This window comes from Pituophis catenifer, unplaced genomic scaffold, assembly GCF_029215685.1.
Source record: "Pituophis catenifer annectens isolate HBS135680 unplaced genomic scaffold, rPitCat1.0.hap2 SCAF_2, whole genome shotgun sequence".
NCBI lineage: Eukaryota > Metazoa > Chordata > Lepidosauria > Squamata > Colubridae > Pituophis > Pituophis catenifer.
This window is the reverse complement of record NW_027256882.1, coordinates 198,158,531-198,302,709: the sequence shown is the minus strand read 5'-3', so window position 1 is coordinate 198,302,709 and position 144,179 is coordinate 198,158,531.

Genomic DNA, 144,179 nt, shown 5'->3' with positions numbered 1-144,179 from the left:
CCAAAATAATGAATGAAGCACCATAGATTGTTCATACATCCAGACGCTTGTCAGGAGAAGATGGAAAAATGTTCATTTAAAACTGACAGATGTGGATGGATTAAAGTTTCCTTTGCAGTGAACTGGGAATATGACAAGGCTGTGCCATAAGGAGATGTCTTCTAAAATAGGTCATCTTGGTGCCATGGTTGATATGGAGATGGGGTTCAAGTGCTGTAGGAGAACTCAAGAGGAGTTCTTTGGCTCAGTCTGTTTTTGTGGTTCTTTATATCAGAAATGACAAAATCTGAAATGGTGGGATCCCCTCTTCCTATTTTGCTAAGATTTCCAGGATCAAGTAATTAGAGAAAATGCAAAATCAATAGAAGAGAATATTTGTAATTCAGGATTAAATTGGTCCTTGGTGCTCTCTGAGCATTGATTATTTTCTTGCAGACATTTCGTTACCAAACCAGCAAACATCTAGCACTGAAGATGTTACCTAATTTGATAATGAAACATCTGCAAGGAAACAACCAACCTCTGAGAGCACCAAAGACCCCACAAAATGCAAAATAGTAGCTTGGGGGAGGGGAGGGGGCACATCTTAGTTTAGATTTTTTTCAGTACAAATTGCAGTTTTTTTGACATACTCTTTCCTGTTTATTTTTTATGCATTTTTAAAAAAATGAATTTCAGCAACATAATTTTCAGTGTAAATGCATTGTGGTGGTGGTAAGGGCACAGAACATCATCTTATCTTTTCCTAGTTCTCCTTTTTCTTTGGGTCTTCCTGATTACTCTTTCCTCTTTAGGATTAGAATTATGCAGGCAATGGCAGCCAGAAACTCCTTTCCCACCCTCCCAAACGAGCAGGTGGGCTGGAAAAGCTATGATGGTGTAACCTACCACCACTCTAACACACTTACAGTGTGCTAGCAGTGACTGGCCATCGCTAATAACTATATTTATAAGTGCTTTAAAAATTACCAGCAATTAAAAGCAGTGTTTTCTCTATAACCCAGATTCCAGCTCCATGGAAAAAAAACACTGTTGTTATGAAGGAACATGTGTGGAAGAATCATTTTACATGGATTTTAGTGGAATTAAATCCTACCTATTTTAATACAGTGGGAAGGCAGCCCAGGAGTTTTGGGACAGAGTGGTTTATTTAGCAACCTGTGAAGGAGTAGCTTTTATTTGTAAGTGATGCTGCTTTGATAATGCTTCCTTAAAGACTCCCTTAATTCCCTCACTGATTAGATGAGGCACTGGCAATTTGAAACAAGTTTAATCTGAAATAATTTGAAGTCAGAGATTCTCTAAACGTGAGGGGATTAGTTTTGCGTATGAGAGAAAATATTCTGCAACTGGCATGAGTAAATTAACATTTTAGTGGCATTGCTCCTAAGAAGCTTTCCTTCTCTTTTTAAAGGCTAACAATCATATTGACTGGCATAGAATACTCAGTGATGGGCCTTTCCTATTCATTTGCAGTTACATGAAAACCAGATACTGGAAATAGGGAGAAAACTTTTTCTTCTTTTGACTTTCCAGAATGCAGAAGTTTCAGAAAACAGCACTGAGTTTTTCCTATTATTCTGCTATGCATAGTTGGGTAATTAATATCTTTGTTGTCAGGGACAATCCAAATATGCTGATGCCAGAAATGGAAAATCCAAATCCCTCTACACAGTTTATAGTTACCTCCCCAAATGCTAAAAAGTGTCAATTAGCACAACAAAATATACTCATGAATAAATTTGGGGGGGGATCTTATTGCAGAGGTTAATTCATTAATCAGACATTAATTGGATTATACCTATTGTCCATGATTGTTGGCCATATTGTATGAAACATTTAAAGTTAGGGACAGAGAGTCGTGTAAAAAATCTATGTGGTCACTAAGAGTAAACAATGACTCAATGGCATGTAGTGCAGCAACCATACACTTTTATCAAGAGGAAATAAAAAATTGGACAGGGCAAATAGAGCCATGGTGGCATAGTGGTTAGAATGCAGTATTGCAGGCTAATTTGGCTGACTGCTGGTTGCCAGCAGTTCAATTCTGACTGGCTCAAGGTTGACTCAGCCTTCTATCCTTCCGAGGTCGGTAAAATGAGGACCCAGATCGGGGTCCAGTTGGGGGCAATATGCTGACTCTATAAACTGCTTAGGGAGGACTATAAAGCACTGTGAAGCGATATATAAGTGCTATTCTAATGCTATATTCCTTTCATGTTTGTAAGCAAAGATCTGAGTATAAGGTGGGATGAAGCTACTACCTCAATCAGTAGATTTGGGGGCATCAGTAAATTTGGCAGCCAATGGTTTCTGGTTTAATTTGATTGGTGCTGTTATATTTTATTGCACCTTGGTGCCAGAATATTATTATTGTGGGTCATACGGAGTCAGCCAGATGTTTAGACTGGATTTGGCATTTTTATCTAGCTATTAAGTCATTCCTGAGAACATGGGATAAGCAGTTATTGTTGTTTGATGATGTTAAAGGTATTGTCGCAGGATGTTATCTTTTCCAAGTAAGGCTGCCTTTTGTATTATTATTGTTATTATGGTTTGTTGCAGAATCAGCCAGATATTTAGAGTGGATTTGTTATTTTAGCCACCTATCAAGTCTTTATTATTATTATATTTTTATCCCACTTTTAAAAATATTTGGTCTACCGAAGGTGGCAAATATGCCTAATACTGAGTACCATTCTCCTTGATAGGATATGACCAAGTCTTCATTGCATTCAATTAATGTGCCTAAGATCTGGAAGCTCAACTGGATCCGAAAACAGAATAAGAGTGTTGGAAGAGACCTCAGAGGTCTTCTAGTCCACCCCTTCATCATTTGCCCTACTCGGGATTTCCTGTCTTCCTGAGCCAGATTCCTTTTGTTAGACCAGTGAGGTATTTATGCCATATAATTGTTCCTAAATTCCAAACAGCACTATCCTTAGTATATTTTGATGCTTTCTCTACAGCAATTCTTGAGTGAAAATATAAAATAATCCTCTATGAGCTAAAACTTTGTTTTTGTGGCGAAATGTTTATTGAATTTGTAGTTCTTGTCTTGTTATATTGGGTTAGGATGCAATAATTTCCTATATAATGAAACACCCAGGCAATTCTGTTTTTTTTTTCTCTATATGGTTACAATTATCAGACCAGTATGATTCAGTTTCTCTGAATGTGGCCAAATTTTGCTCTATTTAATCAATTTATATAGCCACCCATTTCAGCAAATGACTCATTGTAAAAGCAGAAGCCTTCTATTTGCATCAAGGATCTTGTGATAAACTATACTATTGGGGTATTTTTGTTTGCTCTTAACTTGTTATATTCTGATCAATGATTGTAATAAAGTACTATGTTTCTTGACCTGGACCTCAATATTAACATAATTTGCTACAATGTTTTATAATTAGTCTTTCATATTTTATAATATGCTGAAACCTGGGAGAAACTGGCACCAAGTTACCTATTTCTTATTTTGGGAGGACATCTGAGCTCTGATAAGAAAATTTTAAAAAAGCCCCTTGAAGGTAGTCTGAATTCCTTGATGATAGGAATTATGACCAGATAAGAGAGAGGGTAGAAGGAGTGGGGCAGGTATGAACAAAAGAATGAAAAAGGAAAGAAGGGAAGGGAAACTAAGAAGAAAGAGGAAGAAAATTGTTAAAAGAGGCAGACAATGACTGAGAGGGAAACCAATACATTCATATTCTCCTTCCCTACTTGCCCTACATCCAGGGGTGAAATCCAGCAGTTTCTGACAGGTTCTGGAGAACCGGTAGCGGAAATTTTGAGTAGTTCAGAGAACCGGCAAATGCCACCTCTGGCTGGCCTCAGAGTGGGTGGGAATGGAGATTTTGCAGTATCCTTCTCTTGGAGTGGGGTGGGAATGGAGATTCTGCAGTATCCTTCCGCTGGAGTGTGGTGGGAATGGAGATTTTGCAGTATCCTTCCCCTGCCACGCCCACCAAGCCACACCCACAGAACCGGTAGTAAAAAAAATTGAATTTCATCACTGCCTACATCAACAATAAATGTTGGGTGGGTGGGGATATCTGAGTGCAGGTATTCCTCGAACTTATGACCACAACTGAGCCCAAAGTTTCTGTTGCTAAGTGAAACATTTATTAAGTGAGTTTTGCCCCATTTTATGGCCTTTCTTCCCACAATTGTTAAGTGAATCACCTCAGGTGTTAAGGTTAGTAACGTGGTTGTTAAGTGAATCTGGCTTCCACAGTGACTTTACTGGTCAGAAGTTTGCAAAAGGGAATCACATGACCCTGGGACATTGCAACCATCGTAAATATGAGTCAATTGTCAAGCATCTGAATTCTTATACCGTGACCATGGGGATGCTGCAACGGTCAAAATTCAGTGCTGTTGTAACTTCGAACAGTCACTAAATGAACTGTAAGTCGAGGAATACTGTAATCTTGTGAAGCTAAAGACCATAGCCCTAGATCAGTGATGGCGAACCTTTTCGGCACTAAGTGCCCAAACCGGAACACGTGTGCATGTGTGGGTCTGCATGTGCCAGAGCACTGGAAACCCAAAGACCAGCTGGCCAGTGCGCACATGCCTGTTTTTTTGGCCATTTTCAGGCCATTTTTGGGCTGTTTTCAGGTGCTTTCAGGCCATTTTGGGGGTCATTTTTAGGCCTGAAAATGGCCCCAAAATCTGCCTGAAAACAGCCCGGAAAACGGCCTGGAAAACAGCCTGAAAAACGGCCCAGAAAATGGCCCCCCAAAATGGCCTGTTTTTTGGCCATTTTCAGGCGTCTCGGCATCTGTGAAGACCACCTGGCAGGCATGCCAGAAACCAGAAGAGCAGCTGGTGACGGTGCACATGCTCTCAGAGAAGGCTCTGCCATAGGTTCTCCATCATGGCCCTAGATTAAAAACACCATCAGGACCAAATGGAGCCAAAAGTCAGAAGTGACAGAGACAATTCACACCACATTCATCAGCCAGTGCATCAAAGGCTGCTGTGAAGCTGCTACTTCACAGAGGACTCCAGTCAACATTCAGAGAAGGGCAACTGAGGAGAAGTTGCCTTGCAACCCTCAGGCAGTTAAAAGCCTCCTCAATCAGCTTTTGCTTACACTCAGACGGGGGCTGGAGAGCCAAAAGGGAGCACATGTTGGCCTCATGCAACCACCACCGCAATTTTGGCTCTGTCTATTGGCTGAGAGAGCAAAAGCCACCAACTGCTATTCTGTCCTGAATCCAGGACTGGGAAAATTGGTAGGCCCGAGTTGCATTTTGCTTGGTTTTTTTTCCTTTTTCTTCTCCCTCTTCTTTCCATTTCCATTTCCTGCCCCTTTTGCCTGTTATCTTTTTCCATTTTGAGGCGGAGGGCAGTAACCATCCATTTTAAAAAAAACCACACACACCTCAAGATGAACTTATTTTTTATAACGGAAAAGAGGGATAACATACAGCAGCAGTTCAATGAAGAATGAAGAAATAGAGATTATATCTCAGAATACAAATACTTAGCAGTCATAGCCATAAGATACTTCAAGTAGAAAATTACAGTACTAGCATAAAAGTAGTTTTCAGAGGGATGAAACTCTTTTTTTTTCTTTTCAAAATGTCTATTTATTATCAGTTCAAGGTACGGCAATAGCAAATAACGAATCTGGTTTGACCTGCAAGTCAAACATGAAGATGAAACTGAACTCATAATGAGGCTTCTTTATATATTTAAAGTAGTAACTGGTTATTTTATGACCAAATTGCTATCCATTTTATTGCCATTTTCTGGTTCCACTATAAATGTAAAACTCCCCCCCCTCCCCGGAATAGCTAAACACAATAAATGGATGATCCATTTTCATTTTCTGCAAAGGAAAACATGAAAAGGTTCTTACAGTAAACTGTTTTTAAAAAGCAATTCTCTGCGATAATTCATCTGCAAATGGCATAAATATATGATTTCACCATGCTGAAATTATGTTGGTCCTGCTATTTTTTAAAATGCTTTTTTAAAAAAGCTAATGACATATAGTTTATGTAAGACTGAGATAATGATACCCCACAGTGACCACGTGAGCCAATCTATCAAAGACCCTTGTATATTATGACTTCTGTAAACTTCTGTATTAGCTCTTAAAGAGCTCCTAGGCTTCTCTTGTCATTGGCTAAATAGTTCTAACATTACAGAAAGACCAAGCAGCAAAAATGAGTTTAAAGGTAACAAGTCTGTTATTCAAGCAGAAAATGACCAGAAAAGATATATGGGCAGGGGTGGGCTTCAAAAATTTTAGCAAGGGGTTCTCTGCCCAGTTGCTGGGTGGGTGTGGCCATGGTGGGCGTGGCCAAGTCAGCCTCCTGTACCATGGTGGGTGGGGGGACATTTTTGCCCTGGGCTCTGGAGGCTTTCCTCGAGCCTCCAGGAGGATGAAAACAGCCTCCCCAGACTCCAGAGGCCCTTGGCCTTCCCGAACTTCCGGTAGGCCCATTTTTTGGCCTCCCTGAACCTCTGCGCATGCCCTGCACTTACTTGCATCCAAAATGGGCCGCATGGGGCGGGGCAGGGCAGGGTGGGCGGGGCCAGCCAGGAGTGGGATTTGGGGGTTTTCCGAACTGCACAGAATTTTAGCTAGAGGTTCTCCCGAACCCCTGCAAACTTCCAGCAGCCCTATCTTGTATATGGGTGGGTGGGTGGGGGAAAGGGAGAACACAATAGATAAAAGAAAAAGAAAAAGGAAGGAAATATTGAATGAAATGAATAACTGAGGAAAAGGGAACAGATTAAGGATAATGACAAAAGAAACATTAAGAAGGAAAATCGTTTTGCAGCAAAATGAAGTCGGAAGAGGAGATTCAGAGGAGAAGGTTGTCGGGAGAGGAATCTGAAGATCTAGAATGGCTTTCCCCATTGGGAGACCTTTTCCAGTTATGTTTGATTAGAATTTTTTAAATAAATCTTCAGCTGCTGCAGCACAAAGATAATGGGAGCTGCAGTCCAACATGTTGAATGAAATGTGGTTGCGAAAGGAGGGGCCTATGAAAAGAGAATGGAATGGAGTGGAGAAGAAGGAGTCTATTGGGATGGCTATGATCAGTTACAATTGCAACCCCAAACAGCTAGTTTTATAGCAAGACTGCTAAAAATATCAAAGCAACCACAGTGGAGAGAGGCCAAGGGATAACAGAAGGCATTGTACTCAAATGCTAACAGCAATTGTTCCAGAGCTTACATCAACTGAAACATTGATAAAAATCAGGTTTGTTTTTTTTAAAAAAATTCTGCTTAGACCTACTCTTCTAATGAAGCTGGTTTTGGAAAGGTTGCCGTAACGTATCTCTTTTCTCTCCTAGTTATGGATCCCAGTTTCAAATCATCAGCACAAGACTTGAAGTTAGCACAAGTTGCTAGCCGTCTCCCGGGACAGCATTGTTGATCCCAAATTATATTGTGGTGGCTAGAAATCACACAACCCCTACAGCTAAATGATGGTTCCGGTATCCAGACATTCCGGGATTGCAACTCCTACTCCGCATGGCTAAATGATCAGCTTGAGAAAACCAATTTACTCATGCCATGAATACCTAATCAAGGTGGGGGTGGAGAGAAAATAAATAAAAACCCATCTATAGATACAATTAAATTTAGTAAGCACAAAACCACAAATTTATGGCTGCCCAGTGCACACAGCCAGCCTGTACATAAATTAAAGATTCCTCAAATATGTATGTGCACACGTAGGTTAGAAATTATTCATTTTTTTAGGGCGGGGGTGGTGGAAGAGGGGAACTATTGTAGGAAAGGGATTTACTTCCATGTAAATACAGTGGGATAGTGTGCAGTGGGGGGAAGGAGGGAGAAGATTAATAACTCCAAACCCTGCAGTTATTGTGAGTGATGGTTGTTTGTGCATAACTTCAGTTTTTTTTAAAAAAAAACATGAATATTTATAGAGTTCTTTGAAAGTCTCAGATGACAGAAACTATATGCGAATTGTATTATTTTGATTTTAATAAGTAGAAACTCTTGGCTAAGCAGTTTAACTGTTGCTTGCCTAAAGTGGCACATTTGTGGGGTAAGGAAAAATAAACAGCTGGAATAGCGAAATCTTGTTGAGGGCAAGAATGACTCAAATCTGCAGTTATCTGGACACCATATAGCCCTGGGCACTGTGACCCTCAAGTGATCAGCATACCGTATCTAAGTTTAGTCAATAATGAAGGATAGTTCAGCAATATTTTGAGAGTCATCCATAATTCAGATCTGATACACATTAAATATTCAGCTGATTAGGACAATCTACACTCAGTACAGGTACTTCTCAACTTAGGGCCACAATTGAGCCCCCAATTTCCATTCCTAAGCGAGGCAGTTTTTAAGTGAGTTTTGCCCCATTTTATAACTTTTCTTGCCACAGTTGTTAAGTGAATCACTGCAGTTGTTAAATTAGTAACACCGTTGTTGAGTGAATCAGGCTTCCCCATTGACTTTACTTGTCAGAAGGTTGCGAAAAGTGATCATGTGACCCTGGGACACTGCAACAGTCATAAATATGAAGCACTTGCCCAGTGTCTGAATTTTGATCACATGACCTTGAGGATGCTACAGTGGTCGTCTGTGTGTGAAAAGCGGTCCTAAGTACCCCTTTTTTTTCAGTGGCATTGTAACTTTGAATGGTCACTAAACGAAAGGTTGTAAATTGAGAACTATCTGTACTGTGTATGAGCTGGAACCTAAGTTCCATGCCATGAGATTTTTATGGAGGCTGATACAACCAGTAATCAGATTGTAGCAGAGAAAGCATAAAGACATGGTAATCTTCCAATCCTCAGCATACTCCCTTACACCAAGCCCTGTTGGTTTCATTTGCCCCTTCCTAGTGTTGGAAGGAAAATCCATCTTGTTCAGTTCCAAGCTAGGAGAAAGGCGCTGGAAACAAAATGGAGGCTGATTGGAAAGAAATATTCTGTTTATTGATGAACAGAACCAACAACAGCATGTTGTTGACCCAATGGCTGAATGAGTGGATGGATCTTTATAGGTTTCTGGGGTTTTGTGTTTGAAATGCTTCAGGGGGTTGTGCAATGTAGTGAGCCTGGTATCTTTTGCTATTCTAAGGTGATAGCTTAATCCTATTATGTCCTAAAGGTCATGCCCTGTCCTTCTTAATCCCATCACCCTGGAGCTGAAGATGTTTATGAATAGATTGGCCTGGATTTCTTAATGGGCCCAAAATTTCTATCTCTAAGGATTTCTGCTGGAAGATGTTTTACTATGCAGGAAATTGGGGCTGGAGCATGTTTCTCCATTTCTTCTTTGACGAAATATAATATTCTGCCTCTTTTAATAGTCCCCAAAATATTTCATTCTTCTAGGAGGTGTGTGTGTGTCTGTGATTACATTTAACACTAGCCAACAACAGATCCAGATTAGTACTTACATATATGTGTCTGCAGAGCAGTCCATGTTACCTGTGGAGGTAACAGCTTCTGTTGATGAAGACAGTCCTGGATACCATAATTTGTCTTGGTGAATTCAAGTTAACTTTTCTAATTTGAAATCGGTGTTTCCAAGCTGCTTATCTGTTTTACCTTGTTTCCTCAACCTCTTTGTCTGTAATCTGGGGGAGCTACTGTCAGAAGCAGAAGTTCTGATTCTGGGTCACCGCTCTGGGGTAATGTAGTAGAAAGGAACACACTTCAGCCTTGTTCGATTTGATTATTTTGTACTTAAACTTTGGCTCAGGAGAGCAGTTTCCAGCACTCTGAATGGCATGTTAATGGCTGCATCCAAAGTAGCAAGGTCACTTTTTAATTGTTTTTAATTAACTATTGTTAAACAGTTTATTTTTCTCCAATATACGCATGATCTCTCTCTCTCTCTCCCCCTCCCTCCCCTTCTCTCTCCCTCTCCCTGTCCCTCTCTCTCCCTTTCTCTCCCTCTCTCTCCCTCTCTTTCTCTCCCCCCCTCTCTCCCTCTCTCTCCCTCCCTCCTCTCCCCCTCTCCCTTTCTCTCCCTCCTTCCTTCTTCCTCCCTCTCTCTCCCTCTCTCTCTCTCTCTCTCTCACACACACAGCCAAGTTTTACAATCAATGTGTTCCATATAATTTTATTCCTCACTTTTTTCTGTGTGGTAAAATTATAAGCAGAAAAATGAAGAGACAGCTGTAAATTGTTTCATGATCAGTAGAGAGGGCTGTAACACCAAGACTAATAGACAGTTTTCATCTGATGGGCTACGAAGAGGAAGTGTTCAAAATAAGATAAAATCGGTAAACAGCTCAGAAGCAGATTGCAGGGGGAAAACGAGGTGTTAAGATGGGGTGGGGGGGGTGTTATTTGCATGTGGGGAACACTGGAGAGTGAAAGTAGAGAATGCAGAAGCTGACGGGTTGGATGCAGGCAGGACAAAGGGTTGGAAACATTTATGGAAGAGAAGAAGTACTCAAAAGCAGCAGATAAATCTGGATGGGGAAGAAGCATCAGGTGGATGGGTGTAACTCATGAATGTTGTGTAATAGATACAGTTAGGCAAGATAATTTGGCAAAGGCATCTGGAAGGATATTAGAGAACCTCACAGCATGCAACATCTGGATTGTGCATTGTACTATGCGTTGTACAGGCAGTCCTCAATTTATAACCATTCATTTAATGACTGTTTGAGGTTATGATAGCCCCGAAGAAAGTGACTTATGACAGTTGCAGCATCCCTGTGGACATATGATCACAATCCAGGCATTTGGCAACTGGCTCTATTAACAATGGTCACAGGAGCCTGGGTGTGTGTGTGTGTATGTCACATAATCACCATTTGTGACTTTCACAGCCAGCACAGTCAATGGGGAAAGCCGGATTTGCTTAACAGCCACAGCAAATAAGAAGATTGTAAAATCAGATGCTACTCACTTAATTACCATATTGCTTTGTAGTAGAAATTTCAGTCCCAGTTATGGTCATAAATCAAGGATTACCTTTAGAGTAGAGGTGCAAATAATGCAGTCAGTCACCATTTTTTTTTTGCAATCCTCAGAGGTGAAACACATTGGTCTTTTTGTTTGCAGTTTTGTGGGGTGGTGCCTTAATTTTAGCATCCCTTTAACCCAGTTAGTTAACCTCAGAAACTTTAAGATGTGTGGGCCTCATACTTGCTGGGGGATTCTGGGAGCGGAAGTCCACATGTCTTAAAGTAGCTGAGAAACATTGCTTTAATGTCTTCAAAACTTTTGAAGTGGAGCTTTCGAGGCTCAACAGTGGTGTCTTTCTTCTCTAATGCCACTAAGCAGAATCAGGTGCAGAAGAAGACATCTTAGAATTAAAGGAGTGGTTGCTTCTGAGTGCATTACGGGGCTAGGATAAAACTCTAATATAAAACTCAATAGATTTTGCTGGGTGAGGACTCTGCCCAACCTTCCTTCCCCTCCCTAAGGATTACGCCGTTTATTTATTTTATTTTATTTATTTGTCAAGAACGTATTAGGTCATAAGTATAAGCATGGATTGGATACATAAAATAGATACAAATAGAGGAAACATTAGGACAGGGATGGTAGGCACACTGGTGCTCTTATGCATGCTCCTTACAGACCTCTTAGGAATGGGATGAGGTCAACAGTAGACAGTCTTAGGTTAAAATTTTGGGGGTTTTGGGATGAAACCACAGAGTCAGGTAGTGCATTCCAGGCATTGACCACTCTGTTGCTGAAGTCATATTTTCTGCAATCGAGTTTGGAGCAGTTCACTTTAAGTTTGTATTTATTGTGTGCCCGTGTATTGTTGTGGTTGAAGCTGAAGTAGCCATTGACAGGTAGGACATTGTAGCAGATAATTTTATGAGCTACGCTTAGGTCATACTGAATGTGGTGTAGTTCTAAGTTTTCTAAGCCCAGAATTTCAAGTCGGGTGGCATAAGGTATTTTGTTGCGAGCGGAGGAGTGGAGGACTCTTCTTGTGAATCAAAGAGACTACAAGGTGAACATGCATCATTGTGCATTTTTTTAAAAATCAAGGCCCTTCAATGGCTTCTTAGCCACTATAAAACAGACTAACAACTAGATCCAGCAAAGCATTGCTTGAGATCGTATTATGCGGTCGGTGATTTAGTCTTTTCTCAATCTTAAATCCAAGAAAATGTCACCCTCCCCGTTTCATTGGGGAAAACCTTGGACAAATGTTTATATATTATATTCCATACAAAATATTTGTTGGTTTTCATGCATGTAAACTTTCACATGAGGCAGCATACACATGTCAGTATGCCAGATATGGAAGCAGAGGGAACTAACCGAACACAAGCCTAGAAGAAAATGAAGTCTATAGAAGTCTAAATTGTCAGATTCTTAGCTATGTCAAGTCTTGAACCATTTGCTATTCTTCATACCTTCCACTTATTCAAAATTGGAAGACTTCAATTTGCAGAACTTGGGAGCAAACATTTCTGAATGATATCAAAGGGCCAAATTTGCCTATAAGATTATGGCTAATTTTTCTGGGTAGGAAGTGAAAGAACAATTCCCCTTTCACAAAGTGATCCAGATTGATATGATCTTTCCCTAAAATGGAAATGGATTAATACAGATATCTCTGCAGTCATATACATTGTTAGGTTAATGCTTGCTCAGTGCAAATTCTGTGCAGAGCAGGTTCCATTCATGTACCTTTTTTTAATTTATCCAGGCCAGTGTGTATCATATATCAACAGGAACTGTATGCGATTACCATATGATTACAGCTCATCCATTCCATCTTTGTCATTACATTGGGGAGGTTTACTGCAGAAAAGTCTGATTGAAGGGAGAATTCCAAGATCCCGAGGCAGCTTGAGTCCAATTATAGCCCATGTAACACAGCATTGATTGAAAATGATACATCTTGTTTTCTGTCTACCTCCAAATTACAGGCTGCATTAGTTAAATTAGAGAAAGTGTCAGAATGAGTTGGACTTGCCATTAGGGAGAAGACAAATCCTTGTCTCATTTGTACAAGAATCAACTAAGTTGGAGATTCCTAGACATTGTTTTTTTTTGGGGGGGGGAAATACAGGGATTTGGAGTTGTGTACAGATCTGTCTGACTCATCCCAAGACAAGACATTCATTAGAATTCAGAAAGAGAACATCAAAGGAGTATACAAAGAAGCAACCAGACATTGATTTATACTTGCACTGAAATGCTTCAATTTTGCACTTGTCCCAAGAACAAACATCTCAAAATTCTTTTATTGGTTTAATGTCCTTACACTCTCGTTTGTCAAAAGCCCATAAAAGAAGAGTGAAATGAAATGTCTTCTTACTGTATTTGCTTATGATAGCTATTTAAATTGAAAAAGTGAACTGCTATGTCATAGGACTGATAGGAACATTTTTTTTCCATTTAAATATCTTGGAATTAGTTATAATTTTTTGCAAATTGATCTGGGGCAAATGTCATGCTAACAGGTCTCTAATTTAAAGGATCTCATTTGAATCCCCTTTCCTGATTTATATGTATGAATGCATGTATGTACGTACCGTATGTATGGGGTTTTAAATTGGAGAAGCCTAAGATAATTTAATTCTGTTTTAATGTATTTTAATATTTGTATTGTGTGTTTTTAATTTTGGCTGTTCACCGCCCCGAGTCCTTCGGGAGAGGGGGCGGTATAAAAATTTAATAAATAAATAAATAAATAAAATAAATGTATGTATGTATGTATGTATGTATGTATTCAATTTCTATAGCCACCCAACTCAACCAAGTGACTCTTGGTGGCTCACAAGTCTAAAATTATAAAACAATTAGGATAAACCTTAAAGCAATAAAGGCATTCACAAAACAAATATGTACAAGCAGCAGCTATGATGATTAATCAAGAGTAGTCAAGTAACAGGGCTCTTAACACATTCTGAGCCCCAATCCCAGATATATGGCCAAGTTTTTTAAGCCTTAGGTAAAGGTAAAGGTAAAGGTCCCCTCGCACATATGTGCTAGTCGTTCCCGACTCTAGGGGGCAGTGCTCATCTCCGTTTCAAATCTGAAGAGCCAGCGCTGTCCGAAGACATCTCCGTGGTCATGTGGCTGGCATGACTAAATGCCAAAGGTGCACGGAACGTTGTTACCTTCCCACCAAAGGTGGTCCCTATTTTTCTACTTGCATTTTTTACGTGCTTTCGAACTGCTAGGTTGGCAGAAACTGGGACAAGTAACAGGAGCTCACCCCGTTATGTGGCACTAGGAATTCGAACTACTAAACTGCCAACCTTTCAATCGCCAAGCTCAGCATCTTAGCACTGAGCCACCACATCCCTTGCTTTAAAGCCTTATGAATGGCCAATAAGTTTGGAGCCATTCTAATCTCTCAGGGGACAGTATTCCATAAGACACTAAGGCAGGGTCTGTAGCAGAGAAAACCCAACTTCTAGTCCCCAGTTGACAGTCTTTGGGTGACAGGATAGGCAGCATGCCCACTCTGTTGGATTGAGTTGGATGAAAAAATGGTTCCTCAGGTAACCTAGTCCCAAGCCACATAGGGCTTTAAAGGTGACAACCAGACATTTGAATTGCACCCAGAAACACACAGGCAACCAGTGCAGCTCATGGAATATCTGTGCAGCTGCATTTTTTTTGCCAGTTGAAGTTTCTGTATTCCCTTCAGGGGCAGCCCCATGTAGAGTGCATTGCTGTAAGTCTAGGAAGACCCCCAGATTTCACACTGGGTCTGCCTGGGGTAATGCCACCCCACCTAGTGTAGAGACAGAAGAACCTTGACTCTAGTGGGTCCAAATATCCATAGCCGCTCCATCTTGCTAGGGTTGCATGAGACTTCATTTTGTCCGATCCAGACCCAAAGAAGCCTCCAGTCACTGGGATACTACAACATCACACAAGGGGCCTGGAATAGATATATAAAGCTGGGTGACATCTACATATTGATGACATGTCACCCAAACCTATGGATCACCTCATCCAGGGGCCTCATGTAGATGTTAGAGGAGAGAGAACTTAACCCTCAGCCAGCCCAAAAGTAGGGCCAAGGCCTGCATACCTCCTCACCTATCAACACTGTCTGAGACCAACCCTGGAGGAAGGGGGAGCACTAGCTCAATACAGTATACAATATTTCAATATATCAATACAGTGCCACTCACTCCAACTCCTAGAGCTGGCCAAGAGGGATATCGTGACTGATGGTATTGAATGCCGCTGAGAGGTCAACAAGAGCCAGGACGGATATTGGTAACCTTATAACATGTTGGCATGTTGCCCACACATTTACATTCTCTACTTAACCAGTCAGTAATTCATAATTTGTCTGTTTGCTTGATATCATAGGCTTTTTACCGCCTCTATTTGATATAATTTTTCAGGTGCCAGTTCTGAAATGAGAGTTCCAGGCCTGCTTATCCAACTAACATCTAATTTCATTTAACACTTATTTTCTTTTTTTGTATTGCACGCCACCTCCCTTCCCTTTTCCTCTCTGCTTGAGGTCTTTTCCTGAACTCTATTTTGTCTGGTCAAAGACTGGGAAAGTTGACCCAACTGCCTAGGTATTTCCTTCCCCCATCAAATCTATTTTTGTTGTCCTCTGCAAAATTGTCCTGGATTTTCTAATTGTGCTTAGCCATCCGGGTGAGTCTGTTCTCTTGCCAACTCTATACTGCACTGTGCTTGCTTTGTTCCCTTTGCATTTATTATCAAAAGAGAGCTGATGGAAGCAATTCTATCTTTGAGAGGAGGTACATGTGATAGCATGAAGTTGCTTTGATGTGAAGCATTATGCAGATGCTTCTTCCCATTTTAACTACTGTATTAACTTCAAAAAACCTAGTTTGGGATAACATGGTAGAACAGAATTATCAGTATCCTTCTGCCTAAACTCACAGTTCTGAATGCATAATAGATTAATATGGTTTCTCTCCTGAGCCTGACAGTCTTTTGGCTTGTTCAGTAATGTCAGTCTCCAAAGATAGGAAGGAAGGAAAGCTAGTTTAACTATAAATGACTCACAGAATGCAGTTTCAATCACAGGGCAATCTTTTCCAATTACTGAAGGTAAGAAGAAAGTTCACACAAATGTAATGCTCCCGGGAAGGTACTGCAGGAGAAATTCTCAGCTGACACTGCTTGGAATCCTTTATGAGGTCCATATTTAGCAGAATACATATGTGGGAGTAGAAGAAAGGCTGAAGGTCTCCAGCATTTACACGCAGGAGCTTCAAAAAGTCAAGCTTATTAATGAAATTACATGCATCGACAGAAAGTCTGCATCTGACCTCGAGGTGGAAGAAAGGAAGGAAATACTATTTTTCCTTTAGGAAGCAAGGGGGAGGGGGAGCACCTTCAACCTGTCATTCAATCAAGGAACAGCAGAGCAAGAACAACAAGAAGAAAATCGAGTCCTTTGCTTGCTATGACTCTTCCTAAAGTGGGTTTGGGATAAATGTATAAATAAACATAAATCTTCCACATATATATAAAAAAGCCAAATACCAAATACCATCAAGAAATCTCCAGAACCGTAAAGCCTACAAACTTGAAATTTGGCACATATGTTCCTCTTGGCTTCTAGATGCTCGCTAAGAAAGGATTTTTTGAAATGACCAATAGATCATTAGTATTTCATATACAGTATTATATTCACATGCTCTGATGCTAAGGAGCTAGACCAGTGATGGGTTGCCCCCGGTTCACACTGGTTCTATAGAACCGGTAGTAAAACCAGCGGGAGGCTCTGCCCACTGACCCCGATGTCATCAGAACGCTTCTGCACATGTGTAGAAGCTTCTGTGCATGTGCAGAAGAGCGCATATGCACGTGAGCAAAGCAAGCGCGCGGTCCTGTTGCAAACCGGTAGTAAAGGTAAGTAGAACCCACCCTGAGCTGGACATTCTACTCGCCCTGCCCACCTGAAAAGAACTCTGTTCCAACTACCAGTTGCCTTATATTAACACGCTCTGATGCTACCCCTTCGCTAAACTGGGTGTGGGCGTGGCCAGTGCGCGACTCATCGGGTATGCAGGCTGGGAAATTCTACTCCCCTCCCCCTCTGTTCCAATTGCCAGTTGCCTTATATTAAGACACTCTGATGCTATGGAGTTACACAAGTTACAAGTTTCACACTGTAAGTGTCAATTTATCATGCCCGATAGTTTCATAGCGAAGCATGGGCATCCAGCTAGTAAATAAATAAATAAATGTATAAATATAATTACTCCTGGGGCTGCATCTTCCATTCTATCAACTTCACCCAAGGACTGCACTGGGAGTAGCACATCATGGTTCCCTTTTTGCCCCATGAAGTTTCTGTTTTACAATGGCTTCTGTTGTGGTCTGCCAGCAGCCTGCGGACCTGGCAGCAGAGTCAGACAGTGAGGAGGCTGGGGAGGACAATGGGCCAGTCCTGGAGTCAAGGGAAGGCCCGGACGAAGGCTCTGCATCAGAGGCAGAGATGGGGCCAGGGCCATCTGGGAGCGATGTGCACACTCCAGAGCCTCCAGAGGCGGACAGCAGAGAGGCAGAGGAACAGGAGGAGCCTGTTCCTAGTGCAAACATGCAAAGAGCTGCCAGAAGGCAAGAGCAGATGAAGAAAAAAGGACAACTTGGGAGTAAGGCCAGGAGATGATTGGCCCCTCCCATAAGGCTTAAAAGAGCAGCAATGAGCCGTTGGGTTCTTTGTAGAAAAGCAACATTGATTCCCATGCTTCTTGTCAGTGTCTCTTGAACTTTGTGGGGGTTTTGCCAAGAAAAGCCTTTGGCAGGTTGCCAAAGACATCAAAGGTTGGTGATAAGGCCGATGGATTGGTTATTAAGAATTTTGTTTTGGACTAAGATGAGAATGAATTAATTCTCAGCTGTTTTAATAAAATAAGTTTGTTGAGGACTGAATTGTGTTTGGTAATCACTACTTGGGCCTTCGTCACAACAGCTTCCATAATGTCATTAGTACTTAGGAAGTGCTTAGGAGTCCACAAACTCTTGGGACCAGTGAACAGAACCATTGGATTTTTTAAAAAAACCAAAGCAACAAACTAGCCAGTGACAAAACACCGTTTCAAAAATGGCAAAAGACATCTTAGAACAGGGGTGTCAAACTCGATTTCCTTGAGGGCCATCAGGATTGTATTTGATCTTGGGGGGGAGCGGTATGGGTGTGGCACACAGCCCTCCTGAGCTCTGTTTTCTCTGGCAGAGATACCGTGGGCAGGTCCTTCACTGTTTCCAGGGCAGCCCCACAGGCCAGATCTGAGCACCCTTGGGTTTGACACCCCTGTCTTAGAAAAATTAAATTTAAGGCAAATTCTCAAATTGAAAGCACAAAAAATGTCCTTCCAAAGCACCAATAAAAAGATTTGTCAAAAATGGTATAAATGGTTAGAGGGAAGCGAAAAAAAAAAGAGAAGAAGAAGAAAGAAAAATTGAATAAAAGAAAAGATATCAATAGAGTAAAATAAATTTTTAAATCAAATGAAATTTAAGAAAGAGACACGAGATATCAATAAAATAATATCATTATATAAGGTGAGAGAAATATTGTATATTGAAGAATATAGGATATTGATATTGTAACAATTCAGATATTATAGGTAGATGTTATAAAGATGATGTTTGTTGTAAATTGTTTTACTTGCATTTATAAATGTATTATGTGGTTTCTTAAATTAATAATAATAATAATAATAATAATAATAATAATAATAATAATAATAATAATAATAATAAAAAAAGATTTGTCCCATGTTTTCTCAGGCACACAATCCACATTTCAAAGAAATGAAAACCACAACCAATAACTCTCTATTTCCCCCTTGCACACATGGAATGATATGTTATTGCAGGTTTCGTATATAGGTAGATCTGCAGAATCCAGTTAGGACTACAACTGGCCATTAGTCAGTCTATGACAATAGCCTAAACTCCAACTCTGATGTCTCATGAGTTCGCTGAGGCAGCTCTGATGTTAATAAGCAACTTTCCCAGAAAATAAAATGCTCTGTAGAAGCAACTTGGAGTGATAAATGATATGACAGTGATGGATTGCCTTGTTTTTGTGTGATAGAAGGCATGTGTCCAAGAATGATAGCAACTCTTCAGGTAGAAACAAGGTGGAGAAAGAATGCACAACATCGTTTCAAGAATTGTTTCCAACCTTTTGACCAGCAATGGTCCTAGGAGGCTTTTATATTTTATACTGTAAAACACAGCAATGGTGTGTTCATATTCAGATGGGATATTTTTTTCTGTGCAGCTCCATTTTCAAAATGCTCTTTATTTTTATTGGTTTTTCTCCCCACACCAAATTTGGACCGATAATGTTCTTTTAAATATAAGTTTAGGGACTTCCAACAATTTTTTTTTGAATAAACAACAAAAGGATAATTGGAATATTGATTCTGGAAAGTTACAAATTGACTAAAGGTCCAGATGGATTTAAAATAAGATTTTGAAATTAATTATAATTTTTTTTCCTGTGAAAAAATGCGATTGTTTTGAATTCTTAAAAAAAATACATGATTTTTAAGTTAGAGGAAACTAGAGGAAACAGAAGGAATTAAAAATTGCAATTAAAGGAGAAGAACACTTAAATTTGACTTACTAATATAGAATGGAGTAAAATATTTCATCATTGGATATATTGAAGGATAGTTGTGAACAATGGACCCAGAGGTTAATTTTAACAGTGTCTCTTTTGTTGGCTAGATTGGGTTGAGATGTTATAGAAGAGGAACAAATTTTTCCTGTTGTAAAAGTGGATTTAAATGTGACAGGCTTGCATGGTATGAATGCTAATCTGGATATACAAATGAAACTGCTTGATGTGTTAATAATAGTAAACTAAAGGAGTGACCTGGATAACTTTCCTTTGTTGGATTTATAAGATAGTTGTTAAAGTTTTGAAGGATTTTGTGAGAAGGAACGGAGAAAAACTGAAAAGAAATTAAATTCTAGGACAGCATTTGAAGGGATTAAAGATCAACACTGTTCAAAGTAAAAGAATATAAAGCCGGTTTATTTGATCATGATTAAAATAGGTATCTTGTTATCTCTGGTAACTCTTTGCTGACCAGGAATGAATGACAAGGCTTTAAAGATTTGCTTATAGATAAGAGATAAGATGCGGAAAGTAGAGATCATTTGCTGCATTTTAAGAGAAGGTGGTTAGTTTCTAAAATTGTTTATACTTGCATGAGTGACAGCAAGCAGAAGAAGTGGGTCTCCTGTACATGGAAAAAACACCCCCGCAAAAGAAGCCCTACTGCTTATTTTGGGGCCCAAAAGAAAATAAGACCCGGTCTTATTTTTGGGGAAACACGAGGTATCTGTCTGTCTGTCTGTCTGTCTGTCTGTCTGTCTACCTACCTACCTACCTACCTACCTACCTACCTACCTACCTACCTATCATCATCATCTATCTATCTATCTATCTATCTATCTATCTATCTATCTATCTATCTATCTATCTATCTATCTATCGTGGCTCTTACTCTTATTCTTCAGTAGTTCTCTTCATTAATTACTTTTCAGTAATTCTCTTATTCTTAAGGAATAGAGTAAAATCCTAAGAAGGATAATAACACGCTTGATAGTTTCATAGTAACTTCATGTAGATATTCAGAAGTGGTGCTTACTCTGTTTAAGAGATTATAGTCCTCTTACAGTTATATCTGAACTAGAGGCAATAGACAGGCTCTGGATTGGATTCCAATTATAATTTGATCTAAGAACATGTTACAACCAACCCTAAAGAATTTTAAAATTCTTTAAAAAGAAACCCATTATTGCCTGCTGTTACATTGTTTGTTTGTTTGTTTGTTTCCATTTCTATACCGCCCTTCTCCAAATAGGACTCAGGGCGGTGAACAGCCAAAGAAAAAAAAGAGCATACAAAATTTAAAAAACAGTATTAAAATAATTAAATATTTTGGCCGTAAATTAAAACAACCCAATTTAAAATCAATTTAAAATTTAACTCAAGCCAGCCCAGCTAGTTGAAATAAATAGGTTTTCAGGGCCCGACGAAAAATCCGGAGGTCTGTTATTGTACGTAACTCTGGGGGGAGGTTGTTCCAGAGGGTGGGCGCCGTCACAGAGAAGGCTCTTCCCCTGGGGGTCGCCAGCCGACATTGTCTGGCGGACGGCACCCTGAGGAGGCCCACTCTGTGCGAGCGTACTGGCCGGTGGGAGGCTATTGGTGGCAGAAGGCGGTCTCGTAAGTACCCTGGCCCTAAGCCATGGAGCGCTTTAAAGGTGGTCACCAACACCTTGAAGCGCACCCGGAAGACCACCAGGAGCCAGTGCAGCTCGCGCAGGAGAGGTGTCACATGGGAGCGCCTCGTCGCCCCCATAATCCCCCGCGCGGCCGCGTTCTGGACCATCTGGAGCCTCTGGGTGCACCCCAGGGGGAGCCCCATGTAGAGAGTGTTGCAGTAGTCCAGGTGAGAAGTGACTAGTGCCTGAGTGACTGTGCATAGCGAGTCCCGATCTAGAAAGGGGCGCAGCTGGCGTATCAGGCGAACCTGATAAAAAATCCCCCTGGCCACGGCCATCAAATGATCTTCTAAAGACAGCCATGCGTCCAGGAGGATGCCCAAGTTACGAGCCCTCTCCGTGGGAACGAGTGATTCGCCCCCAATAGCCAGCGATGGCGTCAGATGGCTATATCGGGACGCTGGAAGCCACAGCCACTCGGTCTTGGAGGGGTTGAGTCGGAGCCTGTTTCTCCCCATCCAGGCCCTCACGGCCTCCAGGCACTGGGACATCACTTCAAGGGCATCGTTGGGGTGGCCTGGGGTGGAGATGTACAGCTGGGTGTCATCAGCATACTGATGGAACTCCACCCCGAAGCCACGGATGATCTCACCCAGTGGCTTTACATAAATGTTGAACAGAAGGGGCAAGAGGACCGACCCTTGTGGCACCCCACAAGCAAGGTGCCTCGGGGTCAACCGCTGCCCCCCTGTCAACACAGATTGCAACTGGTCAGAGAGGTAGGAGGAGAACCACTGCAGAACGGTGCCCCCCACCCCCAACCCCGCCAACCGGTGCAACATGATACCATGGTCGATGGTATCAAAAGCCGCTGAGAGGTCTAACAGGACCAGGATAGAGGAGCAACCCCTATCCCGAACCCTCCAGAGATCATCCACCAACGCGACCATTGCCGTTTCCGTGCTGTGCCCAGGCCGGAAGCCGGACTGGAGCGGGTCTAGATAGACAGCTTCATCCAGGTACTGGGGAAGCTGTTGCGCTACCACACTCTCAACAACCTTCGCAACGAAGCGAAGGTTGGAGACTGGACGATAGTTAGCCAAAATTGTTACCTTATGAAAGAATGGACACCAGGATGATGGTATCCAGATGAAGAGCTGAAGCTATGTAGAGGTGGGAAGTGTTGAAATAATATGGTTCCATACATTCACCCACCAATGTAATACTAATAAATGTGGTGTGGATGCAATGAAACTTGTTCAGTGATCAAACTCTTGGAAGAAAAATGACTAATCAAACATGCAAGGTAGCTTTTAAAAAATTGGGAACTCTAGAAAAAGTAAAATTATATTCTTAAAAAAAAACCACAACAAAATTACCATACTTTCCTTTACAGTTTAGTACAAAGGCTCCCTCTTTTACTTCAAATTACTGCATGATTCAACATTAGCACTTAGCACTTAGACTTATATACCGCTTTACAGGGCTTTACAACCCTCTCTAAGCGGTTTACAGAGTCAGCCTATTGCCCCCAACAATCTGGGTCCCCATTTTACGCACTTTGTAAGGATGGAAGGCTGAGTCAACCTTGAGCCTGGTGAAATTTGATCTGCCAAACTGCTGGCAGCTGGCAGTCAGCAGAAGTAGCCTGTAGTACTGCAGTCTAACCACTGCGCCGCCAGGGCTCAAGAAACATTCTTTTCTTTATTCTCTATCATCCTTTAAGAAGGGGATGAGTAGTATATTCTTTTTATGAAGAACCTGGGGGTAGAATTTATAAAGTTTTTGCAAATAAAATATCTATGTCTTTAGTTCCTAATCACTCTTAAATATTATGAAAAATTTGCAAAGATTCGCATTGGGATTCATCCAGTTTGCTTCAGCTGGGATATCTCTTGAAATTTCCTCAAAGAGTCCAGTTCAGGATCTGGAACCCAAATCTAAAGCAAGCTTCCACTTTTGACACTGCTTGTTGCTCTGTGTTGTTTATATTGTATGCAGCAGTGGTGGGTTGCTCCCGGTTTTGTCAGATTCTTGCGAACCAGTAGTAAAAGCGGCGGGAGGCTCCGCCCACCAGCCCGGACGTCATAATTGATGATCTGTGCATGCGCAGAAGTGCATGTGCTCCTGTTGTGAACCGGTAGTAAAGGTAAGTAGAACCCACCCCTGGTATGCAGATATAAAGATCTTTGTCCTCTCCTCTCCTCTCCTCTCCTCTCCTCTCCTCTCCTCTCCTCTCCTCTCCTCTCCTCTCCTCTCCTCTCCTCTCCTCTCCCATTTTAGGTAGAAACAGCTTTGAATATAAAACTTCTCAGGAACAGGAAAAAGGAGTTTGATCCATTTGCCATTTCTCTAATCTGCATGACTATTGAATGTTTCCTGAGGGATTCTGAATGTATGTCATGACAATAAATGTACATGGAACTTGTAGCTGAAAAACAAAATGAAACAAGCTTAGAGCAAATTGGAAAAAAGTAGATCATGGCAGGGAAATGTTATTTTTATTGTTATTTGTTAGTTTAAAATTGTCTGCTCCTTACTATTCATTTTCCTGGAAAAAATAGCCACTTATTTTCCATTATTTCTGTAAGCTTTTTTTTGTCTAAAAAGTGTTCCTTAGCATATGGAAAAATGAGCTTGTAAACCCTTAGGGAACAAAAGCACTTCTGATTGTTAAGTGTCCTGGCTTGTAACAGAAAACACCATTTTTCAGAACTTTTCACAGAATGCCAGTAATTTATTCAGTCCCTTGCCAATTCTTTTGCTGGCGTATAAAATTTTATGTATCCACATCATGTCTTCAGTTGAATGCTTCTAATTGTCAAGCATCTCCCTTGTTTGTCCCAAATTTGAAGCGGTCCTATCGAAAGATAAATTGCTCTTCATGTATTGCCTTCTGAATGAGAAGGGATTGAAAATTAAAAGTCTGAATAATCTCCCACTCCAGCGGGTGTCTTTGGGTAGTTCTAATTTATGGCTTTCACTTTGAGTTTCTATCTGACGTGTGCTACCTGTCGTTTCTTCTCGGAGATGCTGCTTGTCTAAATTGGATTGAGGGGCACATTGTTTAGCAGCAGTGCTGATCTGGTATGCACAGAAAATTAATGCTTCTGCACACATCAGATTTTCTGCTCAGTTGCTTGTGAATCCATCCTGGGCTCAGATGCATTCATAATGAAAAAAAGGACCAAGGTCAAATGAAATCAGGTGGGTCTGTCTAAAGACACTGTTTTAGCCTGAAGTGTCTTACATCCTACATTTCTGCATGAAGCACAAGAGCTCTTTGCTTTCCTTTGTAAAAGGCTGATGGGAGAATAGGATAATACTTGAAGGAAATTATATAAATAGGAGGCATGAAGCATATAATTGATTCTACTACAGAAGTCTTGAATGTATTATCATACTTAGTATGCTTAGAAGGTGACTTGGTATCCCAAGAAGCTGTTTCAATACAGGGGTTATGCGTGGTTTTTATTATTTGTGCTACCACATTCAGAACCATTGTAAGTGCATATGGGGAGGTCTCTGTTCTCCAGGCAATGAAGCATCTGGTTTATCTGCCAAGGCTTTCCTTGCCACTGAAGTTACATGTCTGCTCAATGTTGATGCTCAATCCATGAGGGTCTCCAGATTACAGGCCTAGGATTTAAGGGAGTAGAACCCCAAATCAAAGTATCTCCTGAATTTCCAAGGTCCATCCCCCAATCTCAATTCTATTTTGTCTGCATTTAATTTGTTAATTTGGAATGATCAGTTAATATTAAATGAATTAAGTGGAAGCTTTATATAGTATGTTAATTTACCTATGGAAAATAAATCATATTAGATAAATAAATGGCAAGGAAGAAACAGAACAGGGGTGGAAGTAATTTGTTGGTGATAGTTAAATGTTAGCTTGCAGAAGAAGTTGGTGTAGTTTCAGAAAAACTGACACTTTTGTGCATTGTATTAAATTGGAAGTGTTGTTGGCTGGAGCCTTAATGTTACTATAATACCAAGCTGATATTGTTTCAAATTAGGAACACCAGAAACACAGTAATGAGCACACCATAGACCCATTTGAATTAAAGATTTCATAGAATTGTGGAAGCTACTGAGATTTGAATTTGTGATTGTTCCAATGGCATATAATTAGTTTGAACAAAAAAAAAAAGCACTAAGCATTACCATTAATCACATCTGGTGTCAAATTCTCCCCTCTTCTCCTATAATATGTAAAGATTTATTTAACTGTACTGTACTGTAGTTTTCCTAATCCTCTATACTATTGGCTGATAATGACCAAGGGAAGAAAATATTGGATAACATCAGGATAATGAATAGAACAGAATAGAATAGAAGAATAGAATAGAATAGAATAGAATAGAATAGAATAGAATAGAATAGAATAGAATAGAATAGAATAGAACAGAACAGAAGAATAGGATAGAATAGAATAGAATAGAATAGAATAGAATAGAATAGAACAGAACAGAACAGAACAGAACAGAACAGAACAGAACTGTGATGGCGAACCTATGGTAACACATGAGTGTTGCCCTAGCTCAGCTCCAGTGCGCATGCGCGCGCCAGCCAGATGATTTTTGGGCCTTCCGGGCCCACCAGAAGTCAGGAAACAGGCTGTTTTCGACCTCCAGAGGGCCTCCAGGGGGTGGGGAAGGCTGTTTTCCCTTTCCACAGGCTCCTAGAAAGCCTCTGGAATCTGGGGAGAGTGAAAAATGGGCCTAATGGGCCCACCGTGCCATTGTGTGCCAAAAGGGGCGGGGGTCGCACAGGGGATTGGGTGCGCATGCGTGGGAGGCGGGACGCATTGAATTATGGGTGTGGGCACGTGGGTGCACGACCCCCCTGCGCTCCCCCCACTTTTGGCACGCGACAGCAAAAAGATTAGCCATCACTTGGAATAGAATGACAGAGTTGGAAGGGACCTTGGAGGTCTTTTAGTCCAGTCCTCTGCTCAGGCAGGAAACCCTACACCACTTCAGACAAATGGTTGCCCAATCTCTTCTTAAAAACTTCCAGTGTTGGAGCATTCACATCTTCTAGAGGACGATTAATTGTTCTAACTGTCAGGAAATTTCTCCTTATTTCTAGGTTGCTTCTCTCCTTGATTAGTTTCCATCCATTGCTTCTTGTCCCGCCTTCAATGAGGTTGATCCCTCCTTTTTTGTGGCAACCCCTAAAATATTGGAACACTGCTATCATGTCACCCCTAGTCCTTCTTTTCACTAAATTAGACATACCCAATTCCTGCAACTGTTCTTTATGTTTTAGCCTCAGCCCCTTAATCATCTTTGTTTCTCTTCTCTGCACTCTTTCTAGAGTCTCAACATCTTTTCTTACATCGTGGAGACCAAAACTGGATACAGTATTTCAAGTGTGGCCTTACCAAGGCATTATAAAGTGATATTAATACTTCATGTAATCTTGATTCTAACCCTCTGTTAATGCAGTGTAGAACTGTATTGGCTTTATTTGGCAGTTGCAGCACACTGCTGGCTCATATTTAAATGACTGTCCACTAGGACTCCAAGATCCCTCTCACAGAGAAACCCCAAAGTCAGCATGGCCATCAATTCCTTTGTAAATTGTTCTCTATACAATCTGCAGCTTGTATAGTATTGAAACATCTTTCACTACTGCTGTGAGTAGCTTGCAGAAATTAGTACCTGCTCCATTTGGAGCTGACCAAGGTCCTGAAACCTGTGATCTGCTTGCTTCACTGGCAAATTTTGCCCGATACTCCTGCAAAGTTGAAACCTGGAACAAGACAACAGGTCTTCTGCAACAATATAGCAAAATTATACCATTACACAGCAAAATACCAGTAGAGAGTCCTGATTATATACTCCAAAGCATCTCTTAATTAAAAATGTTTTACTCTTGATTCCAAATCATTCATTACTTTGCTGGATTATGAGTACTATTTCACACATGCAGTTTTCCTTGTATTCCAATGGACTTATATGGAAAAGCTCCAACCTGGTATTGTAACTCCCTAGACCTCCTGCTAATGTAGATTTCAATTTTTTCTTTCCTCTTCTTTATCAATCTTTCAGAATGGAATCTAGAGCAGGCTAGATTCATACATTAAAAGAATTGTGGGCCATAAATGAAGAGCTGGCATGCTGCTCAGCTGTTTGACTGCTAGCAACACAGTAGTAGCAGTGGAGCTGGCAATGTCCCCGAGGAGTGGAAGGACTCATCAGCATGACTTTTGTAGAAAGCGTGGCTGCAAAAATCTAAATGGTGGATCCTTCTTGGTGATGGTGATATCTAGTGGCAGTGGACTGGTTATTTAAAAAAAAAAAATGGTGGGCTGCAAGCTTAGTGGCTGGTTGTGTGATATGCAGGTCTCATTTAGTGGTTTGGCCTATAGTACCCGAGGAACCATTTTACCCCAATGGGATTGGCCTACCCTACTTGCTCCAGTAGAAGAGGCCTGGTCTGGATCCCATCGGTTAAGGAATTTAAGCTGGTGTGGTTCAGGAGAAGAGCCTTTTCTGCTATAGCTTCCACCCTGTGGAGCAACATGCCCTTGAGGTGAGATCTGCCCCCACCCTCTTGACCTTCTGAAAGGGCCTGAAAACCTGCCTTTGGCAACTGGCTTACGGCCTGGATGGGGGTTGTTAGGATATGGTTTGAGCCTAACAGTTGTCCAGGCAATATAAGTGTACTGTAACTTTAATCTGTAAGTGTATTATGTTACTTTAAAGGTATTCATTGTAATGCTGAGTCATGCTATAATTAGGTAATGACTGGTTGTGAGAGTATTTAAGCAAGGTATTGTAAAGTATTCAGTTTGATGAAGAAGCTGATGTAATATGCTACCAGAGTATGATATGCTGCCATAGTGAGGAGTTGTTATCTGCTAATCATCATTTGATGGATCTGCAACCATCGTGGTTTGTGAACCAGAGTGAGTTTGTTATTCTAACCAACTAATGTTTGTTTGGTAAGAAGATATCTGTAACTACTGCACTGATTTACTGGCAAAGACTTGGAATTTGTTTAAAGACTATGAGACTGTTTTTCTACTATAAAGTAAGTTTTTGATAAACCAGTTTGCATAACTCTTATTCATTGCTCTCAGCAACGTTTCCTTGTGCATACACTCTGCTAATTGGTAACACAACACCAATATCCTTAACATTGGTAACCCATTTTGGAAATGGCTAGTAGATTAGTAGGAGAAGATCCCATCCTGATCCCATCTACACAGGGGTGTCAAACTCAAAGCCCGTGGGCCAGATCTGGCTCACAGGGTGCTTAGATCTGGCCTGTGGAGCCACCCTGGAAACAGCAAAGGACCGTCTGCAGTGCCTCTGCCAGTGAAAATGATTTTCACTGGCAGACTGCTCGGGTCACCATAGGTATTCCCAACACGAATGACGTTGAGCTGGCCACCCCCACCCCGGCCATGCCCCCCTAAGGTGAAACACAACCCTGATGCGACGCTCAGTGAAATCGAGTTTGACACCCCTGCATCTACACATTGATTTTTTTTATCTGCTTTGTTGTCAATTTGAATGCTTAATGCTTTTAATGTTTTAATGCTCTTACTTTAATATTGTATTTTATGATGTTGTAGTAGACTCTTATCGAACACAGGGTTATTTGATAGTGAGATGGGTGATACCTAAATTTAATAAACAAACAAGCAAACAAATAAATAATGTCAGCAACAACATGGATTGTTTATACACTTGTTCATTATCCAAGGTGATGCATCCCATTGTGTGCCAGCAATGCCCCATTGCTTTTTAGATCAAAGAAATTGGCATGCTTATAGAAACAACTGCCCGATGTCACAAATCTGATGTCAGGAATGGTAACATCAAAGATAAGAACAACAGCTGAAGGATCCTTCAATTTCCCAGGACATCTCTCAAACGACCTCAATGTAGCATTTTCTGAGCAAAAGAAATATTTAATTTTTGCAAATACTCAGCTCAGAATGACTCCTGGTGGTATAAACGATGATTTAATTACAAAGCAACCAGGTCAAAATTCATGAGCAGAATTACTGGTATTACCAATAGATTAAATCAGAAGCAATTTTAAATCGCACTCTGCTAAACACTTTACTAATGGAAGAATGCATATATCAGATTAAGAATTATTTTGCAAATAGTTACTGTTAATAGGAGTATCACTATTTCATTTAACAGAATCATTGTTTTCTAGCCCACAGACTTCTTATTCAGGACAATATTGTATGCAGCTGTTGAAGCTAAACTCACAAAAGCTTCTGTTATGATAAGCGAGGCATTAAAGAACCATAGGATTGTGTGGCAACAGTGCATGGCCAACCCCCTAAGAACTGTGGTAATGTAGTCCACCGGTGACTGGGATAAAACAAAGTGAAAGAACTGTGTAGATCTCAGAATTGTTATGATATACATGTCCATTCAAAGACTGACAAACCACCATAAACAGATCACTCTAGTGAAACTATATGAAGTATATACTTGAATGAAGAATGTGTAAAAATGAGCTCTTTGTAATTATTCTAGTCTTCACACTTTATCTTCTTTGCTGGATGGTGCTAATGTCAACAGATTTGTATGGTATATGCAAGAATATCCCCAAGCACAATGTTGAATTGCTTTTTTAAAATTACAGTCTGCAGAGGAGGAACAGTAATTGATTTAATAATTGAGTAATTTTTATAACACAATCCAATACATCCACATTTTTCCAAACGAATATCCTTCAGATGTCTTGGAATGGCAATGCCCAGAATTCCTGGTAAGAAATTTGGGATTGGAACCCAACATATCTGGAGAATGAGAGACAAGGGGAAAATTGTTCTAGGAGAAATCCTCCTAGGAACATGAAAAAAGAACTTTATAAATACCCAGCATGGTTTTCAATATAGTGAGCAGGGGTGAAATGCTACCGGTTCGCACCGGTTCACACGAATCGGTAGTGATAAAAGCTACCAGTTCAGGCGAACCAGGAAATCCTGCTTTCTAGCGAATCTAAATCGTGTTGCACAGCTGTTCCCCCCTTGCTGTTCTACTTACCTTGTTAAGCCTCCTTTTTCTGCGTGAAGTGCATGTTTGGTGTGCATTGTGCATGCACACATGCAGCGTGCATGTGGTGTGCATTGTGTATGTGTGCACGCAGCATGCATTTGGCGTGCACCGCGCATGCGCGGGCAGCGAACTGATAGCAATCCACGGAGGATTTCATCACTGATAGTGGGCTATATACTACTGTGAACTGGACCTGTGATTAAACAGTTCCCTTTAGCCTCAGAAGGTTTCGGGAAAAAATGCAAGAACAACACCAGAAGTTGGGTAAGCATTTTGAAGCTTTCTGACTGGCCAAACCTTTTAGAAACCTCAAGGGATCAGACTTGCTTTGCTTTGTCCTGTGTGCTGCACTAGGTTCTTGCCCTTGCCCTTGTCTCTCTCAGTTGAACTCAGTGTCTCTGGGGAGAAGATAAGTCTGGATTTGGGCACAGCTGTGGCATCTAGCCCCTGACTTAATGGGGCTTTACGTTGATCTCCACAATGGTACATTTCTAATATAGAGATTTAGCTCATAACTATGTCATTATGGGGAGGATTACAGTGGGAATTCAACCTCTGGGTAGCAAAATATATCCTTTCCAAACATGCAGGCAACATTGGCAGCCTAATGGTTGTGGCATAAAGAAGAAGGTTGTTATTTCCAAGTTATTCTGGATCCTACACACAGCTAGCAGTGTCATATCAAATTGTAGAGTGAAAAGGAATGCTTAAATGTGGGAAAGAACCAATTTTTAAAAAACCGATTATATGCCATCGAGTTGTCGACTTTATGGACCTCATAAATAGATTTTCTTCAGAATATACAATTAATAGCAATTGTTTAATTCTTTCTCCAGTCGTGGCATGATAGTGAGACAGCTGTGCTGGCTACACATCCAATGAATAACCTGAGAAAAGGCTTTATTCATATTAATGTCAAAAGTTAATCCCTCTCAGTTGCTGCAGTTTTTCTCCTTTTCTCAAGGTATATGGATATTTGTTTGAAGCACTTCCAGTTCTGTTTCATTTTCTTCCATTTACTCTCATTTTCTAATTAATTGCAGTGTTCGAACAACCTTGCTTTCTTAAAGCATTCCTGCCTGCAACTGTGATGCTTCTCTATATTCACAAAATTTCTTGATAACAATGGGTGCTGCAGTTAATTGATGTGTAAAAATGTCTTTGGAGTTGATCTAGGGATGAGGGCAAGTGGACAGAAGCCTGCAGGAAGGAGGGGAATCATCTGAAGATGTCAACCCCTTCTTTTTCTGGTGACAGATGCCTTCCATTAATGAAGAGATGGTAGTTGAATTAATTAACTCATTAATTCTTTTTCTTTACTTACTCCATCTAATTGACTTTATAATTATCTTAATAAGTAAAGTGCTCTTGGATAAATCTCTAACAGCTATATTATGATTTTATGCAAAACATCCATCCAAAGTTAATGGACTTTGGAAAGTCATCCATGGCAAAAGTTTATAAGACCCTCACCCTTTTATTTACTCTAAGAAACTGGTAATCTTGTTTACCAGTTTACCACTTGTAATCTTACAACAATATATTTTTATATTTTTGGACTGTTGCCTTCTGGCAGAAGATATAGAACAATTAAAACTCAGACTACACATCTCCTGAATAGTTTTTTTTATCCCAGAGCTATAATTGCACTCAACAATGAACTAAAGGGCCACCATTAGTGAGCTGTTGGACAGCATTACTTGGTCTGTTGTGTGGATGTTTGGGTGGTTTAGGGGTGGAGAATTGTGGGTGGGAGTGTGTTTGGGGATTGTTATGTGTGTTGGACCTGGTCTTTGGGTGTTAAGTGAATTTTGTTGTATGGGTATACTGTGTATACATGTACAATGACAATAAAGTAGTAGTAGTAGTAGTAGTAGTAGTAGTAGTAGTAGTTATTATTATTGTTGTTGTTGTTGTTGTTGTTGTTGTTGTTGTAGCAGATTTTACATGGTTTTGGATAACATTTAGGTTAAAACCTTTAAAAACTATTCTTCCAAAACAACGCATGGAGAGAGGACGTCGATACTTTGGAGGCATATTTGGGATTTTCAAATTTAGGAAGCGGCATGATTTTAGTATCAGGCTAGCTGCAAGACATGGCTGATAAGCCTGTTTTGTTGGCAGGTTCTTGGTTGTTCAAGGCTGTGATCAGAAGGCAGACACTGTGCTCCGGACAGCATTAAGCCCTATTTAACATCCTATACTGGGGAACATAAAGGATTCCCTTGTCAGTCAAAGCCCCACTTAAATAATTCAAGTTGCATTACTCCTTGATTTTTTTCAATCATTCATTGATGCTTATAGGTTGCCTATTCCCCGTGTTGGCAAAATGGGGAGAATAAGCCTCTTTTCTTAAAGGCAGCTATATAATGCTATTTAGCACAAAGGTTTCATAAGTCTTCTAAGGGCAAAATGAGAGCAAGATGCAATCATTAGCATTAGCTTCCAATCCAACTTTGAAGATTGTCTTTAGAGTATACAGAAACCTGAGACTGATAATAGCGATAGCAGGGCCAATGCACAGTTATCTTTGTTATCCTGCGTAGAGAGATCTTCCACTAGTGAAAATTGGACTGGGCTCTATTCTGAACCACCAACCCACCATTTTAATTGCAGTGCCTAACATTTAAAGTCCTTTTACATATATGTTCTTAGGCTTATTGTGATATTCATGGTATATGTGTGTTTAACAAAATATATGTGTGTGGGTCTGTGGTGAAATCCAAATATTTTTACTACTGGTTCTTTGGGAGTGGCTTGGTGGGTGTGGTGTGGCTTGGTGGGCGTGGTTTGGTGAGTGTGGCAGGGGAAGGATACTGCAAAATCTCCATTCCCACCCCACTCCAGGGGAAGGATACTGCAAAATCCCCATTCCCTCCCCACTCTGGGGCCAGCCAGAGGGGGCATTTCTCCAAACCACTCAAAATTTCCACTATCGGTTCTCCAGAACCTGTCAGAACCTGCTGGATTTCACTCCGGTACGTGTGTGTGAATAATCATATAATATGTAATATTAAATGTAATAAAATTGTCATAATATATTTGTGTATACTGTACAAATATATATCTGTGTATAACAAAATATTCAGGTTATTTGTGTGTTTATAACAAAAGTTGTGGCAGGTTCTCAATTTCAGCCAGTGAGGCACATCACAATTGTATCTAAGGCTAGTAAAGAATTTGGCCCATTCCTATTTTTTTTGCCCAATTACCTAATAGGTTGGCTGCTAACAGCAGCAGGGATCCAGTGAAGACATGAGTTCCCTTCTCTTTTATCCTAGCTTAAGATCATTAGTTCTTCATTGCCTATCAGCAAGGAAAATAGCAATCTTGAATGGGATGATGGGCAGGGGTAAAATCCAGCAGGTTCTGACAGGTTCTGGAGAACCGGTAGCAGAAATTTTCAGCAGTTCGGAGAACTGGTAGCGGAAATTTTGAGTAGTTCTGAGAACCGGCAAATACCACCTCTGGCTGGCCCCAGAGTGGGGTGGGAATGGAGATTTTGCAATATCCTTCCCCCAGGAGTGGGGAGGGAATGACAATTTTGCAGTATCCTTCCCCTGGAGTGGGGTGGGAATGGAGATTTTGCAGTATCCTTTCCCTGCCCCACCTACCAAGCCATGCCCACAGAACCGGTAGTAAAAAAATTTGGATTTCACCACTGGTGATGAGAATGAAATCTCCACTACAGGAACTATTGAACTAAAGGAGGGGATACATCTTCACTGTCATAATAATAATAATATAATAATAGCCTTATATGCCGAGGATAATTCTTTCTGCTATATTAAAACCATCCTAAATTAAACATCACCTTCTCACCATCCTATAGACACAGGATCCTGCCAAACTAAGGCAAAAAAAAGAAAAAAAAAGAGACACCCAGTTTAGTATAGTGGTGAAGAAAGCAGGAGACTGTGAGTTCTAGTGCCATGAAAGCCAGCTGGGTGACTTTGGGCCAATCACTTTCTCTCAGCTCAACCTACCTCATAGGGTTGTTGTTGTGGGGAAAATAAGAGGAGGGAGGAGTATTAGGTATGTTTGATGCCTTGAGTTGTTTATAAAAATAATAAAGGTGGGATTAAAAAAATTAGAAAGAGAAAAAAAGAAAAAGAAAGAAAGAAAGAAAGAAAGAAAGAAAGAAAGAAAGAAAGAAAGAGAGAGCCCTGTCTCTAAACTTTCTGAAAACCAAGCTAACTTTGGTCTTTGTTGAGGGGTTGTCCAAATTATGTAGGTGGTGTGGGCATTGCTAGTGCTGATTCAGTTTTGCCAAACTAAATTTAATTTCTCATGTTTTCTGTGACTATTGAGCTCAAGTACTATCTACCTGAATACCAAAAAATTAGAGGAAAAGAAAACTACCCCTCCAGCTTACTTCTGATACCTTAATGTTTAACAGCTTGTTTAACAATTTAGCATTTAACAGCCAATGGGTTTTGAGAAATGGAAAGTTCATATACTGTAAATAGGAACTGGCATTTTTATTTTTCTGCCTTCTGGTTTTTTACATGCCCTTTTGGAATGAAAGCCAAGAGGATAAAAGTCATATTTTGGACTCAAGGGGAAACAAGCAGAATTCAGGTACTTTCTCTCCTTAAGGTTTCAGGCCACAGTGGTCTCTTGGCTGCCCAGCTGAGAATGTCTACCTAGATAATGTGCAGTGATAACCTCTCTTTGAGGTGATGAACTCAACTGATGTGCCTTTGATATAGTACCTCAAGCTACAGGCACGCACTTAAATTTATGTAGGTGATGATGATAATATATAACCTCCCTCAACTTGGTGATGATCAGTACAACTTCCAGAATTGAAGGCACAGTTTCCCAATTGCTTAGCCTGGTTCATTGGATCTGTTCTATCTTCCTGATTTTCAAGTTTTTTTAAGAAGAATTGCATAGCATGTAAATGTAGCTGCAGGACCAAAAAATGGAAAGTAGTTTTTGATAAGCATTTGTGCATCATGTACAAAAATGTTATAACTCAGAGCTCTGTTAACTTCATTTATTTCTGGTTTGGAGGTAAATCTCTCAGTGAAAGCATTAAACATCCTGCTTTCTCTCACTCCATTTCTGTGTTCTGCTCCTCATTCATAGAAATTGTGAAGAAAGTTCAAAACTGTATTTTGATTCACAAGTAATTTAAGTTAGCTAGAAGTAAAGTTTAGGGAAGCACAAATTATTTTGAGCTTCTAAATAGTTGTTTCAAGTCTGAAATGGAAGTTCTGACTACTCTGGAAATAATTTAAACTGAAAATACCTGTGAGCCTTTTCAAACTCAAATCACTTCAGTCATGACCATATTTTCAACTCAAAATAACACAACCCTAACCCTAATAAAAATAAAACAATCAATGATTTGAATTTTACACTTAGTAGTGTATATTATTTTATCGGGTAATAGTCCTATGAAATTTATGGAACTCTATGTCCTGAATTTTTCTTTTAAGGTGTTTCTTAAAAACCAAAGTATTTAACTACCTGTAAATCAAAACATGCTTCACAAATTATTTCATTTGCATAGAATTTGCTCAAAAATATTAAAAGTATTTGCTTAAAAAGATGAAGTTTTCCAGAGTAAATGGATTCTTAAGATTTATTCACCCAGGAATACGGTTCAGATCAGTTGCTTTTGACCCAACTCCAGAGCCTAAAGTTATCATTATTTGTTATGATTGCTGCTGTGCTTCGAATTTATGCACCAAAATTACAATGAGCCAGAAAATTGTTGTCTTTAGCTTTGGAGCATAGATTTCCTGAAGGCATCCAACCACTCTGTGCATGCAGATCTAAAGAAGCAACCAAGGGAGAAATTGCCAGCCTTAGCATTGAAGATTATATGGCAATAATAGCTTGAATTCTAAAGGGTATGTTTAATCATGGAAGATCCCTGTGGTGACTTCCTCCTCATGTTACAGAGATTTGCAGTGGAGTCATATTCTATCTCCTGCTATGCAAGGAACCAGTGATGTGGCTTCTCGGTGGAAGATTTGGCAGCCAAGCTAAAACTGAGCTTTTATTTATACTCACTGATGTTTGAAATCAAATGTGAATTTGGAAGAATGCAATTATAATGCACTCTTACTAAAGTTTATGAACACAAAAACAGAGAGGGTGAATTACTTGGTTAGTGAATTAGTTTGATTGCATGCCATCAAATCATCGCCAACTCTTAGCGACCACCTAGATTTTCTCCATGAGGATCTGTCCCTAACCTGGTCTTTCAGGTCTTCCAACAGGGCATCATCACCATTGTCATTGAGTTCATCCACCTGGCTGCTGGTTCTCTTTCCTTCCATCTTTCCCTTATAGCCTACTATTTTTTCAGGAGCTCAAGGCAGTATAACAGAATCTTCCATTCTCTGATTCGCTGGGTCTTAGTCTCCCAACACAAGAGTAGGTGGATGATAAGTTTAATATACTTATATTTGCAGCCAGGCATTCCAAGTATAGGGGGGGAAGAGGGAGAGAGAGAAAGAAGAGAGAGAGAGAGAGAGAGGGGGGGGGGAAATAATTCATCTCATTTCAACATTCATTTGTTTCAGTACTCATGAATTTGAATTGCAGTCATTCATTCAGTTTCATTTTTTTTTCTAATGACATCAGAAGATGAATAAACTAGTCTTTTCCTGCCTACATTTAAAAAACTTTCTTACCTCCTCAAATAGCTGTCAGACCTGACTGCCAACTTTCAGGTAATCAGAACCAAAAGGCCTTGTTTTATAGGCAATTACAGAGGGAACGCACCCACCCTTCACTTTCAGCTAGACTTCCCAATGAATTTATTCTGCTTCTAACTTCTGTATATTTAATAGTATTGGGGATTTGTACTTCTCTGCACTCTTCCAAATGAATGTACCCAATTTTCAGGTAAAGTATGAAAAAGAAGCCTTATTTTACAGTCAATTAAAAAAGATGCATTGGCACAATTTAATTGCTAAATAAAATGACACCTTTCCAACTTCCTGTTCTGTCAGTTTTATTGCTCCCTTCTTTCCTTGCAATCTTGCATGGATTTTGCAGTTTTAGATTATTTGTTATTGGTAAAATACAATACATACAATGTCAAAATCTTTAAATTAAATAGAGGGAAAAGGGATACGTTTTAGCTGGGGCTCATTTGTTTCAAAATGTCAAAACTCTCTTCCAGTTCATTCCCTCTCATATAATTATCTGTAAGACCATAAATATTGTTGGTGGAAATATTCTATAATTGGAATGACCATATTTGTATGACCATGTACATAACAATTTTCTTTTTGTGTTATGATATACAATACTTCTATTATAAAACCAGAAACAAGAAAATAAAACATAGATTTATTGACTAGTGGGTCAAAACTTGTCATCACTAACAGCAGGAGTCACACTGTCTGAAAGTTAAGAGTTGAATTATGAAGTGCAGAGTCCAATCTAGCAAGCAGAGACAAAAAAGAGCCAATCACATTTATGCTTAATTAGTTCACTTTGAAAAAAAAATCTCTTAGGTAATTGCTATTCAGTGTCCATTCTAGGAATGAAGATACCTATTTGCTTAGTGTTAGGTTCAGGGGTGGGCTGCTGGGGGTTCGCAGGGGTTTGAGAGAACCGCTAGCTAAGATTCTGTGCAGTTCGGAAAACCCAGAAATCCCACTCCTGGCTGGCCCTGCCCTGCCCACCCCACCCTGCCCCTCCCAGGAGTCCCCACACGGCTTGTTTTGGATGCAGGTAAGTCAGGGGTGAAATGCTCCCGGTTCAGACCAGCTCGGGCGAGTAGGTAGCGATGGCGGCGGGCAGTTCGGAGAACCAGTAGCAAAAATCCCTTCCCCCCCCAGCCTCCAGCTTGCTTACCTTCGCATGCCTGCCTTACTTCGCTTGCTATAATCCCTGCAATCGATTGCATCGGCAAGCAACTGAATCTCCCTGCCTGCAATCAAGCTCATAGGTGAGCAGCTCTTTCTGCCTGCCTGCCTGCCTCCCTGCCTGTAAGTTTTTTTCCCCTTTGGGAGCTTTAAAAAAAATAGTTAATTGGGTTTTTTTTTAGTTGTTCTTTTTTTAGACCTAGCCATTTAAAGTTTAGGAAGTTTTAAATTTAGCTGCTTTTATATAAAAATAAAATAAAATAAAATAATATTTGTGCAGCTTTCTGAGATTTAGTGTGTTTTTGTAGTGTTTCACTCTAACTACACAAACAGACAAAATCTCACAAAGCTGTATATGGAATTTTGTGTGTGTAAAGTGTGAAAGTTGGTTTTTTGAACTTTTTGTGGCTGTGTGAGGTTCCTGCTTGTTGCAGGAGCCATTTTGGGTCTAACACAGCTGCTTTTACATTGTGGATGAGCCAGTTGTGTTGTGTTGTGTTTTGTAGGTTAAAAAAAGGCAACAAAGTGACGTCGACTTGGTCAGGCCCACCTGACCAACAAGCATGCCCACCCAGTCACTTGACCAACAAGCCACGCCCACTAATTAAGCCACGCCCACAGAACTGGTAGCAAAAAATATTAGATTTCACCCCTGAGGTAAGTGCAGGGTGTGTGCGAGGGCTGGGGGAGGGTGAAAAGCAGGCCTACCAGAAGATCGGGAAGGAGGCCATTTTCATCCTCCCAGAGGCTCAACGAAAGCCTCCGGAGCCTGGGGAGGGCAAAAATGTGGTGAAGGAGGCCGACTAGGCCATGCCCACCATGGCCACGCCCACCCAGCAACCGGGCAGAGAACCACTTGCTAAAGTTTCTGAAGCCCCCTCCTGATTAGGTTATTTCTGTAAAGGTGCAAGATGCAAAATATTAGATTTGCAGCTTATTTATTCTACCCAACTGTTTGTGTTTACTGATGCTAAACAGGCTATATGGAAAATTTAGAACAAAACAAAAGAAGCAGCCAGCAAGATAGCAAGAATAAAACTAGAGATTGTGAAGTGTTATTTCCTACAGCAGGAATTAACAGCAGTCTGGAATAAAATCTTTAAAAAAAAAAATACTCAGTGCAGTGACATTACATGCCTGGAGCAGATTTAGTTGTGGAACACCATTGAGAAGCCTGCATCACCAAGGATCAGCTAAATCCTTTTCAGAAAATGAGCGTGATCAGCTTTATTAAAACCCAGCTTCTAAAGCTGTCCACACATGTCTGTTAGAAAGCCAATGAATACAAGAGACTTCACTAGAACTCTGAGAGGGTTGAGGGTGTGAAGGCCAGATGTTCTCATTAGTATAAGTGGGAAAACAAGTAAGCAAGCAAAGTCTCTTTTTCATTTGTCAAATATTTTAAGGCAGGAACAGGGAAGCTCTTGTTCTCCATACAATGGTCACAATCCCTTTGACTATGCCAGATGTGGCTGATGGGAGTGAGAATCCAACTGGGGAAAGCCACAGGTTCTCTTGGCCTTTAAGTTCTGACCTTCCTCTACTATGAAAGGCAAAATGTTACTGGAATTGGTGCACTGAAAATATTCAATGGCACATCACAGAGACAACTCCAAGTCCCTTCACCATCTATAGCAGTGTAATCAGAAAAAATCAATTATATAACAAGACTAATCTGGGAGGAAGGTATAGGCCTGTTCCCTCTCTTTCAGGTCTTACCTATAAAGCACATTAGTACGGGTAAATCAACAGAATTGTATTAAGATAACCTGAAGGTTTGAGGCACAAGTTATCAGGCAGCCCTCATATATGATCTATTTCAGAGGTGGTTCCTTATTGGATTTGCTTTACTGAGGGCCAATGTGTTTATGGACAGGATACACAAATGTTCATCTCTGTCATTTATGGATTGATCATGGCGGAGGCCAACTGTTTAGCAAATGCAAAAGGCTCAGTGAAATCAATATTGTCTCTAGCATTTTGTGAAATATGCTTCCCTTGGGATGCTCCTAAATGCAGAAAGACACAGTAATTGCACTGTATGTTGTAAAAAAAAAACGGTGCTGTATTATAAGCACTCAAAAGAGTTGAGCCAATAGTGTACTCACAACTTTCAGTCATTAAAAAAAATAGTCAAAGGGCAAGAAAAGCTCATTACTGTGTAATGCAAAAAGTGTTTTGGTTTCCGTCTTCTGCTTGGAGTGGGGACTAGATCTTCAGCATTTAAAATGGGAAAGCTGTATGGAGCTGTATGTAATGGTGATTTCTAATAATTAAACATGTAAACCAGAATCCTAGATATCTGAACCATCCATCCATCATCTATCATCTAATCTCCCTCCCCTCTCTCTCTTTCTTCAAATCAATCTTGACTCCTGAAGATTGCATGGATACGTCCCTGCAGTTTCCTCACAAGATTTCATAAGTGGTTTGTCATTGCCTCCTTCCTAGGGCTGAGAGAGAGTGACTGGATCAAGGTCACCCAGCTGTCTTTGCCCCTAAAGCAGACTAAAACTCATAGTCTCCTTATTTCTAGCCTCGTACCTTAACCACTGTATCAAACTGACTTTCTAAAAAATTTGATTAACAAATATTTATGAATTATAGATGATTTATCTGTTGCAAGAAAGACAGAATGGATTGCATTTCTGAAACAAAGGAATTTATAAACTTTATATTTAACTTTTTCGGGTACTTTGATTTTTGAAACATGAAACATTTTGTTGTAATTGGGTCATGAGTTTGATAGCCAAAGAAACAACAACAAGAAGTTGTTATCCAACTCAGTTTAAATGGCTGCTTGTTTGAGATAGCTTGAACACAGCTTTTTTTTCTTCCAATGGGATGTCTCCCAGGAATGTTGGACTACATATCATATCATATTGTCCTCCACCCAGCATAGTCAATGGCAGAAGTGGTAGCACAAGGCACTCAAAAGGGACCAGACTGAAGAGTTTCATGGTTGGGAGCAAGAGCTTGGGTTGCTGTTCTGAGTGGCTCCATCTCTTTCTTGCCATTCATGGAAAGGGACATTCATTTGTGATGGTTTTTCTAGGCACATCAAAGGAAGAAGAGAAAGTATGAAGTAGATGCTGCCCATTCTTAATTTTATATTAATTGCATGCAGATGATGACCAGTGCAGGGCCAGAAAGCTCTATGACTTTAGAATGGATCTTTAATAGATACCCAGTAACACAGCTCTAAATTACAAATGAATGTATCTGTCACTTTTGTTTAACTTACGTTTTAATCTTTTCTATCCTAGGTTTGTTTTGGTTGGATTTCTATAGCAATCTGTGTGTTTATCTTTTAATAAATAAATAAATAGATAGATAGATAGATAGATAGATAAATCCCACCCTTTCCCTCTTTATACTAAAGTCTACAATTTTTGTCACTTTTTCTGTAGCAAATATTTTGTATCAAGGCTTTTTATTAAATATGATGATGATGATTGGTTGCAGTCAGCCGGACATTTAGACTGGATCCGGCATTTTTATCCACCCATTGAGTCCTTTCCGAGGATCTGGGATAGGCAGATGTTGATATATGATGGTGTTAAAGGCATTGTTGCAGATGTAAGCTGTTCCAAGTATAGCTGTCTTTTGCAATTGCAATGACTGATGGTGATTGGTCAATGCTGATGGTGTTCAGGTGGCATTGGATTGCACCCAAAGCACCTGTTACTATTGGTACTATCTTTGCTTTCTTTTGCCATAGTCATTCTACTTCTATTTGCAGTTCTTTATTTTCTCCAGTTCTTTCTCTTCTCTTCTGCTGTCTCCAGGTCCTGCAACAGCCACTAACCAGACATGTTTTACCTTTCTTATGAGCATTTTTAAAATCTGGGATATTATGTGGCAGATGATGATGATAATGATAATTTGTTTATGTATGTCACAAGAATATGAAATGTGTCACTTCAGTCTAGAAATGTATTCTGGATTTTGTAATTTAAGAGTTGAACACTTGATACATTTTTATAAAGTGTATTTTTTCTCCCTCCCTAATGCTAACACCTGCTTTCATTGTATAAACAAGTATTTTAGAAGATAATATGTGTGATATGAATGATTAAAGAAATTGTACATTTATATATGTTTTATGAGAAATAAAAATAAAAAACTTTTATAAAAGAACATCAAACCTTTTGGGAAAAGGATGAATGATAGAACAATGGCAGAAATTTGGCATTCTTTGTACATTGGTGGAATAATTTGAAGTTATAAACACCATGTTTCATTTTATAATTCTGTAGCAAACTTTAAAAATGCAAAGTGGGAGGGATGGGGGACAAGGAAGATAAGTGTATTAATCTTTTTGTGTCAACTATACCCTTTCATTGGTCTTCTGCACTGGATTACAGATGATGCTGTCTTGTAGGAAGTCAGGTCACAGGCTTCTCTTGCCAAATATTATCTAGGAGTAAGGCAATGCAATGTCTCAATTGGGTATTTTCTACCTGCTGCACCCAGAGAATTCGTAACAGGGGATATAAGATAATGAATTTTGAACTAGACATGAAAAGCAGGTGCTTTCACCAAATTAGGAGCAGTTCCATAATGAGATGGAAAAGAGAGAAGAATTGTTGCTCATTGATTACCTAGAAGTAACCTAATGCAAGGAAGGAAGGAATCTGTCAGCTGGCTAAAGCACACTGCATCTGCCTGGCCAATAACTATTAAAGATGAAACGCCTGTCAGAAAAAGGAAGTGGCCATCCTGAATCAGGACTACCAGTGTGCTTGAATGCACATAGATTCAAACCAATCCATGGAAGATGCAAGCCCCGAACACTCTCTGGACAGATGGATTAATCAATCAGCTTCACCTCCTTCTTTTTAAAAGATGATCAATATAGAAGGCCACTATTCAGTTAGCCCAGGACTGTCAAACTTGTGGCCCACGGCCCGGATGCATCATGTGCTGGCCACGCCCATGCCCGGTTTAGGGAAGGGGAAAAAAGTTCTGATATGTCATGTGATGCCACCGTGACGACGCGAGTTTGACACCCTTGTGTTAGCCCCACTCTAAGGAGTGCTAGATAATTTTGATGAATTATTTGCAATACGGAGTGGTTTGGTACCCTTTTCTTCTGCCTCCTCAATTTCCAAAGCCTCCTTTCCCATGTCTTGCAGAAGAGTTGTGATGTTTTCTTTTCTTTTGCCAGATCTTCTTTGCCCAGATAGTTCCTCCTCCAAATCATCCAAACAGCTTTTGGGGAACTCTCTAATTCTGCATAACAAATATTAGATAACCAGAGTTAGATAGCCAAGGGATCAAGGGAAACCAGTCTCCCCCCTAAAGGGGCAATCTCTTTGAATACTCTTCTACTTTTGGAAACACTGGAATCAACTCATTGACTGCATCTATTCCAAGCATAGATCTACTCTACTATTTTATAAGGCAAATCTAGACAGCATACTGAAAAGCAGAGACATCACCCTGCCAACAAAAGTGCGTATAGTCAAGGCTATTTTCCCCAGTTGCAATGTATGGCTGTGAAAGTTGGACTATAAGAAAGACTGAGCGCCAAAGAATTGAGGCCTTTGAACTCTGGTGCTAGAGAAGACTCCTGCGAGTCCCTTGGACTACAAGGTGATCAAACCAGTCAGTCCTAGAGGAGATCAACCCTGACTGTTCTTTAGAAGGCCAGATCCTGAAGATGAAACTCAAATATTTTGGCCACCTAATAAGAAGGAAGGACTCACTGGAGAAGAGCCTAATGCTGGGAAAGATTGAGGGCAAACGAAGAAAGGGATGACAGAGAATGAAGTGGCTGGATGGAGTCACTGAAGCAGTAGGCATGAGTTTAAATGGACTCCAGAGGATGGTAGAGGACAGGAAAGCCTGAAGGAACATTGTCCATGGGGTCACGATGAGTCAGATACCACTTCACATCTAACAACACTATTCTATATCTACTATATACATAGAGTTTTTTCCCCATTTGGCAACTTCTAGATACACTGAGTTAAAACTTCCTGTAGTTTGGATAGATAGTGACTGGGAATTGTGGAAAATGTGGTCCAAGATACTACATAGGGCATTGGCTTGGGAAAACATAATCTACACCTTTGTGAGTTAACAATGCCACTTCCTAGATTTTCAGGTGGCTGAAATTTATTTCAAAAGTCTACTTTAGCCTTTCTGAACCACTGCTACAGTGTTCCAAACTTTTGGAAAACCAGTTTGAACTGGCAAAACAAAATAAGTAATTAAAGCAGGGGAAAATTGCTTTGTAATGCTATTCATACTGTATTCTGTTAGGAAAATGGCTGAATCCTTGACTACTTGCTACAGTTATTTCTATTCCAATGTAGTGTTACTAGCTTAGAAAGTGTGATGTATTGCAGCATTTGAGTTATTTGAAAATGCTGATGTATTGTAGCATTTGAGTCATCACTGATGACTCTGTTTTGGTGTATCTTTGGGGGAGAGTGCAAAAATTTTGCAAAACTTAACAGCCCCCTTGAATTTGCAAGACTCAATAGGCAATTTGATTTTTGCAGAGCGATACTGGGGCACACAGAAACACAAAGAGCAGCACACTTCTTTCTTTCTCCAACAATTAAGCCACTTGCAATTTTAGATACAATTGTAGGTCCTCGACTGACAACCATTTGTTTAGCGATCATTCAAAGTCAACATAGTACTGAAAAAAGTGACTTATGACCATTTTTCACCCAACCATTGCAGCATCCCCATAGTCACGTGATCAAAATTTGGATGCTTCGCAAATGGCTTGTATTAATGATGGTTGCAGTGTCCTGGGATCATGTCACGATCACCTTTTGCGACTTTCTGACACGCAAAGTCAATGGGAAAGCCAGCTTTACTTTAGAACCATGTTACTCACTTAACAACTGGAGTGATTCATTTAACAATTGTGGCAAGAAAGGTTGTAAGATGGGACAAAACTCAGCTGTCTCACTTAGCAACAGAAAATTTTGGCTCAATTATTGCCATACATCCAGGACTTCTTGTACCAGTTTACCTGGATTGCTAGATCCTTGCTTCCAGCTTCTTTCCCCACTGTACATTTTCTGGCAGCAGTTCTGGATCCTTCTAAAAATTCCCGGTAGCTTTTAAAAAAAGAAAAACTAAGCATATGCAACCACAGATGGGCAAAACAGTTGCTCATATAAACACTGAGGAGACCTGAGCAGCAGAGCATGAATAATGCAGTGATAAGCATCAGTAGCTGATGCTGCCAGCTTGTGGAGACTTCAGTTTGTGTCATTTTATAAACTTCTTTGACAAACCATCCTCTCTGACAAACTTCTGCAATCAGTTCTGCTGAAGCTTTCTATATCTACGCATGGCCATTTAACAATAGCTCATTAAACACTGTCAGATACAGCCGATACTTCCTTAACTTTCTTTTGATGTGTAAAGTGTTTGTAAACACATGCACAGGGAAGTGGTGGACTGGCCCCACTTGCTCCTCCAAGTGTGTGTGTCGGTGGTGGGATTCAAATTTTTTTTACTACTGGTTCTGTGGGCATTGCTTGGTGGGCGTGGCAGGGGAAGGCTACTGTAAACACTCCATTCCCACCCCACTCCAGGGGAAGGATACTGTAAAATCTCCATTCCCTCTCCACTCCAAGGGGAAGGTTACTGCAAAATCCCCATTTCCTCCCAATCAGCTGGGACTCAGGAGGCAGAGAATAGATGGGGGCGAGGCCAGTCAGAGGTGGTATTTACCGGTTCTCCGAACTACTCAAGAAGAGACTGGATTGCTATCTATCAGAAATGGTGTAGTCCAACCCCCCTACTTGGGCGGAGAGTTGGACTAGATAACCTACAAGGTCCCTTCCAACTGTGTTAATCTGTTAATCAGAAAGGGAAAGCACTACTTTTCTAGAGAGGAATACACATAATCAATACAGATAGAACAAAATGGGATTCAGGATGCAAGAGCCTCCCACCGTCCAGTACGCTCCCACAGAGAGGGACTCCTCAGGGTGCCGTCGGCCAGGCAATGTCGGCTGGCGACCCCCAGGGGGAGGGCCTTCTTTGTGGCAGCCCCCGCCCTCTGGAACGATTTGCCCCCGGAGATAAGAAGGATATCGGATCTTCGGGTCTTTCGCCGAGCCCTGAAAACTCTTCTTTTCCAGCAAGCAGGGCTGGCGTGAACCCCGCCCCCCTTTTTTAGTTTTTAATGATTATTAATTGTTTAGTTTTAATTTGTTAATGGGTTTTAATTCGCACTGTTTTAATTCGGGCCAAAGTATATAATTCTTTTAATTAATTTTAAATTTTGTATTGTTATGTATTTTAGTTTTGGCTGTGCACCGCCCTGAGTCCACTAGGAGAAGGGCGGTATATAAATTGAATAAATAAATAAATAAATAAATAAGAGGTCTTACCTATAAAGCGCATTAGTACGGGTAAATCAACAGAATTGTATTAAGATAACCTGAAGGTTTGAGGCACAAGCTATCAGGCAGCCCTCATATATGATCTATTTCAGAGGTGGTTCCTTATTGGATTTGCTTTACTGAGGGCCAATGTGTTTATGGACAGGGTACACAAATGTTCATCTCTGTCATTTATGGATTGATCATGGTGGAGGCCAACTGTTTAGCAAATGCAAAAGGCTCAGTGAAATCAATATTGTCTCTAGCATTTTGTGAAATATGCTTCCCTTGGGATGTTCCTAAATGCAGAAAGACACAGTAATTGCACTGTATGTTGTAAGAGCCTTGATAGTACAGGGGTTTAGTGCACCCTGTTATTAACACAGCTGCCTGCAATTTCTGCTGGTTCGAATCTCTCCAAGGCTCAAGGTTGACTCAGCCTTCCATCCTTTCTAAGGTAGGTGAAATGAGGACCCAGTTTGTGGGGGCAATAAGCTGACTTTGTATAAAATATACAAAAGAATGAAGGCTATTGCTTAACGCATTGTAAGCCGCCCTGAGTCTCCGGAGAAGGGCGGCATATAAATCAAATTAAAAAAAGAAAAAAGAAACAATATAGTCAGCAGGTGCCATCGCTGACTATTGGGGGTGAATCTTTGCCCCCCACAGAGAGGGCTCGCAATCTGGATGTCCTCCTGGATGCACAGCTGTCTTTAGAAGAGCATATGACGGCCGTGGCCAGGGGGGCCTTTTATCAGGTTCGCCTGATCCGCCAGTTGCAGCCCTTTCTGGACCGGGACACCTTGCGCACGGTCACTCATGCCCTTGTCACCTCCCGGCTGGACTATTGTAATGCTCTCTACATGGGGCTCCCCTTGAAGAGCACTCGGAAGCTCCAACTGGTCCAGAATGCGGCTGCGTGGGTAGTTATGGGCGCAACTCGTTGTGCCCATGTGACACCCCTCCTGCGCGAGCTGCACTGGCTCCCAGTGGTCTTCCAGGTGCGATTCAAGGTGTTGGTTACCACCTTTAAAGCGCTCCATGGCATAGGACCCAGGTACCTTCGAGACCGTCTTCTGCCACCAATAGCCTCCCACCGACCAGTCCGTTCCCACAGAGAGGGTCTCCTCAGGGTGCCATCAGCCAAGTTATGTCGGCTGGCGACACCCAGGGGGAGGGCCTTCTCTGTGGGAGCCCCAGCCCTGTGGAATGAACTGCCCCCGGAAATACGTAAGATCTCCGACCTCCGGGTGTTCCGCTGTGCACTGAAGACCCTGTTGTTCCGCCAGGCAGGGCTGTCAATATAATAATTTTAAATTGGGGTATTTTAATTTTTAGGGTTTTAAATCGGCCAAATCTATTTAATTATTTTAATTTTTAATTATTGTTGTGTCTTGTGTTTTTAAATTGGCTGTACACCGCCCTGAGTCCTTCGGGAGAAGGGCGGTATAGAAATAAAATTCTTTATTTATTTATTTAATTCAGACTAATCTGACTAAAATTCCTTAATGAAAAGATCCTAATCCATATCTAGCTCCACTATTCCTTATAGCTAATTATTCTAATTCTTCAGATGTTTTCCAGGTTGGGGAAAGGTTTTTTGAGCTAGTCTGAGAAGAGGTAACATTTTCTCCTAAGGATGCAGAAAGAACAAAGGCAAAATGGAACTGCTGTCCTCTTTATGATCTTCAAAGAGGGATATTTTTGCACACTTATTTGTTCAATTTTCCTGGGCACTGAAAGTCCCTGTCCATCATCTAGATTGACAGATCAAAGTTTGATTAACTCTTTCATATCTGAACATCTTGAGAAAGGATTTCTTCCCATATGTACAACACCACGTATCATATCATTTTAGATGCATCTATTTGTTATACTTGTGTAGTCAAAAGCTATGCCTCAGATTTTTTCATTTTAATTCATATATTCTTTCATTTACAGTCAGGTCCATAAATATTGGGACATCGACACAATTCTAACATCTTTGGCTCTATACACCACCACAATGGAGTTGGAATGAAACAAACACAATGTGCGTTAACTGCAGACTGTCAGCTTTAATTTGAGGGTTTGTACATCCAACTCAGGTGAACGGTGTAGGACTTACAGCAGTTTGTATATGTGCCTCCCACTTGTTAAGGGACCAAAAGTAATGGGACAATTGGCTTCTCAGCTGTTCCATGGCCAGGTGTGTGATATTCCCTCATTACCCCAATTACAATGTGCAGATAAAAGGCCCAGAGTTCATTTCAAGTGTGCTATTTGCATTTGGAATCTGTTGCTGTCAACTCTCAAGATGAGATCCAAAGAGCTGTCACTATCAGTGAAGCAAGCCACCATTAGGCTGAAGAAACAAAACAAACCCATCAGAGAGATAGCAAGAACATTAGGCATGGCCAAAACAACTGTTTGAAACATTCTCAAAAAGAAGGAATGCACCGGTGAGCTCAGCAACACCAAAAGACCTGGGAGACCACGGAAAACAAGTGTGGTGGATGACCGAAGAATTCTTTCCCTGGTGAAGAAAACACCCTTCACAACAGTTGGTCAGATCAAGAACACTCTCCAGGAGGTAGGTGTACGTGTGTCAAAGTCAACAGTCAAGAGAAGACTTCACCAGAGTGAATACAGAGGGTTCACCACAAGATGTAAACCATTGGTGAGCCTCAAAAACAGGAAGGCCAGATTAGAGTTTGCCAAACAACATCTAACAAAGCCTTCACAGTTCTGGAACAAGATCCTATGGACAGATGAGACCAAGATCAACTTGTACCAGAGTGATGGGAAGAGAAGAGTATGGAGAAGGAAAGGAACTGCTCATGATTCTAAGCATACCATCTCATCAGTGAAGCATGGTGGTGGTAGTGTCACGGCGTGGGCATGTATGGCTGCCAATGGAACTGGTTCTCTTGTATTTATTGATGATGTGACTGCTGATAAAAGCAGCAGGATGAATTCTGAAGTGTTTCAGGCAATATTATCTGCTCACATTCAGCCAAATGCTGCAGAACTCATTGGACGGCGCTTCACAGTGAAGATGGACAATGACCCAAAGCATACTGCAAAAGCAACCAAAGAGTTTTTGAAGGGACAGAAGTGGAATGTTATGCAATGGCCAAGTCAATCACCTGACCTGTATCCCATTGAGCATGCATTTCACTTGCTGAAGACAAAACTGAAGGGAAAATGCCCCAAGAACAAGCAGGAACTGAAGACAGTTGCAGTAGAGGCCTGGCAGAGCATCACCAGGGATGAAACCCAGCATCTGGTGATGTCTATGTGTTCCAGACTTCAGGCTGTGATTGACTGCAAAGGATTTGCAACCAAGTATTAAGAAGGGAAAGTTTGATTTATGATTATTATTCTGTCCCATTACTTTTGGTCCCTTAACAAGTGGGAGGCACATATGCAAACTGTTGTAAGTCGTACACCGTTCACCTGAGTTGGATGTACATACCCTCAAATTAAAGCTGACAGTCTGCAGTTAACGCACATTGTGTTTGTTTCATTCCAACTCCATTGTGGTGGTGTATAGAGCCAAAGATGTTAGAATTGTGTCGATGTCCCAATATTTATGGACCTGACTGTATATATTTAGTACCAGAAAAATCACAATCTGCAATAGAAGAGAGGAAATTACTTAATCATACCTTGTCCTTTTCAAAGTTCTTTACTGTATATTTTAAAAGAATACAAGGAATAAATAACACAGCAAATACAATCAGGCAAGGATATGGGTGAATAAATAACCAATCTGAAATATCATAAATATATTCCAATACATCACTAGGAACCTATTATGAGATATTTAATATCCATTTTCTAGTCAAAATCCACATATCTCTCTCTTGGGTTTTAAACTAAGATACGCTTGATTAATATTGTTCAAGCCATAAGAGAAGCTATAAGTAGTAAATAATACATTCCATTAATATTATAAACTACTGTATGCCATCACTTAAAATATGAGCTCTAGAAACTGAATTTTGGATGCAGCACAATTCCATGAATAAGATTATAAATTGAAAATGGTCTCCAATTTGAATTAAAGTCTGTGTAAGGTTTTTTTAAAAAACCAAAGTTATTATTTTTTTAGTTTTTAAAAAGTTTTTTAATAAAAAAACAGTTGTTTTAGATGTACTTTAGTTGTACTTAGATGTATACTCCCATTGTTTAGTCTTCCAAAGAGATAATCAAAGGTCTTTTCAAATGAAAGGTATACTAAATCCTTGCAGCCACATTAATATGATGTATAAAATGCCAATTCAGTACTGTACATATATAAAATTAATTTTTATTACAGTTTTTTTTCCAGACTAAAAACAATACAAATTTAAAGAAAAAAGAAAAGGAAGAAAAGTGAAAAGTTAATAAGAAAAAAAGAAAGAAAGAAAACTGATGTTCTTTACAGCAGTCATAAATGCATTTATATGTTATCCCTTCTCTTCATAGTTATATTATGGCTCCCTTATTTTCACATTTGAACCTTTCTAATTGTCAAACCCATAAATCACATTTTTTTCTTTGTTTTCAGCAAAAAGCCCATAAAGGGTTTCTAGTCACTGATAAATGTAGTTGTGTTTTCCTTAATCATGAAAATCAATTTTTTTGCCATCACTGCAAATTCTGTCATCTTCACCAGCCTTTTCTCCATTGTGGATATTTCAGAATCTTTCTCTCTCTGTGCATATCTCAGTGCAGTTTAATTTGTTTTACTTCTCCAGCCAGTTTTTCAATTTTTGAACTTCTTTTATTTTCCTCTTTCCTCTTTACAAATCTTTCTTTCATTCTCCCTTCAAATGTAGCCGGATCACTTTTAACATATTGGATAGATTCAGATACTTTCTTCCCCATCTGTTCAAACATTTTCGGTAATATTTCTGGAGGAATACCCTTTTCTGTCAGTTGCTTTAATGATCCTCTTCTCCCTTCACCAAGTTTTGCTGCTTTCTGTTATATATAATCCAAAAATGAGTCAGTTAAAAAGTTAAAAGAAAAAAAGGTACCGATATGTAGCGCCCCCCCCCCCTTTCTACGTCCTTAAGGTTTTAGTCCAATCTAGCACTGTATTCTGGTTATATAATCTATCTCATATTAAATTTATATCTTTGTTTTGTAAAATTCAGCAATTACCTTTTCCCTTTGACATTAAACAATCAGCATTTCCACAAAGGCATGGTCTGTTTTTCTAATTATCTCCAAACGGTATCAAAAGTATTTTTGCCAAAATATTAATCTTTCCAATTTGAAGTGTTCTTGGTATCTATTTGTAGTTTTCTTAGATCAGATTCTTATTAAGCTTTGTGATATTAATTGAAAGTTCCTGAAATTATTATTTCCCTTTTTTCTTTCTTTAATCTGAAATGAATGTTGACTCACCAACTGGCTTTTTATTTTATCCTGCTGGTCCAAAGATCTCTCTTTAATTGTAAATTTATTATATCCCAATGTGATTAAGAAGGTGAGAATTTGAGTGAATCCAGTGTTCTTAATAGGTTGCACTTCATTATATTTTTGAAGGGATACCATATGGTTTGTTAAAATTTTATAATAATATCTCCAGTTAAAATGTGATTGTTAATTTTTAAAATTTCTTCCATTCTAGAGAATGAAACATGTTGGGCTTTACCACATTGTTCCTACATAGGAAAGAAGGATAACAACTGCTCATTACATTTCAAACTTTTTTTCAGGAAAAGAATTATTTATTGCAGCTGACTGGACTACTATCAGACAGTAAAACATATTAGTTCTCCATGGTATAGTGTTTGCAGTAAATTTAATATTCTACTTTCATTAAGATTCCCATTGTTGCAGCTCTCTAACTATATCTATGTTTTGCATTTATTTAATTATACAATCTGTAACTTGTTTGTAATATGAATCATACTTCATTAACATTTTATAAATCATGCCTGAGAAATGATCAATAGTATGTGCTTATTAGTTTTTCAAATTCATTCATACTTCTCAAATTTCTTTGTTTCCGTACATTTTTACTGCTGCGCTGCTTATTTGAATACTAAAACCAATTAAATATAGAAGAATGCTGTATACAATAGCAAGAGACTTAAAAGATTTTATATTTGTCCTCTTATCAATAAATTTGTAATGTAAACAAATTATTTCTCCACTAACCAAATTTATTTAAGCCTTCCTCTTTGTAAAAATAAATATTTAAGAATGAAGCAAGAGGGGAAAAAATCTGTATTTATTCTTTTTCCAAAGGTGCTTTTTAGAAGGCAATTAAACTTTATTTGTTTTTTTCAGTGAAGATGTTTTGCTTGAGAAGCAAAATGTCTTCATAGAAAAAACAAAGGTAGTCTAGTTGCCTTCCAAAAAGCACCTTTGGGACAACCATGACCTGGATGACTGAGAATCTCCTCAGACATTTATTCTTTTCCTGTATTTATCCCTAACATTCAGTAAGTGTAGAGGACATAGAGACTGACTTTGAAGGATGGAGAAAAACCTGCAATCAGACAAGAGGAACCCAAGAAACAGCTAAGCCCCGCCCTAATGGACTGATGATAAAGGGTGGGAGGCGGAAGCATATTCAGACTTGCATGATTCTGGTAGTTGCTTCAATAAAAGTAGTTTTAGACCTATATGGCATTGTTTTCTTAGTCTGGTCTACCTTAGAATGTTGATGATAAATTACTTAGCATTGCATAATCTCTTATAAGTTGTTTATTTCTGTTAATTTTGGTCCAAATATTTCTATATAGCCGCTCAGGAAGACTTACCCTTTCTATATAAGTGGTAGAGCTACAAGGAGATGTAATACATCATGTTAAACAGGTAGCGAAATAACACAGACTTAAATATGGAGCCATGAGACCACTTGTTCGGTCAAGCCCTGCTGATTTTTAAATTGAATCCTTGGCTTCTTATTGGACCATATAGAATTCATTATTCTCCTGTGCCAAACAATGCACTGTATTGGAATTATTTGAAACAGAATTCATTTTGAAAGAGGAAGTTTTCTTTAACCAAGGTATTTACTTCTTTTCCATTCAAAAACATCTGTTGACATGTTTTTAAATTAGTAAATATTCTTAAATAAATCTTATGTTTGTCAAAAAGAAGAAGAAGACTGATTTTAGTTATTGTTTAGCAGAAATAATAGCAGAATGTTAAAGCCTGTTGGTGGATAGGCACATTGCTTTTCATTCTCTGTCAAATTGCACATCAGCAAGTGAGTTTTCTTTTTATTGATTTAGCATTTGAGTTTTCTTTTTACTAATGTGGTCACCCAAGACCAGCTTGCATTGCTGTACATATTCTATCAATAATATTAACGATTCTGTGGGACAAGTAAGTTTAAGTACAACATCAGCAGCAAATAATTTCAATTTGTGTTTGTGCGTAGCTGATTTAACAAATTTCTCAATGTAGTTAATTGTAGAGTGGATTAATCATAGAGTAATGAGAAATAAGTATGATATCTCCTTGCAGAGTATCTATATCTCCAAGAATCTAAGAGAGATAACAATAGAGGGAAATATTTGTAGCTCAGAATTGAAGGACTCTACCAAGGACTCCACATTTCAAGGCTGAGCTAGAAATAACGATGTAATATAGTCTAAGACAGGGGTGGGCAATTGTGGCTCTTTTACAACCTGTGGACTTCAACTCCCAGAATTCCTGAGACAGCTGTCTCAAGAATTCTGGGAGTTGAAGTCCACAGGTTGTAAAAGAGCTACAGCTGCCCACCCCTGGTCTAAGACATTTAGAGAAAGTTTTCTAGCATTTATTTCTGAAATAGATGACTTGTCTTGGAGGAGGGAAATCCCATTCAAATCCCCAAGTACTAAAATATCTCTTGCAATTTCTAGAAGAATGAGGGATTTTTTTGGGGTAGAATTTTGTTATCATGTAGAGTAGAGATTGGGTAATGCTACTTTTCACAATTTGGCCTGAAAATATAGTATCCTGAATGTTCCATTCCCAACCTTATTTTTTTTTAGGGCTTATTGTTAGGCTTGTTAAAATGATATAGGTATCATATATCAATTCATGCAATCCTCCTTTTGAAACTGAATTAGTAGATTATTTTAAAGTCTTTTTAAAAAAATATTTTTTGCTATTGTCACCATCAAAGTTTCAAAAGAGTATAAGTTTTTAAAGGCAGCTAGTGTATATCTTCTCTGTGTGTGTTTGTGTAGCTAGGTGAGAAAGAAAACGGGGTTTATGTGAGCAAAGTAAAGCAGAAATAATCTGGACACAGCTATGCATGTCTTGTCAGGAATAAGAGCTATTTGTATTCAGCCGAGCTGTGTTCAAGAATTAATCAGAAGTTTGGAAGCAAACTTAGGGGAAAAAGCCATTTTGCTAAATTGTTCCTCCTCAAATGATCTGGCTGATTTCAAGTTGATGGGTTTGTATTTCGTCAAGCATGTATTTTATGACAGATACAAGTGTAAACATAATTATAAATACATGAAAAGGATACGAATAAAAGAAAACATTAGGACAGGAACGGTAGGCATGCTGGTGCGTTTATGGACGCCCCTTGCAGACCTCTTAGGAATGGGTGAAGTCTACAGTAGACAGACTAAGGTTACAGTTTTGGGGATTTGGGGAAGAAACCACAGAGTCAGGTAGTGCATTCCAGGCGTTGACCACTCTGTTACTGAAGTCGTATTTTCTGCAGTCTAGTTTGGATCGGTTTGCCATGAGTTTGTATCTATTGTGTGCTCTTGTATTGTTTTGGTTGAAGCTGAAGTATTCATTGGCTGGTAGGACATTGTAGCAGATGATTTTATGTACTATACTTAGGTCAGACTGAAGACGGCGAAGTCCTAAGTTGTCTAAGCCCAAAATTTCAAGTCTGGTGGTATAAGGTATTCTGTTGAGTGCAGAGGAGTGGAGGACTCTTCTTGTGAAATATCTCTGGACTTGTTGAATTGTATTAATGTCCGATATGTAGTGCGGGTTCCAGACAGATGAGCTGTATTCAAGAATTGGTCTGGCAAAAGTTTTGTATGCCCTAGTTTGCAGTTCAATATTACTGGAGAAGAAACTATGCAAGATTAGGTTAACAACTCTTAATGCTTTCTTAGCAATGTTGTTACAGTGAGCTGGCACTTAGATCATTTGAGATGGAATACACCAAGGTCTTTGACAGAGTGAGGGTCGTCTGTTAGGTCGTATCCATCCAGCTTGTATTTTGCGTTCTGATTTTTTTTTGCCAATGTGTAAGACAGAGCTTTTGTTGGTTGAGATTTGGAGTTGCCAATTGTTTGACCATTCTGATACATAGTCGAGGTCTTTTTGTAAGTAGCAGCATTGTCAGTGGTATTGAATAGTTTTACATCATCCGCAAAGAGAACGCAGCTGCTTATAATATGATCGCAAAGGTTATTTATATAAAGAGTGTGGGTCCTAAAACGCTGCCTTGGGGGACACCACTGTTAACAGGTGCAGGGTTAGATAAGGCATTCCCTATTTTGACTATTTGCTGCTTGTTTGATAGGAACGCAGCTATCCACTTACGCAGGAATCCGGAAATGCCATAAGATTTTAGTTTTAGAAGTAGCTTGTCATGTACCACAGAATCGAAGGCTTTACCGAAGTCTATATAAATTGCACCTATTGATTTACCCTGGTCGAGTTTTGAAGTCCATATGTTTTTGCAGTGTAATAGTTGCAGATCATGAAGACTCCCAATAAAACTTTACTTTCCCTCTATTTATCTATTATTCATGAGAAAACATAGGACAACAGGTCTAGCAGTGAAAATTCAGATATCACTATATCTGAATTTGCTGGCATATAGTGATCTATATCACTATATGCCAGCAAAGTTCCCAATAAATAGGAATAAACTGTGATTTGTTTCCAAACAGATAGCTATCAGATATACTGGATGCACTGCTATTAGCCAACACGACTCTGGGCTAACAGCCACATTGGCCAGAAATCTTGGAAGTTATGATCTGGCAAATTTGGAGGCCTCAGGCTGGGGAAAGACAGCTCTAGATTATACTCCATGAGCCAGGCTGTTCAACAGCATGAGCCCAGCAGGCCAAATCTGTCCCACTGCTTGAAAATCTGTAATTGGTATGAATAATCCTGTTTGAAATTAATGCAGCCCAGACAGAGCTGGAGATGCCCGCTGTTTTCTTGGAGCACTGGTTGAGCTGCAGTTTATATTGCCTGTCAGAAGCGAAACCAATCCTGTGGTATTCTCTACACTGTGAACAGCTAATGGCCCCAGCTTGCCATCGCATAACTGATGCTTGCAGGGTTACCTTATAAACTTATGTAATTACTGAAATGCTGTCTCAGCTAATGGGATCAAAATCTTTAATTTTTAATAACCCCCAGCCTCTCTCTCTTACCTTCTCCAAAAAGTTGCCTCATCACGTTGGCTTTTGTGGGGATTTAAAATTTATTTGGATGAGAGAGAGAGAGAGAGAGAGAGAGAGAGAGAGAGAGGGAGGGAGGGCAGGGTGTTTATTTATTTATTTATTTATTTATTTATTTATTTATTTATTTATTTATTTAATGTATTTACATGCCACCCTTCTCCAGAAGGACTCAGGGTGGTGAACACAAGTTAAAAACATGTACAACAAAATCCCATTTTAATCCAAATTAACTAATAAATAATAAATAATAAAACCCAGAATCAGAGTCAGCCTGTTTGCTTGAACAGCCAAGTCTTCAGTGTTGTCAGAATTAAAACTACAACTTCACTATTAAACAAATTAGTTTTGGTAGAAGTTTGCATAAATCTTTCTGCTCCAGGAAAGAATGGAGAGCAATGTCTTCCAGCCTTGGGCCACTTAATTAGCCCCTTTCTGGATTCAGATGCCTCAAAAGTACTCTCAGAAGTTTGAAAACTTATCTCCTGCCCTATAGAATGCTTAAAGAAAAGAAGAAGAAGAAAAAAAACCACAAGAGTTTTAGCAATTTGTGCCAGATACAATGTGTGAGTGTGTTCCTTGTTTACAATCCTACAGAATCAGGCAATATCCCCACCCTTAATTATAGGGAACATGCTGACTTGCTCAATTTGTAAAGCAACCAGTGCCCTACTTTGCTGACAGTCCCTTCTGCTTTGCAGAAATGGGGTTATTCAGCAAAGGGTTGTTGAAATTTTCAGCTGGCTTTGCTCTTGCAGGTAAAGTACTACATCTGGGAGCAAAGCTTTAAAATGTTTACTGGATCATGTTTTAGGCTGCTTCTCAGAGGGGGTTTAATGACATTGTGCAGCACAATGGCTGAAGCAACCAGTGGTTGGATTTGAGCAGGGGGCCTGTGACTGTGTTTGTCTCAATGGTTTTTTTAAAAAGAGAATATGGTTTACCCCCAGGGTTTGGATTTAAAATGAGAAGCTGCTAGAACTCAAAAGTGGCTGTTCAATTTGGCCTCGTTGCAAGAAGTGCAGATCTCAGCATGGGAAGGCGAAGGGGGAAAAAAACCCCATCTGCTAAATAGTCTACAGAGGACAGCATTAAAAAAAAATAGTGCCACCCAAATAACTATTTCTTTATATTTAGTTTATTATGCTTACACCGAAGGTGGTGAGGTGGAGTGGAGGAATTTTTATCTGGAAAAGGTTTAATAGGACTCATTCCAATTAAATGGGATAAAATTTAAAAAAAAAACCCACCTCCAACACTCTCCTTGACCCCTCAAGGAAGGACATCAGTTGCACATGGGATGTCCATAAGAGGGTGTTAAAAAATCAAGACGGGAGTTGTGACTGCACTGTGATGGTTGTCACTTGAGCTTTTGGGATCTTGCCATAGATGCCCCTAGCTGCATCAACTTCTTCTCTGCATATCTACTCAAAAGGAAAAAGGTAGCACCTGATCCTCTGCCTGTTCACCCAGTAGGATTATCAAGAGATCCAGACTCAAAGAGCAAAATGATATTTGCAACCCAGCATGGGTGGGGACACCAGAAGTGGTGTGGTGGCCTAGAGGTGGAGCTCTTGCCTGTCAATCAGCAGGCTGTGAGTTCGATCCTAGGTAGAGACAGATATTTCTCTCTCTGGCACACTGAGAATATATCTGCTGAACAAAACTCCATATTGGCAACAGGAAGGGCATCGGGCCATTAAAACACTCTGCTAGCTCTTTTTCAGTTGCCCAGACTCCACCCAGCAAGGGATTAGGGGGTCATTAAAAGAAGATGATGATGCAGGGGACACCAGCTTTTTTGCTACTGACATATGCTATTGGAACAAGCTGTTTGGATTTTGTTTCTCTATGGAGTTCAATTCTCCAGCCTACATAGCTGGCTAAGGAATTCTGGAAGTCCACACATCTTAAAGTTGCCAGGTTTGAGAAACACTGGATCAAGGTATCCATGACATGTGCCACCAATGCTCTGAGCACAACTCATTCGGTTGTTGCATAGCCCTATTCTCAAAAGTGAGGCACTTGGTGTGATGTGAGTGCAATAAATAAATATGTAAGTGTGCCTCTTTAGATGTAAGCCATTACTACACTACATTAAGGCCATTTCCTCACCCAGACTTTATGACTGCAATAAAAATCCTGTCCCCACTACTGCTGAGTGATGGTTGGATGACACACTCCTATCAATCACTAGTTTGGAAATGGGTGTAGCTTATTTCAAGGTAAGTGTGTATATGCTTTTTTTCTGGCCGCTAAAAATGTTTGCAGAGCATTTCTGCCTCCAATACAAAGTTTGAATAAACTGCTGTTTGCGCAGTTCAGGAGAATTCATGCTTGCCCAGTTGAGTTCAATGAGACCAATTCCCCAGAAAAACAGCAGAAGCACCTTTTTGATCAGAATTAAAATTAACACTGGCAGAATCAGTTACCTTTACAACTTTGCACAGCTTCTGAAAAGAAAACAAAAATTCTTGGCCATTGCCTCCCGCATTTCTGATTTTAAAAAAAGGAATGTGTAATGTGTGCCTTGAGGTTCATGGACTGGTGCTCTAGCAATGATAGTTTTGCTTGCACATAAATTGCTCTGGCCTGTCCCCAGCAATTACTCAAGCAAATAATGGACCTCCCTAATGTCCTGGCGGTAGCAGGAATAACTAGGTCTAAATTGAAAATGGGAGGCAAAGCTTGTTACCGTTTTAACATTATCAGGTTGTCTTTGGCTTTAATTGGCTGCAGAAGGACCATGCTTCCACAAAAAGGAGGAAATTAAATCTTTTATTGATTTAAAAAAAGGCATTGAATGAGAGAGTCTGGGAGAAATAGTATAAAGGGAGTTAGAACATGCTCTCCCACCAAGGCATTGCTTTGTCACAAGGCTGCAGTTAAAAAAAAAAACTGCGGCTCATTTGAGATATTTATTATACTTAATATTTACAGAAGAACAAAGATGCAGTCTTGTGAGTGGTAATCATGATATTAGATGTCACCCATTCTTGACAATGACAACCTGGAATACTTGACAATGACCACAAGAAACAATGGTTGGAAACTAATCAAAGAGAGAAGCAATCTGGAATTAAGAAGAAACTTCCTGACAGTCAGGACAATTAATTGGTGGAACAGCTTGCCTTCACAGATCGTGGAGCTTCATCACTGGAGGTTTTTAAGAAGAGACTGGACAGCCACTTGTCTAAAATGGTATAGGGTCTCCTGCTTGAGCAGGGGGCTGGATTAGAAGACCTCCATGGTCCTTTCCAGCTCTATTCTATTCTATTTTAACTGATGAGAAGAAAGTAGAGAAACACAAAATACAGCATCATTGAAAGTGCATCTCCTTGCATCTTCCCTCGCCAACATTTGTGGTAGCATCTATGTGAATGTGAATAGTAAAGAAGGATTAAGACTAAAAAAATGGCCTAAGGAAGAAGTCTGAACATTTATTTGCCCATCTCCTGATCTAATCAAACTCAGAAATATACAGACAGATCCTATCAAGCAAAGCTGGTGTGAAATCTGGCTGAATCTTCAGCATCATATCTGCTTTTGGCCTTCAACTGTGTGTAAATTCAACATTTATTTGTTGCTCATAGACCAAAATACAAAATAAAACACCAGCAACAACCTGTGAACTAAAGTATTAAAAAAGAAGGATGCAGCTAACACATTCTAATATGCAATAATCCAATAAGCCTGATTGTGCCCCTTTCCTTACTGCAATGATGATCAAGCAATATCTTGCCATATTTTTGACATTTCTGAAGATTTGTTAACTAATAAAAAGATGTGTTTTCCACAATACAGTTGTAGTGATTAATGAGATTTAATGACATATTAAATCAGACTTTGTGTGTGCTGCGTTCTTTGGGGTCCGTAGCTGGGGCAGAACAGCCCCGTGTATGGTATAATGGACAATTCAGTGGATGTGAGATGTGTTGTAACAACTCTCTATACAGACTCCAATCAGTTGATTATTGTTCTTCATACACTTTTCACTGCAAGCTTGGATTGATTGATTATATGCCATCGTAAGTAATTTTTGGTGCCTAGCAACCATGTAGATTTTCTCCATGACGATCTAGCCCTAACTTGATCTTTCAAGTCTCCCCATTGTGCATTCATCTCCAGTGTAACTGAGACGATCCACCTTGCTGCTGTTTGTCTTCTTCTTCTCTTACCTTTTCCACCGTTACAGACTTTTCCAGAGAGCTGGGTCTTTGCTTAATGTGTCCTAAATAGAATAATTCGGGTCTGATCATTGAATGAGAACTTTGCGTTGATTTGATGAGCCATTGGGTTGTTTTCTTGGCTGTCCGCAATATATTCTTAGCTAGTTAGACACCATTAAATCATGAACCAATATGTAGTATTGAATGTTCGTGGCAAAGGCCCCTCCTACTCCAATCCCCTGTTGACAACAGATTGAGTCTTAGTGGAATATACAGAGAAATCTCATTTTCCTCTTATCTGTATTGTTTACCAACCGGAGAAAGTCTCCTCCATTTTTCCTATCAGTTTCTTTTCAGATGAATGAAAAACAATTAGGTAGAAAAATGTTTTCAAAAGCAAAGGCAACATCAGAGAAGGTCCATGGATGGTTTTTGATGTTCTTGCATTGATTTTATTAGAAAGTGGGTTGGGGGGGGGATATGAAAATCCTATCTTTCATTTGCCCTATTGGTTGCAGCCTCTTTGGCTGCTAATTTAGGGAAAACATAATATGGAAACGCCTCCTTTTGGGCCTTTTCAGTTATGGTACTGTTACCATGTCAGGGAAGTTCTGCTTCTTAGAAATTGTTGGGTTGAGAGAGAATTTATCCACCCAATTTTGTTAGGTGTATTATTTGGTGAAAAATGTCAAAAACCTTTTGTGCCTAGTTTTAAGGTTCTTCAATTATTCTGGATCTCAATTCTAAATAGAAGGATATTAGAACTATTCAGTGTGGCTTGCTATGCAAACTTTGAAGTACTAACTGATACTTTTGATGCAAAAAAACTCCCCCTGGATTTGGTAGTTCGATTGATAAATGTATTAAATGCAAATACATTTTCACATTAATTAAAGTTCAAGAGCAATATTTTTGGGAGATATTAAATCATGGGCAAAGTAATATAGGAAATAAGAGCTACTATTCATTTTAGATAGAAAACGCTAATACAATCCAATTACACAATAGAATTTAAACTAAATTAAACTAAGCACTGGCCTTGGCAAAATACAAAACCTTTAAATAATTAATTTACTGATTAAAACCATGGAAGCTTACATGCTGTCAAACAATGTTTAGAGAGGGAAGTTACTCTTTATTTTATTTATTTATTAAATTTTCCTGATTTGCTCTCTATATCTTCTTCCACTGTAGAAGTACTAAACTGGACCTATATAGAGCTGCTGATAGCAATGTTCCAGTTAATTATATGCATTTAAAAAGTGCTAACAAATGCAAAATCGCAGAAGGAACAGAATTTCTCCTTTGCAGTTTTTAAATCTGTATCTAATGAGGAATATAAACAATATAATTACATTTATATTTATTTGTTTTCCAATATTTGAGAGAACAGCATCTTTCCCCCAGATGGATAATCACTAAGGGGAACTAGATTGCAACAAAGGAGGAAAGATATTGATTGAAACCAATGCCCACTGTTATAGCAACATGTATGATTTTGCACTCTGTAGCCATACTTCCATTATTATTATCACTCAAAACTTTTATATTACTATTCTCCACTGATGCACTAATACCCAAGTCACATTTAACAGTTAAGGCACTTACTAAGGCGATTCCAACCATCTAAATGGCTGCTTTACTTGCAGTATGGTTACTCCTTGAAGTCTCACAATGACTACAAGCTCTCAAAGGCTCCATAACGATCACTTTGAGGGCCTTCGTATTATGTACGCTTGGGTGTGCATACACAGAAGATACTTCCTCCCTGGGTTCTTGTGAAATGAAGCCACATAATTCTTTCTCTCCCAATTGCCACTGGCAAAGAAAGAAGCCCTGTGTGGAACAGGGAAATTACAAGGGTCACAGCCACATTGCCATTCTTTTAATTGACATTTAATGCTCTTATGGATTCTTGGAGGCAATCCTTGGAGCCTTTGCGAATATATAGGCATTTTTATCAGTTTTACAGCTTCAGGAAAACTGGTTCACTGCTCTGTAATTGCTGCTGGATCCATTTCTGACCTTGCCTCCTGTTATTTGGCAAGCCATCTCTAACTAGTCATCTGATAAGCAAATGCAAGTAGTCCTTGACTTATGTCTGTAATATAGCCCCTAATTACAGTTGTTAAGCCATTGCGGTTGTAAATTAAGATGTCACATGAGCAGACCCCAATTTTTTTTGACATCGTTGTGGTAGTTGTTAAATGAACACAACAATTATTAGGTTAATTTTCCCCAGTGGGCTTTTTTTTTTTTGGTAGAAATCAAAAGTAAATGGCAGAAAATAGCAAAAAAAAATGTCACATAACATGGTCATGTGACCATGGGACTCTGCAAATGGCCATAAAGGTGAGCCATTTGCATCCAAAATGCAGGGTTGTGTGTGTGGTTGAGGGGTCCATTGTAACTTCAAATAGTCATTAAACAACTGGCCATAAGTTGAAGGCTACTGTGCTATCATTCAGATGCTATTCTTAGATACTAACTTCTTCAGGGTCCCATCTAATATCCTGGGCAGCTATTCCAGTGGAATTGGAATTTCTTATGCTGGAGTGGGGACCAGGGGTGGGTTCTACTTACCTTTACTACTGGTTCACAGCGGGGCCATGTGCATGCTCTTCTGTGCAAGCGCAGAAGCTTCTGCACATGTGCAGAAGCGTTTTGATGATGTTGGGGTCAGTGGGCGGAGCCTCCCACCGGTTTTACTACCGGTTCTATAGAACTGGTGCGAACCAGGGGCAACCCACCACTGGTGGAGACCTACTCATTTCTCTTACACTTTATCATGGATAAACTATCCTTGCATTTAAGAGGTAACATCTAGATGCATCCAGGACTTCATTATTTGGGAAGATTGCATAAACCTTTTGACTCTTTGAAAGCTTATGGTTGGGAATTGAGTATATTCGATTGCTTTGATTGGGCAAGTGATTGAGTGGAGCACTGAATGCATATTTCGAATGAAATCTATCAAGAAGCCTTGGTGTTAATTGTGATAAAGACCATATAATTCCTGCCCAATTAATTTGGAAGAGTAATTGACAAAGAAGAGGTCCCCAGTTCATAGAGGCGGAAGAATAAAAATATCTTGGAACTTGGGGAAAAAATATTAATCCTGCATTTTTGTACTCTTTAAATATCCATATGAACTTGTGCTTTCGTTCATGTATCTTAACTGGGATGCTGCCATTTCTCATACAGGTCAAAGGTGTCTATCACTTTATATTATAAAGCCAGATGGATGTGACATTTTAATCTCCTATTTTGTGAAGCTGTCAGAAAAAGAAGACAAATAGCTACTGGTTATGTGTGCAAAAAGAGCTATAAAGCCTCATGTAGGTGAATATTAAAAAGTTTCCTCACAGAAAGCTTAATAATGATATTCCTGCATAGGCAAAAAAAGTCAAGTTCTGTTCAATTGAAAAGCTGAATCACCCACCACACTTTATTCCTCAAAGGTCATTTCTGTACTAGTTATAGCATTTTATAGCATCACCCAGCCAACATGGAAGAAATATCAGGTCTGTCTGCATTAATGTTACTTTGGCCCAACAAATGTTGGATGACTCTAGAAGATGCTATAAACAGCAAGGTTGGAACTTATTAAAGTACAACAGTGGGTAAGAATCATAAATACTTCCATTAGGTATTATTAAGTAATTTCTTTGTCCTAAAGCCCTGGGATTATTTTATGCCATATAACAGAGATACTGCTACTAAAATATCAAATATATACATTTATACATATACGTGGCGGCTCAGTGGTTAAGACACTGGGCTTATCGGCTGGAAAGGCAGCAACCCAAGTTCAAGACCTGAGCGCAATGTGACAGGGTGAGCTCCTGTCCTTGCCCCAGCTCCTGCCAATTTAGAAGTTCAAAAGCATGCAAATGCAAATAGATAAATAGGTACCACTATAGTGGGAAGGAAACAGGACTTGGTGATGTCATGCTGGTCACATGACCACAGAAATGTCTTCAGACAGTGCTGGTTCAATGGCCTTGAAATGGAGATGAGGACTGCCCCCTATGATTAATGACTAGTGGAGTAAAATTTGCAGGGACTCCTTTACTTTTACTTTTACATTTTACATATTACATATTGCATATTACACATTACATATTTGCACAGACACAGACACACACATACACACACACACATGACAAATATGACATAAAAATATAAAAGCTATATATCAATATTATAATAGGCAGTTAAAACAAAAATAGAATAATTAAAATTTAAAATTAAAATGGCAGTTCAAAGTGCTAGCCAGCTCCATGGCTGGGTGCTCCTATGTGGGCCCCAAGCGAGTAGGCAGAGACAGATCTTTGGATATTCCCAAAAGGCCAGGATTGTGTGTGTGTGTGGGGGGGTGCGCCTCACCTCTGGGTAGATGAATGTTCCAAAGGGTGGGGGCAATGGCGGAGAAGGCAAATTTGAATAAAACAATACATTGATTATCAAATTTGATTTCCTTTTTTTAGATACTTAATATATAAATTAAGTGGCAGCACATAGTTGATTTTTTTCTGGGTTGGGAAGCTAATGAGGATCAGGCTCCAGCTTCCTTTTGCTTGTCAGAAGATGATTGGGAAAGTCACAAATAGTGATCACATGACACACAGCAATCATTGTTAATATATGCCAGTTACAAAGTGTTTGAATTTTGATCATGTGACCGTGGGGAATCCTGTGAGGGTCATAAGTGCGAGGACTAGTTGTAAGTCACCTTTTTATTTAGTGCTGTTGTAAATTTGAATGATTAGTAAGCAAATGGCTGTAAATTGAGGAATGACCTGTAATGCTCTTTCTGCAAGATAGTAGACTTCCACCCTGGTTAATATCTGTTAAAAGATATATATATATATATATATTTTGGTGGTGGGAGAGATGGGTGCTGCCTTTGACACAAGCCATAGCTTTGCTCTTGCCAGTTCCATTTCTGAAAGTTTTGACTTCCTTATCGTTCTGCTCCTTTTTCCTATCTGCAGATTCCAGCCCCAGGTGAAAGGGAAAAGAAAAACAACTCACAGATTTATAAATTTTAATTCATGCAGTTTGTTTTTTCCTCCGGTTCCCTACAAACGTGGCTTCCTTTTGGCTAAATTCCCCAGTACCCGTTTTACAAATGACACAAGGCTTTTCCCCCCCCTTCTTTCTTTTGCAAAGTTCACAGTAATCTCTCAGCATGTAATTATTTATTCTCATCTCAGTGGCTCCCGGGGAAATGAGATCTAAGTTTTCCAAGGCTTTTTCCATCAACAGAATTTCATATGAATAAATTTTTAGCCATTCTTTAACATACTTAAAAAGTAGGCACTTCCAACAATGCAGCCTGCTTTCTTTCTCTCTTTCCTGCTTTTGCAAAGACCTGCATAAATATTGGTGTTTTGCTTTCTCCTGGGACTTCTCTTGTCATTTCTGACTTGGGAGCTGTCGGTCTCCTTTGTGTTCTGCTTCAGGAGTCTCTCAGAGCAGCTGGGAGGACCTGCTAAGATGCCTGCATCTCATGTTTCTTGGGGGCTGATAATAACAATCTGGAAAGGAACGATATCTGGACTCTTTCGTCTTCTGTATGGCCTAGAGCAGGGGTGAAATGCTCCCGGATCGGGCCAGATTGCCCGGTTCGGTAGCGATCTTGGCCGGTGGTTTGGCAATCCAGTAGCGATGGCGGAGCGAAACTCTGCCCACCTGCCTGGGTGTCATTACTTTCTGGTTTTAACTAAAAGTAACCTGGCCTAGAGTTTCTGATAATACAATGCAGGAAGAGAGAGCCAGAGCCAATCAGTTTGGTGTAGTAGTTAAGACACCATGCTAAAAACCAGGAGACTGTGAATTCTAGTCTCACTTTAGACTTGAAAGCCGACTGGGTGACTCTGGGCCAGTCACTCTCAACCTACAATGTCAGGCTCAGGCAACAAGCCAGTTGGTTAATTCCAGTTGTCACCAATGGATCCATACTCAGTTGTCACACACACACAGACAGATAGAAACATAGACGCACATACAAAACACCTGTAGGAAAACTGTAGAAAGAAAACACACACATACATATATGCATACACATACGTCACATTTCTATAAAGGTAAAGGTTCCCCTCGCACATATGTGCTAGTCGTTCCTGACTCTAGGGGGCGGTGCTCATCTCCGTTTCAAAGCTGAAGAGGCAGTGCTGTCCGAAGACGTCTCCATGGTCATGTGGCCGGCATGACTAAACGCCAAAGGCACACAGAATGCTGTTACTTTCCCACCAAAGGTAGTCCCTGTTTTTCTACTTGCATTTTTTACGTGCTTTTGAACTGTTAGGTTGGCAGAAGCTGGGACAAGTAACAGGAGCTCACCCCATTATGCGGCACTAGGGATTCGAACCGCTGAACTGCCGACCTTTCAATCGACAAGCTCAGCGTCTTAGCCACTGGTTTTGAAAAGGAAAATAAAAATGAATACAAGTTAATATAAAGTAAGAAAAAGAAAAAAAAGAAATTAAAGAAAAAAATCTAAAAGCGCAAGAAAGGGAAAAAATAGAAAAGAAAAAAATACAAAGAAGTAACTTCTGACTTTTTTTTTTTACAACAGTTATAATTATACATATATTTTTACTCCATGGTTACAACATGATTCTTTTCTTGCTGTAATTTAGCCTGTCTAATCATTGAAACCATAAATCTTAAGTTCATTATTTTTTCTGCAAAAAATCTGTAGGGGGTTTCCAGTTAGCAATAAAAGTGGGTATTGTCTTTTCTCTGACAAAAAAAGTCAATTTAACCATCTCAGCAAGTTTCATTATCTTCACCATCCATTCCTCCATTGTAGGTGGTGCCGAATCTTTCCATCTTTGTGCACAAAATAATCTTGTTGCAGATATCTTGTACAAAAACAAAGTTCCATATATTTTTTTCAACTGTTAGTCTATCAACTCCAAAAGAAAAACCTCTGTTCTCATTGTATATTAATTTTTAAAATCCTCTGAATCAGGGTATATATTTAAATTCAACATTTTAAAAGCTTTTTACACATCCACCCAGCATGATAAAATGTCCTATGTTATTATTCACATTTCCAACCTAAATTTGAAGTGTCTTTATACATTCTAAACAATTTCTCTGGAGAATGATAGTATGCCAACAGTATGTCACTTCATAAATATTATTTTTAAGATTATAACATAGTATAAATTTCAATCCTTTCAATCACATTTTCCCCATTGTTCCATTTGTATATTATGACCACAATTTTAATTCATTTTTATCATACATTCTTTCATTCATTCTTCCAATTCAAATTTCAGTGAAAGTTTATACATTTTAACATTCATCTTTTGTATACAGTTCTAGTTCAAACTTCAATCTTACAATGTTCCAGCCATATTACTATTATTCTTCTCATTTGTTCCACTACCTTCTCTTATTGGTATCATTATTATGATTATCATTACTTTGTTATTATGATTATTATTACTTTGTTGTTTTGCATGTGCACTGAGAGCTTATGCAATGGAGATGATTTCCTTGTGTGTGTGTAATCACATTTGGGCAATAAAATATACTATTCTATTCTGTTCTGTTCTATTAATTCTTTTGCCTATTTTAAATCTTTCTAATTATTGTAAATAAGAGAACTATTGACAACTATTTCCCTTTACCATCAGTTCTTCTTTTGATTTGATTTTATATTCCACTTGAAAAAATTCTACTTATCTATACTGTATATATAAAAGCAAAAACCACTCGCACCGTAATCACAAAATCTCCAAAAGGGTAAATCCTACAAACTTGAAATTTGCCACATATGTTCCTCTTGGCTTCTAGGTGCTCACTAAGAAAGTATTTTTCGAAATGACCATCAGAGCATTAGTATTTCCTATATTATTATAACATGCTCTGATGCTAATTAGTTAGATGTCCTACTCCCCCTCCCAACTTGGAAAATAACTCTGGAGAGAACGGGATAGGATAGGGGAGGCTTCTGTGGGGCAAGGCTGAGGGAGAGAAGGAGATAGGATAGGGGAGGCTTCTGTGGGGCAAGGCTGAGGGAGAGAAGGGGATAGGATAGGGGAGGCTTCTGTGGGGCAAGGCTGAGGGAGAGAAGGAGATAGGATAGGGGAGGCTTCTGTGGGGCAAGGCTGAGGGAGAGAAGGGGATAGGATAGGGGAGGCTTCTGTGGGGCAAGGCTGAGGGAGAGAAGGGGATAGGATAGGGGAGGCTTCTGTGGGGCAAGGCTGAGGGAGAGAAGGGGATAGGATAGGGGAGGCTTCTGTGGGGCAAGGCTGAGGGAGAGAAGGGGATAGGATAGGGGAGGCTTCTGTGGGGCAAGGCTGAGGGAGAGGAGGGGATAGGTGTTTCTGTGGGGCAAGGCTGAGGGAGAGGAGGGGATAGGAGAGGCTGATTGTAGCTACTCATTAAGTTTCAAGATGTAAGTGTCAATTTAACAAACTCCATCACATAGTTTCGTAGCAGAGCACGGGCATCCACCTAGTCTCATAATAAGCTCATATTCTTTCTCATCTATAAAATGCTTTTTGTGCTGAGAACCACAAAGATGTTTTCAGGCACAACTATCTATTCCATATTCTCAATATGGCACATCTAACACATTAACCTTAATTTTGACATACTACAAAAATCCATGCCCCCCCCCAACATTTCAGGCTGTATCCTTCAAACTTCAAGAACCTTCTATTTCTAAGCAGCATCCACTCTTTCTTCTAAACCAAACAATAAGCCGCAAAATATAATTTCAAATCAGGCAGATCCAATCCTCCTCTTTCCTTTCCATTGTGTAATACCAGTGGTGAAATCCAAATTTTTTTACTACCGGTTCTATGGGAGTGGCTTGGTGGGTGTGGTGTCGCTTGGTGGGCATGGCAGGGGAAGAATACTGCAAAATCCCCATTCCCACTCCACTCCAGGGGAAGGATACTGCAAAATCCCCATTCCCTCTCCACTTAAGGGGAAGGATATTGCAAAATCTTCATTCCCATCCCACTCTGGGGCCAGCCAGAGGTGGTATTTGCCGGTTCACTGAACTATTCAAAATTTCTGCTACTGCTTCTCCGAACTGCTCAAAATTTCCGCTACCAGTTCTCTAGAACCTTTCAGAACCTGCTGGATTTCACCCCTGTGTAATACCTTATATTGAACTCAGGCTTTTATCCCCTGCCACATAAATTTAGATATCTCCTTCTGTCATTGTTTAAATGGCACATCAGTTGCCAAAACAGGTATTGCCTGAAACAAAAACAACATTCTAGGACCGAGTTATCTTTGTATAAACAAGGTAAAAAGCACCAAGATGTAGATCAAGATACAGATACATGCAGGCACAACAAACAGCAATTTAAAAAAACCCAAAACCTTCTTTCCAGCATGCACTCTAATTATTTCTTTATCGTACATTATCAGCCCTGCTGAAATAGCATAGTAGTTAAGATCTTCATTTAGCATAGACAAGACTGTAGTTTGAAACCCAGCCCAGTTTGTTAATTATTCATTTTCTTTTTCAGTTTTGTACTTCTCCCTGGGCTTTTTTTTTTTTTAATTTAAAGAAAACAAGTTCAGAAATTTATTATTTTTCCAGTGATGCGAGTTGAAAGGTTTCACTCTCAGCTCCCAAATAGCTCAAATAATCTACAGGCTATTTGAGAACTAGGAGTGAATCCCTTACAGTAAAACAGTAAACTCCTGAACATATTCCAAAATGAAAGCCAGGTAAAGTAGGAAGCTGAGAATATAATAACAACAATCCCCCAACGAGACAATACCTTAATGTGGTTGTGGGACTTGCATGCTCTGAGAAAGATGAGAGCTATGCCAGAGGTTCAAGAATACTAGATGGGTCTCATCAGAGGAGCCAGACAAAGAGTGTCTCTCCCACAAACAATACAATTTACAGAAAGGAAACCCATACCAGATTGGTTGTCACCCAGGTCAACCAGGGCCATGATAGGTGTATGAATTCCTGGATATCTGGTGACAAATGGGCTACAGAGCTCAGGATCAATTCAAGCAGATAAACAACCATTTATTATACAACATGAAGTATTCATAGAAGCAGTATTGGAAGAAATACCAAGGTCTATCCAGTGCAATGAGAGCCTTGCCAAAATTAGCTCAAATTGTAGAGGCAAACCAGGGTAGTCAGCAGTAGAGGAAACCAGTATAGCTATTGAATCATTTTTATTCCCTAACCAGGCACCGTCTCCTCTGCCTTCTCCCCAGAAACTGTCAAATCCTCTAAGTGAAAAACAAGAGGAACCGAAAGAAGAATAATTGAGCATCTAGGACAGCACAGAAACAACAGAATAAGATTGTCTTCATTGAAGGATGATAATGAAAGATCCAAGAAAAGGGGCAGCACCAGACAACCATAGGCCAATGAGCTGTTTACCAACAGCTTTCAAATTGCTAACTTGTTGTTGCAGCTGATGCAGTCCAACAGGAGCTAGTTGAAAACAAGCTCTTTTCAGCTAAGAAGAAAGCAGAGAAACCGCACAAACAGCAGAGGAGCAAAATATCAGCTCTTAATTGACAGGATGATTCTGGAAAACGGCAAGAGAAAGAAGACCAACTTGAATGTAGCATGGATTTTTTTTTTTAATTTGATTTATATGCCGCCCTTCTCCGGAGACTCAGGGCGGCTTACAATGCGTTAAGCAATAGCCTTCATACTTTTGTATATTTATACAAAGTCAGCTTATTGCCCCCACAAACTGGGTCCTCAATTTACCTACCTTAGAAAGGATGGAAGGCTGAGTCAACCTTGAGCCTGGCGAGATTCAATTTTACTTTAATTGCAGACAGCTGGTGTTAAATTACAGTGCTCTGTCTGTTGAGCTATCCAGGCTCCAGGATTGATTACAAGAAGGCATTTGACTCCCTTACACATGATTGGATCATCAAATATCTAGAAATAACAAGAGCCAGAAGAAATATCAGAACCTTTGTGCAAAGATCAATGGCTCAATGAAATATACAGTTGCCGCTCAGTGGTGATAGACTAGGAGCGGTTACTATCAAGAGAGGAAGAATTGAGAAGACAGGCAACAGCTGGACAATTCTAGTCATCAGATACACATCTGGAATAGTGGACAAGACATAAGCAGAAGTTAAAGCCTAGGAAGACCAGAAAAACGATGACTGTGTCATGCCCATCATCCATGCAGCGACATTTTCAGACTCTACTTACCAAGGAAAATAGGCAGAATGTTGCAAGTACACCAGCCAATTGAAGAAGAAAAAAGGGCACCGGAAGAATGTCTGAAGGACCGTGAAGAAGATGCACTGAATCTAATATACCATGAAGGCTTACTGAGTACTTGGAAGGTCAAACTGGCCTATAAGGAAGCCAAAGGAGGAACAGAAAAGAGACATGGCAAGGCAAAGTATTACATGGGTAGTACACAAATGAACAAACAAACAAACAGGAAAAGCAAACAAGACTAGCAATGGCTAAGAGCAGGAAAATTGAAGAAAGAGAAGGAAGGGGTTGTAGGAAGTTAGCACCCACCCCTCTCCTAGGAAAATGAGATATTTTAGGAAATATTAAAAGGGCAGAATATTTCTCCTAAAAGGGAGGCAGGAACTCAGCCCCCACCAACTTTGTCAATGGGCCATTAAGGCCTGGGCCAGTCTATTCTACATAACAAAGATCTACCTCCATCAGGCAGAGCCATAATAGGAATCCCAAAGCCCTTTCATTACATCATCACCCAGCAAGAGTCAACCAAGCTTGGGACTCAGGGCAGACTTCCATGGGGCCCCTGCATGGCCCCATGGAAGTCTGACAACCAATCAGAATACAAGCTCAAATTCAAAAGCCCAGAGTGGGCATAAAACCGGGGCACTCTCAGCAACTCTTCCATTTTTCCTCCAGGACCTCAAACCATGTGGTCCTGTCCACCATTAGCATGCGCAAGATGGCGGTCGCACGGTGAAACGCTGCGCTCAGATGGAGGGTATTTTGGGACTCTAGGGGACACCGCAGGGGCGCTCGTTCATCAGCGACCCCTTATTTGGTCGGATGGGCCCGGGGCGAGGGTTTTGAGACCTTCCCCGCCCCTCGGTGCTTCCAGAGCCAGAAACGGCATGGAGAAATGGCAATGGAGAGCTGAGGCCGGGCCGCTTCTGACGCTGCCGAGAGAGGAGGTATGATGGCTTATCGGCGGCGGCGGCGAGCTCCGTTGGTGGAGCTCTGGGTGAGTTTTTGGGACTCCCCTCGGCCCTGGACATGCCTAGAGCCGGGGGCATTTGGCGGAGAGCTGTGGCTGTGCTGCCCCAACGTTTTTGACGCTGCTGAAAATGAGGGTATGGTGGTTAGTTCGGCAGCGGCTCGTCGGATGATGAAGGAGAAGGAGAAGGTGGAGGTGTGGCAGTGAGGTGGCGAGTGGCAGGCAGTCCGCTGAACTTCCATCTGCCCCACTCAGAGACTCCCCGGCGGCCCCTTGAAACCGGGAATGGCGGTTTGGACATCAGCGGGGGTGGTGAGGCCGGCCCTGATATTAAACTGGGCCGTGGCACACCCCACTGAAGTACTGGACGCTGTTTTTTCATCTCCATTGCCGGCGGAAGGGGCTTGCTGGGGGGTGAGAACTGAGAATGGAGAGGGCATAAGCGGTCTGCTGAGTCCGGAGATGAGAGACTCCTTCCTGGAAGATACTGTGGTGGCTGCAGAGGACCTGGAGGCCCCCTATGGCATCTAATGGGGGCTGGAGCTCGGAAGCAGCTTGTTATCCCGGAAGAATCTGAGGAAGATAGGGTTGGTGGGCAACGGAGGGGTTTTTCCCCTTTGTACGCATACCAACCTCCTTCCTCCTACCCCCTCCTGGGACTTTGTTTGCCAAATAAAGGGCCTGTTATCTGCCCTGACTGAAGGAGTCCGCCCCCTTCTCCACCCCGTTTTCCCTCCTTCCCCTTCCCTTCTTTTTTCTCTTTCATCGGGACTGACTAGGATACGATCTGGAGCATAAGACTTTGCCAAGGATTTCTGTCTTTGCCCCTGGCGTGACTCACGGATTGACTGACTGATAAACTATCTCCCTCTGACCATGGGTCAGTTAATTGATGCAACTGCTGAGGGGTTCTTTATCACATCAGGACTTTCGCCACTGGGAGAAGTACTTTTCGATCTATGACCCTTTGAGGATCCCGCCGTGAGAGGGCGGACTGGACGCTGTTCCCATTGGCTGAAATTGTCAGAACCCTCCTACTGTCGTGGGAGGACAGTAGAGATACCAATGGTACATCATTGAACAATATGGCCCCATGATACATCTTGAGACCCCTGATTAAGTTCCCTTCCTCCATCGCTGCACTGGGAGATGTACACGACTGCGGATTTGCTTGCGCTGCGAGATTCCCCCCTCTCGCAGATGTGGCCCTCATTGTTATCGAGGGCCCACCTCAATGACGGGCTTTGGGACCCAGAGAGGTGGCATGTGAAAACTAGGCGGTTGAGGGCTTTTTTATCAAATTTTTTAGTTAAATTTTTAAGGGGTCTCAGGGAGGGGGAGGCTCAAATTAGAACTCAGGTTGTGGGTTTGGGGGAAAACCCACAAGGGGGAGGGTCGGGGTTGGGTCTGGCTGCGAAGCACGGTGGGGGTGGGTGGGCCCGGGATCGAGGGGGGGGTTAGAGCTCATCCGGATAGTGTTTTGAATATCAATACTGTGGGTGGGAGGGGTAGATATGGCAGGAGCAGGGGGCCATATCGTGTTAGGGGAGCACGCACTCGCTGTTTACGAGCGATGGCGTGCTCCGGCCCCCAAAGCTCCACCCGTTTTCCAGGTTGCACAGACCCTCAGGGCCCGGGCCTTCGGCTGATGCTGTGCAATGCCAGGTCCGTAGTAAATAAAGCCCCCCTCATTTGTGACCTTATTCAGGAGGGGGGTGCGGACCTGGCAGGTGTTACGGAGACCTGGTTGGGCCATGAGGGGGGGGTTCCCCTCATTGAAATGTGCCCTCCAGGTTTCCTTGCCTTCCATCAGCCGAGGTCACAGGGGAGGGGCGGGGGGGTAGCGGTTATCATTAAGGAAGGTTTGAAACCGAGGGAGGCCACTGTCCCTCAGACGACCGGCTGTGAATCCCTCCTCGTGAAATGGGGCCACGGGGTTCAGATGGGTTTGCTGATCACGTACCTGGCTCCCTGCCACGTGGCAGCAGCCCTGCCCGAGCTACTCAACGTCATCGCCGCGGTGGCGGTTGATACCCCCAGGCTTATGGTCATGGGGGATTTCAGCCTACCGTCCGTGGGTGAGGCATCTGAGGTGGCTCGGGAGTTCATGGCTTCCATGACAGCTATGGACTGACCCAGTTAATTCATGGCCCTACTTGCACGGGGGGAAACACGCTGGATCTGGTTTTTGTCTCTGGACAGTGGTTGAGTGATCTCGAGATAGGGGATATAGTCACCGAGCCCTTGTCATGGTCTGATCACTCTCTCCTTTGTCTCGACCTTCGAACCGCTACACCCTGCTGCAGGGAGGTGGAGCCGGTAAGATGGTTCCGCCCCAGGCGCCTGATGGAACCTGATAGGTTCCAGATGGAGCTTGGGCCATTCCCTGAGGCTCTGGCACACGCCCCGACTGGAGACCTAGTGGCCGCCTGGGATAGGGCGGCCGCTGGAGCTCTGGACCGGGTCGTGCCTTTGCGGCCTCTGACCCGGCGCCGATCTCATTTAGCTCCTTGGTTTACCAAGGAGCTGAGGGAGTTGAAGCGCCGGAAAAGATGCCTAGTTGGAGGGCCAGCCGTTCTGAATCTGACCGGACACTGGTAAGATCTCATATTGGGAATTACCTAGTGGCGATAAAAGCAGCGAAATGTAGCTATTTTGCTGCTCTTATTGCGTCATCAGATAATCGCCTGGCCGCCCTGTTTAGGGTGACCCGCTCCCTGCTCCACCAGGAAGTGCGGGAGGACCCCTTGGAGGGTAGAGCCGAGGATTTTGTTCAATATCTGTATGACAAAATCACTCAGATTCGGGAAGATCTGGACTCCGACTGGGTAGTCTCAGGAGGAGGGACAGGGGCAGGTCTTGAGAATGTTATCTGGGATGAGTTTGATCCTGTGACCCCTGAGGATGTGGACAGGATTCTGGGTAGACTGAACGCGACCACTTGTTTATTGGACCCGTGTCCCTCCTGGTTAGTGCTGGCTTCTCGGGAGGTGACACGAGGCTGGTTCCAGGGGATTATAAATGCTTCGTTGGGTGAGGGTGTCTTTCCTGCCACCTTGAAAGAGGCGGTGGTGAGGCCTCTCCTCAAGAAGCCATCCCTGGACCTGGCAATGTTGGTAAATTATCGTCCGGTCTCCAACCTTCGTTTTGTGGCGAAGGTTGTTGAGAGTGTGGTCGTGAAACAGCTCCCCCAGCACCTGGATGAAACAACATATCTGGATCTGTTCCAGTTGGGCTTCAGGCCCCGGTACAGCACGGAAACGGCATTGGTCGCATTGGTTGATGATCTCTGGAGGGCTCGGGACAGGGGGTGCTCCTCTGTCCTGGTCCTCTTAGATCTCTCAGCGGCTTTTGATACCATCGACCATGGTATCATGCTGCACCGGTTGGAAGAGTTGGGGTGGGAGGCACTGTGTTGCGGTGGTTCTCCTCCTTTCTCTCTGACCGGTCGCAGTCTGTGTTGACAGGGGGACAGAGGTCGACCCCGAGGCCCCTCATATGTGGGGTGCCGCAAGGGTCGGTCCTCTCGCCTCTCCTGTTCAACATTTATGTGAAGCCGCTGGGTGAGATCATCTGTAGTTTCGGGGTGGAGTACCATTAGTACGCTGACGACACCCAGCTGTACATCTCCACCCCGGATCACCCCAACGATGCCCTTGAAGTGATGTCCCGGTGCCTGGAGGCCGTACGGATCTGGATGGGGAGGAACAGGCTCAGGCTCAACCCATCCAAGACCGAGTGGCTGTGGTTTCCGACGTCCCGATATAGTCAGTTGACGCCATCTCTGACTATTGGGGGCGAATCACTGGCCCCCACGGAGAGGGCTCGCAACTTGGGCGTCCTCCTGGATTCACGGCTGTCTTTAGAAGAGCACTTGACGGCCGTGACCGGGAGGATTTTTTATCAGGTTCGCCTGATTCGCCAGTTGCGTCCCTTTCTGGATCGGGACTCGTTACGCACAGTCACTCATGCCCTCGTCACCTCCCGCCTGGACTATTGTAATGCTCTCTACATGGGGCTCCCCTTGAGGAGCACCCGGAGGCTCCAACTGGCACAGAGTGCGGCCGCGCGGGTGGTAATGGGAGCGTCATGGCGCTCCCATGTGACACCTCTCCTGCGCGAGCTGCACTGGCTCCCGGTGGTCTTCCGGGTGCGCTTCAAGGTTTTGGTTACCACCTTTAAAGCGCTCCATGGCTTAGGACCTGGTTATCTACGGGACCGCCTACTACCACCAATAGCCTCCCACCGGCCAGTACGCTCTCATAGAGAGGGACTCCTCTGGGTGCCGTCAGCCAAACAATGTCTGCTGGCGACCCCTAGGGGGAGAGCCTTCTCTGTGGGGGCACCTACCATTTGGAATGAGCTCCCCCCAGAGATACGGAGGATCCCGGATCTGCGCACCTTCCGCCGCACTGTGAAGACTCTTTTATTCCATCAAGCAGGCTTGGCCTAATCTCCTCCCTCTTTTAATATATAAATTTTAAATCTGTTCTTAAATTATTGGGGTGTTTTAATTTGTCTGGGCCAAAATGATTTAATTTGATTTTAACTGGGTTTTTTAAAATTTTTGTATTTATGTATTTTATTGCTTGGCTGTTCACCGCCCTGAGTCCTTCGGGAGTAGGGCGGTATACAAATCAAATAAACTAAACTAACTAAACTAAACCATTAAAAACATCTTTCCAAGCAGTCTCCATGTTTCCAGTGTCTTTCTTCCCCACTTGGAACTGAACCCAGATGGACATTTCTTCCAACAGGGTGTAATTATGGCTGCACAAGACCAAGCCTTAAGAATAAATGCATACAAAGCCAGAGTCGAGAAGACAGCCACAGAAACTGCCGCTTCTGCAAAGAAGCTGAAGAAACAGCGGGCCACCTAGTTAACTGCTGCAAGATCTCACAGACTGACTATAGAGAATATCAAGACAAAGAATCAACAAATGTGCATTGGAATATCTGCAAAAGATATGATTTATTTGCAAGCAAGAAATGGTGGGACCACAAAGCAATAGAAAATGCAGAAGCTAAAGTGCTGTGAGACTTTAGAATTCAAACAAACAAGCACTTGCCACATAACACTACAGATTTAACAATTGTTTATAAGAAAGACAAAAAAGTCTGGATAGTGGACATAGTGGCAATACCTGGGGACAGCAGAACAGAACACAAAGAACTAGAGAAAAATTACAAAATACAAAGACCTGCAAATAGAAGTAGAATGACTATGGCAAAAGAAAGCAAAGGTAATGCTAATAATAATAATAGACACTTTGGGTGCAATTCCAAAACAACTGGAACATCACTTGAATATAATCAGCATTGACGAAATCATCATCAATTGCAAAAGGCAGCTTTACCTGGAACAACTTACATTCTGCAGTGATACCTTTAACACCATAAAACAACATCTGCCTATCCCAGGTCCTTAGGAAGGACTAGATAGCTGGTTAAAAATGCCAAATCCAGCATGTGATTGTCTGTGCAACTAACTGCACAGCAACAAAGTTTTGCCAAGATTCAGATCAGTCTTCTTTATGTTAACCAAAAGATGTTAACTGCTTTACTATTTCAGCAGTGCTAGTAAAAGGAGGTACAGTAAAAAGCAATCAGAATTCATTGTCATTCAAGTTAATCTAACAGGGAAAATTATGCTTAGTGGGCTCTGAGCTCAATTTGAATGTGAGGGGTGGAAGTGGTTAGTAGACGGTTATATTGGCCATTGTTGTCCTCCAGAAACAATTTCTTGCCTGTTCTGATGATGGGGCAACTAGGCAGTGCAATAAAGCAAACAATTAGGGTTTCTAGGTCACCGTGCCAGAAGATAGGCCATATAAGAAACAGAATGATGAGTTCCTCCAAAATCTGATGAAAGAGAGATAAATAATCAGGACAGATTCCTTTAGGTATTTGCAAGGAAAGATAAATAACAGCCTCATTCTTTTTTAAAAAATGGGTTATGCAGGAATGAGCAATCCTTGGGGCCTGTAACAGGCATCTAGAAAATAATCTGAGTTGAGCGAAGATTCCAAAGCACATTAGACATACTCTCTTTGTGTGTGTGTGTGTGTGTGAGAGAGAGAGAGAGAGAGAGAGAGAGAGAGAGAGAGAGAGAGAGAGAGAGAGAGAAAGAGAGAGGGAAGAAGAAGAAGAAGGAGGAGGAGGAGGAGGAGGGAGAGGGAGAAGGAGAGGGAGAGGGAGGCTAAAGAAAATTTGGAATTTCATACTGCTATCATCACTATGATGTATGCCCCTTAATGAAATATTTTGCTTCGATCACTTTGTTCCCCAGGGTCTGTACTTCTCGCACAGAATTGTGTGCATAGAGGTAAAGATCTTATTGTAGCAGTAATTTATTGGGTTTCAAAACTGGAGGGAATAATTTGGGTTTTCACGAAGAAGATGAAATAGAGTTGGTCCTTCATTGATCTTGAAAGCATCTCTTTAAGTTGAAAGGGGTTCATCAGTGTAGCCTGATTAGCAGTGCTTTGAAGCAAAGATAATTTGTTTTTTACTTTGTCATTGTGATTTAATTCTTTCCCTCTTGATTCATTTGCATATTCTGCAGGGGATGTTCTCCGTGAGATGTTTGGACAATGAAATAAAAATCTACAAACTGATTCTTCATTTGACGATGAAAGCATTATTGGAAAAAAAATGCTTCCATTGTGCCAGCCCATTCTCAGACTTTGAAAATGGAGCCTCCTTACATGGGGGTGCATTCTAAATTAGGCAATAATCAGTTGTCAATGATTTATTTAGCCTCATAGAGGGAGGATTTTGACTTGGGCGGAGGCGGAAATGACTTGGGATACTTGCAGGGGTGGGCTGCTGGGGGTTCGCAATGGTTCAGGAGAACCTCTAGCTAAGATTCTGTGCAGTTCAGAGAACCCCCAAATCCTGGGGGCCCCACCCACCCCTCCCCTCCCAGGAGTCCCCACGTGACCTGTTTTGGATGCAGGTAAGTGCAGGGTGCGCACGGAGGCTCAGGGAGGGCAAAAAATGGGCCCACCGGAAATTCGGGAAGGCTGGAAACTGGCCCATTTCCAGCCTCCAGAGGGCCTCCGAAGCTTGGGGAGGCCATTTTCGCCCTTCTGGAGGCTCGAGGAAAGCCTCCGGAGCCCAGGGAGGGCAACCCCGCCCTGCCGTGGTGCAGGAGACCGACTAGGCCACGTCTACCATGGTCACGCCCACCCAGCAACCGGGCAGCAACCGGGCAGAGAACCCCTTGCTAAAATTTTTGAAGCCCACCCAGGGGTGAAATATATTTTTTTTGCTACCAATTCTGTGGGCGTGGCTTAATTAGTGGGCAGGGCTTGGTGGTAAGGTGACAGGGTGGGCGTGGCCAAGTCAATGTCACTTCTTTGCCCTTTTTTAACCTACAAAACACAACACAACACAACTGGCTCACCCACAATGTAAAAGCAGCTGTGCTAGACTCAAAATGGCCCCGCAACAAGCAGGAACCTCACACAGCCACAAAAAGCCCCAAAAAAACAACTTTCACACTTTACGCACACAAAATTCCACATACAGTTAGAGTGAAATACTACAGAAACACTAAATCTCAGAAAGCTGCACAAATATTATTTTATTTTATTTTATTTTTATTTTTATATAAAAGCAGCTAAATTTAAAACTTCCTAAACTTTAAATGGCTAGGTCTAAAAAAAGAACAACTAAAAAAAACCCCAATTAACTATTTTTTTTAAAGCTCCCAAAGGGGAAAAAAACTTACCCAATAGAACAGGGGTCTCCAACCTTGGCAACTTTAAGACTTGTGGACTTCAACTCCCAGAATTCCTTAGCCAGCTGTGCTGGGAGTTGAAGTCCACAAGTCAAGGCAGGCAGGCAGAAAGAGCTGCTCACCGATGAGCTTGATTGCAGGCAGAGAGATTCAGTTGCTTGCTGATGCATGGATTGCGATCGTCATGTGATCAGCAGCTAAGGTAAGCAAGGTGGAGGCTGGGGGGAGGGGAAGAAAAAAAGAAACTTTTTTTCTTTTACATGGCTCTGGTGATCCAAGCTGAGTTGCCTGATTAGCAGGCAACTCAGCTGGGATGTCAGAGCTTGGCTGGTCAGAGCCATTTAAAAGGAAAAAAAGGCTCTGATGATCGCGGGGCTCAGCTGGGCATGGGTGGTGGGGGCAGGGATTTTTGCTACCGTTCTCCGAACTGCCTTCCGCCATCGTTACCTACTCGCCTGAGCTGGTCCGAACCGGGAGCATTTCACTCCTGAGCCCACCCCTGGATATTTGATATGTGCCAAAGTGTCAAGGAGGTCAAGAGGGTGATAGAGGATATGATGATGCTAATATTATTGTCATTGTTACAGTTTCTCTCATCATCAGGCTGGAGTTTTATCCACCTATTGAGTACTTTCCAAGAACGTGGAATGTTTTATGTGGATGTTTTATGGTGTTTTATGATGTTGGAGGTATCATTGCAGAATATAAACTCCAAATTAAGCTACCTTTTGCAATTGACTGATGGTGAATTTGTCAGTGCCAGTGATGTTCAAGTGGTGCTTCAATTATTTTGGGATTACACCCAAGGAATTTATTACTATTGGCACCACCTTGCTTTCTTTTGCCACAGTCATTCTATCTTTATTTGCAAGTCTTTGTATTTTGTTATTTTCTCCAGTTCATTCATATTTACTCTTACTTAGTCTTAACCTCACCACTAACTCTACTTAATCTATGAGCTGTGGTGGCGCAGTGGTTAGAATGCCCTACTGCTCAGGGGTGGGTTCTACTTACCTTTACTACCGGTTCGCAACACGACCACGCGCTTAATGCCTCCTTAACTCTGACACTATTTTCCTGGGATTCTTGTGGCTGCCATGTTAATTTAGAAAAAGACTCATCAACTTTATTTATTTATTGTTTATTTATTGGTTCGATTTATATGCTGCCCTTTTCCGGAGACTCAGGACGGCGTACAATGCATTAAGCAATAGCCTTCATACTTTTGTATATACCTGCTTAGTAGAGCTTTCGGCCCCCCGCTAAGCAGTGTTCTTTTTTTATACAAAGTCAGTTTATTGCCCCCATAAACCGGGTCCTCATTTTACCTACCTCGAAAGGATGGAAGGCTGAGTCAACCTTGAGCCTGGTGAGATTTGAACTTGCAGTAATTGCAGGCAGCTAGTGTTATTTAACAGTGCTTTAGTCTGCTGCGCCATCAAGGCTCTTATAAGAAGTTTATATAAGTTTATATATAACTTTAAGAAGTTAATCAGTGCCATGAGCACACCTCTCTCCTTTCAAGAGTATCCTTTTTTTTGTTGTTGCTTTGGATCATCTAGCTCAGATTACTACCCATTATTTATATATTACCTGCATTGCTGTTTACGTTTCTTACATATGGATTCATATTTTCCTCATGAAAAGCAATATAAAGTCACTTTGCCCTTCTGTTTAAATGACACCATAAAATAAGTAAAATTTTCTTAATTTCTGTGATAAACAAAAAAGTTTGCATATGTTGGTTAATCTTTTGGTATTGTTTCTGGTACTTATGTACATTCCAATCTGCAATGAGAAAGAGACATGTTTACTTTTCAAATAAATTAATGTTGGTAGGTAAATTAGAAAGCAAATATAAGTTTTTATAATGACACCCTTATTATAATGCCATTTTATAATGCCATTAGCTTATACTGTTATAAGCGGATACAGTGACACTAGTGTACAATTTAACAATTACATTTTATTGGCAGGGCCCCACGTGAGGCCAAATTAATTGTTAATGTATTCATCAAGTGCCCCTAATTGCCCATTTGTGACTGGTCCAAGGTTACCAGCAAGGGAACAAGATAAAAATACATGGTAAATTGTCCCTCAAAATCCAAATTGCATCTGAGAGGCTTCTAGTAAGAGGCTGTTAAAGATTCATAAATGCTTTTGAATGAAGGACTTTTCAAAAGATGGAAAACCTAGTTGGAGAGCATCCTGCTTCTTCCTTAAAGCTACATATGACAGCACCTATGCAGCCAACATTTTCTTCTCCAGATTATAAGGCAATTTAGTGCGTAACCTTTAATAAATGGATTAGCTCACTTTCCTTGTTTGTAATACATATACAGGTAATTCTTGATTTACAACTACAATTCAGCCCAAAATTTCTGTTGTTAAGTGAGACATTTGCTAAGTGACTTTTACCCAATTTTATGACCTTCCTTGAGTTGTTAAGTGACTCTCTGAAGTTGATAAGTTAGTGAGCTGATTGTTAAGTGAATCCCATTGACTTTGCTTGTCAGAAGGTCGCAAAAGAGGATCACATGACCTTGGGACACAGCAACGGTCATAAGTATGAACCGGTTGTCAAGCATCTGAGTTTTGATCAAAGATCGTAACCCTGAAAAACAGTCAGAAATCCCCTTTTTCAGTGCCATTGTAACTTTGAACAGTCACTAAATGAACTGTTGTAAGCCGAGGACTACCTGTATTTTATATTTGTGGATGAATACTGCCAGAAGAAACCCCATGATTATTATTAAGTTATTGGCCAGATTGTAGCAAGAAATTAAAGGTGAGCAATAATAAGCCACAAACAAAGCCAACCTTTTGATACTTCAAATTTACCTACATATATTCAACCAGGGTAACAATAGTCCTGTTGTGCTGAGCAAGTGCTTAGAATTACTATACCAGTCTTTTCATATTTGTTCCTAGAGAAATGTTTTGGAATGTATTCCTTTCCTCTTGGAAAGATTCAATTCCCAATGGCTTTCATGAAACTTGACAAGATGAGTGCTACAGATACCACAGTTAATTTTCTCTCTCTCACACTCACTCTAAAGTGCTATGCATTAAGGTCAAATTCTGCATGCTAAATATTTGGTTTCATACAAGGGTAATGGAGGGGAGTTATGGTTTTTAACGTCGTAATTTGTAATTCATGCCTCCTGAGTTCTCCAAGATATGAATAAGATACCCCTGAGCTAAGCTCAACTGCTAATGGATGCATCCATGCAATTTTTTGCAGTGTTATGGAAGTGGTTGACCATTGCCTTCTTCAAGGTTTCAAAAAGTAAAAACGGCACAGGTAATGGGTGATAATTTCATAGCAATCAAGCAGCAAAGGAGACTTTCATGCACCCTATCCTGTCACAGTCTTAAGAAAAATCCATCCATTGAGTCAGTACCCTGTTTCCCCAAAAATAAGACTTCCCCTGATAATAAGCCCAATCAGACTTTTGAGCGCATGTGCTAAAATAAGCCCCCACAAATAAGCCCTCCCTGAAAATAAGCCCTGCTTGAAAATATTTAAACACATGTGCAGCTGGTCCCCGCCATTTCCTCTGGTTAGGGTTAGGGAGACAGAGCTGGAAATCAGGTAAGATGGCAAGAGGATCCCCGTCTTGCTCCATGTGCCCCAAAATAATAAGATATCCCAAAAATAAGGCCAAGCACTTATTTCGGGGTCCAAAAAAAATATAAGACAGGGTCTTATTTTCAGGGAAACACAGTATATATATGGAAAGGAAATGTAATGTTATGGTGGATCTCCATTCCTAAAAAGTAAATTATAGCTACTCTGTCCATACAAAAATGCTGGAAGTGGATACATGATTTTTAGCTGCTACTATCACTTTAAATACTCTGACTTCAAGCTTTTCATATATACTGAGGCAGACTTGAAGGAAAGTAGCAGTCCTTCCAGGAGATAGTTGTCCCTCCAAAGTTACTTCCTTTGACTGAGTCTCTTTGCTCTGAGAAACTTGTGTTGCAATGAATCTGGGGACTGTGGGAGAACATGCAACTCCCAAAATAAAATTGAACTCCAGATAGATAAGAAGTGGTTTTCATGTTGAAGCTACCCTTTGACCACTTCTAGAGTAGTTGTAAAAGTAAATCATTCTAACCCCAATGACCTCCACATATGTAGAAATTGAACTATCTGGAAAATACCAGGTGGATGAAATCTTGATTAAGGAAGGGACAATGGAATAGATCAAGACTGTCAAACTCCTGGCCCAGGGGCCGAATACGTCAGACATGCCAGATGTGTCACACGCTGGCCATGCCCACGCCCAGTTTAGTGAAGGGGAAAAAAGTCTTGATACGTCATGTGATGCTGCCATGATGCCCTGAGTTTGACACCCCTGGAATAGATCAATCAAAAAATTCTTCTGAAATTAATAGGTCCATCACCTGATGGACTCTAAAAGAGAAATCTCTCCATGTCAAGCTGTTGTCTGCTTTGTTCTACAATAGGATTCTACAGGTATGCCTTAATTTTGCCTTCAAAATATGGTTTCTTGCCTCCCGCTCACCAACTTTATGTTTTCACATTCATTTAGCAAGACCTGAATCTGATGTGTAATGGCATTTGAGAAAGATTTTGGGAGAAAGGGCAAAGAGATATTGCAGAGGAAACGGATGAGACAGCATAGCCCACAGGTAGATAGTAGGAAGAGCAAGCGGCTGAGAGGAGATCTTTTCTAGTTAAGACTATGGGAGAATTGTACTTTCAGATTTGCACAATTCGGTCAATGTAGCTTTACAATAAAGTGGAATTAGCTCACGATGTGATTCCTATCTGGTTTACCTGGCAAGGCTGACATCAATCTTGCAAATTTGAAAGCACAATTCTCTCCCCATCTCCTTTATAACTCAAGAAACCAAGGAAGGTCTTTTCTGAGCCTCTTGCCCCACCTACTAACCAGCTATGGGCTATGCTATCTCTTATCTGAGCAGTACCATTCCCTTGGCTGTGCCTATTCACCCAATCTTCCAAGGTCTTTCCCACATGCCATCACAGACAGCCACAAGGGAGGTGGAAAATATATAGCCAAAAGAGAATGGTTATTTTCCACAGGGCTCCTCTGTTTTAGGAAGCGTATTTTCTGTGTACTTAGTTTATTCTCATGCCTGCTGGTTTGAAACATACAGTATGGAGCTCTGATTCGTAAGCACTGCGGATGTATCATGTAAAAATCTGCCCCTTCTATCTTTCAGGCTTTTTGTTTTTAGTTACAGCAAATTAACCTTGCATCCAAAATATCTATTACAGCAGATGCCCACAGCAAGCAGGTCCCTTATCTGCCAGTCCTTTCCTGTCTTGGTCCATGGAACAAGGACAATCCTCAGCAGGACAATGGAGTGCAGATGGCTTTCTGCATGGTTACGTATTTGCTGGATTAGGTAATCCTTCTGTTATCAAGGCAGGGCCTTACATCTGCTTAGCCCAAGCATAGCAGGCCCCCTCCCTGTGGCACCTGGACTTAAGCACCACACTGGGAATACTACAGGTCACAAAGTGAAAAGCTCTATTCATGAGGTTTGGCTCCTGGCCTTCTGCCTGGCCAGTTCACGGAGTAGTAACTGCTCCATTCATCTGTCAATCTTGCAGGAGGATTTAATTAAATCCCTCTGTGGCTAGCACATGCAAGTGCTACCGAAAGACACACGGCACACTAATAATAATTTATACTAGAGTTGAATGATCCAAGGCATTCTTATGTAGTGATTATCACTTCTATCTACAATGGCAAGGTTTGTTTTCAATTTTACTATTAATTAAGGCCCAAGACTTTAAAAACTACAGCCTGGTGCCATAATTAAAGCAACATACCCTATGCGAAAATTGGCAGCAGTTCCTAATCGCCAAATGATTGTAATTGAACAGTGGCCTTTGTAGCAGCATGATTTGATTCTGAACTCTTGGAGTGCAGGGTGGAAATTCCAAATCTTATTGTATAGGGATAGTTCCTAGGAACGGCACCCAGTTAAATCAGAGAAACTTTCTATGATGTAATCTTACAATGGGTGCCAAAATTGTGGGGGAGATCTTGCATGGTTTGACAGCCAGTATAGTTGCATCTTTCAGCCACCCAGCACCAGCCACAAATTAGTGTAAAGCATTCCTAGCACATGGTCTCTTTGCCTGTACTGCATAAATTCTACTTGGCTCAGTTTAGAATTCATTCAGTACTTCTGAGAGTTCTTGACAAGAGTTTGGAATAAGATCTATTTGCTTGCTTGTTGATGCAGGTATGCTGACAAAGAGCCATATACATGTTCATGTTATATTGCTCTTGCAATTCTTGAGATTTAGACATAAATAATATGTAGACTTTGAACTGCCCTTCTCTTGTAATAATCCATGAACATAGGAGTTATTCAACTGTCTGGATAACAGAGAATTGTGTCAATGATTGCAAAAAAAAAAGCATAAACAAACTGAATTTCTTGGGAAATGGTCTGGCCTTGCATAGTATCACTTTAAGCTGGAGATAAATTTGGGAGGGGGAAAATTACTAGGTTCGTAATATAAAGGATTATACAGTGGACATACAATTCCTGCATGTTGGTAATGCTTGTTCTGAACTATGGCATTCCAAATTAATTGTGAGGGATGTCTTTTAGTAAGCAGATAGCCCATTTACTTTAACAACAATTAACGATCTGAGGCAGTGGTGAAATCCACATTTTTTTTACTACTGGTTCTGTGGGCATGGCTTGGTGGGCATGGTTTGGCTTGGCGGGAGTGGCTTGATGGGCATGACAGGGGAAGGATACTGCAAAATCTCCATTCCCACCCCACTCCTGGGGGACGGATATTGCAAATTCTCCATTCCCACCCCACTCTGGGGCCAGCCACAGGTGGTATTTGCCGATTCTCCAAACTACTCAAGATTTCCGCTACCACAGTGATGGGTTACCCCGGTTTGGATCGGTTCAATAGAACCAGTAGTAAAACCAGTGGGAGGCTCTGCTCACCGTCCCCGACGTCATTATGAAGCTTCTGTGCATGCGCGTGGCCCCGTTGCAAACCAGTAATAAAGGTAAGTAGAACCCATCCCTGTGCTACCGGTTCTCCAGAACCTGTTAGAACCTGCTGGATTTCACCCCGATCTGAGGTGAGTTTAAGTAGATTACTGAACTAATAGGCCTGTTCCTTTGGGGAATAACTGATGGTGAAACTACTAAGCAACAGGCGTGTGAAGAAATATGGGGGCAGACATGCAAAACACTCTCAAGATTCTAGAAAGTTCCGGAAGCTGTCTGCTGATTTTGATTCTGTCCTAGCTTGCCCTTGGGCTTGCAACTGGCCATATCCATTATGTAGTAAGGTATAATTTATTGTACAATTATACTGTAGGGCTTATTATTGGTATATTTTTCATGTAGAATGAAATACTCATGGAACGTGCCCAAATTGCTTGGACTTTATATGACCTTGTTTTGAGGGAATACCATCAACTTGTCTATAAAAAATAAAGGATTTTCCTTTATTTTTCCTTTGTAGTTTGAGACAAAGCAGAATAATTACAAGAAACCACAATTTTTTATTTTATTTTAATAGCTGTGTCACAGGGACTGGTCCAACCTGTAAATTGTGAGTTAACAGTGTGACAATTCCAATAGATTCACCATCTCAAAAGCTGATCAGAATTAGAGATAGTAGTAGCCATGTAGGGGTCATCTGGATTTTTACAGCTTCTTTTTTTTTATTCTATTGGCAAATGGGCTGATGAAATCATATTTTCATCCTTTTTCTAATAATTCTTGAATGGTTCCCCTCTCACATTGCTGTGACATGTTGATATTACAAAATGAACAATCCTCTCACCGTGTTAAATTGTGTCTCATTGCTTGTCTCTGCCAGACTGTCTCACAATCTCACGCGAAGTTTCCTTTTATGCCCTGCCATAAATGTGACACTACCTCACATGATCACCGTGATGTGGGGAAAGCAGCAGCAGCATCATGTCATGATCAGGACTAGATTTAATTTCTTGCAGTTGGCAAGGACTCTGCGCCTTGTCCTCAATTATCTTTCAAATGTTTCGGGGTCACGCTTTGGCACTTCTCAAGATCTGTGGTGATTCCTTTGAAAAAAAAAAGATAGAAAAGAAGAGGTAGCTATAAGGCAAACTTTTCAGGCCTCCCCCTCTGCCAGAGGGAGATACATTTTTAATTCTACACCAGACTTCTGGGCTTCCTCAGGCAATATATGGGTGGATTAGATACTAACTGGGTTTGACTGTAATATTATTATTTTTAAAGCCCAGCTTTTGCCCAAAACCTGGCTCCCTTGTGTGCCTCATTGATTTCAGATCACGCCTTGTCAGTTGCTCATGTTTGATGCTGCAAGGTCTTAACACCTGTCGTGCCTCTAATCGGCTCATCATTTTGAGTTTGGAAAAGATTTGTGTGTTTGCGTGTGTGTGTGTTTGTATCCAAATGGCAGAAGTTGTCTTAAGCAAATAGAGTGTTTCTAGTGACAGAAAATGGTGGCCTAGCATTTCAGGATTGAATATAAATCTGGCACACCAAGAGTAACAATGAAGAAAATACACAGAAGTAGTACAAGTCTGAGAAAAGGGTCCCCAAATTATTACTGATAAATGGGAGAGGGAGGGAGGGAGGGAGAGAGAATGAGAATGAGAGAGAAAGAATGCATTCATGCATTTAACATCACATCTGCTTAGGCTTGACTGCAGGATGAATATTGATTTAATTCTATCTTTATGTTTAATGAGGAACTTGTATTTAGATTGTTTCTTTTGTTTTTCATTTTATGCTCCTCCATTCTGGGCAGTCTTGTTTTTTGCTGCCATTGAGGAGGTACAGAATTAGTTTCCTTCCTGATTTTAGAAAGCTTTTATTGATATCATTCCTTCACCTTATGACATGTTCTAATTTGGGCTTAACTCACCCTTTTGCATAGGTTTGCAGAGTGCAACCCACCCATTTTAAAGGTGATGGGGGCAGTGGTGGGTTGCTCCGCCCGGACGTCATCAGGAAGTTTCTGTACATGTGCAGAAGCTTCTGCACATGCACGGAAGCGCTCGTGGTCCCATTACGAACCAGTAGTAAAGGTAAGTAGAACCCACCCCTGGATGGGGGTGAGAGTAAAGATTTGTAACTACAAATGGTTGAGAGCAAATTATAACAGATTCTCACTTGTGGGAAATTTTAAATCGCATTCAACTAGTAACAATCTTTTGAGAACCTAACATTAAGGCCTGTGTCACCAAGGCTTGATAGATAAGGCTTGTGAAGATAAACTTGTTCTTCATTGCACTTTATGTTTGCAATCTGGTTACTCTATTTTCTTATCAGAAGAGCTATTCTAAGAACCCACTTGTTCTGAGGTCATCATCAGACCAAAGTTCTCTATATCGGCTGTGGCTACCACTATAGCCAGTGCTTATTTACAGGGCATAAATGATTGACTGTAATCAAGAAGTAATTGCTAGACTTTTGTAAAAAAAAAAAAAAAAAAAAAAGATCAGACAAAGATTTTCAAGGGTGGCTTAAAAAAAATACTGGTTCTCCTCAGCTGAGGGGCAAAGTCTGGAGGAAACCTGGAACACAGAATTAGGAACACAGAGAAAGAAGTGTTTGATGAGATATAGGAGTCAGGTATGATGTCTTTGTGCCTTCCTCTGGGTATCTTCTCCAATAGCTCTGCTGGTTGGACAATTAGATTTGATCCCTTGTGGTAGATAGACAGTTAGTAGGCAGTCAGCTATTTGAAGATATCTGCATTATTAACTTCTTGAGAGAATTCAGATTTATTTGCTGGACCAGGAAATACCACCTCATCAATAACCAGTAAGTGGCCATATTGAATATGGTAGAAAAATCCAAAACAAGATATTGTATAAGAGTACCTACTTCAGTTGGCAAACTGAAGAAACAGAATGATAGTGGGTAGGAAGAAATGTTAGATTTAAACCTCACCTTTCCCTTAGGAGCTCAAAGTAATTTCTTCCCAACACTCCTGTGAATTAAGCTGGGCTGAGAAAAACAACTGGTTTTGTTGTTTCTGAGCTTTCATGGCTGAGGATGGACTAGAAATGAGCTTGGAAAATGCTCCAGGAACCAAAGCTAATGCTGATGTTGGAAGTTGCCTTGAATCAGGTTGGATAATTTTTCCCTTGATTTGCGATCATGCTGCAACTCAACAGTTTTTTACCCTATTTCATTCCAATTGATCTTCAGCTGATAGGTCCTACACTCCATGGGTGGAAGAACAGGTGAGGACAAAGAAATATCATGTGTGCTGGAACCTGAAGGAGCCTGTTGATGTACCTGGCACTGATACAAATAATAGATAGAATGCGAAAGCTGCTTGCAATACTGTGGGGAAAACTCTCAGGTTTCCCTTCAAATACACTGTGGAAGTCAGCAGGCCAGGTAAGAATGGGAACAACTAATCCTTCAGAATGAATTGAGTCCTAATGTAGGAGGGTTGTAGCTAGGACTTTTCGCTGGCTAATAAAAAATGCCTGTAATTCTCCTCCAAATAGTTAATAAGAAATCAATTAATAACAATCTGGTAGTTTAAAGCTCTTAGTGTTCTGGGGATGAGCTCCAATTAAAGATGAAGTTTCATCTTTCTGGACAAGTTTTCTATTTCCAATGCTAATAAAGTCCTTGAACATTCCCAAGAGAACAAAATGGTCTACTCTGGTTATTAATCAGTCACTTTATTCAGTAATGGATGTTGTAAAATGTACTTTCATAAAATTGATTACTTTATGATGTTCAGTCCTATGCAAAAATGTGGGAAATGTGTTTTTTTAAAAACAAATCTTGATATTGAGAGGCTAAAATATCCAAACAAGGAAGTTTCTTTCTGAAAATACTTAAGGCAGAAGCTCTGTACATAGGAATTGTGATATGAATCCTATTTATTCTAGGTACACATAAACATGTGCTGTAAGCAAATCTGATGTCTTTCAGAAACTGAAATTGAGTTAAAGCTAGTTGTGCAGTTGTGTGAACATGGGGCAAATGACTACAGTAGGACCACAGTTCTACAAACATATGGAGGAATAAATTCCATAGAACACCACAGAACTTTGAGTGGACATTCATATGCTAAGATTTTATATGCTACAAGAGGAGCAGAAGAGTAACTAGAGCATTAAATAGCTGCGCTAAAGTTATACAGCCACACTTTCTATTTGAAGGAATGAATGGTTTTCCAGAGGTCCACAAGGGCTGATGAATGTCTACTATATTTCTCTTTTGTGCCCTATAAATATATGGTACAGGCTGGAAAAGCAGTTTGATGGAGCAGGCTTCTATATTTCAAAGATTACTACACAGAACTTTTCAGTCATCTGAAGGATTACCAAAATAAGGGGAAGTGTGTTTGGGGCAACTGGTAAGGCTTCAGAAAAAGCTGTCATTTGGGGACGCTGCTGCTGATATGATCATCAAGATGATAATGAAAGTGGCTGTAAGTAACCAGAATTCTGAAAATATTTTTCCACTGCTTGAGTTCTGGTTTATGAAAGTTTAAAATATATTTTCATTCCGCAGTTTACTCTTAAGGCAGAGAGATCATAAACTTAGTTTGAAATTCTACAAGATGAAGCTGTCAGCTTAGAAATCTCTCAAACCACAAGTCCGTCAATGGCATTTGAAAAGTTGGCAGTTCTGCAAAACAGACAAACAGTCATTCCTCAGAGAATAAAAGCCAGTGCTGTGCATGGAGTCTAAAAATGTAGATTAATTCAACATCTGATATAATTGACAGTAAAGAAACTAACATTTTTATGGCTTAATAAGGTATATTTCTAATTGGTGAGGTTGAGAGGTAAGGATCTGCTGAATTTTCTGTGAGCATTAGATGTATAGGTGAATTCTTATAATTACTGAAATACAGAAAAAACAGTACTATTTATTTTAATCAGAAATTTTCATGCCTAAATCCAAAGATGATACAGTGAGATCCAATCCAATCCAATCCAATCCAATCCAATCCAATCCAATCCAATCCAATCCAATCCAATCCAATCCATTCCAGTTCTTTGTTTATTTACACCTAATAGACAGAATCTTCAATTGAGACAGAATCTTGCCAGATTAAAGCTATAACCTTCTAACCTAATAGAAACACCCTAGGATAGAGATGGCTAACTGTTTTGCCGTTGCGTGCCAAAAGTGGTGGTCACACATGTGTGTGCTCACACCCATAATTCAATGCACCCCACACCCCTGCACATGCATGCATGACCCCCCCATGCTCCCCCCACTTTTGACACACGAAGGCATGGTGGGCCCGGTAGGCCTGTTGGAAAGAAAGAAAGAAAGCTTCTGGAGCCCAGGGAGGGCAAAAACGGCCTTCCCCAACCCCCAGAGGCCCTCTGGAGGCCAGAAAAAGCCCATTTCCTGATGTCTGGTGAGCTCGGAAGGCCCGAAAATCAGCTGATTGGCGCGTGCACGTGTGCTGAAGTTGAGCTAGGGCAATGCTTGTGTGCCCACAGATATGGCTCTGCATGCCATCATGGCCCTAGGAGATTCTAGGGTGTAGTTACCCTGACCCACTTCCTCCTTTCTTCATCCAGTTCTGGACTGTACTGTCTCTTGTTGTGGAGCCCTTTTTTTTGGAATATGCTGCCTTTTCCTTGGGAAACTGCAATGCTATTGCTGACAACCCCCCCCCAAATTCCTTCTTCAGCTGCAGATCCTATCATGGAAACAGTCTGAACAACATTGGATCACTTGGGGAATTTCATACCTAGCACTTGGCTGTAGCTGGTGAAGAAAAAAGACAATTTTGAGAAAGCAGGTTGAGTCGCATCTTTGATGAAATCTCTGTTACAGCCTTTTGGCATCCAGGTAGACCTGGGGAATTGGGAAGTGAGAAAAGGATATCTACTGATAACAGGAGAGGGATGGAATGATGGTATAATGTGTCTTCCTGATCCACCATTGGCTTTCTTGAATATTGCAGAAAATCTGAAAAATGGAAAGAATACTTTGGTTTTTAGAGGAATGGAAAATAGAAAGTCCAGTATCACCCAAACAGATACCTTCCAGATTTCATGGACTTCAAATCCCAGAATCACCAGAGAACATGGCCTACATATCAGAATTAATTTGAAGTCAAAAACATTTGGAAGATATAAGTCCTTCAGTTGGAACGTTCATACTGTGTTGGTTAATTAAGGAAACGTGCATGTGGCTTAATTAGCTAAAGTCATGGATCACTTTTTCAGCAGTAGATAAATGCACAGCTTGTTAATAATAAAGGGATATAGAATGATTTTAAAAAAAGGAATAGCCATTTTGGTGACTGATTCTAATTATCTTAGAATCATTTCCTTTAACTAGGGCTATCTCATATACGCTGCAGAAAGCTGGACAATTGCTAGATGGTATGGAGAGAAAGAGAAAGAGTCTTGTTGTACAGCTTTGTACAAATTTTATAGCAATAATCTCTGACAATGCAGCTGGTCAGAGCTGGGTCTGCTCCTAGAATCAAACAAAGGACCGGAGGCTCTTCACTCTGAAGGGGTCAAAATGGCTTGGTTTGGCAAAGAGTGGTTTTGAATGAAAGCTGGAAAACATGGGTGTATTTGCAACTACTGGGGAGAGAATATCATCTGTCCTCTCATTCAGGAAGCTGTGAGTGGTAGATGTGCAGGTGTGCCCTTAGTTTTATGTCAGGATCTATTTGAGCAAGACAAAATCCCTTTCCAGCCTGCTCTGTGGTTCTGTTGGAAAAGTGTTCTCGGAGTCAGTTCTCAGATCCCTATGGCCATTTGTTACTGACTGCAGCAATCACATAATTTCTGGCAAACCTTTCAGGCCATCAGAGGCAACTGGAAGGAAAATAAATAAATAGAGTTAGTTCACAGCCCATCAGTAAGGAGGATTCTATTTAGCTTTAAGAAATGATTTCTAGTTTTTAGCTGAGACCTCAATTCCACTGTATCTTTTATAACATTAAGATTGTTTAAGAAATTGTATGTCTCTCAGAAGTCCTAATGGATCAGTTATCTAAAAATAGACATTCTGTGTCCTATGTTAGCATCATAAAGCTGTCAAAAAGCTGTCAAATACACTTAGGTAAGAAAGACCAAAAGCACACATATAAACTAGGGGAAACGAGGCTAAATAGCAGTGACTGTGAGAGGGACCTTGGAGTCTTAGTGGACAATCAGCTAAATATGAGCCAGCAGTGTGCAGTGGCAGCTAAAAAAGCCAACACAATCCTAAATTGTATTAACAGTAGGATACAATCAAGATCAAATGAGGTACTAATACCACTCTATAAAGCCCTAGTAAGATCACACCTAGAGTACAGCATCCAGTTTTGGTCACCACACTATAGAAAAGATGTTGAGACTCTAGAAAAAGTGCAGAGGAGAGCAACCAGGATGATTAGGGGATTGGAGACTAAAACATGTGAAAAACGGTTACATGAACTGGCCATGGCTAGTCTAGTGAAGAGAAGGACCAGGGGAGACATGATAACCATCTTCCAATACTTGAGGGGCTGCCACAGAGAGGAGGGGGTCAAGCTGTTTTCCAAAGCACCTGAAGGCCAGACAAGGAATAATGGACACTGACCAAGGAGAGATTCAGCCTAGAAATGAGGAGGAACTTTCTGATAGTGAGAACAATCAACCAATGGAACAGCTTGCCTTCGGAAGTTGTGGGAGCTTCATCACTTGAGACTTTCAAGAAAAGATTGGACTGCCATTTGTCAGAAATGGTGTAGGGTCTTCTGCTTGGGGGGCGGGGGTTGAACTAGATGACCTATAAGGTCCCTTCCAACTTTGTTAATCTGTTAATTTGTGGTGCTGTTACAATGCAATTCCAGCCACCATCATGTTTTTGACCCCTGTGAACACCTCTACTTTCAAAACTTTCTTCTCTTTTGCTGGTGCAGATGAAGGGAGAGAGTGAATTTAAACAGCTAATCCTGCACTCCTATGGCAAAGGGAGATACAGCTATTTAAAACAAGTCCATGCAGGCAAATGAAATGGGGGTGGGGAATAAGTTGTAACAGCAGGCTAAACCTGTGTCGCTCCTTTGTAGGTCTGTATAGAGCTGAGACAATTTGTAAACTGCCCAGAACAAAATCAAAGATAAATAAAAATTTAAACAAGGGACCATTGGTTAAAGCAAGTGTACACAAGAGTGACCCAGAGACTATGGCAGTAGGCAGTGGAGATCTCAAGGGCAGGATTCAACCAATAGCATTTTCGTGTCTTATTCATGTAATAAGGTCCAATACAGGGAATGATTCAGAAGCTGAAGCAGGCGGCTTTCTCTGAGCAAATGGGGCAGTGACTTAGTTTGTCTCCTATGACCTATTCCTATGACAGGATCTCCTAGTCTTGCTTCCCAGCTGGACCACCTGCCTAAAAGCTATTTCTTTGCTTTCATGCTGTGAGTCATGCTCCATAAAGTCCTCACTTCTGATTTCTTCCCCCCACCCCCATATCAGTCCTTCTATCACTTTCTTGCTTGATGCTGAGTTTACTTTTCCTCGGATTCATAAATATGGAAGCCAAAGAAGGCTCGGTCCCTTATATTAAATTGAAAGAACAGCTTCTCTAGATGCAGAGAAAAAGGAAAGCAGCACATTTGTGAAATATTTCAATTTCCATGCAGACGCCTTTCCCCGGGCCTTTGCAGATTCAGCAGATTACACACGTATCATGCAGGGAATAACACCCTGGGGGCAAATGACTGTGTAATATATAAGGAAGCAAATCTAAATGTGTGTTTCTTTCTGGGAAGGGGAGGGGGGAGCAATTTGTGGTAAGGTCAGAGAGTGATTTCTTATGCACAGACAGAAGCAGCAGAGCTGTGCCGGAGAGATTATTCTAGTAAGAAGTCAGCAACAAGTCATGTAGCCAAGTGCCTTAAGGGAAGCCACACTAGAAGTAGTTAACATCAAAGGGTTGCTGATTGTTCTGACCAGAAGCTTTTATGTGCTCTCTCCTGATGAAATGCCAGCCCTCCAGTGCCTTAAGCAGCCTACAATTTCCTATCAATGACATAAATAAAAATTAACATATTAATGTGATGGAGATAAATGTTTCCCAAGGGACATGAATCTCCTCTCCAAGACAAAGAGCATGATTTAGGAATGTCTTCCTGTAGATATTGCCAATTTTGTTCATGGCCAGCAGTAACTAAAAGGCAAAGTGTCTACTCAGGGTGAAATCACACATGAAAAGCTGTTAATTTTTGTGCAGGACAAGGTCACAATTCAGGATGATTTGCTCCGGCTTTAAAACAAAGCAAGTAGCAGCAGCAAGATCTGCGAACAAGAAGAAAAAGCAGGCCTTGGATTCCTGTTTGCAAGCAAGTTAAAATGTGATTTGTTTAAGTTTTACAAAAGTTGAAATAGCAGAGAAAGAAAACTTAATGGGGGCTCCCAGGGAGAGGCGTAAAGCAATTAGTTATTCTGTTTCAGCTCAAGACCTGGTATTAGGTGCCAAGAATAATGTAGGAGAAGAAGAGGCAGAGCCTGGGGGTGGAGTCAAGAGGGGAATCAGTCTGGAGTCGTTAAATTCCTTCAAGCAATTCAAGTCCAGCCTCGTCCCAAATTCCATTGGCTTTTATTGAGAGCCAGTTTAGTGCTGACCGCTAGCTGACTGGATTCTTGTGTCTAGGCATGAGCAATACATCTTCTTAACGTTCACTTGTATAGCCCTGATTTTTTGTGCCTGATAGATAAGACTGATAACACAAATAACAGTAGAGATGTAGATCCCCTGTTGAAGTGCTGAAAGCATCGTAGGATATTTCCCCAGGTGGTGACATCATATATTCTAGTTGCCCAGAATAATTTTATATGGAAGATAGGTAGCATAACAATTTAATAAATAGTAATAAATAATAATTCACCATCAGTCAATTGTAAAAGTCAGCTTTAGGTGGAACAGCTTGCATCCTGCAACAATATCTATAACACCATCAAATAGCCACATATGCCTATCCTAGGTCCTTGGGAAGGACTCAATAAGTGGACAAAAATGCCAAATCCAGCCTGAACATTTGGCTGACTGTGTGATGAATCATAGTCTGTGCCCCTCAGCGGTCCCTGAGATGGTATAACAGCCCTCATTGCTGTTATTGGCCCAGCAATGGTTGAATGATGTCAGAAGACACTATTTTAATTATTAATTTAATTAAGACACTATTTTAATTTTAATTTAATTAATTATTAGTGATTTTTAATAGGGAGATTTTAATTGATTATTTTAGCAGTTGTTTTTGTTGCTTTCGTTGTTTTAATTTCTGTGAGCCGCCCCGAGTCCTTTGGGAGAAGGGCGGCATATAAGTATAATAAATAAATAAATAAATAAATAAATAAATAAATAAATAAATAAATAAATAATAACTTATGAAGAGCAATATGTCCTAACAATCTCTTTTTCAGTATTGTCCCACTGATACTGCTTTCATCTTGTCCCACCCCACAGGTGAGACAGGTTTAAATTATCCTCTATGTTATACTGGGTTCAAAATTGTAACTCTCCCGTTATTCCTAAACTATCTAAAAGCATCCACAGGATGCATAGAATATATTAAGCTTTGTCAGCCATCATTGTGGAAGGAAGTTAAATCCTTGAGAGTGACTGGGAAGAAAAGGTGTAAAGGCAGGATAGGGATCGGTAATGGAGACATCAAATTTCATGCTGGTACAGTTTTCTGGAATTAAGGACGATTAGAATAGAATAGAATAGAATAGAATAGAATAGAATAGAATAGAATAGAATAGAATAGAATAGAATAGAATAACAGAGTTGGAAGGGATCTTGGAGGTCTTCTAGTCCAACCCCCTGCCCAGGCAGGAAACCCTACACTACTTCAGACAAATGGTTATCCAACATCTTCTTAAAAATTTCCAGTGTTGGAGCATTCACAACTTCTGCAGGCAAGTTGTTCCACTGATTAATTGTTCTAACTGTCAGGAAATTTCTCCTTAATTCTAAGTTGCTTCTCTCCTTGATTAGTTTCCACCCATTGCTTCTTGTTCTACCCTCAGGTGCTTTGAAGAATAGTTTGACTCCCTCTTCTTTGTGGCAACCCCTAAGATATTGGAACACTGCTATCATGTCTCCCCTAGTCCTTCTCTTCATCAAACTAGACATATCCAGTTCCTGCAACCGTTCTTCATATGTTTTAGCCTCCAGTCCCCTAATCATCTTTGTTGCTCTTCTCTGCACTCTTTCTAGAGTCTCAACATCTTTTTTACATTGTGGCGATATTCTAAGTGTGGCCTTACGATGTATGATGTAACTCAGGAATAGAAAAGCCCTTTAGGCAGTTTACTTAGTAATAGAATAACTTTGCTTCTTGATCAAAAATTTTCTAAGCTAATGGCAGATCTTAAAGGGACCATTGCTCTTATGAGCTGCATCAAGGCTGGATCCTCCAATATTTTGCCTGTGGGTGAAAATGTGCCTACAGGCATTTCCCTTGGTGCCCATCAGACCTCCTTTCCCTACTTGAAAGTTTTAAAATATTATTTTAATTGTAAACAAGAACATGTGTTTTTAAATTCCATTAAGCATTGGGAATAAAAGCAATCTTCAGAATTAGCTTTATTTTCAGTAATATCCTTTGGACTCTACTTAGGACCTGTAGATGTATCTACAAAATAAAAGATGCTGAGTGGCTACACTGAGGAGCTTTATTTGGGCCACCAACTCAGAAGAAAGATTTGACAAGATGGGAACTAGTAAACATCTTCTGAGTAGAGAAGAGTGACAGAAAGAAACAGATTGGTTTGCTTTGTAGTCAATTGATGTTTTTGATGGATCACACCCACTCTGATAGCTATTTTGTGAATGGGAAAGCTCTTCATTGCAGCATCTGCACACAGGATGCTCTTATAAAGTTACATTGGCCCATTGGGTTGAACCAGGGGTGAAATCTAACATTTTTCCCTACCGGTTCTGTGGGCCTGGCTTGGTGGGCGTGGCAGGGGAAGGATACTGCAAAATTTCCATTCCCACCCCACTCTTGGGGGAAGGATACTGCAAAATCTCCATTCCCACCCCACTTTGTGGCCAGCCAGAGGTGGTATTTGCTGGTTCTCCGAACTACTCAAAATTTCCGCTACCGGTTCTCCAGAACCTGTCAGAACCTGCTGGATTTTACCCCTGGGTTGAACAAATAGCACAGAAGGGTTAGGTATCAGTTTGTAGGATGTTGGGGATTGTCTTATGAGCAAAACACACATCCTCCACCAGCTGCCTCCAAGATCATATAGGGGAAAAAAAGAATAAGGCCAGATCAATGCTGTTGCACTGCTTTTCCACTGTTTTTAAGATGTTCATCATCATCATCATCAAATTTATTTAAACAAAAAGAAAAAGAGGCTTTAAGGAATAGCAAACTATACAAAAATGATTTTTTTTGCCTGAAGATGCTGTAAAGTGAACTTTGATGCTATAACAAGAAGTTAAGAAAGTACTAATATCTGAAAAAGAATTGGCTACAGCTGATGGACTTGAATAATCAGACCACTGTCCCAAAGATGCTTTTTAAGAGGCAACTGGACTTTCTTGATTTTTTTTCCTTGAAAATGTTTTGCTTCTCATCCAAGAAGCCTCTTCAGTTCAGATCAGAATGTCCAGTTGCCTATTGAAAAGCACCTTTGGGACAACCACAACACCTGGATGACTGAGAATCTCCATAAACAATCAGGCCAATGGGGGGAAACAACAATGTATTTACTTATTTTATTTATATTTTATTTTTCCCCTGCAAATGGTATGCAAGGGTACTGACACTAAAATACAGGACAGGACAGAACAGAATCAAGTAAAACTTTACAGTTATATTATAGCTTGCTTCAATTTAACTGATTTAGATGGATTACATTTTTTTTCTTTAATGAAAATACATTATTTGTTGTTGTTGTTAGTTGCGAAGTCATGTCCGACCCATCGCGACCCCATGGACAATGTTCCTCCAGGCTTTCCTGTCCTCTGCCATCCTCTGGAGTCCATTTAAGCGCATGCCTACTGCTTCAGTGACTCCATCCAGCCACCTCGTTCTCTGCCATCTCCTTCTTCTTTTGCCCTCAATCTTTCCCAGCATTAGGCTCTTCTCCAGTGAGTCCTTCCTTCTCATTAGGTGGCCAAAGTATTTGAGTTTCATCTTCAGGATCTGGTCTTTTAAAGAGCAGTCAGGGTTGATTTCCTCTAGGACTGACCGGTTTGATTGCCTTGCAGTCCAAGGGACTCGCAGGAGTCTTCTCCAGCACCATAGTTCAAAGGCCTCAATTCTTTGGCATTATTATTAGGATGTAACAATGTTCTCACTTTGAAAGCTGCTTCAGGAAATTCTAACTTTCCATTTTGTGGGTCAGAATGTAACAGACAACACAAAAAAACAAAAACCCTCAATTAAAAGACTCTCTATACCATAGAATCAATGGCACTGGACAGTAATACCACAGACTTGACCTTCACATGTGCTCTAGCTCTTATTAAATTTGAGTTCTCCACTAATTTTTATGGACAAAGGAGGAACAACTCATGGGCCTAGACTGTCATAATAAACCAAAGGAGTCTCTTGTGGAGTCTCTTTCTCTTCCATGATGTGCCCAATAAAGTATTTCATGTAATAATCTGACATCTTGCACTAAGAAGCTAAATTTACCTGGTATGAAGTAAAGCTTAGTATCACCAGCCACCAGTTTTTTTAGGTACTAAGATCTTTTTCTGCGTAATGGAATTAGACCACAGTTATACCGCCCTAAAGACAGAAGAATTGCAGATAAACTGTAAAGCAGGAATGTACTGGTTAATAGCCATAATGAAGTCAAGCAAGTTACGAGGCAGGAGGTTTAAAGTAAACATCAGGAGGAATGTTCTGACTGTCTGAGTGATTAGCCAGTGGAACAGGCTGCCACATGAACTGGTGAGTTCTCCTTTGCTGGAAGACAAATGATGGCCATCTGTCAAAGATGCTGTAGGCAGGAGTGTCAAACTGGCGGCCCGTGGGCCGGATGCATCATGCGCAGGCCACGCCCACCCCAGCTCCAAGAATGGGAAAAACATCACGAAATGTCATGTGATGGCAATGTGACGCGGTGAGTTTGACACCCGTTTGTAGTGGATCCTGCACTGAGCAGGATGTTGACCTAGAAAATAACTAAAATCATTTCTTACTAGATGATCCCTCAATTTTATGATTCTATGCAGGGAGAGGGAACTCCTGAAGGCTACTGTAGTAGGAGATGATAAAAAAAAAATGATTGCTGGCTCCTTTTCTGAGATTTATTTATATTGCAATCATGTTCAGGTTTATTTATGGGAAGTAGGGATAGATGGCTAGCATGTATTTGTTAATAATTTTCAGGAGCTTTCTTCAATTATTTTAAGTATTCTCATTAGCTTCATTGGATAAAATATGCATGAATTAGAAGGGAGCTGATTGCTGCTCATTTATTTTAGCAAAGTGACAAATTAAAGCAAAAGGGAAAGATTAGAAATTTTCCTACCATGTAAGGATGGCACAGCAAGATATGGGAAATATTAATTATGGATAATATCTCATATCAGTTAAAGCCTATCGTTAATCCCACATGTAATGAGGATTTTATAAAAAAGTGTGATCCATTTCTAAACATAATCGACTTGGCTGACTCGAAAGACAAAAGATCATTTAAAAGATTCTCTTCATTAGTACTTCACTGATTACAAGATACATATTTGCCACTAATTTTTTTTTATGACTGTATGGAAGGATGCAAGGAAGCTGTAGTGATACCGCTACCATCTTGATAATTCTAATTCAGTTTTAATGCTAATTTGTTAATTTACATTACATAAAATGTGCTCCAAATAAGAAGAGGGCTCCTTATATACTGTAGCAACCCATTCCTGAAATGTAGCATTGAAATAGTTGTAATAAACTGACAGAGGAAGGGCCATGCTTTCACATATTTTTCTTTTAGGTGTATTCCCCTTCCCACTTTTAAGATGGATCTCTTCTTGCTTTATCATAAGGCATGTGATGACTCTGAATCGAAACTGGCTGAAGCCATCTTGTGCTGCTTCATAGTTGTCACAAATTCTGGGGGGAAGGATGAGGTGGAAATAGCTAGGCCGTCTCATAGACAAAATAAAGAGGGAACCAAGATCATCCTAACAGGTGGCAGTAGGAGGAGGAGCAGAAGTGGTCGAGGCAGCCTGCCAACTGCTTTGATTGGACAATGTGATGTGTGACACCTGGGGAGGGAAACTTTTGCTCTTTTAATTACATGGCAACTGCTGGAAACTTTTAGTTGGTTTTCACTTGCTGTGCCGATATGATATATCCAATAAACATGTTCTCTGAGGAACATTCCTGCTGTGGAGTTCTGATTTCTTTGAATGCGTTACTCGGAACCCTGATAGCGTGATTCTCCCCTCTATGTTGATTGTGGAACAGGATCCTACCTTCTCTTCCTATTACACTGAATGGAGTTGGGCAAGATATTTGGGTTCTTGAGAATGCATGAATGGCTCCACCAGAAAATCTTAATAAAAGATAGCAATGTCACATCCCCTTGGGATAATGGAAAGTGAAAGAAGAAAGAGGAGGAGGAAAAATTCTTATTGTTGTGGTAGTAAAAGTGGCATTGTTATTAACAATGAGTTACATGTGCAGCAATAGACTGGGGTTAAGTTTCCACTGTGATGTAGATGACAGCAAATAGTGGCATCTGGTTGCAACAGTAAATAAGGAAGCTATTCATTCTGTACCTGGTGGCTTGAAGACAGAATTGTGGGAAGGATAGGCAGATCCCAAAGAAGCAGAGGCAACCTTTAAAAGAAGTTGAATTTGTTTTCCACGGGTGCCTTCCTTTGAATAAAGTGATACTAGCAAGGCATGGAACTGCTTGAACCTTTATTGATATAGAATGGAGTTGAAGGCTGAAGCTCCATATCAAGTCCTTATAACTTGCATCAAGAAAGCAAGATTCTTACAGATACAACATAGGCAGGATTATTGTACTGAGAAAGTGGTTAAGCTACAGAATCTTGAAAACTGAATATATGTAACTTAGATTACAATTATCAATGAGTACATGAAGGCAAGTCCTCTATACTCTGACACATTTTTTTGAGTTTTTATTAGTGAGGTTGCTAATTGCTTATTTGATTAATTGGTGTCCATCTGTTCCCAATCTTGCAATATTTTGGAAAATGTCCATTTTAATTTCCAGAGAAAAGTTGATCAGAACACATATGCAAGAGAACAATCAAGGGATAGCTAATTTATTTATTTATTTATTTATTTATTGGTTTGATTTATATGCCGCCCTTCTCCGGAGACTCAGGGCGGCTTATAATGTGTTAAACAATAGCCTTCAAAGCTTTGTATATACCTGCTTAGTAGGGCTTTTGCCCCCCCCCCCCAGCGGTGTTCTTTTTTATACAAAGTCAGCTTATTTCCCCCACAATCCGGGTTCTCATTTTACCTACCTCGAAAGGATGGAAAGCTGAGTCAACGTTGAGCCTGGTGAGATTTGAACTTACAGTAATTGCAGGCAGCTGGTGCTACTTAACAGCACTTTAGTCTGCTGCGCCATCAAGGCTCAAGATGGCTGCCTTTAAGGGAGGGTTTCCCAAACTGTGAGGTTTATCCCTTGTTGAGGAGGTGTAGAGAGTCTCTAGGGAAGATGTGAAAAATCTTTTAGTTGCATTGTTACAATAAATCCACCCTTCCTAAAGTTTCATTGTATTGTTTTCAGTGTTCATTTTGGTGTTTGCATTTTGAGGGGAGGTATGTACAATAAGATGACACTGAAGGGAGTGGGATAGCAAAAGGTTTAGGAGCCCTTGCTTCCCCCCCACTGCCAATTAGCATTTTATTGAGTTATTAGATAAAACAAGATACAAAACACAAAAGTAAATAGGAAAGCAATGGGGGAGGGGGGAAACGGGAAGAGAAGTGAGGAAGAGTTGGGAAAAAGAAAAAGAAGACTTGACTTCCAACTCCCTCTGTTGCAGTAAAATAAAGCATTAACATCAAACCACGACTTTTTATTTTTTTGTAATAATATAAACTAGCCATTTCTATAAGGATCTATCAATCTAATCGGTAAAACCCAAAATCAAAGTTTCATTCTTTTCCACTTCAAGCACAAAGTTCAGAAGCGGTCTCCATATGGAAACAAAAGTACTTATATTCCTTTCTTTAATCAAAATAGTCAATTTTGCCACTTCAGCCAACGCCATCAGCTTCTGCAACCATTGGTGGGAATCGAAGTGTCCTTCCATTTTTGTGCATATGATAATCTTGCTGCTGTCAACATATATAGTGCCAAAGTTCCAATTTTTTTTCCCCAAGTCTTTTTCCATTAGAAGGAGCCCTTGCTTTTAGGAAACGGTGAGTTTTGAGGGCATTAACATGGGAACTTCACTCTCTTTATGAAGAGCTAGTTATTAACCTTGGACCATATCAGTGGAGCCTGAATAACTACACAGGTACTGGTTCTTCATCAAGTGGCCAGGTTCACCTACAGAGAGACTACTCCTGATCAGTAGTGGGTTTCACTTACCTTTGCTACCGCTTAGGAACTGTGTGTGTGCTTGCTTTGCTCGCGTGCGGCACTTCTGCGCATGCGCAGAGCATCTATGATGATGTCCGGGCGGGTGGGCGGAGTCTCCTGCCGCCGCTACCAGTTCAACTGAACTGGGGCGAACCAGTAGAAACCCACCACTGTTCCTGATACAAGTAAGATACAGCTGGGAAGAAAGCCTGGCCTGCCATGTCAAGATGTGCTGATTGAACAATGGAACATGAATCAACTGGATCAGATTTAGGTGCCAGGCTGTGAAACAACCTCTGTGACTTGGAGAATGTGACATTCTCCTGTCGAAAGCCCATCAGGGCGGAAAGGAAAGGAGGAAGAAGAAGCAGACTATCCTTGTTTCCTTAATCTTTTCACTGGCCATGTTCTCCTCAAGCAGATCTAATAGCTGTTCTCTGTTGTATCTCAAACCAGACAGCAAAGTTTTGCCCAATGATGTAATTCTTAATTTTCTTTTCCAGGCATAAACACATGTGGTATAATAAAATGATAAGGGGAAATATGATTCTCCCGGGCAATTCTGCACAAGAATTTTGAGCCCGTTTGAAAGCAGCTCCACACTTGGGTACTGCTTGACATTATGGTTGACAGCAGCTGTTATTTTTCTTTATTTTTTTTCTATGAACTCTAAACTGCCCAATGTTGCTTGCAAATTGGGCAGCCATGTAAATCTCATAAAATCTCATAAAATAGTCAATGTCGTGAATCTGAGCGGATTTATTTCTGGCATAGTTGAACTGTTAAAAAACCTCTCTCTCTCTCTCTCTCTCTCTCTCTCTCTCTCTCTCTCTCTCTCTCTCTCTCTCTCTCTCTCTCTCTCTCTCTTTCTCTCTCTCTTACACACACACACACACACACACACACACACACACACACACACACACCTATCCCTCATCTATTTATCATCTATAATCCATCTCTCTTCCATCTAATTTATATAACTGCACATCTCACAGTCAGATCACACTGAGCAATGTAAATGCTGTCATGTTTTAGTTTTAGTTTTAGTTTTAGTTTTAGTTTTAGTTTTAGTTTTAGTTTTAGTTTTAGTTTTAGTTTTAGTTTTAGTTTTAGTTTTAGTTTTAGTTTTAGTTTTAGTTTTAGTTTTAGTTTTAGTTTTAGTTTTAGTTTTAGTTTTAGTTAGTTTGGTTTTTTTCTTTTAGACTCTTTAGTTATGTTTCTCTATTGCACCACTTTCCCACCCAATTTTTGAGCTTTGGTTTTTGAATGGGAAACGTGAGCTTGGTGGCTTTGCAGCTCCCCTTTTAGAAATATGCAGGAGTAAAACTGACAAAAACTTTTTATCAGTTTCTCCTTCTTGAGCACAAGATAAATACAAAATCTTGCCCCCAATCCCCAATTTGTATTTTTTGCTGAAGGACATCCACCGTTTGTGGTGCTCCTAATGTTAGTTTGAAATCCCTTCAAATGACTTTATAAGTTTGGCATGGTGATTATGGAATATGCCCTTACTACACGTAGACATTATAGCAAACAACAGTCACAAGAGTTTCAGCAGGTGCTAAGTTGGAAAGAACCTAAGCCAAGTGTCATCTGACTGGCCCACTCTTTCCCCTTGATTTCAATGGGCATATCTAGTGTCGTCAGGCACAAATAGGCCTCAGTGGTAGCAGCAGCAGCAGCAGCACTTCAACCTGTCTCAGGCCAAACAGGTCCAGTTGTCTTCCTAAGTAATAGGACATAACCTTGCCCCAGACCATTGTGGGACAGTAATCCCAATAAATTGGAGGAAATGCTAGGTATGTTTGCAAAAATTGCAAAAATTTTGAAAAAAGCTAAGGCAGGGTTGTCAAACTCGCAGCCCGCAGGCCGGATGCATCACACTTTGGCCATGCCCATGCCCAGTTTAGCGATGGGGGGAAAAGTCACGATACATCACATGAGGGTGCTGTGATGATGCAAGTTTGACACCCGTGGTCTAAGGCAGTGGTCCCCAACCTTTTTATCGCCGCGGCCCGCTGAGTGCGCGCAGGGGTGGGGGCACGGCCCAGGAGCTTTTGCGCACGGCCCATTGCGCACGGCCCAGGAGCCTTTGCGCTGCAGCGTTCATGTCCCCCGGCCGCTGCGCGGCCCGGTGCCAGGTACTCCACGGCCCGGCACCGGTCCGTAGACCGGGGGTTGGGGACCACTGGTCTAAGGGATTGCCACAAAGAAGAGGGAGTCAACCTATTCTCCAAAGCACCTGAAGACAGGACAAGAAGTAATGGATGGAAACTAATTGAAGAAAGAAGCAACCCAGAACTAAGTAGAAATTTCCTGATGGTTAGAACAATTAATCAGTGGAACAACTTGCCTCCAGAAGTTGTGGGTGCTCCAGCACTGGAGGTTTTTAACAAGAGATTGGACAACCATTTGTCTGAAATGGTATAGGTTCACTATACCATAGGTTGAGCTGAGGGTTGGACTAGAAGACCTCCAAGGTCCCTTCCAACACTTATTAGTTCAAGTGGCAGCTAGATTCATGCAGCTGTTCTAATTCATACTGCTGAGAAGGCAATAAAACTAAGTGTGAGGGAAGATAGGTATCGCAGTAGGCTTCATTTAGGCACAGCAGATGATCCAACATGTCCATCGTTCATGCTGTCTCCCTTGATGCCTCCCCCCCCCACCCTTTTAGCAGGTATTCTCATTAAAAGCCAAGGAAAAGTATTTTGAATTGAATTGCAGAATCCCCCAATAGCATCTTGGTAGCAGGAAAGAAATTTATGATAGGTTGGGACGGTGCAGCAAAAGAGAGAAGAAAAAGGGATGGAATAGAAATATAACCACCTCTGCTGTAATCTATATCCTCTGTCTACTGAGGGGGTCTTAAGTGTCGAGTATAATGATCTCCAAAGTGCTTCCATTCCATCATGCTGGTTGAAGCTATTTTGCTGCCCTATTTTCACAGCCTCCCCCTTTCTCTCTGGAATGTGGGGATATTAATATTGGCTTCCCTTCCTGATCTACATAAGGCTTAATGAATAATACATCCTGCCCCATGTTCCGAACACTTGAAAAAAAATGCTGTATTAATGCTACGCATTATGTGATGCAATAGACAAAAGAATGAACCGACTGAGCTTCTCAGGCTGTTGTTGGAAAAATAACATTTATTGGCACTCTGGCCGAGATCCTTCAGCAGAGAAGAGAGTCCTTTGTGTAACAGAGACAGACCTTAACTCCATAGGGAAGATTAGGAGCAGATCTTATATCACTGGCCATCTGTTAACAAACCCACTACATCCCCGTCTGGCTAAGATCTCGATATTACTGGGGGCAGAAGATATTAAAAACACTAATCAAAAGAAATGGAGATGGCTTCCATGAATCTGAAGCGCCAGTGACTTTTATCTCTTCCCTAATGGGAATTCTCTTATTCTCCAGCCAAGGCACTGGGGACAATGGGCTTCACTCCCCCGTTTCCCCCTTGTGCCACTGCTCAGTGACAACTGAAAAGAGATATCTTTTGATTACTTGGTTCATCTTCTCCTCCCTGTCAAGCTCCCATAGATTTTGGTGAGGGCATGGCTTACACTGTCAGCTCACGATAGGACTTTGGTATTATCACATGTACTAAAAGGGGCAATGCAACTTTCTCTTTGCAAAGGTCTTTGTCTTGTAAGCAGCCTTATCAGCAGAGCCACTTGCTTCTGTTGGGGGAGATAGGCTAATGCAATAAATCAGTGGATAAAAGCAGACTCGGATATTCAGTTTCTAGTTCGGCTTCTCCAACTATCCAGGCAAATATGCAGAGATGATTAACAAATATAATATTAACTAGGTAATGGAGGGCTGATTTGGAATTCCTTGACATGACCAAGAGCCAGGTTTTCTGATGCAAAGAAAGAAAATACAGATCATATAAATTTCCTTCCTTCCTTCCTTCCTTCCTTCCTTCCTTCCTTCCTTCCTTCCTTCCTTCCTTCCATCCTTCCCTCCCTCCCTCCCTCCCTCCCTCCCTGATCTGGCATGGATATTTTTTGGATGGATCATATAAAGATTTTGGAGCAAGGGACATAAAAAGAATTTCAATCAGCATAGCTCAGTAATAAAAAGGCTAAAGCTGATTTGCTTTATATAGTCAAAACTATTGGTGAGCCAATGTTCTAACATGCTATGAGGCAGTTTCATAAATTCCTAATTTCTCAGGGTAGTCCCTGCCTTCAAAGTAATGGAGATTATTAATCAGCTTGTGCTACAAACATCTAATTACAGTGGGGTTATTTTTACAAAAGCTACTGGAATCTAGCCATCCAAACTTGGGAATTTTGAAGTCCATATGATTTCTATGGAGGCTACTTAAATATTACATTACCAACCTGTCCTTCTGCTGAACTCAATTTTTGTCTTTGGCTGAGATTGATTAAATACAAAAATAATGAGGTCTGTAAATGTCTCCTCTCTTATTAGCTCCTCAATAATCATCAAATAAATTGCATGTAACACACCAGGAATATTAAACTCCATCACAAACTGAATTCTAAAATAGCAGAACTTTAGTACTTAAATACGGATAAAACATTATCTTATTTACAATATTTAAACCAAAGCTTTATGAATTTAGTAACAAAAGCATTAATTTTATTGTGAATTAGTTAAAAAAACCTAGAAATCATATCTGTCAAATGAAATACCCAGATTGGAAATTTATGTACAATTCCAAAAAATAATGGAGAAATTTTAGGATTTTTATGAAAATATGTATACATTAAAACAAAAGAAAGCGGTCTCTCTAGAAAGTAAAAACTATTTGGACAAAATAAATGTAAAAAAGCTCTTTGAAAAACATTATTTTGGCAAGTTGCTTACAATTAAAATAATTATTAAGGTTATAAAATCAGAGAAAACTCCTGGAACAGATGGATTTACAGGATTTTTAAACAAGAAATTAGAAAATCTCCTGATCCATTTATAGATCATATTTAATAAATTGTAAACAAATCCCAGATTCATAGAAAGCGTCCCAAATATCTTAGTTAAACTTATAAAAATTAGCTCTCATTGGCTCACATAGACCAATAGCATTATTTATTTATTGTTTATTTGTAAAATTTATTGGCTGTCCATCTTACCATAGGGTAACTCTGGGTGGCTTACAGTTACATATACAGTTTAATTATTTATAAATAATTAAAAGCAGACATTAAAACCTAAGGATACATGGGAAGGGCGAGGATGTAGTGAGGGGAGGTGGGATCTGTCATTACTTGATCAACCATCTCCATTGCGCTGTTCCTCCACTGGGGCTCAAGCCAACTGCCAGAGCCAGGACTTATGAAAAGATAGGAGGTTTGGGTCCAACTTCACATTAGAGAGCAAAATGTTCCAGAGCAACAGCAGAGAAGGCCCTCCTCCTGGATCCCACCAGCTGAATAATCGGGCTGGTGGCAGTGGTGGGTTTCAATTTTTTTTACTACCAGTTCTGTGGGTGTGGCTTCGTGGGCATGGCAAGGCTTCGTGGGCATGGCAGGAGAAGGATACTATAAAATCTCCATTCCCACCCCACTCCAGGGGAAGGTTATTGCAAAATCCCCATTTCCTCCCAATCAGCTGGGACTTGGGAGGCAGAGAATAGATAGGGGCGAGGCCAGTCAGAATTTTTATTACCGGTTCTCCAAACTACTCAAAATTTCCACTACCGGTTCTCCAGAACTGGTCAGAACCTGCTGAAACCCACCTCTGGCTGGTGGGACCCCCAGCATGCCTCCTGTGCTGGCACGAGTGGGATGGGCCAATCCCAGTAGGGTGAGACAGTCTCTCAAGTAATCTGGATTCATGAAGGTCTTTAAAGGTGATCACCAACACCTTGAATTGCACCTGAAAGTAGACTGGTAACCAGTGCAGCTCTCGGAGCAGTAAATATGGGGCCATATTTGGGGGGCCCAAAGATGCTCATGCTGCTGCACTCCGCACCAACTGTAGTTTCTGTTGTTATTTAACAATGACATTGGACATGTTTACAAGCATATTATGAAACAAGCTGATTATTTTTTTAAACCCATATTCCTGAAGACCAAACAAATTAATTAATAACACCTTCAGTATAGATTTGTATTTGGCTAACAATCAAGGAAAGCAATGATCATTATCATTAGGCAGTTGGCAGCTTTGTTGGCTACTTTATTTTATTTTTTGTCTTAAAATATATGAATGTTACAGATCAATTTTCTAGAATAATTAAAAATCTGTATCAAAATACTAATATGCTGGAGTTTATGTAATACATTCCCCAAAATTTTGTTATAAAGAGATCCTAAAGAAGGATGCTCACTCGCCTTCCTATAATTTGCTATCTTATTAACTAGAACCCTTAGCAAAGGAAAACCAAGAATGTCTAGATATACATGATTTAGAAATTAATGCAAGGTATAAAATAATTTTTGCTGAGGACATTGTATTGATTGCATCAAATCCCCTTAAAGCATTTTCTAGAATTATGTAGAATTATGTACATTTTTTGCATTTTTTGGCAAATTACCAGGCTTAACAATGTTTTTTATTCTAAGTCATAATTCTTATGTGTAATATCCCTATGACAATATGAAACATATTAAGAATTGTCAGGAATTAACATTCTTGGAAACATTTAAATGTCTAGAGTTCTATATTCCTAAAAAAAATAATTAAACAATTGATTTTAATTTAATTTCAAATCACTAATTAATTACTCCAGAAAAAGAAAGAGTGACTAAAACTGAAATGATTGTGGCTTGGTAAAATAGAAGCAGAAAAAAATGGCTCTACTTGCTTCTTATATTTCTTCCAAATAATTCTTAATTCATGTTTAATATTTATTTTAAAATAGGACAAATTACTCAAGCGATTATATTGAACCCTAAATTGGCCTTATATTTTTTTGATAACTAGAACAGGGATCCCAAAACTCTTCAGTTCATTGACCCCTTCATGACATCATTCACTGACCCCCCCCAGCTTTTATTATATGAAAATAATTTAGTACTACTACTTTATTACTAATAACAATAATGGATATGCCCTTTGAGCTTTGGGGGTTGATATCAGCCATTTTGGAGAGCCCAATTCTAATGCAGAAAGTGTTCATAGGGTTTTTTTTTGTTTTGTTAAGTGACAAAATTTGGGAAAATACGAAGGGATAACTATTACAATAAATATGATTTTTACCTCACCTGATTTAAACTTTTAATTATGTACAACCAATTATTTAATGATTAAATAATACATATTTTTTCATATTCTCTTGCTTAGCATTGGACAGATACAATGAATTCCACAACTGGATTAGAGATTAGATGTCAGGCTTCACTCACAGGCAGGATTGAACTATTTAGACAAGCTCAGAGGAAATCCAAAAAGTATAGATAAATAATATTTGGTGAAGAAAGTAGGAAGCCTTAATATATACATTTAAGGACAAAATTTAGAAGGATGAAAGAAAATGTAATCTACAAAATCCGCTGTAACCATTGCAACCAATTCTACATGGGTCAAACATCACGTCAATTAAAAACCAGGATCCATGAACACTAGCTGGCAGTTAAATGCCACAATCCCCAATCCTTAATCTCTACCCACACCGACACTAAACAGCATCAGTTCGACTGGAGCAGCACAAAAATCACTGGCCACGCTAGCTCCCACCATGCTTGTGAGTTTGTCGAAGCTGGGCAGTCCACAAGCAATTCCAAGAACAAACTTGGAGAATGAACCTTCTCTCTCTCTCTCTCTCTCCCTCCCTCCCTCCCTCCCTCCCTCCCTCTCTCTCTCTCTCTCCCTCCCTCCCTCCCTCCCTCCCTCTCTCTTTCTCTCTCCCCCTCTCTCTAACACACACACACACACACACACACACACACTGAAATCCTCTTGCATTTAGTTTTTCTTCCTATGTAATAAATTACATGGCCCCATCTTTCCAATTATAAGTTATATGTTGCATATATTGTAACATCTGCCTTTGGAACAGGCCTTTTTCTATTCCTAAGCATTTTTATAACATTCTGCCTATTTTTCACAGAACAGCATTTGCTTTTGTCAGATTTAATGCTTTTCCATCAATGGTTCTGAAAGGGATCGATACTAACTTTTTTTTCCATAGCCAAATGAATCCCTGCATGCAGATGTTGTTGAATCAACCTCACAAGTTATGCCGAGCTGCCTATAGTACGTTCCCATTCATGGCACCCTGAACTAATATCATGTCACCTTATAAATTGATTCAATCTACTATAGAAGTGAATACATTTTCCTATTAGCTGATAAATTCTTAGAAATCTCCAAAATACTGTAAGGGAATAATTAAATTCTGATAGATTGTTTCCATGTCAGAAGGCAATTAGTGATGCATCTCTCTTTTTAATGTTTCAGCTTTTGTTTTTTGACATTTTATCTATGAACGATCTAAAATTTGGTTGATTTATTGGTTCACTCCTTTGTGCAGATTTTCTCCATCTGTTTTAGTAACCATCACATTTGCTGTCAGGCTGTTTTTCACAGATTGTGTGAGAAGAAATTTCACATTAGGATTTTTTTCTAAAAAGATAGATATTCTAATATCAAAATTTGGACACTTCTGTGTTTCCATTGAAAACGCAATGCTGCTTGAATATATTCTTCCAATTCTTGTGGGTTTCTAACATCAATAAATGGTATACTTGACATTGTTTATCTTACTTTTATTCATTGGTGCTGTGAATATAGCTTGCCTGCATGTCTCTTGTACCATATTTATCAATATATGTCCCCACAAGGTAGAGACACTGTGGGCCATGAATGGAATCAAATACTCCAAGCCTTTTGCTGGAGATAAAAAAAAGTTTGTTGATTTAAAGCAAAGAGAGAACCACATTGAAGTCTGTGGAATGAAGATGGCATGGAACTGCCTTCATTTCCATAGTCTCTGATTAAATTTTGGAATATGAGGAAAAGGAAATGCAAATCTAGGTAACAGAGGAACTTTTGTTTCAGACAACTGGTATTTTAAATAAAATGTTTAGCATCAAATTTGAGCAAGGTTTCTTTTCTGTGCTGTGCTAAAATCTAATTTTTTATCTACTGTAAGTAACTAAGTGCACAAGTTCAGCTTTGATTTCATATCTTAGACTGTGTTCAAGCATGCATCTTTTTCATAATAGGATTTTTTGGGTAATCTTTGATATCAATTTCAGGTGTGTCCAGTATCTTCTCAGAGATTTGAGTACAAAAACGTCAACTTGTAAGATAACCACACAATGTTGTCCTCTGTCCAGTACATTATATTTACTTTTGGATTTTTCTTTTGCTTTGTTTAACTCATTTCCAGTTGCTAAAGCACGATGTGTCCTGCAGTACTCTGCTATTTAACTCCATCCCAGAATATTAGCATTTTAATCTTTAAAATTAAAAGAAGAATTGTGTCTTGCCTTTTTTTTTTTTAAATGAAATTTGATTTTATTTATCTTTTATGAGATTGATGTATTTCCCAATGGGGGAAGGAAGGTCTGAATCCTCTAGACACCATTCCTATACACCAGATAGGCTAACATGCTGCACGATATAAATTGTTTTTCAGTGTTTACCTTTGTATCTTTTAATTGTCAGAAAGGCAACTTAAGGTGTAATAGCTCAATCTTTCACATACACCAGGGCTAAAGGGTAGATGATAAATCAGGTATTTTTGGGAAGATAGTTGGTAGCAGGAATCATCAAGCTCCTCTGTTTACAACAACCTTATGCCACCAGACTTGAAATTTTGGGCTTAGACAACTTAGAACTACGCCGCCTTCGGTCTGACCTAAGCGTAGCTTATAAAATTATCCACTACAATGTCCTACTTGTCAATGACTACTTCAGCTTCAACCACAACAACACACGAGCACACAATAGATACAAACTTAAGGTAAATCGCTCCAAACTCGATTGCAGAAAATATGTCTTCAGCAACAGAGTGGTCAATGCCTGGAATGCACTACCTGACTCTGTAGTTTTTTCCCCAAACCCCCAAAACTTTAACCTTAAACTGTCTACTGTTGACCTTACCCCATTCCTAAGAGGTTTGTAAGGGGCGTGCATAAGTGCACCGATGTACCTACCGTCCCTGTCCTAATGTCCCCTTTTATTCGTAATCATCTCATGTATTCATAATCATGTTTATACATTTCATGTATTCACAATCATGTTTGTACTTTTATCTGTAATCTTATATATGCTTGACAAAAAATAAATAAATAAATATTTTTTTTAAATAAAAAAGCTGTACTCTGAAAGCAAGAGAAAACCAGGTGCAAGTTCTAGGTGGTTTCTGGAAGAAGAGCTTTGGCACTTCTATCTTCTAGTCTAAAATATCTGCTACAAATGATGATTAGTGATGGTGAGGATAAGGAGCCTTATCGTAGCCTTACTGAGGAGCCTCATGATTTTCTCTTCCATCCCCATCAATGCATTTCATCAGTAGTATCTCAGGCATCAGAGATCTTGTGAAAACTTGGCAATATCTCTAGACCTTTTAATGCTCTGAATGATTTCTTGATGGTGTACTTTCATGATCTAAAATGACATCTCCACAGTCGCAAAACTGAAGTAGTGATAAAAGTTTTAAATCCGAATCCTCAATGCTGAAAGCACATAGACACACTGTTAGGAATAAAACAAAATGTGAATTTCTAATACATCATTCCCTTCTCCCACTTACCAAAACGGCACAGATGGTCTTTCACCTGCTTTGCTGTGAAAATGAGTTGAGGTCATACAAAATTAATTTCTGCATCTGATCTGACCCTGCTCTAACCTCATTTTTGTGCAGAAGTTTTACAATGAGATCCGGCCATTACTTCTTAAAAATATATCCACACTATGCATGGCTGGGATGTAACTTGTAGTTTTCCCCCTTGTGTTAGTAAACTTAGTAAAGCTTAATATGAATGCATCTATTGCATGTGTTTGAACTACTTAGTAAATGTAAATGCTACTAGTGATACTGACTACAATTTGTAATTGCTTACATTGCCTTCAGTATCAGGGGCAGTGTGTTTTCAAATGTAATTCAGCAATAAGAGCTGGAAAAGTTTTGGTGGTGTTTTTCTTACAGGTCTCCCAGAATACCAGATGAGATAAGCCTTTGGCAGGACCTAGAAAGGCTGCTTAAGTTCTTAATAAAATCTTCCCCAGTTCGGTAATGTTGACTATTATTAACAACTGCAGAGAAGAAATTGAAAGATAGAGCAGGCTGAGAAAAACCTTGCTTTGCCTCAAGCCAGCAGATGTGTTTTTCACAGAGGTAAGATTACTTCTAACCCATTTTCAAGATATATGGCCGCCATCTGGAAGAATTGTAAAACAGCCCTGTTTTCTTTTCTTTTTGCACCTGACAGGAAGATATCAAATACAAGAGGTGGGAATCAATGGAGGAGGGCTCATATTAAAGCTCTATCAATCCTCCAAAATCTACTTGTGGAAAGGAAAGTGATTGGTGCTTGTTTTCCTGGCCTGGGCGGGAGGGGTAAAGAAGCAGGGCAGTCAAGGGCCGTGATAAATGCATCAGGCCATCCCTGTGGCCCAAACGGATGAAGGGGGTTGAAATCCAGGAAGGGTAAGCCAACTTCATTAATCTTCCAGACAACCTGTGCATGGGAGCCAAACAGCTTAAGACTTGGGTGCTGAAAAGCTCTTAAAAAGTATTCCATCACAATGCCTCCATCCATTATGTTCAGAAACTGATATTTGGGCATAGTCTTTATATGATGGGTTTTCAAAGAGGCTGCCTTTCAAAGGAGAGTCAGCTCAGTGAAACATCTGCCTGGAAAGACTGATATTATCCAGGGCAAAATAACTATTTACATGAATGTCAGACGAGAGTTTATGGGTACATAAGCAAAAAGTTTTCTTCAAACTAATGAATACTGCCTTGTTAGCGAGTTCAACTGCAATGTTGCTCACCCTGTTTGTAAACTGATTTTATCCAATTAAACATCTCTGGATAAAATACTACCCATTATCCTATTTATGGCTCAGTCGGATTTCTAAAGCATATAAGAAACATATAAGCAAGTTTTCCTTGCCCAAGCTCACCCCCAGATCCTTTTCTCTCTCTCCTGTGCCACCTGATGACCTAATGTAACACAATTCTATTGAAGGATTTAGCTAGCTTACTGGAGTTTCATCTTAAGAAAAATTTTAACAGGCAGATGTTTTAAGCAAGAATCTAATAAAATATACGGTATTTGCACAGAATGGAATTTCATTGAAGATAATGATTTCACAGAAATGTCAATCTACAAGGTTTCATTACAAGAATCGGAGACTGGAAACTGGGAAATAAAGTAGTTCAAAACGGTTTGAGAAAGCCTGCTTCCCACATATAGGACTCATTCAAGTTAATTTTGTCCCATTTCTACATTGGGTCAGAATTACAGAGTTGGAAGGAACCTTGGAGGTCTTCTACTCAGATTGGCTTTTCAGGTGTTGTTTTACCACAAAGTTTTGTATTATATGCAAGGGCAATTCTCTTTTCTAACCCCTTTTGGCTCCTCAAAGAAGGAATTTTCAACCTGACTTTATGTAAAAAAAATCATATTGTATCTTAAATGGATTGTGGGGTGTTTTTTTTTTTTTTGAATGGAGAAATGTGGCAGATGGACACTGTTACAATATTCAAGAGCATACCCATGCATGCAAATGTATTTTTCCTTATGGTGAGAATGTGTACGAACACTTGATATGAGAAGCAAATGCCAGGAGAATTTAGAATGCTAGTATATCTGTTATATTTTTCATATTTAATTTCTTAACAAACGCACATCACTAATGGCCAATCTCTGCTTGAAAGGCGGTCAAAAAAATAGATGTTTATTTGAAAGAATCTTCTATTTGAAAGGCAGTTTGGCTCCAGTTTAGAGATGATTAGTGGGTCTGAAGTTGTTCCAAAGCTTGGTAGACAAATTAGGCAACATAGAAGAACAGGTCCTCTTGACCATGTTGTGAGCTCCAAGCCTCCAGTTTGTGCAAGTTGGAAGAAAAGTTTCCAACTCCATCTTCTTGAATACAGGTTCTCCACTGGGCGCTGTCTTGAGTCTGCTACTGTTCCTTCTTAATGACCCATGACTGCTGTGCCGAATCTGCTAAAAATCATATTGCAAAATATGCAGATGATACGACAGTGGTGGGATGACAATGAAGATGCTTATAGGGAAGAGGTGAAGGCTCTGGTGAACTGGTGCAATAAAAGTAACCTGGTTCTAAATGTTAATAAAACAAAGGAGATCATTATAGATTGCAGAAAGAGCTGGCATGGTCATACTCCACTCAGTATCAAGGATGCAGCTGTAGAGGTGGTCAACTGTATTAAGTATCTGGGAGTGTAGATAAGTAACAATCTGAACTGGTCTCTCCACATGTCATCCATAGTGAAGCGTGCAAACCAGTGTCTGCATTTCCTGAATTGGATGAGGAGACCACATCTTTCTCCTTCTGTCCTGGCCACTTTTTACAGAGGCACGATTGAGAGCATTTTAACAAACTGCATCACTGTTTGGTTTGGTGGCTGCAGTGCCTCAGAGAGAAAGTTTATTCAGAGAGTGGTAAGGATAGCCGAGAAGATTATAGGAAGATGGCTTCCTGTCTTTCAGGATAGTGCTTATAAGCGCTATGTGCTTAGAGCTCAAAGCATTGTTAGAGATCCCACACACCCACTTCACGGTCTGCTTCTGTTGCTACCCTCTGGGAGGAAGTTTCAAAATATTTCTAGCAGGACTACCAGATTCTGGAACAGCTTGGTCCCCTATGCCATCTGTCTGGTAAACTTGCAAGATTCGTTTTTCTCACCATGTACATGTATACATCCAAACTAGACTGTGTTATTTCTCCGTGTCATATAATATATGTGGGCATATGCATAATTCTGTATTCATTCATTTATTTATTTATTTATTTAGTCAGTCAGTCAGTCAGTCAGTCAGTCAGTCAGTCAGTCAGTCATGTTTATGTAGTGTACATTGGAGTTGGGAACCCTTTGAAGAGCTGTATGCAACAAATTTTCATTTTAAGGTATGCTGATTAGTGTACATTCAAAGTGACAATAAAGCTGTTCTAAGTGCATTGGTTTTTATTTCAATTGCAGCAATATTTCTGAATTTGTATCTATAATACATGGAAGACTGCCTAAACAAATCTTGAGTGTTCTCTTTTAGCCTCTTTTTGCATGCAGCATTTCATCTGAGGCACCTAATTGATTTAGACAGTTTAAGTTTCCTAAATAAAGCACATTTCTATTTAATCTGTTGCATAAAGGAAGGATATTCTTAATGTGTTAGTAGAGATTTTCCAGTCTACACACGGGTAAGTTTGAGAGTGCTAAATCTGAGCATTTCTATCTATGTTGTGAGGCTTCTGGTGAAACAAGGAAAGCTAGTGTGAACATTCTCCCCATTCCATGCAGATTGAGCGGCATTTGGATCTGAGATCCAGACTGCCATAATTCTATCTGGAAGAAAGAGTGATCTAAAGATTGCCCATATATACTTCAGACCAGTGGTGAAATGTAAATTTTGTTACTACAGGTTCTGTGGGCGTGGCTTGGTGTGTGTGGGGGTAATATGACTGAGTGGGCGTGGCCAACTTTTTTTTAAAAAAACTTTTAAAACCATTTTTCTACAACCTCTTCGGCTGAAGAGGTTGTTAAAAAAAATGCTTTTAAAGCCTCTGACGATCCCAGCTGACTTGGCAGATTGGCAGAGGCTTTTTCTTTTTTTTTAAGCCTCTGACGATCGCAGCTGACTTGCCTGATCGGCAGAGGCTTTGTTTTTACTTTTAAAAGCATTTTTTCTATAACCTCTTTGGCCGAAGAGGTTGTAGAAAAAATGCTTTTAAAAATAAAAAAAAGCCTCTGATGATTGCGTGGCTCAGCTGGGCCTGGGGGGGGGGCAGGGATTTTTGCTACCGGTTCTCCGAACCACCCGCCTCCATCGCTACCAGGTTGGGCGATCTGGTCTGAACCGGGAGCATTTCACCCCTGCTTCAGACAGTTAATTTTTATGAGCAGCTGCTCGTGATCTGCTGGGAGTCACAGGTTCTGTTGTGCTGTAACCTGTAATAGCAGACTTCATGGACTGACTAGCCCTAATCTTTTTAATCACTTTGGGGTTTACTTTTTTTTTGAGCTGCCTCTTTAACATTGCTTAATTTAAAATTAAGATTGTGGAGTTTCTGCAGCAATCACCCCGGATCACCCCAACGATGCCCTTGAAGTGATGTCCCGGTGCCTGGAGGCCGTACGGATCTGGATGGGGAGGAACAGGCTCAGGCTCAACCCATCCAAGACTGAGTGGCTGTGGTTTCCGACTTCCCGATATAGTCAGTTGACGCCATCACTGACTATTGGGGGCGAATCATTGGCCCCCACGGAGAGGGCTCGCAACTTGGGCGTCCTCCTGGATTCACGGCTGTCTTTAGAAGAGCACTTGACGGCCGTGACCGGGAGGATTTTTCATCAGGTTCGCCTGATTCGCCAGTTGCGTCCCTTTCTGGATCGGGACTCTTTACGCACGGTCACTCATGCCCTTGTCACCTCCCGCCTGGACTATTGCAACGCTCTCTACATGGGGCTCCCCTTGAGGAGCACCCGGAGGCTCCAACTGGCGCAGAGTGCGGCCGCGCGGGTGGTAATGGGAGCGACATGGCGTTCCCATGTAACACCTCTCCTGCGCGAGCTGCACTGGCTCCCGGTGGTCTTCCGGGTGCGCTTCAAGGTTTTGGTTACCACCTTTAAAGCGCTCCATGGCTTAGGACCCGGGTACTTGCGGGACCGCCTACTACCACCAATAGCCTCCCACCGGCCGGTACGCTCCCATAGAGAGGGGCTCCTCCGGGTGCCGTCAGCCAAACAATGCCGACTGGCGGCCCCCAGGGGGAGAGCCTTCTCTGTGGGGGCACCTACTATCTGGAACGAGCTCCCCCCAGAGATACGGAGGATCCCGGATCTGCGCACCTTCCGCCGCGCCTTAAAGACCTTACTATTTCACCAGGCCGGCCTGGCCTAATTTTCCCCCTCTTTTATAAAAGATTTTTAAAATTTTAAATATCTTTTAGTATTTATATATTCAATTTTAAATTGGTTTTAAAAGTTTGGGGTTTTAAATTTGTCGGGGCCAAAATTATTTAATTTGATTTTATTCTATTTTTTTAAATTTTGTATTGTATGTGTTTTTATTGTCTGGCTGTGCACCGCCCTGAGTCCTTCGGGAGTAGGGCGGTATAGAAATCTAATAAATAAATAAATAAATAAATAAATATTATCTTAGTACTGACTTTGTTCCAATTTCAGATGATGGCAAATGGTATGGTGAAATTATTGGTATTGGTTGCATTAACCAATTAGCATCTGTTCCATCAGTCAATCATGTCCAAACATTCATCTGATATCCAGACCTGGACAGTGGTGAAATCCAATTTTTTTTACTACTGGTTCTGTGGGCGTGGCTTGGTGGGTGTGGTGTGGCTTGGTGGGCGTGGCAGGGGAAGGATACAGCAAAATCCCCATTCCCTCCCCACTCTGGGGCCAGCCAGAGGTAGTATTTGCCGGTTTTCCGAACTACTCAAAATTTCTGTTACCGGGTCTCCGAACTGCTCAAAATTTCCGCTACCGGTTCTCCAGAACCTGTCAGAACCTGCTGGATTTCACCCCTGGACCTGGGTCTGTTCACAGGAAGCAGGACAAACAAATTTGGTGGATTTGCTTATAGTTGTAGCAAACGAATTTGCAGCTTCCTCAATATTTTATGGTTCTGCAAAAACTGTAGAGTGGGTTGGATAGAGAATAGGGTCGGCCAGTTGAGACTCTATGGTGCAAGAGATTTCCTTCAGGGATGGGTCTCTTCAATTAGAGCATCACAGTCTCTTGTCTGCACTTAGCAATATATTGGCTGCCAAGTGACCATAAAATGAGTCATGAACCAAATGAGCAAGGGAAGGAAATGTTTACCAAAAAGGCTACAGCACCCAGGGTTTAGCCAATGCATTGGTGCTATTGGATAAGTGAAACCAGGACGCCATTGAAACATTAACTGCAGGTCAAAACCAACAAGAGAAAATCCTTAACCCGAAGAAGAAGAAGGAGGAGGAGGGGGAGGGGGAGGGGGAGGGGGAGGAGGATTCCCCCATTAGATCACTTCTGACTGATTTTGAATGGCCATGAATTCTGGAAATTGTGATTTAATGTAGTAGTAGTAGTAGTAGTAGTAGTAGTAGCAGTAGTAGTAGTAGTAGTAGTAGTAGTATGCAGGAAGGTGAAGGAGGAAGGGAGCAAAGCCAGGAGCCCAAGGATACAGAATGGACAACTATAGCTAGGAGGAACCTGAGAAGAGAAGTGGAGCATGATGAAAAAGGCTAAAAGAAGAGGTTTCAAATACAGACTAGGCAGAGAAGAATCCTTTCCCTTCACAACTCAGCAATTAACCTCCACTAAAGTATTCAGTGGCATCCACTTTCCAGCTGGAATTTGCAGTTTTAAATTCACTAAAATCCATTGCTTTCTTTCTTATTTGAATCCTGCTGTCCCTTTTTATCCTTAGAACCACAGGCCTAAAGCTGAGGGGAGAGTCGATTGTTCAATGTTACTCATTGAGCTTCAGAGTTGAGCTGGAATATGAATATATAACCCTCTGAAACCCAAGACCAAAAATTATTGCTGGATCTCCATATTTGCATGATTGTGCTTATGAGTCTCTCTCAAAAAGTAATAGACTTTTGCTTTATCTCTCTTGAAGAAAAGGCCCACAATTCTAGCATGCTAGTGACCTTAATCACAGCACTTTGAATAGGGGTAATAAAGCTTCCTGAATGAGCTGCAAAAAAATAAATCCATCAGCCTTTGTTCAGAAAACTTGGATGGTATAGCAATGAGTCCTTATAGAAAGGCACAAGCAGATCAATCATTTTGTACTCAGGAATGTGAAGCTGAATAAGAAGTAGACGTAAGACACTGGATGATGCCAAATGATTCAAATTATTTATACTCTTAGCCTCCACAATTCAAGTCAGTCCACCAATATGGGGCTGAAGTCTACTTCAAAATCTTCCTATAATTAGGAAGAAGACAACCTTCCTTTACAGGGCTTCATCAATGAATACTTCAGCTTCAGTCACAACAATACACAAGTACATAATAGATACAAATTTATGGTAAACAGCGCCAAACTTGACTGCAGAAAATACGACTTCAGTAACGGAGTTGTTAATGCCTGGAATGCACTACCTGACTCTGTGGTTTCTTCCCCAAAGAAACTTTATCCTTAGACTGTCTACTGTCGACCTCACCCCATTCCTAAGAGGTCTTTAAGGGGTGTGCATAAGCACACCAGTGTGCCTACCATCCCTGTCCTAGTGTTCCCTTTTTATTCGTATCCATTTCACGTATTCATAATTATGTTTATACTTATATCTGTTATCTAATACATGCTTGACGAAATAAATAAATAAAAATAATAAATCTTTAATATTTGTCATGTGACACTCTACTAGAAATTGATGCATAATTTATTGTATACATGAGCATGATCAGATCATCCCTATTGAACAAAAATCAGTGATGTGACAAACATTTTCAAACAACACTAATCCTACTCTCTGCCAAATGTAAACAAGAATTGCAACATAGGTAGTCTTCTACTTACAACCACAATTGAGCCCGAAATTTCTGTTGCTAAGTGAGACAGTTAACGGAGTTTCATTCCATTTACAACCTTTCTTGCCTCAGTGGTTAAATGAATCAATTCAGTTGTTAAGTTAGCACACAGTTGTTAAATGAATCTGGCTTCCCCATTGAGTTTGCTTGACAGAAGGTCGCAAAAGTACATGACCCCAGGACACAGAAACCATCATAAATATAAACCAGTTGCCAAGTGTCTGAATTTTGATCATGTGACTGTGGGGAAGCTGCAACAAACATTAAATAATAAACAAACAAACAAACAAACAAACTTTATTGTCATTGTATGCGTATACACATATGTGAGAAAAATGGTCATAAGACACTTTTTTCAGTGTCATTTAACTTCAAACAGTCACTAGATGAACTGTTGTAAGTTGAGGACTACCGGTACATCAATTTGAAAGGCCCGATGTAACTGTAAGGACTGGGCTGGGTGGGACTCACTGAAGAATGAATTGTATTAAAATCCCACCTGTGGATTAATTCCTTTTCTGTAAAGATCCTTAACCATGTGACACAGGACTTCTCAAGTCTCTGGGAGACTCAGAAGAAAAACGTGCTTAGAACTCCATCCCTCCATCACCCATTCTTCTCACTGCAACTTGTTGTTCTGCCCCAGCTACGGACCCCAAAGAACGCAGCACACACAAAGTCCGTACAAACCTTAGTTTAGTAGTTTAAATCAGTCTTTTCCGAACAAAGGCTGTTAATTTAACTTCATTAACAGCCGACAAGAATCCAAAGAATAATAACTCAATTCTGAGGCACAATATTTCAGATAACCGCAATCTTACTGTGGTTGGCAGAATGCTGAGAAGCAATTTGCAGGAAAACTGATAAGAGAGAAACAAGATCAAGACGCGAAGGAATGTGAACAAAGTTGTTTCTTGCAAATTGCATCAGTCATCGTCCTTCCTTAAATAGGCTAGGGGAGTGGCCAATTAGCCCCAAGCCTTACTCTCAAGGAGACCTCCTTTTGAGGAGCCACTCTTGCCTTTTCGCAGCTCTGCGCACTCGTGCATCGAGAAGAGGCTCCTCCTCTTCTTCCTCTTCACTTATGGGAGCTTCTGGAGGTTCTGAAGGCCCTGGCTGAATCCCCGCCTCTGGCACCACATCTCTCCAGCCTCCTCATTGTCTGACTCAACAATGAGGAGGCTCCTGGCACAGCACCACACCAGCCTCCTCGCTGTTGGAATCATCTACTAACTGCACAGGCCGCTGACGGGCCACAACACTTGTGTCATTTTTTCACCCTCCATGAAAATAAATGGATCATCTGATGGAAATTGGTGGAGAATCCCAGCTCAGTGGAAAAGTCTTGGTGAAGTGCATTCTATCTAAAACAAACATTGAAACATATTTTGGGTAAAGCTCTACTTATGGGGCCTAGGGTAATTTCATGCTCTGTCCACTTGTGGGGCCTAAAGTAATTTCATGCCTCAGTGGTGAAATCCAATTTTTTTTACTACTGGTTCTGTGGGCGTGGCTTGGTGGGCATGGTTTATGGGTGTGGCAGGGGAAGGATACTGCAAAATCCCCATTTCCTCCCTACTCTGGGGCCAGCCAGAGGTGGTATTTGCCGGTTCACCGAACTACTCAAAATTTCTGCTACCATTTTTCCAAACTGCTCAATATTTCCGCTACTGCTTCTCCAGATCCTGTCAGAACCTGCTGGATTTCACCCCTGCATTGCCTCCTGAAAAGGCCTGGACTTCGCCTTGCTTCTTCCTTTCTCTCCCCTGTTTTAATTGGATGTCAGTGGCTGGAATAGAAATATACATAATGTAAGGGCAATCCAATGCTCCTCTGTTCTGGTCCTGTTAGACCTCTCAGCGGCTTTTGATACCATCGACCATGGTATCATGCTGCACCGGTTGGAAGAGTTGGGGATGGGGGGCACCCTATTACGGTGGTTCTCCTCCTTTCTCTCCGACCGGTTGCAGTTCGTGTTGGCAGGGGGGCAGAGGTCAACCTCAAGGCCTCTTATACGTGGAGTGCCTCAGGGGTCGGTCCTCTCGCCCCTCCTGTTCAACATTTATGTGAAGCCGCTGGGCGAGATCATCCGTGGCTTTGGGGTGAGATACCACCAGTACGCTGATGACACCCAGCTGTACATCTCCACCCCAGGCCACCCCAACGATGCCCTTGAAGTGATGTCCCAGTGCCTGGAGGCTGTGCGGATCTGGATGGGGAGGAACAAGCTCAGGCTCAACCCTTCCAAGACTGAGTGGCTGTGGCTCCCGGCATCCCGATATAGTCAGTTGACTCCATCACTGACTATTGGGGCGAGTCGTTGGCCCCCACTGAGAGGGCTCGCAATCTGGGAGTCCTCCTGGATACGCAGCTGTCCTTGGAGGAACATCTGACGGCTGTAACCAGGGGGACCTTTTGTCAGGTTCGCCTGATTCGCCAGTTGCAGCCCTTTCTTGATTGGGATTCCCTGTGCACAGTCACTCATGCCCTCGTCACCTCTCGCCTTGACTACTGCAACGCTCTCTACATGGGGCTCCCCTTGAAGAGCACCCGGAGGCTCCAACTGGTCCAGAACGCAGCAGCACGGGTAGTGACGGGAGCAGCATGGCGCTCCCATGTAACACCGCTCCTGCGCGAGCTGTACTGGCTCCCAGTGGCCTTCCGGGTGCGCTTCAAGGTGTTGGTTATCACCTTTAAAGCACTCCATGGCATAGGGCCTAGCTATCTTCGAGACTGCCTGCTGCCACCGACGACCTCCCATCGACCTGTGCGCTCCACAGAGAGGGCCTCCTCGGGGTGCCATCAGCCAAACAGTGTAGGCTGGTGACCCCCAGGGGGAGGGCCTTCTCTGTGGGGGCACCTACAATCTGGAATCAACTGCCTCCAGAGATAAGGAGAATCCAAGACCTCAGTGCCTTCCGCCGTGCCTTTAAAACCTTTCTTTTCCAGCAAACCGGGCTGGCCTAATTATTTTTAAGTGTTTTTAAGTGTTTTGTTTATTGTTTTTAATTAACGGGGCCAAATTTATATATGTATATTTTTAACTGTATTTTAATATTTGTACTTGATGTTTTTACTTGGCTGTTCACCGCCCTGAGTCCTCAGGGAGAAGGGCGGTATACAAATTCAAAATAAAATAAAAAAATAAAAATAAAATATGGGAGTGCCATATAGGCCCCTGCCTGCCTGCCTGCCTGCCTATCATCTGTCCGTCTGACTTGTGTGATACTCATCTCGCCCAACTAGAAAACTTGGTAAAGACATATCTGCACATCTTTCTAACTTTGGAAATAGGAAGAAATCCCTGGTCACACTTCAAATTGCCCTGTTACTTTTAAAGATATATAAGAAGCTGTACTTAGGAGTTTTGTGACCCATGAAAAATCACCTGATTGCACAAGCTTTTGTAAGCCCTAGTTCATTTCCGCTAGATGGAGTGAAGCATAGAGAAAGGGATATTTTATGTAATTATAGTTAAACTCATCCTTTTTCTGATTGTGCTGGTGAATATGAAGGCAGAGGAATGAATGACAGTTGCTAAAAAAAAAAAAACAGAAAAGAAAATTAGAGTGTTATGCTTTCGGGAAAAACCCAAAATGTATTAATTAATGGATTCAACATTAGCATATTAAGCTATTTACTGAATAGTTGTGTTCATCTTATACCTAAAAATGAATGCAAAGATTCCAGTTTCCTTGTTTGACCTTCTGTAGTCAATTATTTCACAAAATTGGAGGCATGTTTGCTTCTTCCCACCATTTTTTCAGTCCTCATTTCTTTTGTATTGTGACTTGTAAAATGCAATCCTGAGAGAAGGATGGCCCTATTGTTCTGCATGGAAGGAGCTAATATATATTATAAATGTATTTCATTTATCCATCCATAATTATCTCTGTACCTACACATAGATGATACCTATCCTTTGGAACTATACAATGGCAAATACAGCTGGAATATAATTGGAAGACATATCTTTGTTTCCTCTATCGCAGGTGCTCTAAATAAGACAATGACTCCATTTCATGGACTGTAACTAAACACTTCTGTGTGCGCACCTAAGGGTTTGGTATAGATTGGTGATCTTCTCTAATAGGCTCCAACATGCTCTTTAGGGAAGCCATTCATATCTTTTCCAATGATAAGAAAACTGACCCCCCCACCCCAAGATTACATTTAACTCACTGCTTCAGGCAGCAGAATTCAGTGTTCCAGTATATTTGTCTGTTGGAAGACAACAAAAGCCTAGAAAACTCACCTGAATAATACAGAAGAGCAGGAGATAATTGGCTTAATATGTTCCTTAATTGTTCCACAGACTTCAACCATCCTCTCTGAAGTCTCGCCATTCTTGCTCTCTAAAGATGAAAGGCAGCAGACACTGTCCTCTTCAATAAGATTGCTGTATTTTAGTTCTTAAGTGGAATTTTAGCCAACAAGCTTTTTAAAAAAGCGTGCCAAGTTCCCTGCTGCTAAATAATTGTTCATGCTGTGAATACAGGTTCACTCAAGGGGGAAAAATAAAAATTAATTGGTTTAAGGTCAGCAAAAATGACTGAAATCCTAAGAGTATGGAGTGATAGGATAGTGCTTGGAAGTGTAATCAAGAGTGACTGGAAGCCTTAGGGGGAAAATGTTTGCATCCTATTACATCAACCAATTCTATGTTGTCTCAAATCAAAATTTAAATACTTGAGGGAGCAGAATACTTGTGAAGGGAGTGGAATTTCCCCAATTTTTTCATGGGTTTTGAAAAAATGAAGTCATTTCCTTTCTATGTGGGGTTTAAATGGTGACCTCACCATCTTTGACTGTGAGTAGAAAGTAGAGGCCAAAAATCAGGACATCACCACTAATATGTTGTGGATTGGCTTTTAGAGCTGTGTGATCTAGCAATTTTGGAGAAAAGTATATACTCTGTCAATCAGAAAATGTCACATTATTTTTTCCTTCGGAAGAAAATTCTTGGACAGGCTTGGTGAATATTGAAAGCTTAGTTTCCTCTTTCAAAGATTTATAAAATCCAGTGAGCATGTAATATATTTGTAAGGATAGGCTTTTTGTCTTTTTCTATATATTTAGTTATTGTGTTGGTTCCCACCCCCCTTTTTGTCTTTATATATGGTGTGTTGTTCATTTTTATTTTAGGCAGGTTTGTTGGAAAATGGACTAATATAACCCCCCCCAAATATATTGGATTTTCTAACTGCTGCCAAACTGTATAGGGATGCAATGTACCCCCCACATTTTTTAAGAGTGAAGACATTACTTTGCTTGACTATGCTCTGTTCTTCAACCTCTTCTGGCCTTCCTAAAAGCTAGAAGAGGTTTGTGCCAGAAGTGGGTTTCAGCAGGTTCTGACCAGTTCTGGAGAACCAGTAGCGGAAATTTTGAGTAGTTCAGAGAACCGGTAGTAAAAATTCTGACTGGCCTGCCCCCATCTATTCTCTGCCTCCCAAGTCCCAGTTGATTGGGAGGAAATGGGGATTTTGCAGTAACCTTCCCCTGGATTGTGGACGGAATGGGAATTTTACAGTATCCTTCCCCTGCATGCCCACCAAGGCATGCCCACCAAGCCATGCCATGCCCATCAAGCCACACCCACAGATCCGGTAGTAAAAAATTTTGAAACCCACCACTGGTTTGTGCTAATGTGCAGCATTGTGATGGAGAGAAGATGAAGTGCTTTGCATGTCGCTTGAGATTCAGTGCACGAAGCTCATTGTCAAGGCTAAGTCAAGTTATCATGCAAAAGTGGGGACTTCTGCCAAGAGGAGTGCTTTTGAGGGCAATGTTTACTTAGGAAATATCTGTCACACTTCCTTATATTATTGTAGTTTCATCCACAATGTTCTCAGTTGAGAAGAGATACTGGTTTCCATGCAAAGCCTTTTTTCTTCCAATAAGTAGTTCCTGGCTTTTAGAGAATTGCTTAAAAAGCTCCATAGACTTCTGGATAGTGCAGTGGGCTGCCATTGAAAGAGGAAGCTGAACAATCTTTTGGTTTCAAGATTTTAATATTATATATACAGTATTATAGGAGGAAAAAAATCCCTTTGTCTTATTTCACTGTGTTTTTCACTATATTATCTACTTCGCTATAACCAAGTCATATTTACATTTATTGCCTTCTGAAAAGTGGAACTAGACTCCTGATTTTGAGCTGCCAAAAGACTGATATAGCTGTTTTTTGATATTGTTTTTATCAGGGTAATTTAGCATTTTAAACATTGGACATAAATTACTCTGATTTTTTAAAAAAACAGTAGGCATTCCATTATGCTGGATCACCTTGTAAGCAGATTTGTTTACTGCCAACACAGCGGTGCCAGTTCACAAAATCTCTAAAATATTTTGAACAGTTTCAACTAGCCTCGGAGTATACCAAAGAGACATTGCTTAGCAAATTACAAACATTATGATAAACTAGTCATGCTGAGATAAAACAGAAAGTACTTCTAATTGCACATTTTTTAATGTGAAATCTTCTTTGGTAACATAATCAAAGAGCTTCTTCAGACAGAAAATAAAGCAAAATAAAAAGAGATACTATCAATAATGTATCCAAGACTTTTTGGCACAGACAACTGTGTCTGGCAAACATCAAAATACCCTGGACCGAGTCTGAATCATGTTGCTTGCATACACAGCTCTAGACAATGTAATTTATCCTCAACCTAATCTTCACCTTGGCACTAGTTTTAATTCTCACTCTTCATCTCAAGGCCTCTTTCTTTGTTCCAGGCACAGCTAAGCTTGTAGAAGCTCTTTCCTGTAAAAGGAGTTGAGATTTGTGAGCTCAAGCCAATGGGAGTACCATAATTCTGAGGCCTCTTAAAGATGATATCCCCCTACCCCTTAGATTTGGAGAAGGAGGTCTTCTGCTAATCCCAAAACTGTGATCAGTTCCTGACTCTAACACCATCAGTCCTCACTCTAAGCAGAAGTTCGTGGGATACTGGAAACTGGTTGCTTTACACATTGCTTAAAAATCATGCTCGATTCTTGAGACCCAAGACACATGTTATTTCATATTGGGAATGGAAGTTGGTTTCACATTAATAATATACTCTGAGGGGTCCTTGGTGCTCTTGAGCTTGATTATTTTCTTGCAGATATTTCTAGGTAACATCATCAGTGCATCATCATCATCACCACCACTAGCACTGATGATATTGGCCCCCACGGATAGGGCTCGCAACTTGGGTGTCCTGGATGGACTGCTGTCTTTAGAAGAGTATATGACGGCCGTGGCCAGGGGGGCTTTTTATCAGGTCTGCCTGATTCGCCAGTTGCGTCCCTTTCTGGATTGGGACTCCTTATGCACAGTCACTCAGGCGCTCGTCACTTCCCGCCTGGACTACTGCAATGCTCTCTACATGGGGCTCCCCTTGAGGAGCACCCAGAGGCTCCAACTGGTGCAGAATGCGGCCACGCAGGGGATTATGGGAGCGACGGGGCGCTCCCATGTGACACCTCTCCTGTGTGAGCTGCATTGGCTTCCAGTGGTCTTCCGGGTGTGCTTCAAGGTGTTGGTCACCACCTTTAAAGCACTCCATGGCATGGGACCAGGTATTTGCAGGACCGCCTTCTGCTGCCGATAGCCTCCCACCGACCAGTACGCTCCCACAGAGAGGGACTCCTCAGGGTGCCGTCAGCCAGGCAATGTCGGCTGGCGACCCCCAGGGTGAGGGCCTTCTCTGTGGCAGCTCCTGCCCTCTGGAACAATTTGCCCCCGGAGATACGAAGGATATCAGATCTCCGGGTTTTTCGCCGTGCCCTAAAAACTTTTCTTTTCCATCAAGCAGGGCTGGCGTGAACCTCCCCCCCTTTTTTAGTCTTTTTAGCTTTTTAAATTGTCAAATGGGTTTTAGTTTTCAATGTTTTAAATTTTTGGGCCACAGTTATTTAATTCTTTTAATAATTTTAAATTTTGTATTGATATGTGTTTTAGTTCTGGCTGTGCACCACCCTGAGTCCACTAGGAGAAGGGCAGGATATAAATTGAATAAAATAAATAAATATTAATTTGTTTGGATAATGAAACTCAGCAAGAAAACAACCAAGTCCAGAGAACACTAAGGACCCCTTCATTTCAACCCTGACTACAAGCTCCTTTATTGATAATATACTCTCCTCTATTGAGATGTCTTTCAGCTTCCATTACCAGCACTAAAACCTAGGGAGGTATTTTTTTTCCCTACTGAAGTGGATTTGGGAGGATTTGATTTCTTCTCTTTAGCCTCCTATGGAAAACTTTTAATTAAGCTCTGTGTAGACATGTTTAAGTGATGGTGAAAGAACGATGGGTTGAGTTAAAAATGCAAAGTGCAGAGGATCAGAAAGCCCTGGCTTAGGGGCAGCCTACTGACATAATATTATATTTCAACCCGAGAGCAGATCTATAGTATCTCTGCCTTTCAAAAAATAAATTTGTTGAATTCTGTGTGATTTTTATTATTAATTTTGTGAAATTTAGGGTGGCAGCTCAACTCTTGGGAACATGAATCCAGGGAGAGGATTAAATTGAGCATCTTCTTGAGTGCCCTCCAACACCTGTACTGAGATACCATCCTGGTGTGTGTGTGTGTGTGTGTGTGTGTTTAAAATTTAATTAAAAATTTTAATTTCAGGAGAACCCAGAAAATGACCAAGCTAGATAATGCACCAATTTTCTGTCTTCTTTCTTATTGTCTTTTCTTTAGTCCTCTTTAAAAATTTAGTTCTCAAGAAGATAGTCAGAAGGAAGTAGAAGAAATAAGTAGTGAAAAGATATAGCAATGAGGGATCCTTGGTGGTCTCTGAGCTTGGTTATTTCCTTATAGACATTTCATTATCAAACTTGGTGAAATCTGTGCAGATAGAGCAATATATTTCCTCAGGTTCCACTTTTCTTCTCTATCTGCATCCTTTGCTTTCTTTTGCCTCTTGTGCTTAACACCAACATCACAATGAATCTTTTGTGATGTTGCACTTTGTTCCTCGCCCCCGCTTCCAGGAGAACAAGACAAAGAGCCTAGTTTAATCAATTTCTACTCTTATTTTCCTTTGTATTGTCAGTGTTGCACCATTATTTAAGATGCTTCTGGATCAGGCGGTGTGGGCATATTCCCTCTTCTAGGTTTTCCTTTGCAAGCAAAGTTACTACTGATCTTTACATGGCCAATATGAGAGAACCCATCTATGACTGGGAGGTCTGCAGAAGGAGAAATGGAATGAGTGAAGAGATGCTGAATCCTAAATGGTTGTATCTTGCCGATAAAAGCACACAAAATGTCCTGGCCTCAAATAAATGATCTAATGATGTAGCTGCTGCTATCTAAGCAAGTGGCAGAACAAAGCACTCTTACATTTTGGAACATCAGTGCTAGAAACTGCAAGTTGAGCTGACTCTCCATGTAAAAACTTGTTTTAATGCCGGTCTGTTCCAGAAAGACTGGAGAGCTTAGCCATTCCTTAGTTCTGCTTCTGTTTACTGCTAACTATGGACTTAAAGAGCCCGTGTACATTTGCAAAGACAGTGACTCAAGCGTGGCTGGAAACTGTAGAAAACTTGAGGAATTTGAATCTGAGCTTTGGGTTGACATAAGGATTGCTCCACAGACAGGCAGGTAGAAAATGGTGGTAGAAAATGGGTGCTGAAGGTTTCCACTTAATTAGAGTATTTTATGTTCAATATACACTTGAAGTTCCCTGTGAGACATATCCCAAGAGAATTTACTTATTCATCTATCATTTTTGTTGGAGCAGTTCTGCCAGAAGTACCCCAAGAGCCAATCCATAGACAGGAGCAAATTCAAAAGGCCTCATAGCATGAAGGCAATTACATTAGAGCGCGATTCGTACTTTAACCAAGGGACTGAAGAAAGGTTATGAATTTTAAAATGAGAATTGATTAACGCTGCCTGTATTTTTCACAAACATGGTGGAAGATACATGAGATTCTAAACAAATCAAATATAGAAGAAAATGAAACAGAGAGTTTTTCTTTCCAGCAGAGAGCTCTGAATTCTCAGAACTTCAAAGCCTTAGTTTGATCTCTATGTATTCAACAATATTGATGCCGCCAAATTAGGGTTGCCAGTTCTTTTTTTCATAACAGCCTTCTTATCTTTATTGGCTATGTGACAGATAGAGGTCCTCTCCATGCTGGGAATTCTGGTTCTTATTGAATTTGGGTGATGACCAGGGGACAATATCCAATTATATTCTGTTCGTCTGCTTAGGATCTTGCTAAAAAAAAAAAAAGTCCCATAAAATATTTTGAGACTGAAGACATTTGAATGAATTTGGGAGAGAAAGCAACAGATCCATCCATTCCTAGATCAATCACATTTTCTGTTCTCTGAACCCATGAGCAAATACAGCTCCCAGGAAAGATAATTACACAGTGCTTTCCCAATTATTATATTTTTGACAGCTTCATCCTGTGATTGAATATATATCATCTTTGTACTTTTAGAGTACATGGAGAATTTGTTCATTTATTCTGCCTTAATTGGTTCTCTGCTAATTTAAAAGCTAAGCGTGGTTGGGGGTTGGGATGTGAAATTATAGAAAAATACGTTTTCTGACATGGGCAGTTCATATAAAAATATATTCTGGCATCTGTTTAATATGAAACAATTATACCTTACTTAGGAGAGAGAGAGAGAGGGTGGGGGGGAGAGAGAAGCACGGCATAGGAAAAGAAAGGTTTTATCTGTTTTTTTTCTAGTTATTTTAATTAGCTTATTTATTGTTAATGTTTGTAATTATGATATTGCAAATGTTTAGTGGTGTAACAGTATTAGTTATAAACTGCCAGGAATCTCAGTAGGTTTGCTGCAGAGGTGGGTTTCAGCAGGTTCTGACCAATTCTGGAGAACCGGTAGCAGAAATTTTGAGTAGTTCGGAGAACCGGTAGTAAAAATTCTGACTGGCCCCGCCCCCATCTATTCTCTGCCTCCTGAGTCTGATCAGGAGGAAATGGGGATTTTGCAGTAATCTTCCCCTGCCATGTCCACCAAGCCACGCCCACCAAGCCACGCCCACCAAGCCATGCCACGCCCACCAAGCCACACCCACAGAACCAGTAGTAAAAGATTTCGAAACCTACCACTGGTTTGCTGGTATAGAAATACCAAAAAATACATGATTCTTTTTTTAAAAAAAATAGCATCTCCAAAAGATGAAAACAAGGGTGGTAATTACTGTTACGATTCTCTCTCTAATCAATCAGCACATAAATATAACCTTCTCCAAACTGACAGATATGGTGGACAATTCCATCCACCCATCCATCCATCCATCCATCCAACCAACCAACCATTCCATACAGCTAAGCCATCCAAAATGCAAAATGTTTTAAAGACAAAGACTACTGTCAATCAACCATTAAAAGCTTAATGAAAGAAATGGATCTTTACAAATTTTCTAAACATAGAGAGAGAGTGTATGAGAGCAATTCCTCAGGGACTATATTCCATAGATTGGGAGCCATGCAGGAGAAGGCCATGATCTTCAGGTCAGATAAATAAATCTGTCAGTGGCAGAGGACTTTTGCTGAAGGACATATCCTAACCTTAGTTAGCAGGAACAAAAGGCACATTTTTCATGGTATTTTGGTTGAACTGTTGAGGGTCAGCTTCTCTGTGAATGGGTTTACTCTGGAATATATATAGTAATTTAAACTTAATCTCCTATTTCAGTTTTGCAGGAAACCAGTTGATAGTACTGGAAGCTGCCAAAATGTTCAGGAGAACTGGGAAGTTCATACTCCTCCCATTTTCATTTCATGTCATTCCCCAAGATAACTTCAACAGCTTCAGCGTTGCATCGTGACTGAAAGCTCAGCTGAAATTTGCTCAGATAATCAGTATCACCCATATGCCTTTATAGCAGAAGACTACCACTTTCCTAATCAGCTGTTTTAGAATCAGCCACCTAGTCTCTTTCTACATTCCACAAACCAACCAGGATTTCAAAAATATAATTGTTGTACAAAGTGGGAAACTTTTCAAGAATACTCAAGATACAATGAAAAGTCTTTAGGCATCTAGGTCAGACCATCTTAACCAATCTTTATTCTGCAAAGCTTTATATTGGTTACCATATTAAAATTGATGAGGAAATCTGACCATGGCGAAAATTACAAATTGTTTCCCCAACTTTTAGATTAACCTCACACAAACAGAATTCAGCTTGCACAGGACCAGTATTAGTTGAAACGGAACCATGGTTGAATTGGGCTATGAAATCCAAAGCTACTCTGGACTGGGCAGATTCAGTATGAACATTGAAATCCCCCTGAACAAGAAACCTAAGACAATCAAATGTCATGACCAAAATTAATTTGGATATCTTAGAACTGTTAGCATATGGAATGGAAAAGGAAGGAAGGAAGGAAGGAGGGAGGGAAGGGAACAGGAGAGGGAGGGAGGGAGGAAGGAAGGAAATGGGAGAGGGATGGGGAAGGTGGGAGGAAGGGAGGAAAGGGAATGGGGGAGGGAAGGATAAGGGGAACATGAGAGGGAGGGAGGGAGAGGAACAGGAGAGGGAGGGGGAGGGAGGGAGAAGGAAGGAAGGGAATGGGAGAGGGATGGGGAGGGTGGGAGGAAGGAAGGAAGGAAGGAAAGGGAATGGGGGAGGGAGGGGAGAGGGAGTCAGGGGAACATGAGAGGGAGGGAGGGAGAGGAACAGGAGAGGGAGGAAGGGGAATGGGAGAGTTAGGGAGGGAGGGAGGGAGGGGAATACGAGAGGAAGGAGGAGGGAGGAAGGGAATGGGAGAGGGAGGAAGGAAGTAGCCCTATACTTTTTTTGGCTACCCAAACATGGAACATACCCTTCAAATTAATCTACTGGCAGATAGGACATCTACCAGCCATATAGGCTGTTTTTTTATATATACTACTTCCATTCCACAGCCCTACTTCCCACTTTACTCTTCTGCACATATCTACACAGATATTAGATTGAGAAGATAACACTTTTTTTTTCTGAGCTAGGTTTCTGTGGTATGTAACATATCATTTCTTTTTGGCCAGAATTGAATCCTGGATAATAGATGTTTAACCAAACATTGACCTGGCACAGAACAGTAAGTAAGTTGGAGGGACCAACCTTGACTGATTAGATTGCAATGTGAAGGGGAGGAAAGTTAGTCCTCCTTTTTCAGTAAAAGATAGATGGCAACCTCCTACTATTTCTGCCTTGGCAGTTATTATCTCAGTGTTAGCTCAGTTAACACTAACATATTAACTGGCAGGGGAGAAATAGGAACTTGCCATGTAGACATGGCATTTCCCATGTAGATGTAGACAAGTAGATACCAAACAAAGTAGGGTACCTTTAACACCAGAGATTTCCTAACAAGTTCCCTGAAGACAATTCCTTATGTAGTCACACCTTTAGCAACACTTTGCTATCTCTGGATAGGACTGCTTTTAAACCTTGGAGCAGGAAACCTAAACAGTTGTGGGCAGATGGCCAGAAGCATTGATTCAAAGGGCTGAAGCTGCAAAGAATGTTTTCTACAAGAACCAGGTAGACAACAGACAACTAAAGAGCACAATGCACTATCACACTTGGGCTGTTTGTATGGAAAATGTGCTAGGGCTTAAAAATGCTAACTTCCTACCTTTTTTTGCATTTACACCTTAAAATTAATATGGAAATTATTAGTGGATGATAACTTGTGCTACCTACCTAGCTAATTGTGCTACCTCTAGATTTATATGCCAGATTATCTGCAGAGGAATACAGCTAAACTAAAATTCACTGTTTTTTTGCAATCAAAACAAGCTTTCATAAGGTTAAGCAAATAAGGTCCTTAATATAGGACTGTGGATGACCACAAGTTAGTAACAGTTTTCTATATCTCATTGCTGCCATCTAGGGGCTGGAGTTTGTAGTCAGATATAGTAGTCCAATACAAGTCACTAGTCACCAGGATAGGAGATTATGGGTGTGTCAATAGAAGAAAATACTGTATATGTAGTTCATGTTTGAACTGTGGTACTCTGAGTTTGGTTGTTTGTTTGCAGATATTTCATTATCCAGTTATTTAACATCATCAGTGCTAGTGAATGTGGGGTTTGCTCCCTGTTTATATATAGTAGCTTGCCCTGCCAGCTTTGGCTGGGATGTGGTTTATCCCTTGGCACTTCCTTGCTCTGGGTATTGTTTTTGGCTTGAATTTTTGCCAGGTGTTAATCCCTGCTTATCTGGGTGTTGGTCACTGGAGAGCATGTGTTCTGGTCTTTTTGTTTCCCTCTTAGCTTTTTTATTGTCTCTTTTGAATGGTGTGTAAATACAGTTTATCTCTATGTGTGAGGATGCTTATTATTATGAGAGTGCTCAACCAGTACACCTAGGAGGCTGGTTAAAAGCTACATAGGCAAAACAATGGACAAGAAGACAAAAGATTAAGACTGGTCAAACAGTATTGAGAAGAATTTTTTTTAAAAAATGTGCATATTTAGAAAAGCTTTGAAATGTACATAGGATTTGCTGCAACTGGAAGCAGGCTATTGTTACAGTTCTAGTATCAGGTGGGATCAGGGGTGGGTTCTACTTACCTTTACTACCAGTTTGCAATGGATCTACATATGCGCAGATCGCTTCTGATGATGTCAGGGTCAGTGAGTGGAGCCTCCCGCCGGTTTTACTACCGGTTCTATAGAACCGGTCCGAACCGGGGGCAACCCACCACTGAGTGGGATGAGCTAAATAAAAAACCATGGGAGTGCTGAACCATTGTAAGAAGGTGGGGGATCAATAGAATAATCCACCGAGCTGAAAACAGGCCAGAAGTGGCCAGTCCAAGTCCTTGAATTTGACACAATTAATTCTGTAGGACAAAAAGTATTCTTGGCTGTACATTGTTTATTGGTTATGTGGATATGAATGTGGTCCCAGTGTTGTGTAATGATCTCTCTACTAGACTTGGCAGCCTGACTTTATATTGCCCTGTAATTTAATTCCCTCCTAAATTACTGCATTACAAGTTGCAAATGGGAGGCAATGTCACTATGTAAGCATGTTCCTTTGCAGATTTCCCCCTTAAAGTAAATTGACTCAAAGCTAATGTTATAGTCAGCATCAATTTTTTGTTTTTGAACTGGAGGGGAACCCAGGAAGACTTTAGAATTTTATTTTTTGTATGTATTTCTGTACATAGAATGTGCAAACCAGGGTACAATAGTCTTAATTTTACATGCTAGTAAAATAATACTTATGATCATCCAATGCAGATTAGAGCCCTATTTGGCAAAAGAGATGCCAGATGTTCAAGCTGGCTTTTGATATTTAGAAAAGGCCAAAGAACACAAGACAGTATTGCTGATGCATGTTGGATAATTGAGAAAGCCATAGAATATCAAAAAGTAGTCAGCATGTATTTCATTGATTATAAAAAGGCCTTTGATTGGGAGATCATGTCAAGCTGGGAAAGTGCTGAGAAAAATGGGAATCTTGGAACATCCCCTTGTCCTCATGACAGATTTATAATCAGGCCAGGAAGCCACAGGATGGACAGAACATGGGGAGACAGACTGGCTCCAGGTTGGCACAAGAATATGACAAGGCTGTATATTTTCTCCTTATTTATTCAACCTATATGCAGAATGTACATTAAGGGAAGATGCATTGGAAGATAAACATGGCTTTAAAACTGAAGGAAGAAATAGTCTTCACTATTCATCCTTGAAAGTTGAAAATGCAAAGGATATGCAAGTTCCAGTAATAAAAATATGGAACAAAATGACTAAATGGGACTAACATTAATTATAATTATATAAATTTATAATGAAAAAAATGTATGATATATTTATAGTTAAATACAAAAGAAGACCAAACTAATGACAATATGTGTAACGACCACCTTTGGAATTGGCTATGAAGATATCAAATTGGTAAATAGCTTTGCCTTTTAGGATCAATGAAAGAGGACTGGTCTAGTCAAGAAATATGCTGCAAACTAGTACATAGTAGAGCAACCATGAAGGCCTCGGGAAAAACATTCAAATGCCATTATGTGTCTGTGCCTACAAAGATCAGAACAGTGCAAGCTGTTGTGTGACACTTTATGGAAGCAGAATTTGGATTTTGAAGACGCAGAAGAGGAATAGTATTGGCATTTTTCAACTTTGGTATAAGAGAAGGCTCCTGAGAATTCTAAGGTCCGCCAAGAAAACAAACGAACGGATCAGCAAATAAATCAACCCAGAGTTCTTTTTTTAGACAGAAATGTTCAAGCTCAAATTATCCTACTTCAGATGCATTATGCGAAGACCTAGCTCCTTCCCAAGAGCAATTCCCCTTAATGCTGGGAAATATCGCAGGGGAAGACCAGCAAGGTGGATGGATTCAGTTACAGAGGCAATAAGTGCATCGTTGCAAGATCTGAAGATTAGGGATAGTTCAGCATGGAGAAAATCTATCAATATGGTATTAGAAGTGAAAGAAAAATGGCTTGATGGCAAATCATCAATCAATTTCAGTATTTTTTGAGAAGCTGGCACACATAAAGATCTCCCTGGGAACTTCAAGAGACTTCTTTCCATTTTCACAATCTCCCCCTAACCCCAAAAGTGAAAGAGGAGTAGAACTCTTATTAAGTCGCTTATGTCCTTTCCTGCCTTTTCATAGTTATTTAAACACATACATTTTTAAGGATAAAAATCAGTATTGTGATTTTTCTTCTGAGTGGGTTGGATAAGAAGCCTGAGCTTAAGTGTAAAACACTGAGGTTGTGAAAAATCCACAGTCACTTGAGAAAGGCTATAAGAAACCACACAACATAAATATAGTCCACAGAATTAATCTAGAACTGTGATGGCGAACCTATGGCATGCTTGCCAGAGGTGGTACACAGCGCCCTCTCTGTGGGTACCGAGCCGTTGCCCCAGTTCAGCTCTACTGTGCATGAGCACGTGCCTCCCGGCAGCCAGCTGATCTTCGGGTCTCTGCTGCGCATGTGCGTGGGGTGGGGCGCGTGTGGAGGGTGCTGGCATGTGCAGGGGCAGGCCGCATGCACAGGGGCCTTGCGCCCATTGCAATTTGGGGGTTCGGGCGCGCATTGCAATTTGGGGGTCCGGAAAAGGTTAGAAGCAATGTCTAATTCAGTTTGAAATAGATTTTATTTTGTGGAAATGGATAGACAAATGGGAAAGGAATAATTTGATTGTAGAGAATGATTTTGTATTAAGTTCATTGTACCCAAGCAAAGGGTTTCCTTTCGTACAGGATAATGTCCTTGTATGGAGAGGAATGAGTGAAAGGGTCCACTTTAGGTAGACATTAGAAATACAGAGGGTTTTGGTCCCAATGAGGGGAAAAACCTGAGCTTCAGTATAAAGTGTATTTAAGTATAACCATAGACTTCTCTTCTCCTGTAACTATTTGCCAATATTGTCCTGATATTTGTTGAAGCCAATAAGAACACTGCAGTTAGATTAGGATGTGGCCTGCAGTTTGAGCCTGAATGTATTTTTTATTTACATAGAAAAAAGTTGGAGTTGGCCTCCATCCCTGACCAAGCTGGCATAGTGGTAGCAAGGGAACAGAGCTGATCAAGGTTGTGCAAAATATATATTGATTTTTCCACAGCACCTTAATAAGATTGTAGCTCTGATCATTTACAGAGTTAGGCATCACCCTAGTAACTGGGTACAGCCAAGTGAGATTAATATTTGATCAAGATTATTTTGTTTGTAGAAAGAAAAGGTCTGACATATGTATAATATCTGTATACACTGTATTTTTTGCTCAAGCCCGCACTGCTGTTCCGTTTAGGAAACTCTTCTGTTTTTTCATTTGTTCTGCCTGTTTTATTTCAGAATCAAGTAAAGTTCACTCCCTGAGCCCAGTTTCCAAACACTTTGCATCGAGTGGCAAAGTCTGAAGAGCTCTGTTGATGTTCCACAGAATGCAAATGGAATTGTCTTCATAATTGCAGACAACAATGCAGCAGGATGCCCAAAGCCCTGATTTTGTCCTGCATTCAGAGCAATCCCCCCCACTTTAGCTCTCGATGCTAAAGGCAGCCAAATTGAGGCTTTAAGAGTGTGGTGAACACACCTGGGGATTGTGATTTGTATGAAGGAAGGAACCTGATGACACCAGTTGTACTGAGCGCTGTAATTGTCAAAAATGATAGACAGAAAATTTTGACACTTTAAGGAAAAACATAATTTGGAATGTTTCCAGAAGGTTAGCTGTTCCAAAATCAACAAGAGTCTTGTAGCATTTTGGAGATAAACACATTTATTCTGGCCTAGGTTTTCCGTGACAGCATCCACTTCATCAAATGCAAACACATTTGTCAGAAGCTTTGCTTGTGTTTTACACAACTTAGCAAATCATTCTGCTTCCATTCATGACTATAGCCTGCCTTGAATGCTCCATGATTCACATCCCCGGCAGAATAAATATCTCTTTGTTTTCTAATCCTAGGCATGCCTTTGTATGAATTTATAAATACAATTTTGATTAATCAAGGTCTGTACTTATTATAAACTTGAAAAGTCTATTTTCTATGACCTGAGAATGAGAGTCCCTGAGCTGGGAATCGTGTGCTTACCTGGAGTGTGATGTGGTGAAGTCTTTTGAATATTCTTCCTGATTTTCTGCAGAGCTTCATTTTATTCCCTCTTGGCTTTAAGCTTTCTCATTTTGTCAGGGGAGGCAGTGTCACAATATCACGGGCAGCCTACTTTAGACATTAAAAAGCTCACATGCATACATAGTGTGTAGAGGTGTGTAATATGTTTATGCATGAAATATATCTCAGTACGTAAAAAATGCAAGTAGAAAAATAGGGACCACCTTTGCTGGGAAGGTAACAGTGTTCCGTGTGTCTTTGGCATTGAGTCATGCCGGCCACATGACCACGGAAACGTCTTCGGACAGCGCTGGCTCTTCGGCTTTGAAATGGAGATGAGCACCACGCCCTAGAGTCAGGAACGACTAGCACATATGTGCAAGGGGAACCTTTACCTTTTTATATCTCAGCTGGCCAGCCTTGGTTGATTGTGAGGCCAGGTATGTTGGACTGAATTTGTATTTCAATGGGAGATTATTTATTTATTTTTATTTTATTTTATATTGGATTTCTATACCGCCCTTCTCCCTGAGGACTCAGGGCGGTGTACAGCCAGATTAAAAAACATGCAGAACAAATATTAAAAACAATTAAAAGATATATAAATTTGGCCCAATTAAAACTCATTACCAATTAAAAACGTTTAAAACATTTAAAAAACAGTTAAAAATTTCATCTTAAGCCAGCCCGGCTTGTTTAAATAAATGGGTTTTAAGGGCGCGACGGAAGGCACTGAGGTCTTGGATTCTCCGTATCTCTGGGGGGAGCTGATTCCAGAGGGTAGGTGCCCCCACAGAGAAGGCTCTCCCCCTGGGGGTCACCAGCCTACATTGTCTGGCTGATGGCACCCCGAGGAGGCCCTCTCTGTGGGAGCGCACGGGTCGATGGGAGGTCGTTGGTAGCAGCAGGCGGTCTCGAAGATAGCTAGGCCCTATGCCATGGAGCGCTTTAAAGGTGATAACCAACACCTTGAAGCGCACCCGGAAGACAACTGGGAGCCAGTGCAGCTCGCGCAGGAGTGGTGTTACATGGGAGCGCCATGCTGCTCCCGTCACTACCCGCGCTGCTGCATTCTGGACCAGCTGGAGCCTCCGGGTGCTCCTCAAGGGGAGCCCCATGTAGAGAGCGTTGCAATAGTCAAGGCGAGAGGTGACGAGGGCGTGAGTGACTGTGCACAGGGAATCCCGATCAAGAAAGGGCCGCAACTGGCGGATCAGGCGAACCTGACAAAAGGTCCCCCTGGTTACAGCCGTCAGGTGTTCCTCCAAGGACAGCTGCATATCCAGGAGGACTCCCAGATTGCGAGCCCTCTCTGAGGGGGCCAATGACTCGCCCCCAATAGTCAGTGATGGAGTCAACTGACTATATCGGGATGCCGGGAGCCACAGCCACTCAGTCTTGGAAGGGTTGAGCTTGAGCCTGTTCCTCCCCATCCAGATCCGTACAGCCTCCAGGCACTGGGACATCACTTCAAGGGCATCATTGGGGTGGCCTGGGGTGGAGATGTACAGCTGGGTGTCATCAGCGTACTGGT